General features: G+C 41.2%; 1 long non-coding RNA gene across 3 annotated transcripts; it reads right to left on the minus strand.

The window, feature by feature from the left end:
• Window positions 1-52,353: 52,353 nt before the first annotated feature.
• Window positions 52,354-95,836, minus strand: LOC120402000. Of its 3 annotated transcripts, none has more exons than XR_005596902.1 (3): window positions 95,454-95,836; window positions 55,021-55,307; window positions 52,354-53,191 (listed from the first exon to the last, which is right to left on the minus strand). It is a non-coding gene; the product is annotated as an uncharacterized LOC120402000 (long non-coding RNA). The 3 variants fall into 3 exon arrangements; XR_005596901.1 differs by lacking the exon at window positions 95,454-95,836 and adding an exon at window positions 62,172-62,248; XR_005596903.1 differs by lacking the exon at window positions 95,454-95,836 and adding an exon at window positions 56,343-56,357.
• Between the last annotated feature and the right edge of the window lie 48,343 nt (window positions 95,837-144,179).

Genomic DNA, 144,179 nt, shown 5'->3' on the forward strand with positions numbered 1-144,179 from the left:
AGCTTTAGTTAGATTGAGGGGTGGAAAGTGTATTGTTTTCCAACAGAGAAAGGAGACATATTATTTTAGATGATCATACATAATCCAGGTGCTAGGACTGTAAGTATGATTTTGTACTAGACAAAAAGTTGAATTGCAAGGCTTCTAAAGTAAACCCAAAAGAACACTGGCACAAGGCACTATATGTCAATGCAAATGTATGTAGCCTTTTGGTCTAGAAGACAAAAGATAATGATAGAGAGTTCACAAACGGATGGAAGGAATAGAGCAAGGCTAAAAGTATGAGCTACCTTCAAAATTTAAAACACCGTATCTAGTATTAATTTTGAATGAAAAATATATATATAGTACTTTATAACGTGTCAATGTAGGAGTCAAAAGTCAGCCAGGCAATGTGATTAATACAAATGTTTAATGCCTTTCATCCTCCCTGCTATCTGATTATTAATGAATACATAAAATAAATATAATGCTTGCAGCCATGGCTACTGTGATAGGAAAATGTTGTCTCTCTCCCCTTCCTGCCCTATGTCTCAGAATAAAAAGTTATTTTCTGTAACACCAGAGGAGAGAAAAAATATTCATACACTGTCATTTGCCAATCACAGTCTAGAGAAATTCTCAGGCTATAGACTGCTCTGATGTCAGCCCTTGTGCAATATCAAGTTAAATTCTATGTGGTGTTCCTCAGAAATACTGATTATTGATTATTTTCCTAAGGTGAAACAGTTCAGTGTTTATTCAATTGATATGGACATCTAAGGACCTTCCTAACCTCTATGTCCTGGATGTGCAAGCATTCTAGGCCAAACTTTGACAAGCTGTGTATGCATGTGCATGGAATTCCAATTGTGGGGCTACGCAAATGCTTGAGTGTCTTCATGTTTTTATGTAATTTAGTTTTAATTTAAAATACTGTAGGATAAACTGTGGGCTTGCTTCTGTCCGGAGCATTGTGGGGTAAATGTCCAGTTTAACAGGAGAGGGAAATGTCTCTGAGATATCTGTCTATGTAGTGCAAATACAGATAAAATACCGCAGAGAGCACAAGGGGAAATTTGCTACATTATGCTCCTCCTGGCTACTTTTGAAGAAGCAGCTTTTGCTTTCCCAGTGCCTGGGTCAGATGCCAGCTGAAGTACAATGTACATGAATGTGGATGAAATCCAGTCTGAATGATCTCTTCCCTGACATCTACTGACAAACTGGGGGAAGAGACCTCAGGAGTAGACTGTATTTGTATAGACATACTACTTTGCCTAGGTGATCAGCAGACAGACCAATTTTGCCAAAGTGATCAGTTTTGGCTGGTTTGGGGCTAAAATTAATGTTAGTCTTAAATGCCAGAGTAATGAAATGTTGTTATCTTTACTGTCTAATTAAAAGGCAGCAGAACTGTACCTAACATGACTTAAGGGTGGGTCATCCTAATTTTAACTTCACTTGCTAAGCAGGGGTAGTGATGCCAAATCCAAGTGAAAGTCAGATGGGGGTAGGGACACATGTTCCTATTTGGTGATATAGACTGTGTTCAAAGAGTCCTAGCCCTGGTCTATACTACTAGTTTAGGTCGAATTTAGCAGTGTTAGATCGATTTAACCCTGCACACACTCATCCACATGACAAAGCCATTTTTGTCAACTTAAAGGGCTCTTAAAATCAATTTCTGTACTCCTCCCTGATGAGGGGATTAGCGCTGAAATCGACCCTGATAGGTTGAATTTGGGGTGGTGTGGATGCAATTTGAGGGTATTGGTCTCCGGGAGCTATCCCAAGAGTGCTCCATTGTGACTGCTCAATTCAGATGCACTGGCCAGGTAGACAGGAAAAGCCCCACAAACTTTTGAATTTCATTTCCTATTTGGCTACTGTGGCGAGCTGACCAGCACAGGTGACCATTCAGAGCTCATCAGCACAGGTGACCATGGAGTCCCAGAATCCCAAAAGAGCTCCAGCATGGACCAAACAGAAGGTAATGGATCTGATCACTGTATGGGGAGATGAATCTGTGCTATCAGAACTCCAATCTAAAAGACAAAATGATTAAGGGCAGCCAGGCACCAGGGCAGTTAGTAGAGCACAGCAGGGTGCGCTGCGCATCAGAGAAGCTTTGAAAACCAGTTTCATGACTGGCCAGGCTATGGTGTGAAAGTTCTGTTTGTTTCTCCTTGATGAAAACCTGCCCCCTTGGTTCACTCTACTTCCGTGTAAGCCAACCGCCCTCCCATCCCCACTTTGATCTCTGCTTGCAGAAGCAATAAAGTCATTGTTTCAAATTCATGCCAAGGTAGCCCAGGAGGGATGGGGGAAGACGGAAGCACAGGGGTGGGGTAGTTGTAGGGCACCCCCTAGAATGGCATGCAGCTCATCGTTTCTGCGGGATGTCTGGGGCTCTGACCTGGAGTGGCCATTTGCCTCTCTGGTTCTTTAGTAGATTTGCCTGATATTCCAGGCAGGACTGAATCTCCATTAGATGAAACTTAAAGAAGGGAATGACCTGGAGTCACTCCCATTTATGTCCAGGTGCCCATGACCGACCTCACCGAGGCTGGCCAGGAGCACCCATGTCTGCCCAGGAGCCCCCGACCAACCTAACTGAGGCTGGCCAGGAGGAGCAAGGAGACAGCAGTAGATGGTACAGTAGGGCTGCTAACCCTCTTTGCTAACTTGCAAAGGCAAGGAGTTGCTGCTGTGTAAGCACTGCAGTGCTGCATCTGCCAGCAGCACCCAGGAGACGTACGGTGACGATGAGCTGAGCGGGCTCCATGTTTGCCATGGTATGTCGTCTGCACGGGTAACCCAGGAAAAAAGGCGAGGAACAATTTTTTGCTGTTGCTTTCACAGAGGGAGGGAGAAAGGGAGGGAGGGGGGCCTGACAACATGTACCCAGAACCACCCATGACAATGTTTTTGCCCCATCAGGCATTGGGAGCACAACCCAGAATGCCAATGGGCAGCAGAGACTGTGGGAACTGTGGGATAGCTACCCACAGTGCAATGCTGTGAAAGTCGACGCTAGCCTCGGTACTGTGGAAGCACTCCACCGACTTAATGATCTTAATGGTCTTAAGTGGGGACACACACAACTGACTGTATCAAATTGATTTATAAAAAAAATGACATATTAAATCAACCTAATTTCATAGTGTAGACATACACTTAGATACCATTTGACCCTCCTTATCCAGAGTTTGTTGCAAAATAGAACTGATCAGACTCAACTGAGTGTCCTTGTTTCTGCTCAGTGATCACTAGCACTGAAATCACTGATGAGCCGGTATAGGGGGCTGAACCTTAAACCTGGTGTGAAAACAGTATTGCCCTGAAAGACAATGCAGAAGTTTCAGTAGCAAGGTCCCTCACTGCCTGGTGAAATCACTAAGAACTGGGCTAAATGGTGGCATAACAGAACACAGCATCTCAGGGCTTGCCTACACTTGCAAGTTAAAGCACTTTAAAGCAGCCCCAGGCGCTCTAACTTACGACCCGTCTACACTGGCAAGGCACTTAGAGTGCCTGAACTCTGCAGCTGGAGTGCTCCTGGTAATCCACCTGCATGAGAAGCATAACACTTGCTGCGCCTTGGGTGAAATGCCCCAGCATCAGTGTGAAAGAGGTATTGCATTACTGTGCTCTGATCGGCCTCTGGAAACGTCCCATAGTCCGCTTAAGTCAAGTGGCCACTCTTGTCTGAACTTACAAGACAGCATGCTGACAAGCTCTCCGCCCACCCAAAACCCACTTTCTTTCCCCCCACATACACACAACACACTCCCTGTCACACTCCACCCCACTCCACCCCCATTTAAAAGCACATTGCAGCCACTTGCATGCTGGGATAGCTACCACAATGCACTGCTCTCTGTGGTGTTGCAAGAGCTTCTAAATGTGGCTATGCCAGTGTGCTTGAATCTGACAGTGTGAACACACTGCAGTGCTTTCCCTACTGCACTCTCCGAGGGCTGGTTTAACTCACGGCACTCTACATTTGCAAATGTAGCCATGCCCTCAGCTAGAGGCAGCAGTGAGCAGCAGCAGACAACAGCAGTACCAGAGGCATTGCTCAGCCCTCACCCCCTTTCAGGGGTGGGAGGTGAACCCACATGCATGTACCCCTGAATTTTGAGACTTTGCTGAATTCAGACAACCAACTATGAGTGGGGTGCAGTGGAGGGAGAGGGGAGAGGCACAGGACACCTGCCCAAGATATTGTGAGGTGGGTGTCTTGCGTACTTTTCAATTATTGTTGTGGTGTTTTCCCTAATTAATGCTGAGTTCCCTCTCACTTTTATTAAAAGGTGTATTTTGTTAGACTCAGTGCTTATGAGTATGGAAGTATTTCTGTCTTAGAGGCATCCAGCAGTGGTGTTTAGTTTTCCCAGATTTCTGGGTGTGGGCTTGATCCAGTTCTGTTTGTTAATGTTAAGAGGAACATCTAGATATTGAGCCCAGCCCTTGTTTTTTCCAACACCACCTGACAGAAGGCTTATAAAATGTCTTCTTATAGTCCCTTGAAGTCATGGAATACTGCCTGGTTGAGTAGCCAAAAGCTCAGGCCTAATGCAAAATTGCTTCCAGTATGCTTGACAGTCCATGTAAGGGCAATCGGCATTTTCAATTATGTATCTTGTTCTGTCATAGCAAACCACCATAACTTCATTGCAAAAAGGTAATGTTTTAGCACTAATAAGGAGGTGTCATAAACAGATAGTTACGGGTTACTGCCTCTTTTACCTGTAAAGGGTTAAGAAGTTCACCTAGCCTAGCTGACACCTGACCAGAGGAACCAATGGGGGAACAAGATGTTTCAAAAGGAAGGAGGGAAGTTTCCTTTGTTTAGAGTCAGTTTCAGTTTCAGCCAGAGTGGAAAAGATCAAGGAACCAGCCTCTTATCAGAGTAGTAAGTTTTAGAAAAGAATAAATAGGTTTATGTTTATTTTCTTTTTGTAATTTGTCTTGGCATTAGGGGAATAATCAAATTCGGTATTCTTGTGTATACTAAGGTTTTTGCCCAGGGGAACATCCTGTGTTTTAAATCTGTTGTCTGTGAGATCAGCTTGTATGCTATCTCCCAGAGGTTTTTTTTTCTTTTACCTTTCTTTTCTTTAATTAAAAGCCTTCTTTTTAAGAACCTGATTGATTTTTCCCTGTTAAGATCCAAGGGGATTGGATCTGGACTCACCAGGAATTGGTGGGGGAAAGAAGGGGGGATGGTTAAATTCTTCTTGTAATAAGACCCAAGGGGTTGGATCAGTGTTCACCAGGAAATTGGTGAAGGAGTCTCTCAAGACTACCCAGGGAATGGAGTTAGTCCTTTGGAGTGGTGGCGACCTATTGATCTAAGCCGGTAATTAAGCTTAGGAGGTTCACATGCAGGTCCCCACATCCATACTCTAAGGTTCAGAATGGGGGTGAAACCTATGACAGGAGGTATTTGTCCAACATCAGATATCCCTTAATAGGTGGCAGTTTACTCTGTCCTACCATCTCCTTTCTGTGGTACAACTAGCATGGGAGTTGACAAGAAAGATTAGAGCCACTTTCCTGAATAGAAGTGTTTCACAGATGATGTTGGATGGTAACTGAAAGTGGAGAGCATGGACATGGAAAGTCACCCTGAAAGAGAAGATAAACAGATGGTGGGTGGGGGAGGGAGAGGAGAAAAGAAAGAGAAGTAAAGCAGGACAACTTGTCTTTGACCACCCATGACTTCACACCCACTTGTCATTTGGAATTCTGTGATGGCACTACTTGATAGAACCCAGGCCATGCTACTATAAAGTAAAGGCACTAACACCTGAGCCAAAGGAGAATCTCCTTTGATTCATAATAACTTAGGCCATAGGGCATGCAGCTGAACTGAGTTTCTGATGGTATCCAGTAGAGGACAGTGGTAAATACATATTAATCATTTTATTACCACATGCACACAAGTGGGAACAACAGTAACAGATTAACAATTTGTCTCCATTTATTATCCTGCATTTTTGTCCTGGGAATTTTTCAAAAATTTGCTTGTACAGAAACAGCTGCATATTAAGTGGTGATTCTTACAGTAATGCATTATTTCTGTGTTCCATAACCTGCACCAGCTTCCAGTACATCTTGGAGTACAATTTAAGGTGTTTGCTATAATTATTAAATACTCAGTTATTCAATGAACCTTTATAAGTTTAATGATTTTCTGGATGCTCCCAAAAGGCTCCATTCTATTGTGTCTGGAAAAAGCCTATAGCTCTCTCATAAAATTATGAAAACTGTTAAATATGACTTTAATGTTAAAAATTGCTTAGTAAAATAGAAGAGATTTATAGCCCTCCCAAAATTCATACTTACCTATTGATAACCATAAAATTTATTTTCCAGCTTTGGTAAAATTCTTCTCAGTTACACATTCTCTACTAAATACACTCAGTTTTGGGGGGTTGAAACTACTCTCCTTATTCAGACAATACTCCATTTTAATAAAGAGAGTGTTTCAGTGACTTAAAGACAAAAAGAAATTAGTTGATTATCGGGTATGATGTTACACTCCATATTATTTATGGAAATATGCTTATGATATGGATATGGCATAACTGAGATATACTCTATGCAAGATGGCTCATGTAAGATATCATTGGAAAGGTTATGATTTATTTAATGTGATTATGCAATTTGTATGCCTGTATCATTTGAGAATCTGAAGTAAGAACGTTTGTATGCCTGTATAATTTCTGAATCTAAAGTTAAGAATATTAAGCATGTATCTTTATTTTAAATGCATCTGTATTTTAGGTTTGGGGTGACACCCACAACTAGCCCTTCAGGTACGACAGTGAAAAGCCAGACAGGGCTGATGGCCTATCAGCAATGACAATGGACTGTGAAAGAGCTTAGTCTTCCTGTGGATGCTCCAGAGAGCCTATGAGTAACGATTGCAATGAACCTGCTGAAACATGTGACTGAGCCACCTGGTACTAGAGACCCCTCCCCCTGTTGGAATGCCAATGTTTTTCCAGTGGAAGACAAAGGGTTCCCACCATACACAAAAGCTATATAAGGTAGGGGAGTGACATCATCGTGGTTCTCCTCTGCCTCCCCGGCCAAAGAGACACTGGGGAAACACCTGGAAGCAAGAACTGAACTGAGGGCAGAAGAGCTGAGCCCAGGCTGGTAGGGCATCTAGCTTGTGCGTAATAATACCTGAAGTTTCAAGCTGCAGGCCAGTGCAGCTGGCCTTTAAGACTCTCTGTAATATGCCTGTGACGATATTTAGGGTGAGAAATGTCTATTTGTAGCCAATTTCCTTAGTAAATCAAGCTTACTCTGTGTGTTTTGTTTTATTTGCTTAGTAATCTGCTTTGTTCTATTTGCTATCCCTTTAACCACTTAAAATCTGCCTTTTACACTTAATAAAAATTGTTTTGTTTATTATTAAACCCAGTTTGTGTGATTTCTAACTGAAGAGGCAAGAAGGTGTGCATATCTCTCTTCACATTGAGGAAGAGGGCAATTTTTTATGAGCTTGTGCTATGCAGATTTCTCTGTACAGCAGAAGACAATATACCTTTGGGTTTATCTCCCAAAAGGGGTGTGCACATGAGTGCAGGATAAGTCCTCTCACACACAGTTGACTTCAGTCTGTGTCTGCAGCTGGGTGTGGCCCTACCACTGTCTATGTGCTGCAAGAAGCCAGAGAGCCTAATTCATCAAAACAAAGGAGAGGGAATCCAGGCTGGTGGAACAGGAGAGGCTCAGTGAAAGCCCATTACATCAGGTGGCATCCTGGATGTGGAGGAGTCCAACCCGTCACATTGGGTATTTGGGAAAAAATAAATAATACCAGAGAAGGTGGAAAAAACTCAATGATCTGAAAGAAGAATTATGTTAATCTGCTACTAAATCATGTTTTATTTACCATGGAATAAAGTTAAGAAATAATTATGGACTCCATGCAGGAATTAGCGGGTAAAATTCTATCTCTGTTATACAGGAGGTCAGACTAGGTGATCATAATCAGCCTTTCTGGTATTATAATCTGCGAATTGCAGGAATGGCAGAGAATGAGCTGGATTAAGGCTGACACCTCCAGGTAGAACAATTAACATACTTAGTCATGGTTATTAGACTAGAACAGGGATCGGTGACCTTTGGCATGTGGCCCAACAGAGAAATCCAGGACAGTTTGTTTACCTGCAATGTTCACAGGTTTGGCCAATCGCAGCTCCCACTGGCTGTGGTTCACCATTCTAGGCCAATGGGGGCTGCGGGAAGTGGCAGCCAGTACATCCCTCGGGCCATGCTGCTTCCCGCAGCTTCCCATTAGCCCAGAACGGCGAACTGTGGAGAGTGTGAGCTGCAATCAGCCAAAGCTGCTGACGCCAGTGGATTTCCCTGACAGGACATGTGCCAAAGGTTGCCGATCGCTGGACTAGAACATAAAGCAGCCCTTCCTTCTTTAGCCTACGGAATACGGGATGCTAAAATGTGAAATGGGGCTTCTCTCAAAGAACTTTTTAAATTGAAAAAAGTGATATGGGAAAAGTAAGAACTAAAACTGTCTAAAGCAGTGAATACAGTTGTCCATCGTATGTTTTACAGATCCATTCACATTCCATAAGCAGCTGTTTTATCCCCTTGGAGGGGACATCTCAGGAAATATGCTGTGGAATATTACAGGGGAGAACAGGGTTAGGAAGAGCAGAGCAAAGAGATAAGGTCTCAGTCCTGCATGGTGCTGAATGCTGGCCATAGTTACATTCTTAACTGTAAGCACATTAATAGTTCCACTGAACTCAAGGGAGCTACTCAAATTCTTAAAGTAAAAGATATGTTTAAGTGCTTTCTTGGATCAGGGCCAGAATGCTCAACTGCTGGCAAGATAATCTCAAACTGCAGGAGACAGTGACAGTAATAGGAGAGGCTGAGTCTCTGCTAAGTATACACTGGTGTACAATTTTTGAGAAGTCGTCTGCTTCAGAGATAAAATGTGCTATTTATTATGTATTTTGATGTGCTGAATTCAAATATGACAATTAAAACAACTGATTGGCTACTGTTTCTAAGATATTTAAGATTTTACATTTTATGTCTATGTATATTGTGTAGATAGTAGAGTTTTAATCATAAATTGTAAACCTAGGTCTTTTCATGTGTTTATGGTTGCTTTACATGCTAATATTTCACCTGTCCTGTTTATGTAACACTTTAAAAATCAGCAAAAGGGTTATATAACTAAAATTTATTATGAAACAAAAGGCAAAAAACTATTATGTACATAGTTTAGTCCTATTCAGTGTCTACTCTGCGCTTCTTGGCTTGTCTCTTGTATTCATTAAATGGAGCATCTCTTGTCACTGTCCAGCAATAGTCTGCAAGCATTGATGGGCTCCATTTGCCCTGATAGCGTTTCTCCATTGTTGCAATGTCCTGGTGAAATCGCTCGCTGTGCTCGTCGCTCACTGCTCTGCAGTTCGGTGGAAAAAAATCTAGATGAGAGTGCAAAACATGTATCTTTAGTGACATGTTGCAACCAAGGCTTTTGTATGCCTTGAGGAGGTTTTCCACCAACAACCTGTAGTTGTCTGCCTTGTTGTTTCCGAGAAAATTTATTGCCACTAACTGGAAGGCTTTCCATGCCATCTTTTCCTTGCCACGCAGTGCATGGTCAAATGCATCATCTCGAAGAAGTTCACAAATCTGAGGACCAACAAAGACACCTTCCTTTATCTTAGCTTCACTTAACCTTGGAAATTTTCCACGGAGGTACTTGAAAGCTGCTTGTGTTTTGTCAATGGCCTTGACAAAGTTCTTCATCAGACCCAGCTTGATGTGTAAGTGTGGTAACAAAATCTTCCTTGATTTAACAAGTGGTGGATGCTGAACACTTTTCCTCCCAGGCTCCAATGACTGTCGGAGTGGCCAATCTGTCTTGATGTAGTGGGAATCTCTTGCACGACTATCCCATTCGAAGAGAAAACAGCAGTACTTTGTGTATCCAGTCTGCAGACCAAGCAAGAGAGCAACAACCTTCAAATCGCCACAAAGCTGCCACTGATGTTGGTCATAGTTTATGCACCTCAAAAGTTGTTTCATGTTGTCATAGGTTTCCTTCATATGGACTGCATGACCAACTGGAATTGATGGCAAAACATTACCATTGTGCAGTAAAACAGCTTTAAGACTCGTCTTCGATGAATCAGTGAACAGTCTCCACTCATCTGGATCGTGAACGATGTTGAGGGCTGCCATCACACCATCGATGTTGTTGCAGGCTACAAGATCACCTTCCATGAAGAAGAATGGGACAAGATCCTTTTGACGGTCACGGAACATGGAAACCCTAACATCACCTGCCAGGAGATTCCACTGCTGTAGTCTGGAGCCCAACAGCTCTGCCCTACTCTTGGGTAGTTCCAAATCCCTGACAAGGTCATTCAGTTCACCTTGTGTTATGAGGTGTGGTTCAGAGGAAGAGGATGGGAGAAAATGTGGGTCCTGTGACGTTGATGGTTCAGGACCAGAAGTTTCATCCTCTTCCTCTTCCTCGTCTGACTCAAGTGAGAATGATTCTGGTGCATCAGGAACCGGCAGTCCTTCTCCATGGGGTACTGGGCGTATAGCTGATGGAATGTTTGGATAATGCACAGTCCACTTTTTCTTCTTTGACACACCTTTCCCAACTGGAGGCACCATGCAGAAGTAACAATTGCTGGTATGATCTGTTGGCTCTCTCCAAATCATTGGCACTGCAAAAGGCATAGATTTCCTTTTCCTGTTCAACCACTGGCGAAGATTTGTTGCACAAGTGTTGCAGCATATGTGTGGGGCCCACCTCTTGTCCTGATCTCCAATTTTGCAGCCAAAATAAAGGTGATAGGCTTTCTTAACCATAGTGGTTATACTGCGCTTTTGTGATGCAAAAGTCACTTCACCACAAACATAGCAGTTATCTGCACTGTTCACACAAGTACGAGGCATCTCTGCTCACTTTGGCTAAACAGAAATGTGTCCCTTTGCAAAATCAAACACTGACAACTAAGAGAGCACAACACTGTATGATTTCTAGAGCTGATATAGGGCAATTTGTTCAGCAGAGTGATGTAAGCTTCATTATGATTGCATCATCCAGGACTTCTAGGAATAACATGATGCAATTCATATCATGTATGACGCAATACCAGCTTCAGATTACATCATTCATTGTTTTGCCTAAAAAGCAAGTACTGTCCAAACCCAGTCATAGATTTATTCATAGATCCAGTCAAAGGTGTATTTTAGTCATTTCTGGTTTAAATTGAGATCCCTTCCCTTTATAACTCACTTATCCTCCACTATTCCCAAGTCAAGGGTCATATATACTGACCCAATAGCATATCTTGAAAACTAGAGCCAATCAACAATTTTAAGCATCATTTTCGTTCTCAGTGACCCAGAATTAGTAAAGTTTGACTACATTTATTTCAGAAGCATTTTGGCTGTAGAGCATCAGAGGGGGTAGCCGTGTTAGTCTGTATACACAAAAACAACGAGGAGTCTGGTGGCATCTTAAAGATTAACAGATTTATTTGGGCATAAGATTTCATGGGTAAAAAAACACTTCTTCAGATGCATGGAGTGAAAATTACAGATACAAACATGAATATACTTGCACATGAAGAGAAGGGAGTTACATTATAAGTGGAGAACCAGTGATGACAAGGCCAATTCAATCAGAGTGGATGTGGTCCACTCCCAATAACTGATGAGGAGATGTCAATACCAAGAGAGGGAAAATTGCTTTTGTAGTGAGACAGCCACTCCCAGTCCCTGTTCAAGCCCAAATGAATGGTGTTAAGTTTGCAAATGAATTGTAGCTCTGCAGTTTCTCTTTGAAGTCTGCTTTTGAAGTTTTTTTTTGTTGAAGGATGGCTACTTTTAAATCTGTTATTGAATGTCCAGGAAGATTGAAGTGTTCTCCTACTGGCTTTTGTATGTTACCATTCCTGATGTCTGATTTGTGTCCATTTATTCTTTTATGTAGAGAATGTCCTGTTTGGCCAATCTACATGGCAGAGGGGCATTGCTGGCACATGATGGCATATATCACATTAGTAGATGTGCAGGTGAATGAGCCCCTAATGCTGTGGTTGGGTCCTATGATGGTGTCGCTGGAGTAGATATGGAGACATAGTAGGCAACAGGGTTTGTTACAGGGATTGGTTCCTTGGTTACTGCTTCTGTAGCATGGTGTGTAGTTGTTGGTCAGTATTTGCTTCAGGTTGGGGGGCTGTCTGTAAGTGAGGACTGGCCTGCCTCCCAAGGTCTGTGAGAGTGAGGGATCATTTTCCAGGATAGGTTGTAGATCATTGATGATATGCTGGAGAGGTTTTAGCTGGGGGCTGTACGTGATTGGCCAGTGGTGTTCTGCTATTTTCCTTGTTGGGCCTGTCCTGTAGTAGGTGACTTCTGGATATGTGTCTCGCTCTGTCATAGAATCATAGAATCACAGAATATTATGGTTGGAAGAGACCTCAAGAGGTCATCTAGTCCAATCCCCTGCTCAAAGCAGGACCAATCCCCAACTAAATAATTCCAGTCAGGGCTTTGTCAAGCCAGGCCTTAAAAATCTCTAAGGTTGGAGATTCCATCACCTCCCTAGATAACACATTCCAGTGCTTCACCACCCTCCTAATGAAATAGTTTTTTTCTGATATCCAACCTAGACCTCCCCCACTGCAACTTGAGACCATTGCTCCTTGCTCTGTTAACTGCCACAGCTGAGTTCTATCTTCTTTGGAACCCCCCTTCAAGTAGTTGAAGGCTGCTATCAAATCGCCCCTCACTCTTCTCTTCTGCTGACTAAATAACCCCAGTTCCCTCAACCTCTCCTCGTAAGTCATGAGTCCCAGCCCCCAAATCATTTTTGTTGCTCTCTGCTGGACTCTCTCCAAATTGTCCACAATGTTTCTGTAATGGGGGGACCCAAACTGGATGCAATACTCCAGGTGTGGCCTCACCAATGCCGAACAAAGGGGAATAATCACTTCCCTCAATTTGCTGGCAATACTCCTACTAATACATCCCAATATGCCATTGGCCTTCTTGGCAACAAGGGCACACTGCTGACTCATATCCAGCTTCTCGTCCACTGTAATGCCCAGGTCCTTTTCTGCAGAGCTGTTCCTTAGCGAGTTGGTCCCCAGCCTGTAGTGGTGCATGGGATTCTTCCTTCCTAAGTGCAGGACTCTTGAAGAGCCTCTCAATCTGTTTCCTCACTTCCCCAGGTGGGTATTGTAGTTTTAAGAATGCTTGATAAAGATCTTGTAGGTGTTTGTCTCTGGCTGATGGATTGGAACAAATATGGGTATATCTTAGGGCTTGGCTGTAGACAATGGATCGTGTGGTGTGTCCTGGATGGAAGCTGCAGGCATGTAGGTAAGAACAGCAGTCAGTAGGTTTCCGGTACAGAGTGGTGTTTATGTGACCATCACTTATTTGCACTGTAGTGTCCAGGAATTGGATCTCTTGTGTGGAGTGGTCCAGGCTGAGGTTGATGGTGGGGTGGAAACTGGTGAAATCATGGTGTAATTCTTCAAGGGCCTCCTTCCTGTGCGTCCATATGATGAAGATGTCATCAATGTAGTGCAAGTAGAGGAGGGGCACTAGGGGACGAGAGATGAGGAAGCGTTGTTCTAAGTCTGCCATAAAAATGTTGGCATACTGTGGGGCCACGTGGGTACCCATAGCAGTGCTGCTGACTTGAAGGTATAAGTTGTCCCCAAATCTGAAATGGTTGTGGGTGAGAACAAAGTAACAAAGCTCAGCCACCAGGTGTGCCATGGCCTCATCAGGGATACTGTTCCTGACAGCTTGTAGTCCATCCTCATGTGGAATATTGGTGTAAAGAGATTCTGCATCCATGGTGGCCAGGATGGTGTTTTCAGGAAGATCACCAATGCATTGTAATTTCCTCAGGAAGTCGGTGGTGTCTCGAAGATACCTAGGAGTGCTGGTAGTGTAGGGTCTGAGGAGAGAGTCCAAATAACCAGATAATCCTGCTGTAAGAGTTCCAATGCCTGAGATGATGGGGCGTCCAGGATTTCCAGGTTTATGGATCTTGGGTAGCAGATAGAATACCCCTGGTCAGGGCTCTAGGTGTGTGTCGTGTAGATTTATTCCTGTGCTGTAGCAGGGAGTTTCTTGAGCAGATGGTGTAGTTTCTTTTGGTACTCCTCAGTGGGATTGGAGGATAGTGGCCTGTAGAATGTGGTTTTGGAGAGTTGCCTGGCAGCCTCCTGTTCATAATCCAACCTGTTCATGATAATTACAGCACCTCCTTTGTCAGCCCCTTTGATTATAATGTCAGAGTTGTTTCTGAGGCTGTGGATGGCGTTGTGTTCTGTACGGCTGAGGTTATGGGGCAAGTGATGCTGTTTGTTCACAATTTCAGCCTGTGCATATCTGCGGAAGCACTCTATGTAGACTCCAGTCTGTCATTTTGATCATCAGGAGAAGGCCATGCAGAATTCTTCTTACTGAAGTATTGGTAGGAGGGTTCCTGTAGGTCAGTGCGCCGTTCACTGGTGTGTTGAAAATATTCCTTGAGTCGGAAACGGTGAAAGTAGATTTCCAGATCACCACAGAACTGAATCATGTGCATGGTGGTGGTGGGGCAGAAAGAGAGTCCCCAAGATGGGACAGACTCTTCTGCTGGTCTAAGTGCGTGGTTGGATAGATTAACAATATTGTTGGGTGAGTTAAGGGTACCACTGTTGTAGCCCCCTGTGCCATGTAGGAGTTTTTATAGTTTACTGTCCTTTTTCCTCTGTAGAGAAGTAAAGTGTGCATTGTAAATGTTTTTTCTTGTTTTTGTAAAGTCTAGCCACATGGACATTTGTGTGGAAGGTTGATTTTGTATGAGATTTTCTAGTTTTGAGAGCTCATTCTTGATCTTCTTCTGTTTGCTGTACAGGGTGCTGATCAGTGGTTCCTCCATTTTTTTGAGAGTGTGTGGCACAATCTCTCACCATAGTCAGTATAGTAGGTCGATTGCAATGGATTTTTGACCTTCAGTCCATTTGGTATAATGTCCATCTGTTTGCTCTTGGAGAGGAGGAGGATGTCTGTCTGTATTTGTACATTTTTTTTTCATGAAGTTGATGGAGTTCTGCTATGCTAGCCTGCCAAAGAGCTGGTGGGAAAGGGACAAGTGGTACAGCTTTCAAGCGGTGAGCAATGTCCAGCAGCTCAGAAGAGATAGTGAAGAAAAGGTGTCTAGAGCATGCCTGGTTTAGGATTCTCAGTAAAAAAGCACAGAAACAAAGGAGTCCCAGGAGATTCATCATTGCCAGAGCTGTGGTCCTTCAAATACCCAGGAAATACCTATTGACAATTGATAAAAACTGTGTCTAAGTGAGGTAAGGTGAGAGGGCCTGGTCTGGCTCAAAGGATTAGCAATGAGCTTTGGTATGTTCAGTTATAAGCCACTGGTCTAAATCCACTCAAAGTTGACAAAGACCCCCCAAATTTAAAATAATCCCCAAAGAGTCCTATAAGCAAATTAGTTCTACTCTAACATTTCTTGCTTCCTGCTGCTCATAATGTTTGTGCACTAAGTTGCATATGAAATCAGAACTGCAACTGCTAGCATGGCTTGCTGTCATCCCATTATAGGGCTTGTTGGAGAGGTAAACTTACCAGCTAATCATGGGCTGCTGGAGAGCTGTGAGGCTGGTGTGTGCTGGTTGAGGTCCTCTTTGTGAGATTGTATTGTTAGTTAATAATACCAAAAACAATTATTATTTGGGTAGAGAGCCTAGCCCCAGCACTGGTAGACAGTAAAGAGTAAGGGTCTCCTGCCTATGACCAGAGACTAGAGGATGTCTCCTAATTTTCTGGAGATAGGTGGGTGGGAGTCAGAGCAAAAGTGCTAAGAATTTGTGGCTGGCAGAGCATGGCTCCTTCCTGACGTAACAGCTGCAGTGCTAGGATTCTGTTTTAGTACCAGAGAGAGCTGCTTGCACAGATTCATGATTAGTTATAGCCAAATCTTTTCCATCTAATGGCTATTTCACAACCTGTAGGAAAACAGCCTGTGGCCTCACCATCATGCTTAGCTTATCTCCATTTCCAAAAGCGCCATCAGCATTTTCATATGAGCTGGAATGTCCATTGTTATCTGAAGCAGAAGGGAGAAGGAGGGTAGGGAAAAGGAGTTGAACTATTTGCTCCCCTCTTGCCCTGTTTGTACCAGGCTGTACCTGTTCCATGGAAGAACAGAGGATTTACCTTTCTAGTGTTGTAACAGGTTGGCACTTTTGAAAGGCACTAAATAAACTTGTCAAAAGAAAAGTCCTGAAAGAAGAAAGAGACAAATGGCCCTGTACTGAAACTATGAATGAAGAAATCTTGGAAGTGGTACAAGATACTGTCAAAATGGCCAGAGTGTATTTTTTTAAGCTCAAGCTTAAGAATGTAAAATAAAATAGATTTTAAAAAAACATCTTGATTTAAACATAAAGAAGCATTTGTAAATCTGCACCAGAAAATCAGAACAAACAAGAACTACAATGAACTCAAAGGGTTTCAAGAAAACAAATGTTTCCTACTTGAAAGCGAAGCAGGAGAAAAAAAAACATTAAACTATTAGACATGGGAATAAAATAAGTGACCAAGCATAGATTACTAGAACTGCAGCAATAATATCCTCTAAGGCAGTCATTAATTCTTTTAACACTAGCCATGCTGGTATACTAGTACGATGAACCTGTGACATTCTTAATAAAAGCACCCTGTTTAAGTAGAATTGGGAGACGGAGAAACAGGGGAAAGTTCACTGTCATATTGGCTCTGAATATGGAAATGGTAGTGACAATAAACTGGAAACCTTAGACGGTGGTAGAAATGTACTCTGCATCAACCAACTCTGCACCAACCCCAGTGGGGTGTGAAGAGATTGACATAGGAAAATATTGGGACTGGGAATGGTTGGGTCATTACACCAATTGAATCTATTTCCCTATGTTAAGTTCTCCTCACACCTTCTATGGGCCATCTTAATTATCACTTCAAAAAGTTTTTTCCTCCTGCTAAAGATAGCTCATCTCAATTGATTAGACTCTGCCTGTTGGTATGCATACTTCCACCTTTTCATGTTCTCTGTATGTATAAATATCCCCTGTCTGTGTGTTCCATTCTATGCATCCGAAGAAGTGAGCTGTAGCTCACGAAAGCTCATGCTTAAATAAATTTGTTAGTCTTTAAGGTGCCACAAGTACTCCTGTTTTTTTTGCATCTCTACTTTTTTCACTTGCAATGTATCATCTATGGCTCTAGATGCATGAATAAAGTGTATTAGTCTAATCCAGGCAAAGTGGAACCAATGACCACATCTAAATCCAACCAAACTAAAACTTCTCCAACACTCATTCCCATCAGCTGTGCAGCCACTCTGGACAAAGCCTGAGAAAATAGATAAGATTTGCAACATGACATCAGTGTCAACAAATTCAGGGTGTAGCAGACCAGTTGGGAAAGTTTTGTTCCAGAGTTGAAGGTCTTTCACTGAAAATACTGCCTTCAGCCCTGTTCCATTTAAATCTGGGATCTCTGCCCCTCAGCTGAACTTAATAGCCCCGGTATTTCATAAGGAAAGGGACACACTAAATACCCAATCTTCAAGGGTTTTATAGCAGGGGGAAAAAGATGGCACATGGATTATATACAAGAATAAAATGCATGAGTATACAAATTCATAGCTATTAAATACTCTGTTGTTCAATGAATCTTGATGAGTTTAATTATTTTCTGGACTCCAGATGCTCTGAAAAGGCCCCCTCCTATGTTTGAAAGAAGTTTGCAATCATAAAATTACAAAAATTACATTAACTTTAATTGTCTTTAATATTTAAATTGGTTAGTGAAAGGAACAGGTTTTTAGCCCTGACAGAATTTTTGCTGATATACTTATGACAGCCATGAAAATTATTGACCATATTGCCTAGTGGAGACACATATTGAGCACTGCAGACACGCCATCTGTTGGAGCTGATCCTGCTCTCCTTACAGAGGACAAAAAATAATGTTTAAGTGGATACACTAAAGGTGGTGAATCAATGATTCCCATCTATCTGGCAAAGGCATCTTCTCCCCCATATGAATGACCCTGGTCAGAGAGCTCCACAAGGTACAGGGATGGCAACCCATTTAAGCACTCTAGACAAACAGAGATAGAGGGAAGGGATTTCCCCCCTAATGAAGATAGAATGAATGAATGAATGAATGAATGAAATAGAATCTAAGGTTAGCCATTCACCTGTCTGGTAGTGCAAAAGTGTTGGAAAGCCAACTTTCTAAAGATTCCCTGAGGATAGCACTTTCTCACAAAAGTGAGGAAGGACACAATTTTCAAGTGTCTATGTTGTTAGGAGACTCTGTCATTTTCAAAAGTCAATTAGGTACTCAAGAGCCTAAGTCTCTTTGGCTTTCAATGAGACAGGTGCCTAGGCCCACATTTTAAAAGGTATTTAGGCATTCCTGGGCTCAGCATTGCTGCAGGTAATTGATTTAGGAGCCTAAATCGCATTTGAAAAGGCTTTCTTAGGAGCCAAAAATCCTCTGTCTATGGGATTTTGGCTCCTAAGGACCTAAATATCTTTTGAAAATGAGATTTAGGCTCCTAAAGCAGTTAGGTGTTCCTATGCTAAGCATAGTTAGGCCTAAATACCTTTAAACATCTGGGCCCTAATGCCTAAAAGTCAGATGTTTAAAGGTATTTAGCCACCTAAAGATGCAGACAGGCACTTAGTGGAATTCCCAAAAGTGCTGAGGTGCCTAACTCCCACAATGGCACTTTTCAAAAATCCCACCAGGCATCTGTCTGTATCTATAAGTGCCTACATTCCTTTAAAAATCTGGCCCTTAAGCACTTTCAAAAATGGGACTTAAGTGCTTTTGAAATTTTTATCCTACATCCCTAGGAAGATCCAAGACTGAGGGGTGTGTGTGTGAGTGTGAGAGAGAGTGTTTAATCCTTCACCCATCTAAAACTATGTTTGAATCATTCAAAACACAGATATTTTTCTATTTACACACAACATATTCTTACCCCTTATTGTCATTCTTCCTGTTTATTTTGATTTGCTTATCACGTTTCTAACCTCTATAATATTTAAATAATTTAATCTCCTCGTGCAATGTTCTGGAGTAACCAACTCTTACTCCATTTTTTCTCTATCCCCACATATTTTTCTAATTTGGAAATCTTGTTACATGCTCTTAGCTTCTTTTAAAAAGCAGATGAATTTCCCTGATTTGAGAGGTGCTGAGTTCCCTCAACTCCTGCTGAAGTTTCACAAAACAATATCACACTGTCTCTATATAAATGAATGGTATGCCCATATCTTGAATACTACATGCAGGTCTGGTTGCCCCATCTCAGGAAAGATATATTGGAATTGGAAAAGGTTCATAAAAGGGCAACAAAAATGATTAGGGGTATAGAATGGCTGCCGTATAAAGAGAGATTAATAAGACTGGTACTTTTCAGCTTCTAAAAGAGACGACTAAGGGGGGATAGGATAGAAGTCTATAAAATCATGACTGGCGTGGAGAAAGTAAATAAGGAAGTGTTATTTACTCCTTCTCATAAGAGAAGAACTATGGATCATCAAATGAAATTAATAGGCAGCAGGTTTAAAACAAATAAAAGGAAGTCTTTTTTCACACAACGCACAGTCAGTCTGTGGAACTTTTTGCCAGAAGATGTTGTGAAGGCCAAGTCTATAATAGGATTCAAAAAAGAACTAGATAACTTCATGGAGGATAGGTGCATCAATGGCTATTAGCCAGGATAGTCAGGGATGGTGTCCCTAGCCTCTGTTTGTCAGAAGCTGGGAATGGGCGACAGGGGATGGATCACTTGATGATTACTTGTTCTGGTCATTCCCTCTGGGGCACCTGTCATTGGCCACTGTTGGAAGACAGGATACTGGGCTACATGGACCCTTGGTCTGACTCAGTATGGTTGCTCTTACGTTCTTAAGTCAGGCTTTGGCTACACTTACACTTCAAAGCGCTGCCGTGGCAGCGCTGCCGCAGCAGCACTTTGAAGCGCTAAGTGTAGTCAAAGCGCCAGCGCTGGGAGAAAGCTCTCCCAGCGCTGTCCGTACTCCACCTCCGTGTGGGGAATAACGTACAGCGCTGGGAGCCGCGCTCCCAGCGCTGGGGCTTTGACCACACTGGCGATTTGCAGCGCCGCAATTTGCAGCGCTGGAGAGGGTGTGTTTTCACACCCTGCTGCAGCACTGCAAATTTGTAAGTGTAGCCAAGCCCTCAGTGTGAGTTCTGGGTGCTCAGGACCTCTGAACATTAGGCCATGTTAGCCTTTTGCACTTTGTTCTCTTTATATTTCTTCCTTTGCTACTATTCCTATTTTACCTAACATATTATATTTGCAGATAAAAATGTTCTGCTGTGGATCTGGGCAAGTCCCTTCTGTATATCCTTTTAACCTATCTCCTTCCCCAATTTGCTGTAAAGTTCAGTTGTCAAATTTTCTGTAAATTGCCTGTTTCCCTGGGTGCATTTAATGCTTACCATATTCAGTTTTCTGCGGGGGAACAGTTTCCTTTATTTAGTCAAGTCATGTCATTACAGTGAAAACGATGCAATTCATTATCATTATGTCATTTGCAGTGCAAGGATATGGTGAGACAACATGAGAAAATACTGCTTCCTGTCAAAAATGAAAATTGTAAACACTTGTTTCTGGGTGGGGAGTTGCTGCTCAATGTATTTTCCAGATGAAAAATAAATGTGTATTGGGAATAAAGAGCACTGTTCTTGGCTGGAACACATACAGCAGGAGATTGTTACCTGTCTAATCCTTCGTTCTTTAATAAGTTCTTCAACTCGCTCATTGGCTGGAGGTGTTGCTCTCTGAGGCCACTTATTTGCATTATTCAATAGTATAGGAGAAAACCAGTAGAGCTGAAGACAGGTATTTCAGCCACACAAAACATTTTCCTTTAATGCAACTCATAAAACTTGATAAATGAGTCCCAGTATGTTTCCCATGCGCTACTGTATATAGGCAATGGAACAGATGGCAGAGCTGCTGTTTTCCCCCATGGAGAAACTTGAGCACTGGTAAAAGTATTATTGGTATTACATGTACAATTATGCAAGTAAATGAGAACAAAACAAAACAAAAGCTTGTGATTAACCACTCTTATATAGAATAACAATTTTTTGCGACAACTCGACTTTCTAGAGTGTATCACTAATGAATAATGATATGTCCAAATTATCTACCATTGAGTAGTTCAAATAGTAAAATCAAGTTCTCTGACATGACCCTGTCTTAACAGAGAAAGAGGAACTGGTCACAGAACTAACATTTAATGGTAGTTTCAGAATAAGTGGCCATGACTTGATCACATTTATAAGTGCAAACAGAGTAAAATCTAGACCAGTATTATAAATACTTGGTGCTTTAATAGGGCTAATTGCACAAAACTGAAAACAATTATGAGCCAAATCAGCTCGGAGGAAGAATTTAAGCAGAAAAATGTGAATGATCATTAGAAATAATTTATGAACACCTTACTAGATGTCCAGAAAGCCATAACAGAGAAAGAAGTCTGTTCTGGTTAAAAGACCAACCTGGATAGATGGGAAGTGAAGACAGCTATACAAAAATGTAAAAAAAGGAAGAAAGAGGAAGTTGATGTAATAAATAAATCAGAAGTTAGGAATTACAGAAAACTGATAAGGGAAGTAAAGGGACACAAGGAAACATCTATGACCAGCAGAGTAAAGGACACCGTGAAAGAGTTTTTTAAATATATATTATGAACAAAATGAATCCTGGTAATGATATTGGTCCATTTCTAGAGGAAATGGTAAAATTATCAAGAATAATACTGAAAAGGCAGAAGAGTTCAATAAATATTTCTGTTATGTACTTTGGGAAAAAAAACAGTCTCATCATAAGGTGATAACACTCTTTCCATTCTATTAGTATCACTGGAGAATGTTGAAGAGAAGCTATGAAAGTTAGACATTTTAACATCATCAGGTCCAGATAACTTGCATCCAAGAATTTTAAAAGAGCTCTCTGAGGAGATTGCAGGATATTAATGTTATTTTCAATACATCTTAGTGCTCTAGGGAAGTTCCAGAAGACTGGAAGAAAGCTAATGGAGTGCCAATTTTAAAAAATGGTAAACAGGATGACTGGGCTAATTATAGCCTGACATCAATCCAAGGCAAGATAAAGCAGTGGCTGAGAGAGGACTCAATTATTGAGAATTAAAGGAAGTTTATGTAATTAATGCAAATCAGCATGGATTTATGGAAAATAGAGCCTGTCAAACTGTCTGTTTTTGAAGAGATTACAAGTTTGCTTAATAAAGCTAAGAATGTTGAAGTAATATACTTAGATTTCTGTAAGGTGTTTGACTTGATACTGCACAACATTTTGATTAAAAAACTGGAACCATATAAAATTATCATGGCACATGACTAAAAACTAGCTAACTTATAGGATCAAAATGGTTGTGTTCCCAATGGGGTCCTGCAGGGATCCATTCTTGGTCTTATGCTATTAAACATTGTTATTAATGACCTAGAAGAAAATATAAAATCATCACTGATAATGTTTACAGTTGGAGAGTGGCAAACAATGAAAATTCAGAGCAATCTGGATCACTTGGAAAACTGGGCACAAGCAAACCATATGAGTTTTAATATGACTAATGTAAATGAATACATCTAGGAACAAGGAATGTAGGCCATACAGATGAGATGGGGGGCTGTATCATGGGAAGCAGTGACTCTAAAGAAGATTTGGGGGTCATGGTGTTTAGTCACCTGTATGTGAGCATCAAGTTGATTCTGTGGCCAAAAGAGCTAATGTGATCCTAGGATGTATAAACAGGGGAATATTGAATAGAAGTAGAGAGGTTATTTTACCTCTATATTTGGAACTGGTGTGACTGCTGCTGGAATATTGCGTCCATTTTAGTGCCCACAATTCAAGAAGGGTGTTGATAAATTGGAGATGGTTCAGAGAAGACCCACAAGACTGACTATTGGATTAGAAAACATGCTATTTAGTGAAAGACTCCAAGAGCTCAATCTATTTAACTTAACAAAGAGGTGAACAGGTAACTTGATGGTATCTACATGGAGAACAAATATTTAATAATGGGATCATTGATATAGAAGAGAAAGTTATAACATGATCTAATGGATAGATGTTGAAGCTAGACAAATCTGGACAGGAAATAAGGTGTAAATTATTAATGGTGAGAGTAATTAACGACTGGAATACTTTACCAAGGTTGTGGTGGATTCTCTGTCACTGACAATTTTGAAATTAAGATTGGACATTTTTCTAAAATATATGCTATAGAAATTATTTTGGGAGTTAGCTAAGTATTTTTGTGAATCTTACCCATAGTTCCTTCCCCATAAAAAACTTCTTCCATCTGCCATTGCTCCTATAGTTTATAAATGTTATGTAAGTGTGTTGGTTCTCCAGAGGAAGAATATGCTGCACTTATTTGCAATGCATTTAGTTGTTATCAGTCTTTCTATAGTAACTCAGGATGTGAGGCACTGATAGGATACATTTCTGAAGTGTATCAGACAAGGTCTATTTCAAGATTAAGAATACAACCAGGGCTAGGGTAATAGAACACAGCTCCTTTGACACATACCTTAGCTGCCCCTTGCAAAGTTAAATCCTGGAAATATCAATATTCAGCTTATCTTCAGACACACAGAAGGTGATTCCAGTTAGGCAAATACTAGTACTTTTTTTAAAAGTAGAGTGGTGTGAACTTTTCACAGAAGACCTCAAAACATGTGAAATCTGCCTAGGTTCAGATTTAGACATGGAAATAAATCCAGCAGATTTAGGTAAGATTGTTTAGGGATCTATTAACCTATTGTAGAAACTCAAAGTGAAACTTTATTGTTTATGAATCCAGACCTGGATGCACTACATAAACACTTGTGATCAGACTGTGTTCTGGGGAATTCTTCCCATCATGAGCACAAATCTTTATATTTTAGAGAGAAAGTTCTGAATACCTTTAATCTTCATGCTCTAGTGAGAAAGTCATTACTTTACAGATATTAAATGGAAAGAATAATTGACAATTCACACTGAACTTGTAACATTATATTTGTTAAGAATGAAAGAAAATGAAGTGAATATGAAGAAATCAAGTGTCTTAACTGTACATAGCAAGTGGAATGCTGTCACAATTATTTCTTTTGTTGCTGATATTTTTAGCATTATAGAGAAACCAACATAATCAAGGCACTGCCTTTCTCATCCTTACAGCTTGGAGAGACCATGCAGTGGCATTTTGCAGGTTTCATGCAAACATTTTTGTCAACTTCAGTCAAGTAGGTTCACATTCTCTAAAATTCACATTATGTCTGGAATTAAAAACAACTCCAAAAAACAACTGAAAATTTAGTCAAAAGCACTAATTTATGGAAAATGTGAAAATGATTAATTTCAACTCGTTTTAAATGTGACCCAAGTCTGCTCTAAAGTAAAGGCCAGGTTCTCTTTAAAGGTGTACAAATGAGACAATCATTACATTCTCGAATGAACTCACACAGAAAAAATGATAAATAACAAAAACATGATATCACCTCTGGGTGAACATTTCACAAAGCACTCACTCTATATCTGACCTCTCAGTCCTCATGGTCAAAGGAAACCTGCACAACACTTTCAAAAGACTAGCCTGGGAGCTTCGATTCATAACTTTGCTAGACACTAAATATCATGGTCTGAATATGGACACTGGATTTATGGCTTATTACAGCTATCTATAAGGCCTTGTCTACACTACAGAGTTTTGTTGACAGAAGTCAGCACAATGGAGGTGTACACACTATAATACTCCTTCCTTCAACAAAACTTACCTACTTCTCTGACAAAATAAAATCACTGCAATCAGAGGCATAGAGTTTTTTGGCAAAGTTATATTGACAAAATGTCAATGTAGACACTGTGCCTGATTATGTCATTTTAAATGGCCTCCTGAAGGTGTCCCACAATGACCATCCTGACCTCTCTGTTCAGCAGTTCAAACTCTGCTAGGGTGACCAGATGTCCTGATTTTATAGGGACAGTCCCAATTTTGGGGTCTTTTCCTTATATAAGCTACTATTATCCCCCCCACCCCCATCTCAATTTTTCACACTTGCGGTCTGGTCACCCTAAACTCTGCTGCCCTGAAACCAGGTACACAAGCTTCTGCCCTTCCCACTTTAAAGGCTTGGGAGATTTTGAAGAGGAAGTTAGACAAACAGTGGCAAGTTAGACAAACACGTGTCAGGAATGGTCTAGATAATACTTAGTCCCAACATGAATGCAGGGGAGTGAACTAGGTGACCTCTGAAGGTCCCTTCCCGTCCTATGATTCTATGGCTAGGCAGTGAAAGATTACCCTAGATACTGACATGCAAATGTGTGCACCAAACATCGTACTTTGTCTCAGAATTGCTATTTCCATTTATCAGAGGGGTAGCTGTGTTAGTCTGGATCTGTAAAAGCAGCAAAGAGTTCTGTGGCACCTTATAGACTAACAGACGTTTTGGAGCATGAGCTTTCGTGGGTGAATACCCACTTCATCGGATGCATGTAGTGGAAATTTCCAGGGGAAGGTATATATATGCAAGCAAGAAGCAGGCTAGAGATAACGAGGTTAGCTCAATCAGGGAGGATGAGGCCCTCTTCTAGCAGCTGAGGTGTGAAAACCAAGGGAGGAGAAACTGCTTTTGTAGTTGGCAAGCCATTCACAATCTTTGTTTAATCCTGAGCTGATGGTGTCAAATTTGCAGATGAACTGAAGCTCAGCAGTTTCTCTTTGAAGACTGGTCCTGAAGTTTTTTTGCTGCAGGATGGCCATCTTAAGATCTGCTATTGTGTGGCCAGGGAGGTTGAAGTGTTCTCCTACAGGTTTTTGTATATTGCCATTCCTAATATCTGATTTGTGTCCATTTATCCTTTTCCATAGATACTGTCCAGTTTGGCCGATGTACATAGCAGAGGGGCATTGCTGGCATATGATGGCGTATATTACATTGGTGGACGTGCAGGTGAATGAACCGGTGATGGTGTGGCTGATCTGGTTAGGTCCTGTGATGGTGTCGCTGGTGTAGATATATGGGCAGAGTTGGCATCGAGGTTTGTTGCATGGATTGGTTCCTGAGCTAGAGTTACTATGGTGCAGTGTGCAGTTACTGGTGAGAATATGCTTCAGGTTGGCAGGTTGTCTGTGGGCGAGGACTGGCCTGCCACCCAAGGCCTGTGAAAGTGTGGGATCATTGTCCAGGATGGGTTGTAGATCCCTGATGATGCGTTGGAGGGGCTTTAGCTGGGGTCTGTATGTGATGGCCAGTGGAGTCCTGTTGGTTTCTTTCTTGGGTTTGTCTTGCAATAGGACTAATCCTCTACATGTGGTGATGGTGATTCTGGGGCTGGTGGTGGGCCTTAGATTTTATGAAGATGCATCTATAAGGGATCTTGATATGGCCTGAGTACTTGAAGTACTTAAAACAAGACTTTCTAAAAGATATACTGTACTTCAACCTCAAGTCATTGAGCTTGGTACAGGAATCACTCAGTGAAATTCTATGTCCTGTGTTATGCAGGAGGTCAGATTGGGTGATCATAATTGTCCCCTCTGGCCTTAAATTCTACTAATTAATTATTACACAGCTATGATTTTCTCTTGGTAGACAAATGAACACAGTGTGATGCAGTAGTCTTCTTGGGTGAGTGTTTCTCACAACTTATGGGAAAACTGAACAGATTTTGATAAGTGAAACTTCCTTTTACCATCTCTTTTGATATTTTGTTTTGCAGGGCCTTGAAAGAACGATCACAAAGTCTACTGGAAAATTGACAGGAGAAATAAGCACTCCATAAATCTAATTTCTGAAGCTTATTAAAAACAATTCCCTATAAAGTTGTAGTCTCCAAATGTTTTAAGAAGACCCTATGCACATAAAAAATATAAAGGCAGCAAACAACAGTACTTATTTTAATTCCCAGGGCTGCTTGCACTGTGGGGAAAAAATAAATTAATATAGTAGTTCTCCTCTTATGACTGAAGACAAAATTGGTTCCCTTACCATTTAATTGATGACTTATATTTAAGAAGAGAAGAAAAAGTTCCTTTCCCTTAAAATCAGCATATTATTAAATATTTTCATGACAGCTCTTCCACCCCTCTAAGTGGATCTCCACTGCCCAAATATTTTTATTGAATTATTGGGAATATATTTTTTTATTTATGAAATAACTTTTTTTAATACTCAGGAAAAAAGAGTTTGAATTTACATTGTAAGCTTTTTGAGACAGGGAATAGCTCAAGGCTGCCTCCTCTTTGCTAATTTTACACCATGCCAGTTCAGTGGGACAGAGAAAGGTAGATCTGGAATACTCTGTATTCTCCTGTGTCTCCTGCTGAGTAGATCAGTCTAGTGATTTTACACACACACACACACACACATTACTATGCATTGCAGAATGCAACTGGGGTTTCATTTTTCTATAACATTTATGTAGCTATACTTTACAATACTTCTATATTTCTATAGTATAAGCTATACTTCTGTATTTCTGTAACATTTATATAGCTATACTTCCACAAGTAGTCCTATGGAGTTCAGAAGAAATACTCACTGGAGTAAAGTTACTAGTCTGGATGTCTTCAGGATCAGGCTCTTTGTATCATCTTTGGGCATGGCTGCTGAATGGGAATGCAATTAGAACATATGGAGCAAATTTCTCTTCTCAAGTGTACAAATGAGAGTCTACAATGAATTAATTAGGAGCCACAGCTTTGCATCTAGGACATAATCTGACCCATCGGGTTCAAGGTTGTTGCAGTATGTATGGTCAGAAATTTAATTAAGGCAGGTAAATGTCTGTCTGCTATTTTAAAAATATATTTCCTCTCACTAAAGGAAAACACAAATATTTCCTAGTAAATTTCTCTGAACTGTGGCCAGAATAATAATGTGTATCAGGGTAGAAATCTGCAGCTAGAGAAAAGAAAGTCATTTATACTTTGCTAATAAGAAATAGGGGAAGGTTTCACCATCTGGAAGAGAGGAGGCAAAGTAAGATCATTATTTTTCTTTCACTTAAATCAATATGCTAATCATGTTCAAATTCTTCTACTGAGGGAAACATTCACAAGAGGAGCAGTGTCTTTCTGTGTGGCTAAAATTCTACTCTCCCCCCCCCCACCCCCAGTTAAAGGGTTATTCAGATTTTTGACTATTTGTCTTATCCAAAAAACTATGGGATGTCCAAAAATACCTTTATACAGTTGGCCAAATTCAATCCTAACACAGTATAAGCAAGTCCATGCAAGCACTTTACATTGAAATCTGATAGTGAGACCTAAAACTGAGATCTTTGTTGATCATTTCTACACTGAATAAATATTCACATAGCATTGATTAAACTTCCAAAGCCCTTTGTTAACATAAGCCAGGCTCAACATAAAACTTGGGATAGCTTCTCTGGATGTAGTCTCATCTATGATTGTCTCAAAATCCTGGTCAAGAGATGGGAGATTGTGTCTCTTGGACACTATGTAGGTGGGCAAAATTTATTTGAAGTCATTGGAGTTGCAGCTCCTTATGTCAATGCTGAATCTGGCCTCACTTTGTAATTTCTGCACTTCTGATTTTTTTGCTGCCGTTTACATTGAACATTTGCAGTAACTTCAAACATTAACAGTCCATAATATCTGTCGCCAGTTCTGATTTGCTACTGCATGATGAAGAGGAAAGAGAGAGCTTTTGCTTTTTAAAAAAAAAACCCAAACTGATGAGGAGGATTTGGAAATTTATCTGTTGGCTATATTTGACACAATCACTGTTCCTCATCTGGTTCGTGGCTTTTTTCTGACCCACTTTCAGAGGGACCTTAATTAAGTACTTCTACAATAACTTTTAAATCTTTAAGCTTGGCATCAGAATAACCTCCTTCCACATCAAAAAAGTCATCTGTAGACTGCACTAGCAATTGCACATTTCGTTCTCCCATGCTGGACACTGACATTCTGTGAAAACCAAACAAAAAGTACATATTGATTTATTTTACTTGTCTATAATTGTTCTTTTCCTCCTATTTTATTTTGAACTCTGGGTCTTAGTCATCATGCAGTAAAGCAAGGCTGATATTTCTTTCCAGTCTGCTCTAAAATATCTTTTAAGTGATTTTTGGCAGTTAACAGCATAAATATAGGAACTTGCTGTTGACATCAAAATCGTTCAAGCCCAGGCCCATAAAAAGCAATAAATCTAGGTTATCAGGTCATCATGTTAGCACCAAAGCCAGCCGTCATCAAAGAGACAAGCGGATTTTCAAAAGGGAACTGCGATAAAACTATCCAGGAACAACTTTCCTCTAATGAGCAACTTTTATTGGCCCTTGAAACGTATTCTCAGTGTGAGTCACCTCTAAATCCAATGAGACATGACATACTTCATTTATTCCAGAAATCTCTGGTGAAAAAATTTGGCTAAGATCAGTACTGATAAAATATAGGACACATATTGGGCTTTCCAGTCAGATGGGAACACTTAAGAACATCAGCATGTGCAGTCAGTGAAAGAGCTTACTTTAGCTAGTTTCCTGCACACACTTATGACCGGAAAGAATTATCATGAAATCTTTTGGAACTCTAACAGTCATGATTAGAATACAATGCCAAGTTTACAGAAGGGGCAGAGGGGCCAGATTTGATTGGCATTGCCACTCAAATTTGATCTGGCCGCTCCTCCATAGACAGAGACAGATGGGTGGCTGGGACAAACCTATGTGGTGCTGTGACCCCATGCCCTTTTGCCCCTCTTCTGGTGGCCCTGAATGCACCTCAATGCTTCAACTAGGACAGGGGGTGTCTCAGGGTTTACCAGTCACCATTGTGGATACCTCAGAAGGCCACATCTGGGGATTAGCTCCTTTAAGGTCAAACGCCTCTCTGTCGACAGTTGCTCACAGTACATTCCCCCTCACTCTCCAGGGCATGCAGAGTTCCCTCTTCATGACTTAGCCCTCCAGCCAGATCAATGTACAGTCCTCCCCTTTCAGGGAGTTAAGATCCCACTGGATCATTCATCCACCAGCTAATCCAAACAGTCTTCTGATCCAAGATCAGGTCCTGTGCCATTTTCCCAGTGGCTGATAGGGGAACCCAGGCTCACTCACTACTCCAGATTGCAGTCCAGGACCTTATGTCTAGCCACTACAATCTGCTTGCTGCCAGACCCTATTGCTATTTCCCTGGATTCCTTGACCTTCCAGGTTCACTGACCCAAACTCCATCCTCCCAGGGAGTAACTATAAACTACTCCTTGCTTTGGGACTCTCTAGCCCCAAACAGGCCACCCTTCTCCCAGGGAACAACTGCAGACTACTTCCCCTGCAGCCCCCTTCTTCCTTCCTTTGTACGTGCCCACCCTGCTCCTTCCCAACTGGGATCCATCTTTACTTGCTTGTCCCTCAAGTCTAAATCTCTTCCCAGATATAGCCTACCAAGTTAATTGATCTAATGTAACTTGCTCTGCTTTGAAAGGGATGCACATCTTGCCACAGGGGACTTGACAGGTCAAAGCGAAACAGTGAAACCCAGGACTGATGGGAGGTAAGCCAAGGGGCCTCTGTAGTTGATTGACTCACTTGGAGCTGTTAATTGTGATGTTGTCTGACTGTTATTTAATTCTGTTTATTACTACTTTATTGAACTCATTCACGTTATCCCACCTTGACTGGGATGAAAGGTCCTTTGCGGGGGCGGCTCCAGGCACCGGCACAGCAAGCGCATGCCTGGGGCGGCAAGCCGCGGGGGGCGACCTGCCGGTTGGTGTGAGTGCAGCAGTCAGGCTGCCTTCGGTGGCGTTTCCGGTCCCGTGGTTTTGTGGTTTCGCAGACCTGCCGCAGAACCGCCGCTGAATCCGCGGGACCGGGGTGGACCTCCTGCCGAAACGCTGCTGAAGGCTGCCTGACTGCTGTGCTTGGGGCGGCAAAAAACATAGAGCCGCCCCTGGTGGTTTGTATCCCCTCCACGTGCATAGTATTCCTGGGTAAATATGCCAAATGTTAGCTGTCCATGTAGCTCTATTAGCTGGAGTGCTTACACCATTTGCCTTCAGGGTGGTCAGGGACACACACTATAACTAGTTTCTGAGCACCACAGCTCACACATTCCAGATCAGGATGAGCCTATGCCCAAGATGACATCACTTACAAAAGGGAGCCATTGAAAAGCTCTTTTGAGCATGTGCAAATGATGATTTTTCAGAGGTTTATTAACTTAGCCAAACTTGGGTGGCTTTTCATTGAGACAGCAAAAGGCACCTCTCTGACCACAGCACTATCCTCTTGCCAAAGTTCTTGTTCCTGGTCTAAGACATGTATCTCCAGAGTGGTTCAATTAAGTGGCTAGGTGAAAAAAAACATAATATTAGCAAAATTATTTATTTTGTCCTTACCCCATTCTTAGAACTGGGTGAACTGCTTTTTACTTTAACATTCACAAAAACTCTGTTGGAGGCAGAGACCAAGCATGGAAGATTTCATCCCATGTGGTTAAAATGTGACAAAGTTATAAACAACTGAAAAGAGTTCATATTAGAAAATGTTAAGCAACCACAACTAGATTATTAGCTATTACTGTAAATCTGAAGATTCACTCTACATCACAGGTTTTCAAACTTGTTCCCAGTCCCATTAATCCATCATTCCACAAGTTATCTCCTCTCCCACTTATGACTGCACAGACCATCTTTCCTCTCATTTACAACCTCACAACATCCCTGTGGTAGTAACGGTTTATATGGGAAAGTCACATTAGGAGAGCAATTATACCTTTGCAATGTGTGATCAACCTGGGCCCTAGAGGTCCATAGTACCTCCTTCCTTACCTAAAGTCATACCACATGGTCTTATATGCTGAATCATCATGCACATTGAAAGAGTTCATAACAGAAGCATATTACATTTTCCAGCTGCAAAGTAGCCTGACAGTGAAGCTAAGCAAACATTCATACCTTAAAAAAGTAAAATACCCAAATGTACTGTATAAGTAAAGGGAGAATGCATATAAATAACCTATGATATTTTAGCATCTTCTTCATAATTTGTCCAAGGTTAGACAGTATACATTTATATTAAAAAAGAAGAACAGGAGTACTTGTGGCACCTTAGAGACTAACAAATTTATTTCAGTATGAGCTTTCATGAGCTACAGCTCACTTCTTCGGATGCATAGACTGGAACACACAGACATGAGATATTTATACATACAGAGAACATGAAAAGGTGGAAGTATGCATACCAACAGGAAGAGTCTAATCAATTGAGATGAGCTATCATCAGGAGGAGAAAAAAAACTTTTGAAGTGATAATTAAGATGACCCATAGAAGGTGTGAGGAGAACTTAACATAGGGAAATAGATTCAATTAGTGTAATGACCCAACCATTCCCAGTCTCTGTTTAGGCCCGAGTTAATTGCATCTAATTTGCATATTAATTTGAGTTCAGCAGTCTCTCTTTGGAGTCTGTTTTTGAAGTTTTTTTGTTGCAAAACTGCCACCTTCAAGTCTGTCACTGAGTGGTTAGAGAGGTTGAAGTGTTCTCCCACTGGTTTTTGAATGTTATGATTCCTGATGTCAGATTTGTGTCCATTTATTCTTTTGCGTAGAGACTGTCTGGTTTGGCCAATGTACATGTCTGTGTATTCCATTCTATGCATCCGAAGAAGTAAGCTGTAGCTCACGAAAGCTCATGCTGAAATAAATTTGTTAGTCTCTAAGGTGCCACAAGTACTCCTGTTCTTTTTGCGGATACAGACTAACATGGCTGCTACTCTGAAACCTGTCATTAAAAAAGAAATAATTCATAAACATCAAGAATTAAACAAGTCAAGATGAGTGAAGGAATCCTGCCAATAAATATATCAAAAATGTCCCTCGTGAATAAGAAACTTGAAAGTAATGTGTGCTGAACAGACTGAAACTGCTGAAATCCTTTCTGTAAAATAAATAAATTAGGGCCAGTCCTGATCTGAGTTACACAAGTAGAACAAGTTGAAACTCCTTGGGTTTATCAGAGTAACTCCAGATTATATTCCAGATAATACTTAGTCCTGTCTCAGTGCAGGGGACTGGAATAGATCACTTATTAAGGTCCCTTCTGGTCCTACATTTCTATGACTTATGTTGATGTGAAATAAAATTTAGTTTCTAAGGGCATGAATTCCTTTTCATGTGAAAATGGTATTGGCACTTAAACAGCTATTGTGTAAAACTAAATATATTGTGAGGCCACATTGTGCAAAGTGCTGAGCATTGCTTTGGTAACTAGCATCCTCAGCAATGGGAGTGGAGGGCTCTCAGTACATCACAGGATTGGGCCTGTAAAATCAAAGGGAGAGATTTTCAAAAGAACTCAGCAGCACCCATTGCTTTGAGGCTTTCTGAAAATTCTGATCAAAATTTGCAGGGTTTGCAAAAGTTAATATTGCTACAGCAACATTTGTCTCAGCCACCTGAATCATATATCACATTTATTTGTCTTGATATAAAGAAAAAACTAAGTGAAAAGAAATTCCCTTGGCTTAAAAATGTTAGAAGTTAGATGGTCTCTACCAGTCTTTGAAATTCACTCCTCAGCTTACATCTATTGGACTATGTAAATAAGGAGTGTATACTTTCATTGCTGCTTATACTTATTGTCTACAGGATTAACAATGCAGCAGCAAGTATTTACATTAAGATGACTCTATCTTGGCAACTGAAAGGGGGGAAAAATAGCATTTGACTGTCCTCAGCTCCACACAAGTGCACAAAGTAGGTGGGGAAGACAATACAAAGAACCTCCCATCCCGCTGTGCAAGGGCCACACTCAGATGTGGTTCTTTCACTCCCCTAAGCACAAACAGGTACATACAGTATGTAAATGAACATCCCCCCAAGCATTCATTCAAAAGTTCTTCTAACTCTCCTACCACCCCAGGCCCAACCAGCCTCCCTCCTGAGCAGGCGGCTCGCCCCGCCGCGCCAAGCAATCATGCCCGGCGAGGCGCGCCCGCAGCGAGCCCAGCAGCGGGCTGCCGGCGGCATGACTGCGGAGGGTCCGCTGGCGCGCTGCACCTCCTCAGCTGGACCGGCGCGCTGCGACGGCTCCGGCGGCCGGCGGAGCGGGGTTGAGTGCCGCCGCCTGCCTCGGGGTCGGGTCCCGGGGCTCGGTGGACGGAGGCATGCAGCACTGCGGAAGGTCCACCGGCGCAGCCTGCCGCCCCCCCTGGGAAAGGGCCGCCCCAGGCGGGTGCTTGCCCCGCTGGGCTCTAGAGCCGCCCCTGCTCCTGAGCCCCCCACCATGCTAAAGTCACTGCTTACAGCCTCTCCTTTGTTCTCTAACTGGGGTGCAATGATGCCTGTATTTTTTGTCTTTTCGTTTTTTTATCTATGATCATCCTGAAATTCTGTGGCTTATAAAGTCAGAGCTATAGCCACTTCCCAAATAGTGGCTAACTTCCTTCTTCTCCCTTTAACAGCTAAAAGCAGCCAGGAGGGAAAAGGGTCCAAGAGGAGGAATAGGCAGCTACTGCTGTATCACAACCTTCTGGCTGGATAGACATTTCCATCAGCAGTAGAATGTACAGGTTTTTCAATCTTCCTATAGAATACTATGGCAAGGATATAATTTTCTATTAAATTCTATGAAATAGTTCAAAAAGCCTACCGAAAGTTTTGATTTTTTTTGTCAACTTCTGTAGGACTATTCCATAAAGGATCACTTCTACACTGGTGCCCTATATCCAATCCTGGTCTTAAATGATGCTCAGATTACCTAGTATAGCTTCAGTAATCAGAGATTTAGAACAGTCTTTGTTAAAGTAAAAATGAAATAAAATAATTTCCCCATCAAATCAAAAAGGGAGCCTCAATTCCAAGGAGTTTTTAAAGATAAATAACAGTAGAATCTTGACCTACAAGGTAAGTGTGTGTGTGTAGCTCTCTCTCTCTCTCTCTCTGTATGTATATATATATATATATATATATATATATATATATATATATATATATATATATATATATATAAAAATCAGGAACAATATTCCACAAAGGGAAAGATGTGTATAATAAGCTCATTAGTAATAAGCTCATTAGTTAAAATTCTCCTCTCCCATCCTGCATAGCCCTGACCTGAATAAATTATGAAAAAGAATTCAAACAGTCTTCCTGCCCTTTCTGCTGAATAGGTCAGCTTGCTGCACAGCAAAGATACGTGACCTTTTATGGCTCCGGTACTGCAGCATTACCCCTACATTCCACCCCTCTTTAGAAAAATCACACTGCCTATTTCCTATCTAAATGGGAACGAAAACCAATTCATCCAGAATTACAGTGAGTCTGATCTTCACAAAATTTCTTCCGAGATTAGAACAGGAGAATCCATAGATTGAGATTTTTATTTATTATACTAAAATCCTAACAAACCCATGAACTCAATATTTCATTTCAGGAGTAAATGCAGTTTCAGCCAAGCACACGGCATATTAAATCACAAACACACAAAAATGATCAAGAAATTGTACAGTAACCCATTTAGAATAAACTGAAATGAAATTGTGTTAATGCTACATTAAGAACTGGAACTCACAAAAGTGAAGCATTTAAAATAAAAAGTTACCATAGGAATATAAGACCTTGATCATGCATTCTGATCCCTGTGGGTAAACTCTTATGCCTGCCACATTAACGGGACTCTATCTTATTAATTTATTATTATTTATTATTTAAATGACCATAGCTCCTGGGAGACCAGTCCTGGATCAGGACTCCATTGTGCTAGGTGCTATACAAACACAGAACAAAACCATGGTTCCTACCCCAACCAGCTTACAATCTAAAAGAATAGGTTGTTCTAGAGGCCTGCCCACATGGCTTGGACTGCGGAATCAAGGCCTAAAATTGGCAACATTGGGAATGCTTATCAAAAGATTTAGATATTAAAAATATGTGCATCATGCATTAGCATTATGCCAAAATTGTAATCACAGATGGAGCATTTCATCAGCAAAGGTATTCATACTGATTTGTAACCCCTCCTTGCCTTCAGATGTACATCTGGATTTGTGTCATACTCCTATTTCTATAGTGGACTGAATAAACTCCTTCAAACAATCATATAAATCTCTCATTGATGCTTCCTTTGGCTGTACTCTCTACAACAAACAAATTCATTAAAAAGTATATATAGATAATGGAACTGAAGAAGTGTAAATGTGTTCCTCCCGCCTTTCTTCTCTTATCATTTGTCACTGCTGTAAGCCTTCCTTGGATGTCTTTGTAGCACTTTTGGGCATTGCAATTGCCACAATTCAGGGAACCTATATTCCCCCTCGTGGTCCAGCAAGGGAGCCCACTCTAGACTCCCAGTTCCTCAGCTGTCACCTCTCTTGGGCAGGGACCAGCATCTCTATCCCTCCTGACGAGGCTATTTCCAGACTGTACAGCTCTGTGCCTATCCTGTGAACTCACCAGCCAAGTCTGGCTGCCTAAGCAGGCCTCTTTTACTTTTCTCTGGTGGTAAATGTTGTAATTGCCCCAGTAAAGCTACCAAACAGGTCTTTCCAAGCAAGCACATTTATTCTTACGGCAAAATACAGAGAAACCATATAAAAACAATAAAAGAACCTACACACATGTTAATAAGTTTACCAGATATCACCCCCCTCACTCTGAGAAGGACTGTGGTTGGTGATAAGTTCCCACATTGGGGGTTTTCCTGTGGTCACAAGTTCCTCACATCTTCAACTCAGAACAAGCATGATCATGAGTAAGTTTTTTAGGGCCTCAGTGGGCCAAATTCCTTCCAACCCTTCCCTAAGGATTGAGGGCCCTCTTCTACCAGAGGACCTGTCTATTTGCTGAATCAGAAATAAGTCCATGAACCAATTTAAACTCAGACTACTCATCCAAAAATGATGCAATTTTTTACCCATAAAAGCTCTTGCCCAAACAAATTTGTTAGCCTTTAAGGTGCCACCTCATTTTTTTTGTGGCTACAAATGAACATGGCTACCCTTCTGATACTTTCTTAACCTTAACTGTCTACTACACAGTTATCAATGGAACAAATTCATCTCCTGTACTGGACTTTCACTAAATATGAATTTGGTATATTGTGTTACTTTTACTTTAATTACTGTATTATTTAAATAAGACTATACTTTTGAAGTCTAGTAGGCCCTCTAATTTTCTGTACAAATAGTGACTTCTCAAAAAATAATGAATAGGCTGGTTGTGCCTGTTTAAATCTAAGATCAGTAGGTGTAAGTGAAGGTAGAATTTACCCGAGTGTGCTTAGTTATGGTAACTAACACAAGCTTAATTTCAGAAGATTGTATTTGTTTTATATCAAGTCCTCTAAAAGTAAGAAATGCTACCATAATATTTTTCATTTTTCGTGAGTTTGTAAACATACTAGTTTGTCAATAATAGTATCAGCTTCAAGGGATAAGAGATACATACACTATATAAGTCAGACAAAAGGAATTCAAAAGTGGAGCTGAAAACTATCTCAGTAACCAGAACACGTGCTTAGTCTTCTTGGTGTTCATCAGCATGATGCAGCAGTTTCAGCTGCAGCACTTTGAATACAGATGTCTTATGGCTACTTCTGAATCCTAAGTTTGGCTAACCCATATTGACGTGATGTTTTGCATTCTTATGCTTAGAAGTTGCTGCAGTTCATCTGCAGGAGTTCTTGTGGTGCAAAAATGCTATTTTTCTCTGATGCAGGGCAACCTAGTAACAGAGGAAGTGGAAAAAGCTAATGTACTCAATGTTTTTTTTGCCTCTGTCTTCACGAACAAGATCATCTCCCAGACTGCTGCACTGGACAACACAGTATGGGGAGGAGGTGACAAGCCCTCTGTGGAGAAAGAAGTGTTTTGGGACTATTTAGAAAAACTGGACGAGCACAAGTCCATGGGAATGGATGTACTGCATCTGAGGGTGCTAAAAGAGTTGGCGGATATGATTGCAGAGCCATTGGCCATTATTTTTGAAAACTCATGGTGATCGGGGGAGGTCCCGGATGACTGGAAAAAGGCTATTGTAGTGCCCATCTTTAAAAAAGGGAAGAAGGAGGATATGGGGAACTACAGGCCACTCAGCCTGACCTCAGTCCCTGGAAAAATCATGGAGCAGGTCCTCAAGGAATCAATTGTGAAGCACTTAGAGGAGAGGAAAGTGATCAGGAACAGTCAGCATGGATTCACCAAGGGCAAGTCATGCCTGACTAACCTAATTGCCTTCTATGAGGAGATAACTGGGTCTGTGGATGAGGGGAAGGTAGTGGATGTGTTATTCCTTGACTTTAGCAAAGCTTTTGATACGGTCTCCCACAGGGGGATTTGACAGCTGCTTTCAACTACCTGAAAGGGGCTTCCAAAGAGGATGGATCTAGACTGTTGTCAGTGGTACCAGATGACAGAACAAAGAGTAATGGTTTCAAGTTGCAGTGGGGGAAGTTTAGGTTGGATATTAGAGAAAACTTTGTCACTAGGAGGGTGGTAAAGCACTGGAATGGGTTACCTAGGGAGGTGGTGGAACCTTCTTCCTTAGAGGTTTTTAAGGTCAGGCTTGACAAAGTCCTGGCTGGGATGATTTAATTGGGAATTGGTCCTGCTTTGAGCAGGGGGTTGGACTAGATGACCTCCTGAGGTCCCTTCCAACCCTGATATTCTATTATTCTATGATTCTATAAAATTTGAATTTGTTCTTATAGTTACTGGATGCTCTTAAGTAGCTCCTAAAAATCCAAGAAATCAAACAAACATGTGCATGTCAGGGTACCTGCAAGATATCCTTTCCTGAATCAAAATTAACAAAATAAAAATGAAGAAAAGGTTAAACATGTCAAGTGCAAGAGGCCAAGAAATAAATAATAGTCCATTACCTGCACTTGTGCGTGTCACATCATTATTATTCTATGTCAGAAGGAAACTTAATCTTTGACACAAATGAAGAAAATGAAATCTAGAAAGGAACCTGACAGAGAACTAGAGAAGATAGTTTCTACATTTTCTTGTAAGCAAGTGATATTGCAGAAAGGCTAAAGGCCAACTCATCCAATGGGATCCATCAACCCTGAGTCTGTGTCCATGCTCCCTATATAATAATTGGGGAGAGATATTTGCCTAAAAATGGGATCCACAAAAGCTGGCATGCTAGATGGGGAGTGTAGAGTCTTATTTTTTCTCTCTCTCAGCCCAATGCATATTTAACTGGAAGACCTTCAACAGAAGAGATTGAGAGATACCCACATCAGAGTATCCAGGAGTCCAGTGGTAAGGGCACTCATCAGGCAGAGAGGGTAACTGAAGTGGGGTTTCCCACATCCTCGGTGAGTTCCCACTGAGCTAAAAGTTATGTGATGGGGTATATAAACCCCATACTGGTAAATCAGAGGTTAAGAGGAGCCTGAGCTCAATTAGCCACTGGCTGGCACCTGGGGGGTGTTAAGCATAACTGATGATCAAATCCAGCTGTGGAGGAGCTGGTTCATCTTAAAGGAAGGAGCAGACAGTAGGCAGAAGGCCAGGAAGGAGACTTAGGTGAGATGTAACTGTAAGTTTCCTCTTTTGGGCTAAAGGCTGAGAGAAGACTCTGAGAGGCCTGAAGTTTGGAGCTATAACTACAGGTGCCTGAATCAGGAGGGAGTCTGTGTTCTGTAAGAAGAGTAAGAAAGAACTTTGCAGCAATTAAGCTGAACCCCAGCAAGAAGCCTTGAAGAAAGAGGATGTGGTACCTCTAAAGGAAGCCTGGGAAGCTGAGGAGATCAGTGAAGGCTGATAGAAGCAAGGAAAACCCTGGGTATGTATAATTAAAAGGCAAAAGTTAGAGGAGATGGTGATTCTCACTGCAGCAGGCCCAAAAGAGCAGTCCAAGATGGAGCTGAGACTGAAGGCATGCCAAGACAGTGGGAGATGAGGGGTTCTCACTATGGTATGTCCTCGGAGTTGAGTGGGCCAGAAGTATGTGTGCTGAGATTTCGTTGAGTAGTCCATTCTGAAGATCCTAGGTGAGGACCCATGAATTGTGGTAACACCCAGAAAGAGGGCCTGAAGAGGCTGGAACACTGGGTATTGTTTTATGTGTACTTGGGAGTGGAGTACCCCAAGGCTGTGAAGATGTGGAAACTAAACTGTGACCTGGCCAGAGGGCTTAGTCACAAGAAAAGCCAGATCACTGCATGGCCAGAGTATCTGTTGACGGGGGTAGTAGGGGATCAGAGACTGCTATGCAAAATGACCCATGAGTGTCCTCTTCTACAGTTAAGAGAAGGTGGCAGCCTCCCTTATAACCCCCAGTCATTTTGTGTGCAGGTAGGCATGCTCTGAGAGTGCCTACCACACTGGGCCCTATAGGCAAGATAGATGGGGGAATGCCTACCTTCACTTGGTTTGAGGATCCTGTTGGGGTTTAGGTAAGTGATAAGTGGCAGGGCATGTACACTGTGGCATTGTGCACACGCCCAGCTGCAGAAACAAAGGTGCCTAGGGGACTTTCACAGTGGAAAATTCAGGCTCTGAGGGATTTTAGACTTAGGTGCCTAAAGAGAGAGAGTTAGGCACCTAAGACCTCTTGTGGAACTAGGCCTAAAATCTCTCATACATGTGGCTGGCCCAGAAGCACAGGACATCTACTGTATATTCCAGTGGGAGAATGAAAAGAACCAGAAACTGCAGCACAAAATAATTAAAACATTTCAATAATAGAAAAAATATTATTACAAGGACACCAGAGAGGTGCCGTCATTCAAAACAGAAGACAAACTTGGATCCCAGATAAAGAGTAGAATACAAGCTGCTAAAGATTACAACTATTCCATTGGCACCAAATCCTATGTCATAAGCACCCATTATGACATCTAAAGAGGATTTGTGCTCTGCTTCTTGAGGACATCCATAATGCTACTGAATGTGCTTCTGTCTTGACAGAAGTAATACCCCCCATCACACACACACACACTCAGTCACTGTCAGAGAAAAACACGAGCAGCAAACACAGGCTCCAATGCAACTGGAGAATGCACAAATATGTTTTTGATGACAAAATGTGACTGTGATCAGAAAGCCATCAAGATTCATAGATTATTATTGAGAGGTACATACAATGCAAAATAATCTTATCTGTCCAGGATTTCAGGTCATCTATACTGACCTCTATCCTTGACACCGCTATTTGCATTTTCTTAACTGGCTTCATGACCTTGTATTTTTTTTTTAACTTTTTAAAATTAAAATAGGAATTTAATTTCCCAAAGCAGGAAAAAAGAGGAAGATATAAGAGTATCCACTAGATTCACATTGGTTATTAATGCCTGCCATGTTACTGGTGTCATAATATTTTGCAACAACACATACATCAAGTGACCAGGACAGGAAGTAAATATGCTTAGCAGCACTCCTGTGTGTTGCAATGTTTTCATATCTGACACCAAGTGTCATGGGAATTTCTGTGCCTAAAATGCTTCCATTGCTTAGGTTATAGTTTGCCAGGCCCATAATTCAAATAATATTCCAGGCTAGCACTGAATTCATGTCTGACATCTTGAACAAAGAGAAAATAAGAAATGGCTTTGGTGGGACAGACATATTGACCAACTTACAAGTTAACCATGTATTCCATTAATCAAAATGTTAAGAGAGCTGGGAATTCCCATAGTTGAGAAGTAGGATGCATTTTGGGGGGAGGGCATAATACAGTTTGTTTCTGTACACTCCCCAGTGTTACTCTCTATATTTCAAATTTGATAACAATGGGGATTCACTTTTAGATAATTAACTTTCAGTGTGTGCTCTTATGTATTTTGAGTGACTACAGCCAAAATTAATTAACTCAGCTCAGATTTCCTTCAGGTTTCTTCAGGTTACTTGACTAAGAATTAGAACAGAGCAATCTGAGCAAATCCCCAACTAGGGCATTATGGAACATAATGTATTTTCATTTCAGTTTTAAAAAATCTTGAGACACCACAGTGCCTTTCTTGCATAAGAGAGAATACATTGATTTAAACTGTGCCAGATGGGACAGAACTTTGAGCCCTACTCTCCTCAGTGGCATGTAAAGATAGAAATCTAGTATGTCTGTTAAAACCTGTCAGTCTCAGAGATACGAATAGACCTGGACGAACTTCATGAAGACTATCACTCAATTTCATCTCTCTCAAATGTGATGAATTTCACAGTTTTTATAAATGTTAAGTGTTTGCAAATAGGCTGATTTTTTTTTAATTAATTTGCTGATTTTAATAAATTATTCAGTCTAGGAATCCTTTGCAATCTGTCTTTAGCATGTGTGATGTCCTGGCCCTTTAAATGTTTGATCACTCTCTCTCCCCAGTACAAAGCTTCACTTTCATGTTGGTTTCAGTTTTGCTGCAGAACAATAAAGTCTCCATAGCAGACAGCACTGTTTCTATCAGCTCCTTCTTTGTCTGTCTCTATCATCTTCTCTGTTGGGTCCAAATATAATATATTGGAAATGAGGAATTTATATGCCAATTGCCTGTAGAAGAAGAAAAAGTAAGCTAATAATAATATAAAAAAGGAAGAAAAGTTCACCTAGAGGCAAAGTGACAGACCAGTGCATTTTGCTGCTGGGACAGTGTAAACCAGCTAGCTAGAAAGGGGGAAGTAGGCATATGAAATTAAGATTAAGGATAAGAATTCCACAATTATTGCCAAAGCTGTTCAAACGGAGGGAGAAGCAAGAAGTCATCTTTCATCAACAGAGAGAACGTTGCATCACGGGTAGCTGTCCCACTGTGCAACTCGCCACCTTCTGCTGCTGGCAGATCTGGGAACAGATCACAGTGCATCCTGGGGGCAGGCCCATCGTCCCATGATGCAGTTCTTTCCTTCTCATCATTCCACTGGCTTCCAACTATATTTTGTGCTGTTTTTGAACAGCCCAGGTAAACTGTGCACTCACCATCTCTGCCTGAAAACGTGGATCCTGAACTTTAGACCGTTCTGGTGATGAGTGTTATGAACACAATGCAGCTGGTCCTGAAATATGTCATGAGCTGGGAAACAGCAAGGGAATCTGTGGTACCTGCCCTGCGGTGTGCAATGGAAAGAAACAATTCAAGATTGCTGCTGGTATTCATGGAGCAGCTGCATGGTGAACCATCGGTACTGGGCTCAGGAAACAAGCACTGAGTGGTTAGATCACATCCTGATGAATGTATGGGATGATGAGCAGTGGATGCACAACTTTCAGATGCGCAAAGTGTTCTTGGAACAGTGTGTGGATTCGCCCTGCCCTGTGGCAGAATGAGAGCTGCCCTCACAGTGGAAAAGTGAGTGGCAATCACTAAGTGGAAGATGGCAAATCCAGACTGCTACCAGTTAGTCATGAATCAGTTTTGAGTTGGAAAGTTCACCGTGGTGCTTGCGGTGATGGAAGAATGCAGGGCCATTAATTGCCACCTGATATGAAGAACTATGACTCTGGGTAACGTGCAGGAAATAATTAATGGCTTTTCAGCAATGGGATTCCCTAATTGCAATGGGGCACTAGATGGAATACATATCCCAGTTTTGGCCCCAGACCATCTTGCAAGAGAGTACATCAATAGAAAGGGTTACTTCTCTATGGTATTGCAGGCACTTGTGGATCCCCATGGCCATTTCACTGACATCAATGCAGGGTGGTCAGGGAAAGTTCATGATGCATGCATCTTTAAGAACACTGATCTGTGTAGAAAGCTGCATGCTTGGACTTTCTTTCCAGACCAGAAGATTCCAATGATGGAATGTGCAAATGCCCACAGTGATCTTGGATGACCTCGCCTACGCCTTACTCCCATAACTTATGAAGCCTTACAATGGGAACCTAGACAGCAGCAAGGAGCGCATCAACAAGCTCAGCAGGTGCTGAATTACCATTGAATGTGCCTTTGGCATATTAGAAAGTTGCTGGTACAGCCTTTTTAGTACGTTGGACATCAATGAGGAAAATATTCCGATGGTCATAGCAGCCTGCCAAGCTTTGCATAACATTTGTGAAGCAAAGGGGGAAAAATTTCCCCACTGGTGGAGCTCTGAGGTGGATCAGCTGGCTGCTTTTTTTCAGTAGCTAGATACTAGGGCAATTAGAGGGGCTCTGCCGGGCGTTATTTGAATCAGGAAGGCTTTGAAGGAGAATTTTGACAATGAGTCCTAGCAATGTGTCTTTATGTGATGCATTCAGCCAGGCAATAATTACTTGCCACCTTGAATGACCCCTGTAATGCTTGCTTCCTGAGATTTAAATGTAATGAGGACATGTTCCTGCCTATAGCCACTATATTTGAATTTTAGCAGCAACTACCATGTGCATGAGACAGATAAAGACTCATTTTGTTTCAAAGACTACACTTTAAAGGATAAAACCCCTTTTCTTTTCTTTTTTTTTGGAAACAGGGGATATGGCAATGAAGTGAGGAGGGCTTTAAACTAGGTTTGACAGGGACAGGTGAGCAAAGCCCACAGATAAGTGGAGAACATGGAGGCCTGGGAGATGGGTCGGAAATAGGAGGGAGCATGGGCTATAATGGCAGAGAGAAAGGAGGGTCAGGGCAAAACTGGGAGACAAGATCAAATCAGTATCTTAGATGCCTATATACAAATTTGAGAAGTATGGGTAATAAGCAGGAAGAACTGGAAGTGCTAATAAATAAATACAACTATGACATTGTTGGCATCACCGAAACTTGGTGGGATAATACATATGATTGGAATGTTGGTATGGATGGGTACAGCTTGCTCAGGAAGGATAGACAGGGGGAAAAGGGAGGTGTTGCCTTATATATTAAAAATGAACACACTTGGACTGAGGTGGAGATCGACATAGGAGACGAAAGTGTTGAGAGTCTCTGAGTTAGGCTAAAAGGGGTAAAAAACAAGGGTGATGTCATGCTAGGAGTCTACTACAGGCCACTGGACTTCAGCTATCCAGATATATGTTGGGAAAATAACACAGCAAGGCACAGACTATCCAATAAATTCTTGGACTGCATTGCAGACAACTTTTTATTTCAGAAGGTTGAAAAAGCTACTAGGGAGGAAGCTGTTCTAGATTTGATTTTAACAAATAGAGAGGAAATCGAGAATTTGAAAGGGGAAGGCAGCTTGGGTGAAAGTGATCATGAAATCATAGAGTTCACAATTCTAAGGAAGGGTAGAAGGGAGTACAGCAAAATAGAGACAATGGATTTCAGGAAGGTGGACTTTGGTAAGCTCAAATTGCTGATAGGTAAGGTCCCATGGGAATCAAGACTGAGGGGAAAAACAACCAAGGAGAGTTGGCAGTTTTGCAAAGGGACACTATTAAGGGCCCAAAAGCAAGCTATTCTGCTGGGTAGGAAAGATAGAAAATGTGACAAAAGACCACCTTGGCTTAACCATGAGATCTTGCATGATCTAAAAAATAAAAAGGAGTCATATAAAAAAATGGAAACTAGGACAAATTACAAAGGATGAATACAGACAAACAACACAGGAATGCAGGGGCAAGATTAGAAAGGCAAAGGCACAAAATGAGCTCAAACTAGCTACAGGAATAAAGGGAAACAAGAAGACTTTTTATCAATACATTAGAAGCAAGAGGAAGACCAAGGACAGGGTAGGCCCACTGCTCAGTGAGGAGGGAGAAACAGTAACAGGAAACTTGGAAATGGCAGAGATGCTTAATGACTTCTTTGTTTCGGTCTTCACTGAGAAGTCTGAAGGAATGCCAAACATAGTGAATACTAATGTAGTGCCCATATTTAAAAAAGGGAAGAAGGAAGATCCAGGGAACTACAGGCCAGTCAGTCTCACCTCAGTCCCTGGAAAAATCATGGAACAGGTCCTCAAGGAATCAATCCTGAACCACTTAAAGGAGGGGGAAGTGATCAGGAACAGTCAGCATGGATTCACCAAGGGCAAGTCATGCCTGACTAACCTAATTGCCTTCTATGATGAGATAACCGGCTCTGTGGATGAGGGGAAAGCAGTGGATGTACTATTTCTGGACTTTAGCAAAGCTTTTGATACAGTCTCCCACAGTATTCTTGCCAGCAAGTTAAAGAAGTATGGGCTGGATGAATGGATGGTAAGGTGGATAGAAAACTGGCTAGATGGTCGGGCTCAACGGGTAGTGATCAATGGTTCCATGTCTAGTTGGCAGCCGGTATCAAGTGGAGTGCCCCAAGGGTCGGTGCTGGGGCCGGTTTTATTCAATATCTTCATTAACGATCTGGAGGATGGTGTGGACTGCACCCTTAGCAAGTTTGCAGATGACACTAAACTGGGAGGAGTGGTTGATACGCTGGAGGGTAGGGATAGGATACAGAGGGACCTAGACAAATTAGAGGATTGGGCCAAAAGAAATATGATGAGGTTCAACAAGGACAAGTGCAGAGTCCTGCACTTAGGACGGAAGAATCCCATGCATTGTTACAGACTAGGGACCAAATGGCTGGGCAGCAGTTCTGCAGAAAAGGACCTAGGGGTTACGGTGGACAAAAAGCTGAATATGAGTCAACAGTGTGCCCTTGTTGCCAAGAAGGCTAATGGCATTTTGGGTTGTATAAGTAGGGGCATTTCCAGCAGATCGAGGGATGTGATCATTCCCCTCTACTCAGCACTGGTGAGGCCTCATTTGGAGTACTGTGTCCAGTTTTGGGCCCCACACTACAAGAAGGATGTGGATAAATTGGAGAGAGTCCAGTGGAGGGCAACAAAAATGATTAGGGGGCTGGAGCACATGACTTATGAGGAGAGGCTGAGGGAACTGGGATTGTTTAGTCTGCAGAAGAGAAGAATGAGGGGGGATTTGATAGCTGCTTTCAACTACCTGAAAGGGGGTTCCAAAGAGGATGGATCTAGACTGTTCTCAGTGGTAGAAGATGACAGAACAAGGAGTAATGGTCTCAAGTTGCAGAGGGGGAGGTTTAGGTTGGACATTAGGAAAAACTTTTTCACTAGTAGGGTGGTGAAGAACTGGAATGGGTTACCTAGGGAGGTAGTGGAATCTCCTTCCTTAGAGGTTTTTAAGGTCAGGCTTGAAAAAGCCCTGGCTGGGATGATTTAGTTGGGTTTGGTCCTGCTTTGAGCAGGGGGTTGGACTAGATGACCTCCTGAGGTCCCTTCCAACCCTGAGATTCTATGATTCTATGATTCTATGATGGGAAGGGGGTAGGTTTAGAAGATAAAAAAAAAACAAGTTAAAAATCACTTAGAAAAGTTAGATGCCTGCAAGTCACCAGGGCCTGATGAAATGCATCCTAGAACACTCAAGGAGCTAATAGCTATTATCTTTGGAAAATCATGGGAGACAGGAGAGATTCCAGAAGACTGAAAAAGGACAAATATAGTGCCCATATATAAAAAGGGAAATAAAAATAACCCAGGAAACTACAGACAAGTTAGTTTAACTTCAGTGCCTGGGAAGATAATGGAGCAAATAATTAAGGAAATCATCTGCAAACACTTGTAAGATGGTAAGGTGATAGAGAATAGCCAGCATGGATTTGTAAAGAACAAATCTGAAAGCTTTCTTTGATAGGATAATGAGTTTATTTATATTTATAATTGGAGATATACCAATCTCCTAGCACTGGAAGGGACCTTGAGGTCATAAAGTCCACCCCCCTGCCTTCACTAGCAGGACCAATTTTTTTGCCCCAGATCTAAGTAGCCTCCTCAAGGATTGAACTCACAACCCAGGATTTAACAGGGCAATGCTCAAACCACTGAGCTATTCCTTGTGGATAAGGGAGAAGTGGTGGGTGTGGTAAACCTAGTCTTTAGTAAGGCATTTGATACGGTCTTGCATGATATTCTTATCAATAAACTAGGCAAATACAACTTAGATGTGGCTACTATAAGGTGGGTGCATAACTGGCTGGATAACCGTACTCAGAGAGTAGTTATTAATGGTTCCCAATCCTGATGGAAAGGTAGAAAAGTGGGGTTCTGCAGGGGTCTGTTTTGGGACCGGCTCTGTTCAATATCATCATCAATGACTTAGATATTGGCATAGAAAGCAGGCTTATTAAGTTTGCAGATGATATCAAACTGGGAGGGATTGCAACTGCTTTGGAGGATAGGGTCATAATTCAAAATGATCTGGACAAATTGGAGAAATGGTCTGAGGTAAACAGGATGAAATTTAATAAAGACAAATGCAAAGTGCTCCACTTAGGAAGGAACAATCAGTTTCACACATGCAGAATGGGAAGAGACTATCTAGGAAGAAGTATGGCAGAAAGGGATCTTGGGGTTATAGTGGACCACAAGCTAAATATGAGTCAACAGTGTGATGCTGTTGCAAAAAAAGCAAACGTGATTCTGGGATGCATTAACAGGTGTGTTGAGAACAAGACACGAGAAGTCATTTTTCCACTCCGCTCTGCGCTGGTTAGGCCTCAACTGGAGTATTGTATCCAGTTCTGGGCACCACATTTCAAGAAAGATATGGAGAAATTGGAGAGTGTCCAGAGAAGAGCAACAAGAATGATTAAAGGTCTTGAGAACATGACCTACGAAGGAAGGCTGAAATAGTTGGGTTTGTTTAGTTTGGGAAAGAGAAGACTGAGAGGGGACATGATAGCAGTTTTCAGGTATCTAAAAGGGTATCATAAGGAGGAGGGAGAAAACTTGTTCATCTTAGCCTCTAAGGATAGAACAAGAAGCAATGGGCTTAAATTGCAGCAAGAGAGGTTTAGGTTGGACATTAGGAAAAAGTTCCTAACTGTCAGGGTAGTTAAACACTGGAATAAATTGCCTAAGGAGGTTGTGGAATCTCCATCTCTGGAGATATTTAAGAGTAGGTTAGATAAATGTCTATCAGGGATGGTCTAGACAGTATTTGGTCCTGCAATGAGGACAGGGAACTCGACTCTATGACCTCTCGAGGTCCCTTCCAATCTATGAATCTATGAAGAACAGCCTCTTGTTTAAGGCTCTCAAAGCTGTGTTTAACTCCAGCTTTCATCATGCAACTAGTCTCTAGGGGTGGAGTGCAAGGGGTACTGTAATGGAACAGGCATAGGCACGGAATGTGTTGGGGGAGTTTGAGAAAGGTATGGAACGGTGTTGTGTATTGGCTGCAGGAGAAGTCATGCATGGATGTGCTCAGATTGCAGTGCTCTGAGGGACTTGAGGATCTCTGTCTGGCCCTTCAGCAGCTTTATCATCTGCTTCTGTCCATCTATCATCTGCTCCTGCCCCTGTCTCCTTTCCAGGCTATCCAGCCTGAGTTTTTTATGCTCTTGTTTTGCTATATGCTGTATCTGTTGACTGCAGCACTTCTCAAAACCATATCCTCCTTACTCCTCCTGGTTTGCCCACTTATCTGATGGAGGTGCTACGCTGATTTGTAAGAGTTTGTTCTCAAGAGCACATCTGAAGAAGCCAAAGAAACAATGAACACAGACAGTATTGTGAGTGCACTCAAAGCTGTTAATCACAAAAGTCACATTTCTCACTGTCCTTTAGCTAGTGCACAGCTCATTGAGAGTCCCAAATATGGTCAGTTTGGCGGGGGGAGGGGATTTGGAAGGAGGAATGGACAAGAAGGGACAAAGGGTCTGGGTGGTTTGCAACGAGAGTCAGTCAGTACATGCGCCTAGGGAGAGTAATCTGAATACTGACACCCTTTTCCATGGGCTGGGGTTATCAAACCCGATATCTCACTCGTGAGGGTAACCCAGGATGCAAGGATGTATCTCCTGCATGCATGGAGTTTCAGACTTGGTCCGTATGCTGCTTGCCTGTATGTCGCTTTGGTCCCTATAGAAATAATTGCCAGTAGGCATAGCAAAGTTTCCTACAACAGGGTGAGAAACAAAACAGCTCTGCAAAGGAAGCTTCGGCAGAGGATTGCAAAGTACCTACATGAAAGTTTCCTAGAGATCTCTATGGAGAATTCCTGGGATATCCCACTGTACATTAACAAACTTTTCTGCTGGGGATCCACTGCATAGCTGCATATTTCTATCCCTTATCCCTTCTCTACCATATAACAAAGTAAATGAGACCTCAATCTCCTATCACTGTACAGTACCAAAGCAAAATGTATGCTTACCAGATCTTGCCTCTCCTGATTCATGTGTGCCAGAGCCAGTGTGCTGGGACTGACTCACTAGACCCCTCCAGAGTCAAAAGAGGTGCTTGCTTGCCACCGGATAACCCTCCAACATCCTCCTCCAACCCCAATTCCTCATCCACCACTTTGTTCTCGAGGTTGACTCCTCTGGCTGCTGCTTCCAGTCCCCCTGAAATATCTGCAGGGATTTTGGCGGTGACAGTGGGTCACCATCACAGATGACATGCAGCTCCTTGTACAAGTGGCATGTCTTTGGTGATGCACCAGACCAACAATTGGCCTTCCTTGCCTTTTGGTATGCCTGCCTCAGCTCCTTGATCTTAGCACGGCACTGCTGTGAGTCCCTTTTGTGTCCCTTCTCCTGCATGCCACATGCAATCTGCTCATAGATATCAACGTTCCTACAGCTTGAGCGATGTTGTGACTGCACTGCTCTTCTCTCCACAGACCCAGCAGATCCAACAGCTCCGGTGTACTCCATACAGGAGCACGTCTGTTGCGGAAAGCCAGCATGGTCAGCTGGGAAGATGCTGTGTGAACTGTCCACACTGAGAAAACAGGAAGAGGATTTCAAAAATTTCTGGGCCTTTAAACCATGGAAGGCTACGTGGCTGCGTACCTGCAGGGCAGCAGAGTTCAAACTGCTGACCAGACCAATCATGATGGGCATTGTGGGACACCTCCTGGAGGCCAATTAGAGCGAAACAAGCAAGTGCAGTGTCTGCAATGATGCTGCGTTGCTCAAATTATGTCGCAAAAAGCTCTATGCCTCTTGTCAAGGTGGTTTTATTTTGTTGGCGTAGCAGGGGAGTTACATTGGTGGAAGGAGCATTTCAGTGTGTACACCTCCACTCTTTTGTCAACAAAACTCTGTAGTGCAGACAAGGCCATGGTGCCCCTGTCTAAAATCTGGTCCTATGGTATGGAGAAGGGGTGCTGCACAACCATTTGCAGCATAGAAGGCTCAGAGCAGTGTGAAATGGTCCATTCATCTCAATGAGATGTTTTCAACTCAATGAGAACACTCCATTGAGATGAATAAAGCCTAAAATAATAGCTCTGAGATATGTGAACTGCCCCAGTCATTTCAGCGGTCTTCTCACCTCCCTCTCCAGTGAGCCTGGGTCATGCACTGTGTTTTTAGTGCATGCTCCAAGCACACTTGTTCTCAGCTCCCCAGCCAGAGAGACAGGGCCCCCCAAATCCCAGCTCACATGCAGGAGAGGGGCAAAGAGAGGGGGTCAGATTCCCCCCACAGAGAAGTGCTCCCAGTTCCTAGATCATACTTGGGGGGCAAAATCCCTAGTGAGAGAGGAATTGCTATATGTCGTCTCATGTGAGGAGAGGCAAGAAGAGGAGCCCCAGATCCAGGCTCAAATGGAAGAAGAGGCATAAAGGAAGCTCAGACATCCTTGGCCCCCAGGTCCCTACTCACATGGGGGTCAGGAAGAGGGCCCCCTAGAAAACAAGAAGAGATCCTTCTAAAACAGCTGTATTACTTGGCATATTTCCCAGAAATATACCCCCTCCTCCTTTGCTAGAGGCAGATAGTAGCAACATGCTCTATAATCATTCTCAGATCTTTTCCGGAAGACTGGGTTTGAACTCCTAGTGCATGGTTGCAGATCAAGTCCAATGGTCACTGTATGGCCCTTTAAGCCATTCAGTTAGTGTGGCATCTGCTTCCCTGGAAACCCTCTTGTTTCAACAGAGCCTTGGTCGTGCTGTATATGCACATTTAATTATCTTTGGATCCAACTATGTTCTTAACTTAATCTTGAATAACTTCTTCAATATAACCAATCGCTCCCCACCTGTCCTATAAGGGGGCAATGAGTGCCACGCACTAACTGAAATAAATCCCATGTAATGGAGACCAGTTTGGGGATGATCAGAGCTATAGTTTGAGCTTTGGGTGAGGGCAAAAAAAATAAATAAAAGAATTTTAGATTTTGTAAAATTCTGTCATAGATCCAAGTGCTCCCTGCCGGCCACCCACTAGGACTGTCATAAGGGAATTCAAGCCTCTGGCTTTCCTGGAGTATGTTAAGATTCTAGAGTCTCAGCAGGCTGCAGAACTGATTCTTCCTTTTGTCTTCCTGCCACATTTCCTGGACACTAACTCTGAGTCATGCAGTAGTTGTGAAGCAGTCAACATGCACACATACACTTTATGCATTATGTTCTTTTATACTTAATCACATAAAGCACTGGAAAGTACACATCATACAAAACAATAAATATCTGAAATCATAATACCACTCACTTTCTATCTTACCCTTCCCTTATGAATCCTTGTAGAACCATCTGGGCCCAGGTAGGCAGGGTATCCTGTCCCCAGGCAGGCTGTTGAATCCTATCTCGTCTCTGTTCCCCTACTGAGACCCTTATCCAGTTTCCGTGATCTTGCTGTCTCCTGCCCTATGCTTCCTCTTTCTGTCTCCCCCATGTTCCTGAGTGTTTCTTTATTTAAATCCCTCCCAGTCACCAGGCCTCATTTGTTCTACTCCTGGTAAGTTTTCATGGCTTTTATCTTCTCCCCTTACTTCAGAGGAGTCAGCTAAACTGGTTTTCTAAGGAAGCAGCTCACCCATCATTCCCAAATGTTTGTGCCTGAATAGGGTTATTAAATCCTAAACACTTTCTGTTTTAACTCTCTGGTGCATATCTGCGACAGGGCATGTCAGCAATTGTGGATCCATATACAAATAGGCACAGATGATATAGCAATCTTTCAACTGAACAATATAAATCAAAATTCGTTAATTGCACAGATATAGTCCCAAATTGTCACATTTCTCCCTTATCAAAAAACAAACAAATAAAAAAGAGAGCAGGAGTACTTGACCATTATTCCAGGGATGTTCTGCCTCTCCATGAAGCATCTGCTGTTGATACTTCTTGATTCAAATTTAATACATTAAGTCATTAAACAATTCCAGTGATGATATCAAAATCGCGTTTCTTGAAAACTTTATAGGTCAGCTCCTATACACATCCTTCCCCTTTATCCTGTGGAAGAGGTAAGTAGGTAAACATGTAGTGGCAAATAAAATATGCAGCAGGGGCTATATCTATATTTAAATTACCTCAGATTTCGACCACTAGCACTATCCAAAACCTACAGGAGGCATAGGAAATTTCAAGATAATCCGAGTGAGTATGCACATTTACAAGAGATAACCTTTAAACAGCAAGTTCTTGTCAACCTTAATATAGCCAGGGCCGGCTCCAGGGGTTTTGCAGCCCCAAGGAGCCAAAACAAAACAAACAAACAACAAAAAAAGCCGCGATCGCGATCTGCGGCAATTCAGCGGGAGGTCCTTCGCTCCCAGCGGGAGTGAGGGACCCTCCGCCGAATTGCCGCCGGATACCTGAAAGTGCCGCCCCGCTCCAGAGTTGCCGCCTCAAGCACCTGCTTGATAAGCTGGTGCCTGGAGCCAGCCCTGAATATAGCAGAACTAGCACTCCTCAATAAATTCATCTATGGCTTTTCTATAGCACTCATCACTATAGTGTCTCAGTGCCTCACAAAAGTAATGTATCTTCACAACATTCCTATGGGATGAAGGGGTCGTATTTCCCCTGTTTTACTAATGAGGAACAGAGGCACAGAGAGATTAAAGTCAAAATGTGTCCACTAATTTGGGGTGCCCAATTTGAGATGCCTAGGACATGATTTTTCCTTCTTTCTAGAAGAACCAGTCCTGAGCTGATTAGAACACCATGGGCTAAACTAGCTCTCATTTCAAAAGAGTTTGCTCTAAATATATTAGAGAGACCAAACTATACTGCAGCTGGTCTAGAATTCAGGTAAATGCTAAATCTGAACTAAGGATAGAAGGAATGGATCATTTTGTATAAGGCTCATCCTTTCTGAAAAGAAGAAGGGAAAGAGAATTATTTTCTGCCAACCCTCACAACTAGCTGTTTCTAGGGAGGGAGGAAGGGAGGGAGGAGGAATCACTGGGAAGGAATGCAGCCACTGTAAATACGGGACAATTATTAATACAAAATGGAATCAATTGTGCAGATTTGTTACTGAACTAGATAAAGTGGAGTTTCAGCAAGTCAGTTTTCAGCAAAACTTGATAGCATGCAATTCACTTTCAGTTCATCTTAAATTGGCCACCAAAATAAAATTAAAATATTTGACATAGGACTACATTTAGTGGGCTTTCAGCATGTCATAACAAAACATCACCAAAATTTTAGACTTTTGACACAAATGAATGATTCATTTGCTCTTTATTATCTTATATATTATTTTAAAATATTCTGTCTTCTAGAGACAAATTTTCAGCACACTCAGTACAACTGATGTACCAGGCATATTTAGCTTGAGTTATTATTCATGATGTTACAGGCAGTTTCACCTGTTTTCACTGGAAAACAGAGATGGCCATTTGTTGGAACCAGGGATTGACAACAATGAAGTGGAAGAGACAGAGTACCATTGACAATAGAAAAGCAGCATTACAGCACGTAGCATTAACTAGAAACAGAACAGTACTTTATTGAAACAGTATTTATTACTTCTGCTGGTAAAATGAGGATAATAAGCCTTACACTCCCATCACAGACTGGTGGGTGGATTAATTATTTTATGAAAAATGTTTTGAAGATGTAAAGTTGTAAACACACAACAAGTTTTATTATTACTATTTGGAAGGTTGGAAAATAACACTCATCTGAGGTGCTAGAATTGCTGGACTGGTGCCAAAAAAAGAAATGCTAGTTCAAAGGGCCAGTGATTTATCTGAAACCCAATATCTCAAACTATTGCAAATTTAAATGAATTATATGTATTAATATACACCATGCAATGGTGTAAGCATTACCTTCAATGAGAGTGTTGCAATGCCTGGAGTAACTGTGCTTCTGACCCTTCATCACTTCCTTGAGGACAACCCCATTCAGGTCTCCGGACTCTAGCCGTCACCTTTCTTGTAGTGGGAACCTGCATTCCTCTCCCTCCTGATTGGGAATTTAGGCTTCAATTCTTCTTGCAACTCATTGTGATCAACTTAGTCTGAGTTCAGTTCAGCGCTTGATGTCCTAATCTCTCCTAGGGACTGTGGCAGGGCTAACCAGCAGCCAGCCAGCCTTCATAAAGCACGTTATTTATCTAGAATAAAAGTATTACAGAAAAAAATATCTCTTGAAAACAATAAACTGCTTACCAGGTGTCACACACCTTCCACATAGATCCTGGAAGTTCTCAAGATCCTTCAGACTCCTTTAACACAGTTTGTCCCAATTGGTCATAGTGTCATGGCATTTCTTAGACCAATGCGGGGGTACCTGTCATTTATATCATGCTGCCCCCTTTATATGATTCTCAGTTTTTTGTTTACTGCCATCTTGAATCTGGTCATCTTGAATCTCCCTAGGGGTGGTGCTACAGACTTTTTCTTACCTGTCTAGTGATTTGTATTCATTACCCCCTACCAATGTTAGTTCCTGATAGTTTATTCATGCTTAGTGACTGCCCTTCAGTCAGGGGAAACTGCGTCACACAGACTTTCATAAAAATAAGTCCAAAGCTTCCAAGTTTTCTACAGACTGGTATTAGATATTATCATAAAAAGACAACATTTTTATTATTGTATAGTTTATGGTTTTAGATTAGTTTATGGGTTTAGATATGGTTTAGATATGGTTTTAGGTTAATATGCCCTATTAACATGTCTCATGTAAAACTAAATCTAACATAACGAAACACACAATTGAAGTTCCTCTTTTTACAGACCAAAAGAAAAGGGTCTTCCTCTAAAGCATCCACAAACCACCTATCCAATCACACTGTTCCCCAGCTAATGCCTGGGGGGGGAAAAAAGATGTGAACCATGCCCTAAAGTTCAACAAACCTGGGATCTGACAGCAAAGCAGGGGAATTAAATTCCAGAATTGCAGCCCCTCAGATGAGAGTGCTTTGTCACCAGATCCATAGTGATTCATAGCTCGAGCACCTTAGCTAAACTCAGATGCTGCAGCAGCACCTGGGTGCAGTGGAGGGGGGAGTGGGAGAGGTGAATTTATGTACAAGTTATTTGCATTTTGAGAATCATTCCATCTCTAAAACAGTTTTACTGGACAGGGAGCCTATAAAAAAACTTCCTGTCAGTGCTCAGGGTCTCTATACAGTAGTTATCTTACCTACCAAGTGGTATATGCTTTGAAGGATTTCATAAAATGAAGACGGCATTAGAAGGAGGACAGGTAGCGGATTCTCTATTCCTGTCTTGGGATGATAAGAAACCATGTGCCTGAAGGCACAGGATGAAGATTATTTGAGTATTCCTTTTTGCTGCACCTTGCTTGGTACAATCTCCCACCATTTATGCAACAGATGCCATCATTTCTTCAATCAAGTCTCTTGTTACCACACACTTCCTGCAACAACCTATCAGAGATAATCTGCCATAGACAACCTTTCAAAAATTATTTGCCATAGAAATCAATCTGTAAAATATAGTGCACTACAAAAATGAATTGTTTTGCCATGGGATCTTCATATAGTCAACTGTTAACTTAAATAGTTAGCTGTTTATTTCAAGAAGAAGAAGAACTGCAAGTGATCTACAAAGTAGATTATATTCATTCCTTAGTATTCTATAGCCAAAATGCCCAACCTCACCTTCTATCTCTGCAAGATAGAAGGTGAGGTTGGGCATTTTGGGCTATAGAATACTAAGGAATGAATATAATGCAAGGCTGCAGCACATGACTAGATAGGGCCAGTGAAGAGGCTTTATGTGTATGTAATGCATTTGGAGCCCTTGAAGCTGTAAGAGAGATATCATGGAGGCACAATTGTTGCAATGATAACAGGAGAAATGGGGATAAACTGGCAAATACTGATGGTCGTCCCAAATGTGGCAATTTTCCATGTCCACGTGATAGGAGTGCTGAAATAGGGCTTTATAATGGAAGCTATTTGAAACCTTAGCTATGGAAAGGCTACCGCCTCTCCATAACTTTACAAATAAAATATACATAAAAACAAGTCAAATAAAATAGTTTTGAAGCAAAAAGAAAAAACTAATCATGTTTAAAAGTCACAACTGACATCTGGTTTAAAATGTTCAAAAAGGGAGGAAATTCAATTCAGATATTGCTTGAGTTAATATGACATATATATATTCAGAAATTATTGTCATGGTCAGGGAAATGTGAAGGTCTTCAAAGAATAGCCTGGTGTCAAGTATCAGAGGGGTAGCCGTGTTAGTCTGGATCTGTAAAAGCAACAAAGAATCCTGTGGCACCTTATAGACTAACAGACGTTTTGCAGCATGAGCTTTCGTGGGTGAATACCCACTTCTTCGGATGCAAGTCACTTGCATCCGAAGAAGTGGGTATTCACCCACGAAAGCTCATGCTGCAAAACGTCTGTTAGTCTATAAGGTGCCACAGGATTCTTTGTTGCTTTTAAAGAATAGCCTGTTCTCATAACTGCATGCAATTATCACGGTTGTTTCTCTGGTTCTTCACAGTGGGTGGTTTTCTCCATTTTTGCTATGAGTATAACATTGGATAGCTGTTCATCATAAGATTTTCAGCTTTTCAATGTCTGAAAGTCATGTTCTACCACCTTCTTCATCTCATGGGATGATAAAACACATAACGGAGCTGGTAGCAATACACATAACTCAATGGATATTCTCAGTATAGTGCCAAAATCAAGCTAGATTTTCTCAAATGTCCTACCTACTGGTTAAAATTCTGATGCAAACCCCAAATGTAAGGGCAAGCAGGGAAAACTACTGAATGTTGACCTCTTCAACATTTGTTAGATTCCATTAAGCCAAATGAAATCTGAATGTTGTCCAACAATTCTATTTACAATACTGGTAAGATAGATAGACATATCATATGGGCAAGATAGATGTAACTTTGGTATTATTTTTATTGATTCCCAGTCTTCTTGAGTGATGATACCTTTTAAATTGGTAGTCCATTTTCTTCTGACCGGAACAAGAACATCCTCTTTCCCTGAAATCTGTTTTTAATGAGTATCACTGATTCTTGCCTGCATATTTATACCTACCTCTGGAAATTTCCACCACATGTGTCTGATGAAGTGGGTATTCACCCACAAAAGCTCGTGCTCCAATACTTCTGTTAGTCTATAAGGTGCCACAGGATTCTTTGTCGCTTTTCACCTAAGGTTGTCACATAGCAATTCTCTCACCTGCTGTCTCTGATTGGCCCCTATGAGATTGGGGTTTGGGAGGGGTGTAGAAGCAGAGAGGCAAAGAGGAACTATAGGACAGAATAAGTGGATCTCATGCACACTGCAGTTCCAAGCTGAAACTGAAGCAAGGAAGCAGAGAGCTTTTCACCTGCAAACCTGATTTTCCTTTTTCCTCTCCCTATGCTGGTATTCAGTGTGCTTCTTCTCTGCTCTCACAACAGAAATAGCATCTTTTCTCCCTTCTCCTGGTGTAACTCCTTCTGATAAGTGTGAGGGGAAGAGGCAGAGAAGGGAAGCCATCAGGGAAGTAGGGGAAGTGGGAAGAAGAAAGTAAAACCAGGGGAGGGATCCAGAGAGAGAGAAAAGAGTGAAATTAATGACAGAATAGTTAAGGAGTGGGGAAGGAGAAAAAAAGGAAGGGGGCATTAGGGAGAGAGTGAAGGACAGAAAGAAAAAAGTGAGAAGACAAGAGGGATAGGTGAAAGGGAAGGAGCTTAGGGAAAGGGAAAAATAAGAGTGATGTGGAGGAAAGAAAACTAAGAACAGAAGGAAATGAAGGAGAGAAATAAAAAATGTGGGGAGGGATCAAGAAGAGTGAGACCTGAGGGAGAGGAAGATAAAGGTAGGGAATACATCGGAGAAGAGTTCTGCCACTACAGCTCCTACTTTGTTTCGAGCCAGTGGGAAATCATCCAAAAGAAGAACACACTCCTAAAATACATCTATTTTTCACTGCTGGCTGGCTGCAAAATTTCCCTGAAAACTCCAGTCTCAGTTATTTTCACTTTCATGCACTGTCATTCTCATTACTTACTCCTTTGGAGCCACAAAGTGAAACTTCAAAAAAGTCATCAGCCTCACAGCATTTTACATTGATCCACAAATATATGCCAGGCCTTGAGAAATGTGACAAAAAATATCAGCAGAAATTGGGCAGGTGGGTACCTGGGGACAGTATTGCTGAAACATCACTTTGAGAGCAGAAAAACCAACTCCTGTGGTCAAATACACCACTGCCAAGTTTAGGTAATTAACAAGAGTTTTAGAGTCTTGTATCATCTAAGTTTTATGTATTCCTATTCTTCTCAGTTTACTATCACTCCGCTGTAACAGAAGCACACTGGAAATCAAATAATTTCCCTGATAAATGAAAGCATATAATGAAGGGTCCCTGAAAAATTGCTTTTGCAGTCAACAATCAAAAAGGGAAAAAGTAACAGAAAATGTAACTTTAGTGTCACCTAGAATTTTAAGACATCACATTCTGTTATGTCATATTATTTTGGTCAAGCTTTCAGTTAGCCCTTAAACTGTGCAAGCAGACTTTGCCTCTGTTCTGAGTGCATTCAGATGAATAATTATATGCACAATTCCCATTTACAAGCACAACTGTTGCTTTCTATTTGCAAATTATCAATTTTGCATGCATAAAATGGGGGTAGTCACAGATTTAATGGGAGAAACTGAAGTTCAGCTAAAAACTTAGATTATGATATCTTCTTTGAATCAAGATAGGTCAAATTCATCCCTGGTGTACTGAACTATTTACAGAATAAAGTTTCTATCCCCCTCAAACACGCCCCCCTCCAAAAAAATCCCATTTTCCACAGAAACACTCATTAGAGATTTGATATTCAGCATGCAAATCCTTCAGTGCACAATAAGGTGTGTGAATACTGCATACAAAATGGTCAGAAGGCAAGATCCTAGAAACACCCCCTGTAAGAATTCAGAATATTCCTAGTTGCATTTGATTTTCAGAAGAATTAAGGAGAATTTAAGAAAGCACTCTCAAGAAAATTAAACCTTCAGGTATTGAGTTCATTGCTTGATGTAAAACACACAACTTAGCCTCCATTGCTCTAATCCTCTTGATTTCATTGCGGGTATGCTTCATTGTGGTGCTAACATTTCAGAAATGAAGGCAGGATACAACAGCTTGTTTTTTTCTCTATTGACTCTCTCCTCATTCTGGTTTATATCACACACAGATGTTGAAGGGCTCATCCTTGCTCTCTTAGAAAACTTGGTGCACCCAGAAAAACAGCTGCCATGGCTGGTTTTAAAGGGAAGCCTGTGAATTATTAGCAGTTATGCACATTGGTAAGACATATGTTCATCTTAAAAGACAGAGTCCAATCATCCTGGGCTCTATCTTCTCCCCCCCCCCCGAACCCGCACCCCCTGCTGCCCCAGCCCTGGGCTCCACCCCACCAATGCTGACTCCGCCCACTCCCCTCTCACCTCCAGCCGGTCTGACACAGGCAGAGTCGGGGTAAGCAGCGGCGCTCCTGGGCTGCACCTCAGCCCAGGGTCCTTCCAGCCAGGGCTTCTGCTTCCAGGACCAGCTGGGACCTGGGAGGGCAGAGCTGGGGACTGCCCCAGCAGGGGGCTGAGGAGCTGGGGCAGGGTAGCCCCAGAGGGAGCGGAGCACCGGAGAGCAGGACGCAGGCCCTGCACAGCAGTGCTCCGCCTTCTATGCCCCGCTGCTGCTGCTGCTTCTGGCGACCCTGCTGCAGTCCCTGGGCAGCTCGGGCCACTTCACCCAGTCCTGGCTGCGGCGCTGGGGAGCAGCCGTCCTGCGGCAACCTGCACACAGCTCTGTGTGCCCCACGGGGCGGCCTCCAGCCTGAGTGTTCCCCACTCAGAGCCTGCCCGGCCCAGCCACAAGGTGCAGGTGCTGCTCCCCCGTGGTGCGAACCGCAGCGGCCACAGTGTACCCACACACAGGACGCACTGCTGCTGACAGGGCCAGCTCTAGGCTTTTTCTGCCTGAAGCACACACACACACACACACACACAAAAAAAGGTGGCCTGAATGCTGCCCCTGAAAATGTGCTGCCCCAAGCATGTGATTGGTTTGCTGGTGCCTAGACCTGGCCCTGCATATTGCCATGTTATAGATAAAAATAGCTAGCACATATTGAATCTATTTCCCCATGTTAAGTATCCTCACACCTTCTTTTTTTTGTCTCCTGCTGATAATAGCTCATCTTAATTAATTAGCCTCTTACAGTTGGTATGGCTACTTTTTCATGTTCTCTGTATGTATATATATCTTCTTACTATATGTTCCGTTCTATGCATCTGAAGAAGTGGGCTGTAGCCCATGAAAGCTTATGCTCAAATAAATTTGTTAGTCTCTAAGGTGCCACAAGCACTCCTGTTCTTTTTGCAGATACAGACTAACACGGCTGCTACTCTGAAACCTAACAAATAATGGTTTCAGATTAACATGAACTCATATATATCTATATCTATATATATCTATATATCTATATATATATATTATTAATTTGTATTAATGTCATTACTAGAGACTTCAATCAAAGATCAGGGTCCCATTGGACAAACACAGAATGAGGCAGTCTATGCTCCAGAGATCTCAGAGTCTAGGATTATGATGGAGGTTATAAGTGGGAGGAAACAAAAGTGGTGATGAGAACAATTTAAAAGAGAAAGGAACACATTATGAATAAAAAGCAGTGGTCTCAGCTGAGTACATGCCACACTGTCCGAAAAATTTAAATTTATTCCCTTAGGGTTAGATCATCAGTATGCAAACTACTCTATAGTAAGGGGCGGTGAATAGCTACACTGTCCCTGGAACAGTTCATCAGGTTGATTATGACTCAGGGAGTCACAATCTCCTTCTCTTTTCATTTATTCTTTGGTGGTGAGGGAGGGTGAAAGAAAAGTGCAGCTTGTACTTAATAATGTTAGTGTTTAAATAGGCAGTATTAGCTCTGTAGTTCACCCAGCAGTGATTGTAAAAAAAATAAATAAAGTTCATACCTTGTTGGTGCTAGCAAGGGTTCAATCCTGCCACCTTTCCTAGGCAAATTTTCCATTCAAATCAACTCTCATTCAGCTCTATTTGAGAGAGACTAGCTGTTTCAAATCTGTTGTTTAGCCCACTAAGCTATCTCCTCTCATTACCCCCTGCAAAAACACCTGCATATGTATAATTTCCCCTTCCCTCCCCACTCAGAGCATTAGGATGAAAATGTTCTAAAAGATTATCCATCACACTGCAGCCTGGTAAGCCAAAGACTGAAGAATAAATTGGTCAGCTCTGAATGGATTCAATTTTCACACACATAGTGGACTTTGATGGGAATTTTGTGTATATAAAGAGATGGTTGGCTTAGTTTGGTTGTTTGGCTAGAACCAGTCTTTGGTATGTTTGATTTAAAACAGCAGCAGTTTGTACCTTTTCCAATGTAAGTTAATACCTTCACAATGTTAAAATAGAGATACTTTTTAAAAAAAATGGTAACTTAAAAACAGACTATGCATAAAAACAATAGAATCCAGCAAAAATTACAGAGGCTTGAACATGGTGAGATCTCACTTTTTTAACATTTTCACTGGACTGAGAATAATTTGAGCCTGTAGCTACTCGAATTAGATATCAGGGCTAGAAAAAAGGTGAGAGGTCCTGTATCCTGTACATATACATTGAAAATGTGTTATGTTCTCAGCGATTTTAAAAAAGAAATGAGATTTCATGGCAACTTTAGAAACCTTAGAGGTTTGTCCCATCGTATTTGACCAATATTTTGTTCCTCACAACTTTGTGCATAGGGGTTGGCTGTTTTTTAGCTATATCTCAAGTTTACTGGGCCTTATTCTGTTTTTCATTGTATAGTATGTTTTGGATTCTTTGGGAGAAAAGGTCTTTTTATAATGGCAAAAAGAATATTATTAATAATGTGTCTCCATTATTTAAAATTGAGATTTTTTTTATAACAAGGTTATATGTTTTTGAAGTAAATTGTAAACTGTTAAAATAGTGAATAGTACATTTTAACCCAACTGTTGAGCTATCAACATTAATTTTTAATACATTAAAATGAACTTTTAATGCATTGAAAGTCCTGGATTTGGAAGAGTGTCAAATCCCCAATATGAGCGTATATGAGGATTTTTAGGTTCAGCCCCAGACATTGGGCTCTGCTTTTGAAAGTACCTGAAGCCAAACTCAACCCACAAAACCTGGCAGTTTTTAAAAAGAAAAATATACAGTTTCAAGTAAATTTTTTTTAAACACTTAAGGTTTATCTCCACTAAGAACAGCTCCTGCAGATATTTCAAAGGCTTCAGAGGGCAAGGCCTTCTCCGCTACATTCCTGGAATTTGCATTATATGTGGGAGCTCCTCTCAGTAGAGAAAAAGCATGGGTTTATAAAAAAGACTACAGCTGCAGGTAACTGTACATGGGTGTTACCAAGATAAAAAGCATGGGCCTGATTCTCCTTTCATGCTGGTATGGATCAAAAATAACTTCACTGAAGTCAATGGAGTAACATCGCTGTAAAAAACGTATAAGACGATAACGAGATCTATATATGGGAAATATCCTCACCTATATTTCCAGTAGCAGGTATGATTATTAAAACTTGGAGAAAAAATTAAAAAATGGTTTTCTTTGTACTCTTTGCTATTTATATTTGCATCTATCCATTTATCACCTTGTTATCTAGGCTTTGGAAGCCAAAAAAAGCAAAACAGTTCTGCACAGTAGTGCGTTTTCTGGCTACCATTCATACTTCACACCATCATGTAGTGGTTATGTAGCCATCTTGAATTACCTGTAATTTAATAGTGGGAGCCATGAGGCCATGAGGGTCTGGGGAGCCATGAGGTTTGTATTGTGACAGATTCTGCACTATATTTACAAGCATATTATTCATAGTAGCATTTAAGTTTCTGCAATAAAATGATCCTGAATCCATCTTAACTTGCAATATGCCACTGCATCAGAAACCTATTTAAGAGCTGTCACTCTGTATTTAGGAGTTTGGGGTGGTTTTTTTTAATTGGAATACTGTAATTACTGTTGAGGTTTTTTGCACAACAAAAAAAGGCATTAAAGTGAGTTAAAATAAGAAAAAAAATCATATACCATATAAGCAATTTTTATCTGCCAATGGCCCAACATAATTATCTGAAAGAACTTTTTGAGCTGCAATTAATTATATGATAACCGGAGGGTTTTTCCTGTCTATAGGGTAATAAACATATTCTGAGTTAAGCAGACTCAGTAGCTGAATACCGAGATGTATTTAACTGAGCATATGGTCAATACTGCAAGAGATCAGCTAGCATGGTGATGAGTTCAGTATAAAAATGTAGCTCGCTACTGAGTTAATGGGAAGTAGTAACATGTTGTTGATATAAGGCAAAAATGTCTAATGATTATATATTTAATTCATATTTGAGTTTAAACAATGTTATTTTTTGACCCAAAGAGAAACTGATGCAGTTTGAAATACCATAAATAAGAATTTCGGAAACCCTGTCTGTGGTTAGCATATGGATGGCGAAATCAGAGGAAAGCACAATATCGGAAGGCCAAGTAGTTGCATACTTTGAAATCCCAGAAAGTTCCTATGCATTTAGTAAATGTAAAGTATGCTCCAATGGACTGACAATTCTATAGGAGAGTAGCATGTATGTGTCAAGACTTTTTTGTGTGTGGGTGGTGGTGGTGGTGGAGGGAGGTCCTACTGTACTGTCATTCTAATGTGTGGTTTTTTTAAAAAAATATGAGATTGAAAACTTTCAGAGAAAGTGGGGAAAGAAAGATTAAGCTGGGGAAGGGGGACAGGTAGACTCTTTTTTTGTTTTGGTTGCCTAGACCAAATCATTGAGAGAAATGGGAAAAGGAAATAAAAGAATGAGATAACTTATTGTAGCAGTTAGGGGAATTGAAACACCTACTCCATATGAGGAAACAGTAGTAATTTAAAATTCTCCTTCAAGAGTTTTGTTCAAAGTACAATGTTTCTGCTATTCTCCACTTTTCACCTGCAGCATGAGACTAAAAATAACTTTTTATAATAGCTATAATGCTACCAAAGTCAAGGGAAAAAAAGGAAACCACGTTCACTAAAAAGAAACTAATAATCAACATTTTTTCCTAAAAAAAGTAAGCCACTTTTTAAACTCGGTGCTCAGAAAACTAAGTTACTTATTTAGGTGCCTGTCTTTAGGCACAATGTTTGACAATTTTGGCTTAAGTTGCAGGAATCCTGCCAAATGGGAGCCTGCTCCAAGTGTGAATGTCAGGGGATGAAATTCACACAAATGTGAGTGATGGTGGAAGTCTCTTTGAAAATATTAAACCCTGCAATAGCCTTGCTCAGGGGAGGGTTTTGCAGAGACTAACCAAACAGATCACTGGCTTCCCTAGCAGCCAGCATGGATAAAAGTCCAAAGGGCCAGCACCCAGAAATAATAGACATGGGATTTTGCTGATAGATCTCAGGCCTATGAGAAAAGGGAAAACTTTAAATCTTAATAGACTGAGATCCTTCTTTGATACCTTCTGTTCCTTTTGCATGGGGAAGAGTGATAGGATTCAGCAGAGGAGCTGAATCCTAGGGGTAAGTAGTGAAGTTCCTACCCTGAGTCATGGGCTAGATGATAGGAGCCCTCCTCCTTTCCACTGTCTTCCTGTGCCTATTTGTGGGCTCTGGCTAATGGCTTAATTAGGGCTTGTCTACACTGGCAACTAACAGCGCTGCAACTTTCTCGCTCAGGAGTGTGAAAAAACACCCCCCTGAGCACAGCAAGTCACAGCGCTGTAAAGTGCCAGTGTAAACAGTGCCCCAGCACTGGGAGATACCCCCTTATTGCGCCATGACCATGCAGCAGCGCTTTAACGTTGCCAGTGTAGACTAGCCCTTAGCCTTTCTCCCTTGTCCCACCCACAACTTAGGCACAGCTCTGCTCAGTCAGCTCCATTCTACCTTGCCTGATTGAAGCTGCTGTGAACAAAGTGCTGACTCAGCCTTTCATACCTAGCGCTCTGTCACAGAGCCCTTAACCTCACACTGGACCCACTTCAATGCTGGTACGGGGAGATGGAGGAGATAGCACCCCTCTCTGATATTAAGTTTAAAAAAGTTGTGGCCTGCTACCTAAAGACTATCCCTGTGTCTATCCTCATTCTCTTGCATGTCCTAACCAATAGGCCTAAACTGGAATAGTGACTGAGAAGGCCATACATGAGGACTAGTGGGAAGGAGGAAGTTCTGGCCTCTCAGTACAGCAGATACCTCTGAATAAATCTCCATTATTCAAGCCTTGTGGAAGGAGGGGGGAAGTTCAAAGTGATTCAGCAAAATTTCAGCCAAAATATACCAAACATTTCTTGATTCCTGGAAGGAGATTTTAATCTTTTCTCTGGACATATATATTGCATTGCGCTTGCAGACTGTAGATTTCACTTGATTATATGTATTACAAGATTCAATCAAATCTTAGTATGTTCCAAAAGATTCCTCAGTAGCTCAAAGGTTTCTGGAATAGGATGTTCCTGCAGTGGCCCAGGGGAGGATTTTGTAATACTCACAGTCCTAATTACCCGCAAAACACTGTATGTAGCAAAAACATCTTGAAAGCTTCCTTCGAAGTAAAGGTTTATTTATTTCCCTTCATTCTACAGTGTGGCAACTTTCATTTGATTTTGATGAAAATGCATTATTTTGTATACGTTTTCAACTGAGAGATTGCAGAGGGATATGCCATGTCAATCTGAAACAGTCATACTGCACTGCATAATTTAATGTGAAAACTGAGGCTTTTGTTATGAGACATTAGTTACAATCCTGGAAACAATCTGGGGGTGGGTTGAAATCACAGGTAGAGTATCCTTTTTTTCTGGTGCAGAAGTCAATGCTAGCCAAACATTTGCTCTCCACATGAATATGTAGCATAGATGATCTTGTACTACAGTATATGCCACAATGAAGAAATGTGTTTGTTACATTGCAGCTACTACAATAAGAGTCCCCTATCAGCATGTTATGCCAAATTCTGTGCTGATTTATGCAAAGTGCTGTCCATTTGGCACCTATTGTGTAAAGGGACATTTCAAGAGATTGAGACTGATCTTAAAATTTGTGACAGGAAGATCTTAATAGGTTCAGATTTAGTTCAACATCCACAAGCTCAGGTGCTGTTTAGTGGTGTCTGGCATTGGGCACCAGCTTCTAGCCTTTCTCATACCCGCATAACCCCGGGGAGATGTGTTGGTTTGAAGCCAGGATTTCCTGATTGTTTATTAAACTGTAACGGTAATTGAACTAAGATGCTTGGCTCTGACTTCAACTGGTCACTGCAGAACGCAGATTCTGCTTTCAAACTTTCACACAAATGTGAAGTTAAGCCAGTGTAATTCTAGGTTTACTGAGCGCACAGTCTAACCCATCATTTATAGTCAGCAAGTATGTGACTAGGACATTGAACAGATTTGGGACATAGATTAATATGTGACTGGGACATAGTTTAGAATTGGGGCCATACCTTTTGAATTTTGGGATTATTTCTGCACAAACACATTCTCCTTCAATTAGTAAAACCTCTTCAGAAGGTCTTTTGGTTACTTCAGTCTTTGTTACTGCTTTTGGCATGCATACCTTTCAGTCACACCCTATTTTGTATGCTTTACATGAAAGAGGCACCACAAGGACAGAATGTGAAATAAGTATACACAGAACATAATTTAGTGACTGATAAGCCCTAAGGGTTGCATCTGTCAAGGTGCATTAGATACTGTAATGTGATGGGACAAACTATGATGTGACTGGCTGGACGTGATATGATATGTCACAGGAAATTAAACAGACAAACAATTAAACTGTAGAAAACAGCTCTAACAGGAAAAACAGCAACTTTCATTTTTCTCAGTTTTATAAAGAAGTGGGGGGGACAGTCACTAGAGAACGCATTTGAGGTCAAGTGAGCTGCTTAAAACTCTGTGGGTAATTGATAAACTGGGTATGTGTGGTGGTGAATTAAGATCATTCAGTTCCTTGAACTATTTGGTCCTAAAATAGCAATTACTCATGGCAAAGGCCCAGTCGCAGTTTTAAAAAATAAAATGTATACACAAGTGAACAATATCTGTTTCACAAGTAAGTTAAGTAAATATTGTATGCACAGCCATGTTTTGCCCCAAGAATCAGAGTATTTAACACGTCTGCAGAATAATATACATTTCAGGAAACCAAGGAATGTGGGCCAGTGCTCTGAAGCATAGGTGCCGACTCCATGGGTGCTCCAGGACTGGTGCACCCACAGAAAAAAATTAGTGGGTGCTTAGCAACATTGGCCCTGAATGAACTATGACTTTAAATTGAGTCTGGATGCTAGCATGAGTGATTTCAAGTGGTCACAAATGTTTTCTTAACTGCTTCTTGACTATTTATTGCCTTTAGTTAGCTATGGTGTCTTATTAAAGGATTTAAGTCTATCTACAATCTTTTAATATAGGATGAGTTTCTTATAAGATGAGGGTCATGCATTTAGATTTCATCACAGAACCTGGACATTCTTCATTTTTGGGCGATCTTTCCTGCTGTGTGATCTGTTTATTTAATGTGGGGATTTTTTCCCCTTTAAAATTGTGGACTATTGATTGTTCCTTTAGCTTTTTGAACATGACACCAATGAAGAAAATAGTCAGCTAAGAGGCCACACAGAATAATTTGGACACTTATTTAAGGGTAGAGAGTAAGCAAAGTAGAGGAGCAGACCACACTAGAACGTTCAGCTGAGATTTTAGCTAGTCCTTCCTTTCTAACCCAGTTTAGCAGTACATCTAAAGATACTTGGTACTGATTGATTACCGCATCTTAAGGTTGGCAGGATATCATCCTTAAAATGGAAGATAAGGGAGTGGCCGTGGTGGGAAACTCAGACATTGTATTCAAATGTTGTTGAAATATAAAAAGTGAAACATCAGCTCCTTCATCTTCCTCCCTGAAACATAGCAAACCCTGGGTTGGAGACTCTGCATTTTTTTCTCTAAGGCACTTTACCTTCACTGTAAAATTACACTATGTTATGCCAGGCTACATGTAAGTGTACAATTCTGAAGATCAGTTTTGGTTTGATAAACCTTAACTTGATCATTTTTAATACTTCCTATGATTTCTTCAAGTTTACAAATCTTCTCCAAAAGTACCTTAAGGTTTTAGTCCCTAGAATTAATAAGATTTGATGATGTAATTATAGTCAACCCTGCTCAATTGGTACAAGTATCTTTAGATGTACTTATAAGAAACTCATCCTATATTAAAAGACTGTAGATATATTTAAAACTCAATTTAAAGCCATAGTTCATTCAGCCCAATGTTGGCCTATATTCTTACATCAATATTTAATATGAACTTGTTTTGATCTTGTTCATGTGCTGCAAAATATTGTGTGATTTAATTTTACTAGCATGAATGCTTATGGAAAGTGATTTTAATCATTTAGAAATGCTTTTGAAAAGTGATTTTTTTTAGATTTGCTTTCTGCAAACGTTCTCACATGAAATCCATATAAAAGAGTTGCACTCCTCCAACTACAGTACAGAAAGCCCCCTGGCTAAACTTGAGTGGCCAGTTATACCTAAGCAACACAACTTATACAAAGAATAACAAAATCCATGAAAATTTAGTGGCGCATTGGAGTTCCAAATAATGAAAAAAATTGAGAAATCAGATTGTGCAAGGAGAAAATGAAGCAGATTTTGTTGAATAAACCATTCATTAGAAAATATTCACTATTTCTAAAACCAATATGTCTGTGCTGCACATCTCCCTCATAATCTACATTTACACAATTCTATTATTTATACATTCAATTTTTACATAAATGTATTTAATTTTAAGCCTTAAGATGAGCAAACATTTTTGCTAACTTAATTGTAAGCATTTGATCACCCTGTACACAGAAGAGAAGGATGACCATTGGGACTGGGGTGGATCACTCATTAAATTCTCCTGTTCTGTGCACTCCCTCTGAAGCATCTGGCACTGGCTGTTGGTGGAAGGCAAGATACTGGGGTACATGGACCATTGGTCTGACCTGATATGGCCGTTCTTGTTCTTTACCCTTTAGTAGACCTTGAGCAAAACAAACTTTTTATGCAAGCATAACCCTCCATCCTGTTCACTGGCCCAGTATGAGGTTGTTCAAGATAGTTGTGCAAAGTCACAAGGTAGGCTTCCCCTTTGGGAAACTGGGCCTGAGGCTCCTTTGTGTGCTCTGTGTTGTGTGTCAGTGTGTGTTCACCTCAGACCAGACCCACTCAGACAAACCACCAGGAACAAGGCTTTATTCTGTAAAGGACATAGAGCAGGATTACAGTCCAGCAGCCTCCTCTCTGCTTGCCTGCTACGTGCTCCCAGCTCAGTCCGGGGGGCAGAAGGTACATCCTGGCAGTAACCAGGATGTTCTCCCAACATGTTGCAGTTTGTAGTCCACAACTTGTAGTTCCCAGGGCTGCTGTTGAAGCACACTGGACCTTGGGCTACACAAGTAAAACTTTTCAAAATATTGAATATGGGAAATATCCATATTAAACTCATACATTTAACCCCAATATAGATTACTTAAAACCAATCCATGGTACGCCCACATCTCGAATACTGTGTACAGATGTGGTCTCCTCACCTCAAAAAAGATATTCTAGCACTAGAAAAGGTTCAGAAAAGGGCAACTAAAATGATTAGGGGTTTAGAGAGGGTCCCATACGAGGAAAGATTAAAGAGGCTAGGACTCTTCAGCTTGGAAAAGAGAAGACTAAGAGGGGATATGATAGAGGTATATAAAATCATGAGTGATGTGGAGAAAGTGGATAAGGAAAAGTTATTTACTTATTCCCATAATACAAAAACTAGGGGTCACCAAATGAAATTAATAGGCAGCAGGTTTAAAACAAATAAAAGGAAGTTCTTCTTCACGCAGCGCAAAGTCAACTTGTGGAACTCCTTACCTGAGGAGCTTGTGAAGGCTAGGACTATAACAGCGTTTAAAAGAGAATTGGATAAATTCATGGTGGCTAAGTCCATAAATGGCTATTAGCTAGGATGGGTAAGAATGGTGGCCCTAGCCTCTGTTCATCAGAGGATGGATATGGATGGCAGGAGAGAGATCACTTGATCATTGCCTGTTAGGTTCACTCCCTCTGGGGCACCTGGCATTGGCCACTGTCGGTAGACAGATACTGGGCTAGATGGACCTTTGGTTTGACCCGGTATGGCCATTCTTATGTTCTTATGTTCTTAATAACTATGGTGTCTATGCTAGAATGTTAAATATAACTTGTTCTCTAAAGCCAAATAAGGAAAATATAAATGGAGAAATAAATGAATCAAATAAAAGCGACTGAAGATTTATTTAGAGTTTGCTTGCTGGATGAAAAAGGGACCATGACATTTAAAGTCACATTTTAGAATTTGTAAAGTAAAATTAATAATAATTATATAAAAGCTGCAATCCATTCTTCAGAGGTTTCAAAAACAATTGTTCCAGATAAAAATTAACAGGGAACCATTGAAAGCCAAACAATTTCCATTTGTTTCTCTAGGTTCTTCCATTTCTTTCTATTGTTCTTTAAAATATATCTGAGCTGTGGAATGCAGAATTGCCATTGTCACATAATCACAGCAACAAATGCCTTGCTTCTCCTGTACCCATCAAATGAATGACTGCAGTATGATACATAGCATTTTCTGAAAGGAAAAATAAGATCTGCCATTACTGCTGACAAATAGGTAGTCTGATCTTCTAACATTTGTTAAAAACAACATTTTATGGCAGCAGTACAACAACTGAGCAAATCCAAACAAACAACTTAAGACAACTGAGATTTGTAAAGCAAACATGGAGACTTCTCACTCAGAAGCTATTGCTGTAACTAATATATCTTCCGACAATGACAATGAGAAGTGGTGTAATTCAAGTTCAAAATGATAATCAGAACATAATGAAAATACATCCTATGAAGACAAGGCCCAAAGCAGCATGAGAATATTTAACAAACCTGACTTTGTAGCCTGATCTATGGATTGTGCATTAATTATATTGATTATTTAAGAATTCCCAGTTATCACTCTGAGGTTTGAAAGGTTCTTGTCCCAAGATCTGGTCCAGTATTATTAAAATTACTGTTTAATTGGGAACCTAAATGTGCAAAGTTGCAACAATCACACTTTAGGAATCCTTCTGTATGTATAATAGTTTGTTAATACATTTAGCAAATTCACTAACGCTTTAAGCCAGCAAGGTAGATAGAGACAATATGGAATGTAAATCTGAACATTCATATACTCATACCATCCCCTGCAGAACAACCTGTTAGCCATCATCTTACCCATCACCATCCTTATCACCACCAGCGGCCATCATCCTGGCCCCTCCAAAGGGCTACATCTCTCTCTCCTCCTGCATACAGGCTGGGACACAACTTTTATAATATGTTACGCTGATGCCACTATGTCTAATGCATATTCAGGAGGGAGTTTGTCCCCTCTTCCTTATTTGTATTTCCTCTCCCTACTAAAGTTGGGGAGCCCTGCTCCTATAGGTTAGTATATTAATGATCCCAACTTATCATATACATCAGTTCATCGCCTTGGCAGACATCTGTAGAAGTTCCTATCCTAAAGGATCCAAGTCCTGGTGTTAACTCATGTTCCTGTGGTTGGCTAGTGTCATTATAGACAGACTTCTCCTAAAACACTCTGTTTCCGGTTCCCCAAAACTTGGGGTGACCATTGGGCCATTTATGCTAACTGTTGAAGCCAATGTCTTACAGGATACAGGCTGTAGGATCCTTTCATTACTGCTGAATAAAATGTGCTAAAGCTAGCTCTATAGGCTATGATTGTCTGAATGAAAGATCACTGACTACAGGACCAACCATGAAATCAGTTATCTGTTGTATGGAGAAAGATTTAGTAAATTAAAATAAAACAAAAAAAAATGAACAAGAGATATTTCAACATCTGCTTAGGCAACCTTTCTGAATCAGGGTCCTAAATACTTCTTTTTTTTTTTTTTTTTTTTTGGTGGAGAGCATGATTTTACTTATTTCTTGACTAAATTCGAAACTGAATGTATTGCATACAATTGTAAACTAGCTCACACTGTATGCTATGTAGGGTAGATGTATGAGAAAATTGTGTTAGTGCTTATTAAACGGTGAATGGAAATTCATATAATATTTCAGACCACATTTGGACAAAGGGCCCCACATTCTTTCCCCCACTCTGGCTGGATTTGCTCAGAAGAGAATCTCCCTGGTGATGAGGGGCTCTCAACTGGCAGACAGGCATGCTGAGCTTAAGAGGGGTGTAATACATATAATTACTATCCAGTAATTCTTAGCTGCAGGATGGTCCCTTGGAGACCATTGCCAGCTTGCATAAGTTAAAGAAAGCAGTCAACAAAGCAGCAGCGATTCAGAGAGCCATAACTGATCCCTGACAACCTGTTTCTCACTCCCCTGTACCAAGCAGATCTCAATACAAGAAAGAATATGGCCCCAATAAATCAATATAAATAATAAATAAGTTAATATAAAATTCTATATTCATATTGAAGTATGATGTAGGTATAGGAAGCTATATGGGAAATTTATCAGCACTGCAGACTTTTAATAGACACTACAGCAGGTGTGCTACTTTTTGAGGGAACATGGAAGAGAATAATTGCCTAGTGGGTCTGTAAGTGAAATATAAAAGGAGATTATTACAGCAGAGATTGTCCCGTGGTGTGTCTGAAAAATCAGTCAGAAAGCTGATATTTTATATGGATTAATACAAGAATTGATATGGAACTGAAATTGGCTAGTGCTGAGTTAATTTTGGTGTAATGTGACAGAGTCAGAATGGAGCTTTAGCCATGCCGTCAGATTGGACGTGATATTTTTGTTGTGGAAAGCTATAAAGCTTTGCAATAGCTGGCATTAGAGCAGATATGAAATTAGTACATAAAAAGAATTGAAAATTGAAAAGATTGAGCTGGCTAGCATGCTGTTATAACAGGAACCAAGAAACAGTCATTTGTGTTTGTTGTAGAAGAAAAGTAAGTTATTTATGATGAAAATAGCTATGAGAGAGAATTTCACTTATATTTGCATAGTTCAGTATAGATTCTTCTTCAGAATGTTGGAGCCATTTAGACGTGTCCCAGATGAGCAATACTACTCACACCAGTATTCCTGGTTCACTGACACACATTAACTAATTAGGGGAGACAGAAGTACGGTCCTGAGCAAGGATTGCATGTTCAGGACCTAAGAGTGATTAATGTTTATCTAGACAAGGTGGGTGAGGTAATATCTTTTATTGGACCAAACTTCTGTTGGTGAGAGAGACAAGCTTCATTCAGGACCTGAAGAAGAGCTCCCTGTAAGCTTGAAAGCTTGTCTCTCTCACCAAAAGAAGTTGGTTCAATTAGAGATATTACCTCACTCAACTTGTCTCTCTAATATCCTAGAACCAACATGGCTACAACACCACTGCATAAAATAATGTTTATCTAGTCAGTTACTGTGCTCAAACAATGAGGTACTAGCTGACAGTGAGCGGAAGAAAATGCTATCCCTGGGAGACTCCAGTTTTTTAATGGATAGTATTAATATCAGTCATTGCAGGGATGGCACTTGGGAATCACAAGTGCTGCTGCTAATGTTCTGTTTGAATGGGAGGGATAATACTAATAGAGCAGTTTGAGGTTTTAAGAGCGGTTACAGAAGCAATCTTTTGTTGTTGTTTTTTTTCTTCATTTCATGTCATCTCCTCCTTTTAAAGGAAAAAGAATTTATAGGGGAAATTTGATTGGATCCAGTTTAGAGAAAAGGGATTACTTAGAAAAAGGAATGAGAGAGAAAAATAGTACTGAAGAAAAGTAAGATGGAGTTCAAGTTTTAGGTATCCGAAAGAAACATGTAACTGGAACATTAGCCAAAGCCTCAATAACAAGGATTGTTTCAAAATAATTTTCAGTTATGAAGGAGGAAAAACTCACTGAGAAAGCTACTGAAATTCATCAGAGCTAGACATCTGCAACAACCAGACAAATTAACCTTTCTTCAATTTTCTGCTGTTGACAAGTATTTTATAGTAATCTCAGGCTAGAAAACTATTTAAAATTGCATGCCTGTCTAGTCTGGTCTTCTACAGAAATAAATACCTTGCCAGCTAAGCAGCAACCAAATCTTCAAAACCTTTTGGTTTTAATGACATCACAGCTAGAACATAAGAACTTTGGGAGTTGAATAATTTGAGGAAGGCACCCTCATATTAGGCTGCATGTTAAAGTATTACTATGATTTAACATAGTATGAAAGTTGTTGAGACAGGTAATTTAATTGAAGTAAGTTAAAAAAGAATGCAATGGAATGAAGCAGCTAAGTCAGGAAGGTAACTGAAATGAAAAGACTGCAATAGAGTGATAAGCATAAGTTACAGAGAGTAAGGATATTGAAGTGTGATTTGTAAAAAACAATGGATGAAAGGATATCAGGGGAAATAAGGACCATCTGTGTAGAGGCTCTTTGCCTCCGTACTATCTCCTGCAGTGTCCTCCCATTCTGATTTAGGCAGCAAGATTCAAATGGAGCAACATTGCCAGAAATTCCATAGCTAGTGGCTGCCCTTGGGACCACCTCTGAAAGAGTGGGTCCTTCATCATGGAGGATCTGGAAGGGTGTTCTGTGGAGAAATGATGGGACAGAGGGAGGAGCAAAATCCACACTTATTTCAGGAGGCAAGATGGCAGAAGATTACCTGATCCTATGGCGAGGTGCTGCTTTAACAATCATGATCCACCCAATCCAGCACCAAAATTATGACAGGAAGGACAGCAGTCCATCCAGTGCCCTGTGCTGACAAAAATAAATCATCATAGTCATGTATTCTAATTTATCCTCCTTTAAAAAAAGAGACCTCACTCCAAGATTTCTTAACAGACAGGCTTTCCTGAGCTAGAATCATTCTATTGCAATGTCAATTTAAAGTAGTAGTGCTTCTTAATTTTTGCCTATATTGGTTTTTAATATTTTTTTACATGTTGGATAGAAGTGAGATCTGTCACATTTCAGAACTGAAGGCTAACCTCACAGAAACCAGCTTTTAAGATTTTTCACTTAGACTGCAATATAAATTATGAACTGAGATCTTAAAAACAGCCATCATCACATTTTAATTAGTTTAAATGCTCACTAGATGATTTATTGAGTGCCCCATTTGCACTTCTTATTGCCTGTAGAGTAGGCAAGGAAACAGATTGCCCAGAAGTTCATTTTTCACTATGTAAGGCTTTAACTGAGCTTAAGGACAATCACTCTTAGGGATTGATGCATAATAAACCATAGGCATTAGGTGATTTTGCCAGAGATCTTTTATGCTGGAATTGGAATAATTTTCACCCAATTCAAGAAAGAAAAACTGGAGGTTTATAGGGATATGCACTGGCATGTGGCTAGGATTTAGATGAGTCTGTATTTTCATGAAGAAATAAAATATGCATATGAAGGGAAAACATCTATTTGCACATAGACAAGCTGATCAAATGTTTACAGATAGAATGTAGATAGGTCCTTATTTAATAAATTGTCAGTCTAATAAGAAATATTTCTAGCAGCAGCAGAAAAACTAATAGGCAGCATTTGTAGATTATGGACTTCCCTTGTATTGACAATTCATTCTTAATCTAAAATATAGCTTCATACTGCTGAAGTAAACAGAGACAGTAGACACCCCGAAAACTCCACAGGCACAAGCAGTGACTTTTTTGAAATCATCCTGGCATGAAAATACTGTATCAAAAGAAGCAAGTTTCTAGCAAATAAAAGTGGTGATCTCTCTCACCGGGAAGAGCAGATGAGAGCGATAAAGCAGAAATGTATCAAGTACTGCACTGCACAGAGAAAGTTTGGGCAATAGAAATTTCATGACAGAGAAAGAAAAATGCACCTCCCCCCCCACACCCAATCATTACCACAGTATGACAGTTTGGACAACACATATAACTTCTTTGAAAATATATTGAGAAGTCTCACAAGATGTCACAACTTTATTTCCCCCCGAAAGTGTCCAGTTGTAAAGTTTTATCTCTAATATCATAAGAGAAAAAATGAAGATAATTTTGCCATTGAAACAAGTACAGCAACATGACATGATAAAATGCTTTCAGTGAAAACATTTGACTGGTTATATTACCATGCAGAATTGTATACATTTTAATACCACATTGGAAGATGCTTTTAGCACAGAAAAAATATTTTCTTAGTTTAATCTGTTCATTGTTAATGAAATCCGGTTTCAGTGAAAACATTTTATTTTCTCTGACAATTACTTGAAAAAAAGACAAAAGTTTATTTTATAATACTAGATTTCCTTTTTATGCATATAACAGAATGACTTGCCAGTGGGCTGGAAAGCCTGGGGCTAAGCTAGTCCTAATTACAAGATGAGCACCACCTGGGAGAAATATGGGATTCCAATATAAAAACAGCAGGGGGTGGGCTGATTGACAGAGAAAGATATGACATGAAAAAAGCACCTATATTCACAAAGTCACATTAAAAACTACTTAATATGTTATAAATTTACAATATACACACAATTTATGAATAAAATAAAATAAAACATCTTAAGCAAACAAACATGGATCACTAAAGCATCATCACCATTAAGTTCACTCATAATATTGTTAGCACACCAAGTCAACCAAAAAGTGTCCAGGTTACAAATCAATTTATAAAAGGTGTAATCAAATCTTCAGCTGGGCCACAATCAGTGTGAAGAACACTGGAGAATATCTCACCCCACTACCCTGCTTCCTTGTTCTAGTGAAGTTTCAAAATGGTGAATTTAGCCTGACCCAGCAAGAAGTCAGCTTGGCAGAAAACTGCCTGAATGTGAGGACTGTATCTTGCTCCAAGAACAAATAGGGGCTTGGAGAAAAAGTCCCAAACCACTGAAAAGCTGTTGCAAAAAACAAAAAAGGAGGATTAATAGTGACAATGTAGAAAAAAAGTCTGAAGTTGAACAAAAGGAGCACTGTGCAGACACATCAAGAGTAATTATGGCTCACAAACCATTTGTTGCTATCATCCTATGCAGGACCTTCCACTCAAGTTATCAGTGCACCTAAGAAGATGAAGTTAGTACCACATCCTCCAGGCTGTGGACAGAGCATCCTCCAGACTATATCAGGGAGATCAGACATAATGCTGCAACTTGACACATATGCCAGAGAGCTGCTTTTTGGTCAACACAAAAGGAACATTTACCAAACCCTTCCAGGACAATAATCTGTCTGGTTCCACAAGGACCTCATCCACAGAATGGGAGACTACTAGTGAGGGGGAACACAGGATTCCCCCAGAAGAACAGTCCATGAAAACCTTTTTGTAAATACTAAGCAGCCTGCTGAAGGAGCACTGCCTGGAACTGAGCAAGGACTATATCCAAAAAACGCACAGACCAAATTCTAGTCTAAGCAGCAAGAGCTGTCACCAACTTCCAGCTTGACTAACTAGGAACAGTCAGGTGAGACAGTTTAGTCAACATGGCCTGGGAAAAGACAGAAAACAGGCTTCCAGAGGAAAGAGCTTCAGCAGGAAAAATTGGGTTAGAATACAACAGCTCTTCCAAGAATCATCAACTGGAAAATGCCTGGTCCAGTTGTGCACTTTGCAGAAATCTCAAGGCATTAGAAAGACCATTTGCCTCCATTGTATAATCTAGACTCTAATTGACCAGATGCCAACAAAAATAGGTGAGAATGAAAGCCCAGCCACACAGCATGATGGAGGAGACAGAAGGGAAGGGACTTCTAGGCCAGTGGGGAGTCAGAGTTACAGCAATCACTGAACAGACTCTAGGCAACAGGCTGCCACGTTGCTGACTAAGGGTACGTCTACACTACGGGACTATTCCGAATTTACATAAACCGGTTTTGTAAAACAGATTGTATAAAATCGAGTGCGCGCGGCCACACTAAGCACATTAATTCGGTGGTGTGCGTCCGTGGTCCGAGGCTAGCATCGATTTCTGGAGCGTTGCACTGTGGGTAGCTATTCTGCAGCTATCCCATAGTTCCCGGAGTCTCCCCCGCCCCTTGGAATTCCGGGTTGAGATCCCAGTGCCTGATGGGGCAAAAAACATTGCCGCGGGTGGTTCTGGGTAAATGTCGTCAGTCACTCCTTCCTCCGGGAAAGCAACGTCAGACAATCATTTTGCGCCCTTTTCCCCTGGATTTCCCTGGCAGACGCCATAGCATGGCAACCGTGCAGCCTGTTTTGCCGTTTGTCACTGTCACCGTATGTGTTCTAGATGCCGCTGACAGAGGCGATTCAGCGGCGCTACACAGCAGCATTCACTTGCTTTTGCATGATAGCAGAGATAGTTACCAGCCATTCTGTACCGTCTACCTTGCCATTGTAAGCTGGCAATGATGACAGTTACCAGTCCTTCTGTGCTGTACTCTCTGCTGCTGTCATAGGTGCCCCTGGCTGAGATCGGCCGGGGGCGCAAGAGCCAAAATTGGGAATGACTTCCTGAGTCAATTCCTCCTTTATGGGATCAAAAAATAGAATCAGTCCTGCCTAGAATATGGGGCAAGTGTACTAGAGATCCAGTGTATCGGAGAACCAGAGAGCACAGCCTCTCTGTGTCAGATCCCCCAGGAATGATGAGCTGCATGCCATTCACAGGAGGTGCCCCTGCAACAACTCCACCTGTTGATTCCCTCCTCCCCCAGCCTTCCTGGGCTACCGTTGCAGTGTCCCCCCACTTGTGTGATGAAGTAATAAAGAATGCAGGAATAAGAAACGGTGACTTGTTAGTGAGATAAAATAAGGGGAAGAAGGCAGCCTCCAGCTGCTATGATAGTCCAGATAGGACATTAAGCAGTGTGGGGGACAGGAGCCCAGCATCCTGCTATGATAGTCCAGGCAGTACAGAATCTTTTCTTTACACATGAAGGGCGGGGGCTGATGGAGCTCAGCCCCCTGTTGCTATGATGAAGACGGTTACCAGACCGTCTACTTATGGGCTGATGATGAGGACAGATACCAGTCCTTCTGTATTACACAATCTGCCACAAGGCTGATGATGAGGATGGGAGCGCAGTCCTACTGCACTGCACCCTCTGCCACAAGGCTGATGATGACAATGGATATCAGCCATATTGCACCATCAGCCACCAAGGAGTGGGGGAGAGGATACAGCAGCTCGCTACTGCAGAATCGTGTCTATCAGTAGACATAGGGTGACATTTAAAAGAGTCAAGAGAGGATTTTTTTCCCTTTTACTTTTGGGTGTGGGGGGTGGGGTAAATTGATGAGCTATGCCCTGAACCACCGCGGACAATGTGTTTGACACTACAGGCATTTGGAGCTCAGCCAAGAATGCAAATGCTTTTCGGGGACTGCAGGAACTATGGGATAGCTTGAGTCCATCCCCGCTCCCTCCCAACATGAGCGTCCATTTGATTCTTTGGCTTTCCGTTACGCTTATCACGCAGCAGTGTGCTAAGTCCCTGCTAGGGCGTCTGTCTGGAGATTTTTTAAAAATGCTTTGGCATTTCGTCTTCTGTATCGGAGCTCGGATAGAACAGATTTGCCTGCCCTTACAGCGATCACATCCATACGGTCCATGCTGGAGTTCTTTTTGAATTTTGATTTCGGACTGCATCACCACCCGTGCTGATCGGAGCTCCACGCTGGGCAAACAGGAAATATTCAAAAGTTCGCGGGGCTCTTCCTGTCTACCTGGCCACTGCATCCGAGTTCAGATTGCTGTCCAGAGCGGTCAGTGGTGTACTGTGGGATACCACCCGGAGGCCAATACCGTCGATTTGCGGCCATATTAACCCTAATCCGATATGGCAATTCCGATATTAGCGCTACTCCTCTCGTTAGGGAGGAGTACAGAAATTGATTTAAAGAGCCCTTTATATCGATATAAAGGGCCTCTAAGTGTGGACGGGTGTGGCGTTAAATCGGTTTAATGCTCCTAAAACCGGTTTAAACGCGTAGTGTAGACCAGGCCAAAGTCAGTGAGTTCATGGCCCATCTCATCCAAGGGTAAGAAAAACAAAGTAGGGTGCAACCCATGGTAACTATTAAAAAAATTAATATGCCTCTGAATCCATCCAAAAGGCCCAGGGAAGGATCCAGACACTAGCACTGAGAACACAGGTTGTTTGAAATCAAAACTTATCCCTGAAAGGATAGTCCAGGAAGCATCCAGTATCATTTCTGCAGACAGTCCTGCACCTGCATCTCAGCCTCCTCCCAGTTCCTTAATATATGTTGTTCAGATCCGAAAAAGATCCCTCTCCCCACTATATCTTAATCTCAGAGATGCTCCATTGCCATTGTTGGGGCAACAAAAGGCGGGGTGTTACATTCCCAAGAGCCCAGTAAGATCAAATTGCTCCAAGCCCAGTTAATGCAGGCAGAAGATGCCTGTTCCTACACTTGTAAACAAACAAAGTGCCTGCATGTCACTGTCAGACATGATAAAAACTGAGATCATAAGCATAGGCTGATGAGAAAGCATCTGGCACCCCGGAATAGAAAGGCCAGTCAGGCGGCTTCTGAGGAAGTGCAGAAGAGACTCCAAAATCAGAGCACACAACATTCCAGACAGAGGATATCCCTGATGAATGCCTCTGTGGATTGGAAAGCAGCAGCTGAGATCCCCATTAATCTTTAAGACACTAAAAACTTTATAGTACAATAAAGAAATGTATGAGGAGAACACTGGCTCAACACCAAAAGCTTCTAATATTTTTAAAAGATAACTATAGTTAACGCTATGAAAGGCCTTCTAGTCCATTGGAATAAGCCTCACATCCAGATTACAAATTTGCTAAACAGTAGAAACATCACAAATTAAAAACAAGTTATCAATAATACAGAATTTCGGAATACATTATGTTTGATCAAGGTGTATCAATGAGTCCAGACAGTCTTTTAGTCTGTTAGCTATGGCCTTGGATAAAAATCTTAATCAGAACAGAGAAGAGAAATAGGTGTCCAGTGCTATAAGTCACAGAAGGTCCCCTACTTTGTGCAGCAGAGTGATCACTGCCCTGAAGCACCAGAGGGGAAGCTCTTTCTCCTGGATACACTCCAACACCATTTGGGGGAAAAAAAATCAGGACCAATAAGAGGCCAGAAAACATCTGTAAAATTCAGATGGCAGGCTATTGATACCTGAGGCCTTGCCTGCAGGGAGCTGCTGGACTGCAACCGAGAGCTCCTGCAATGACAGCAGGGCATCCAGGAACTGCTGTTCCTCAGTGGTCAGATGGGATAGCTCCTGATGCAGCTTCTCCGTTTCCAGCATCACAGGATTCAGGTGAATAAAAAATACTGTAAGAGGAAACAGCTGCTTTCCCTCGCTCTGCGGTGGGAGCTGTCAGATGACCATCCAGCAGCCAGGGGCAAAAAACCTGCCGATTGACTGAGGTCTTCTTCTCCAACCTGAAAAAGGATCTTCTGGGAGTGTCAGTTTCATGCAGCTGAGTAAAATGGGCTCAAAGAGGGCCCCTTGCACCTTCTCTTCCAAAAAGCATCTCAGCAGTCAGTACTTCTCAGTTAAGGTATGGTGAATCTGCACCAGATTTCCCACATCAAGGGCTGACATTCCAGTGCATCAAGGGCTGATGGAAGGACTGTGTGGTTGCCTGGACAGTTGGATGTGGACCTTCCTGCCATCCCACCACTGTCTCAGGGGCTCATACAGGAGTGTGTGCTGCAGCCAGCGCCTCCAAAACACAGCAAACAACTGGGTGACATTCAAGTCCTGTAATAATTTGGTATTAAAGCACCACTGGGAAGCACAGGCAAGAACATGGAGACACACACTGAGAGACATGATGATGATCAGATAAGTGAATGGGAGACATAGAAGACCAAACAAATGTATTCACACTGACCTTCATAGTAAAAAAGCAATCCAATCTAGCCGCTGAGATGTGGCTGGAAGAAAGCAGTACTCCTGACTGAAGGGTACCGGGGGCGAGGAGGGGGGAGTGCAAGAGCCTTTAAATATTTATTAATCCAAAGGTCTTCAGGACACAATAGTTTCTTCACTGACTGAGAGTGTGATTCCTCATAGTTCCATCTAAAATAATGTACCATGCAATTGAAATCCCCTCCCAGAACAATAATGGTATTGGGGTCACAGAGCATAGCATGGGCAAATTTGTGCAGAAAGGAGACACAATGTCACCTCAGAGTAGTATCATACAAAGTAAAAAGATTAAAAACAATAGTGCCAATGTGTGTTTTCACCTGTAGAAGCCAGCCCTGGATGATCTTCACAGAGAGGAACTGTGCCCCTGCATCCTGGGAAAAGAGAACAGCCACCCAGAAGTGACATTGGAGCTATGGCTCAAGAAAACCTCCCCTTCCCATTTTGTCAGCCACTTCCCCTGATTATCAGGATCTCTTGCAGAAGCATATCAGCTCATTTTTGTTTGAGAAATTCAAAGTCATACTCTTTTATGACCATCCTGGCATCCATTAATATTTACAGAGCCAAAGTTGAGCAACACCAGAGAGACTAGATGGAGAGAGCCAAGCAGCACAGAAAGACAATGGAAAGTGCGTCTGACAAAGTGGGTATTCACCCACGAAAGCTTATGCTCCAATACATCTGTTAGTCTATAAGGTGCCACAGGACTTTTTGTTGCTTTTTACAGATCCAGACTAACACAGCTACCCCTCTGATAATGGAAAGTGGAAGTCTCATCGGGAGGCCTGTATATCTTGAACAATCCCCGCATGCTCCCTCACCTCATCATCTCAGATTCTACCAGCTCAAAAAGAACATTGAGCAGCCATTGTGATACTGTCATCATTCACCAAGATAGACATTCAGTGGGGGCAGCTGGTACATCTATTTTCCCCAAAACTGATAGGAAGCGTAGCTCCAGCCTTGGACCCAACACCACCATCACTACAGCATGCAGGACTGGCATCTTCAGGGCTTACCATGCCAGGGGAAGACAGTAACCCACTGAGAGCTTCATGCGTGAAGCTGCCACTCAGTGTAATGTTATCTTCCTTCTCAGGGCACATAGCTCCATCTTCAGCCACTGACAGCAGCTTAGGGGCCTCCAAAGTCTTAGCCCTTTTAGAAATAGTCCTGCATAAATTCATCACTGGTCTGCTCTTCACCTCCATTTCTAGAACCTGTCTGTGTTTCCTCCTCAAAGAAGTGCTCCTCAAGCTCCAGGACACACTTCTGTCCAGTCACAAGTGACAGACACAGGGGGGTTCCTCAGGGGGGACGCTGCTCTCTGGACAGTGGCAGACCACATAGAAGGAGGAGCAGATGGAATTTGGTGGTGGAGATGCAGTTGTTTTCCTGCTAGTCCCTTGATGTTCCAGACTCCTCCCCACCATCCTGGGGTTCCACATTGTTAACAGGGACCCCCTGCCCTCAAATGACCAGGGTCACCACAGAGGTAACATTTCATATTTCCAGAGTTAGCAAACCCTGTATAATTCACCCCATCTAGGTGGGGCTTTAAAACCAGGTTCAAGGGCTGTTCAGAGTTATTTATAATCACATAAATCTGGTGCCAGAATGACATCATATGCCTCACATTTGAGTTCTTGCAGTCTAATGGAATCATCCTAATAGCACAAACTACCTTTCCATAATGGGAGAGATCAGACATAAGTATCTCATTGTGGAGGGAGTGGGGGATGGCACTGGAAAAAGATACTTAGTAGCACGAAAACAAGGGAAAAACTTGAACAAAAGTCTCTTTGACCCAGAGTCCCTCCTGTACCAAATGATTCACACATTGATCATGGGACAGGAACATCACAACAGATCATTTGAGAGGCAGATTTTATATTAGCCAACAGCAGTCTTACCGACACCCAGCAACATGTTCTCCACAAAGCAGAAGGCAGCAGGCACACACTGAACTACATGCTTGTGGGTCAAACCGTTAAACCCATCTGAAGTGGACCTCAGAGAAAACCCACCTACCCCTAAAAAAGGAGAGACCAACAACACCCCTAAAACAAAACAAAAACAAACAGACTAAAAAAATCCTGTTGGTTTACACAGAACAGAAAAAAACAGCCTTTCTCTCAGGAGCTCTCACAATCCCTAAAGAGAAAGTGAGTGAATGTGTACACACACACATGCCCCCCTGAGCTCCAGCCAGAGAGATGTGGGAACTAGAAGCTTCAGGTGGAGGGTCTGATTTTGGAATTTGTATTGGGACTCCCTGAGAACTGTTGGATTATTTTGTGATTTAGGACTCTGAGGTTTATCTGAACTATGTTTAATATGAAACCAGCCTAAAAAGGAGTACTGTGAGTCAGAGACTATCTGGAGTATTCAAGGGGCCTGCAAGAATGGGCTAAAAAAACCCACCAAAACACACTTGCCCCTACTCTTCTCTGAAGCCCTGCCCTATTCATTCCATTCCCACTCCCTGTATCACTTGCTCTCCCCAACCCTCACTCACTCGCTCATTTTCACCAGGCTGGGGAGGGTCCCTTTTCGACTGGGCATTCCAGTTAAAAAACAGATGCCTGGCAACCCTAGCTAATAGGAGTAGCGCACCTGTTAAACGACCCCTGGCCCTGAGGTGGTACTCCTCAAGCCGCTACACTGCATAATATCTAAACATTCAGATTCTTTGTGACAGCACTGCTTGAACATTTTGACTGCACCTTGACATGAGAAGATGAAACAACAGGGGAAGATTCTGGATGAGAATAATCGGTGCGCATCAGAGGAATCAATATCACATTTGATCCAAAAATTACTCCTGTCTGTAAGTGACTTGCTTTTACCCACTTAAACGATGACTAATCCAAGTGTGAGCACCCTTCTGGGAATAATACTTCAGTGACATCCAATCAGTTTTGCTAGGGATTCAGCAGTGAATGTAATGGCTTTTAATGGTTTGACTCAAAACATTGGTCTATGTTGTACTTTTACTGTAGTCAACAGAAAGATTTCCTTCAGGATTAGCCTTATTTAGATGTGTTTCTTTGTTCAATTCTTTCCCATTTTAGTGGCAAAATGTGGAAATGCATGGTGTTTGAAAAACCTGGTACAATAATAAAAGTCATTAGAAATCCAGATAAATCCAGAGTTTACGGAATTGATCAGGGAACACACAGAATAAAAGTAAATATTCCCTTGTCAAGAAAAGTTATTTTTCAGAAAGCAAATATTTTTTTAGTGGAAAAACCTTACAAAAATATCCGGCAATTATCACTGTATCCTTTGTGTGTGTGTGTGTGTGCGCTGCCACTTAGATATGCAACACTGTTCTTCCAGAAGCTTCAGGTCACCAGTTTAAAATGAAGAGGATTACAGTGAGTGAAAATTCCATAGTTACATTGTCAGAAGTGTATGCGCAATACTTGAGTATGGAAATTAAGTACCTATTGTATTTAATCTATTCTTTCTTGCTTTATGATAATAGCAATGAATGCTACTGTGTGCAACGTTACCTGCTTTTCTAATGTATTTAGTCTCATATAAGACCAAACAAATTAAAACTACAATATCAGAACTGTCTGACTCTTTGAGAAACTCTGTTCTTGGCAGTTTGTCTGCTTTGAGGTGAATACACACAAGGTGTAATACACAATGCAGAGCACACCGAGGAACCTCAGGCCCAGTTTCCAAAAGCTGTGTAAAAAAGCCATAAGTCAGACTTACCCTATCCTGAACAAACTTATACTGGGCTAGTGAATGGGAGGGGGAAGCTACATTTGGTTGTAACCTTCAACGTAGATGAAAATCTCCATTTTGTAGCAGAAACAAACTGTCTGTGATGCTAAGACAAGGCCATCAAGAAGCTCAACATTGATTAGTTCTACCTTGGTGGGACAAGGGGATTGCTACCAGCAGAGTTATTGTTTTTTAATAACTCTCTGCCCAACAGCCCATCAGGAGGTGGGAGCATAGAACATCCCCAGCAGGAGAAAAGAAGGAAAAAATAAAGGAATCAAAGACTGCTTTTAAAAATGACATCCCCTCTCTAAACAAGGGAGCCAGTCCATTATGAGAAACAGTTGAAAGATTGGGGGGGACAAGAGGAGCTTTCCCTTCCCCTGATGATTCTCACCAACTCCAAGGACTCTCAGGAGTGGTGATAGTCCAAGGGAGAATTTTGTTTAGACTTTTGTTTTTCATGTAACTGTAAATCACCTGTACTGTGTAAGTGTGTGCTTAAGAATTTCATTTGCAAAGTTTGTGTTCCTTGCTTTAAGTGCCACCTGTCCCCAAAAAGCTGAACTATAAACCAGAGCTACCACAGCTAAGTGAGGCTCTGGGGTAGCATGCATAAGCTACTGGAGAGGTTTGAGCACTGGTCTTATGGCCTAAGGCAAGTGGAGTCCCATGTCCCAAGAAAGTATTTCAGAGAGAAAATCTGCACCTCGGAGTTGGCACTAGAGCCCCAGAGCTTGATTGAACTCAGTTGAGACCCTAGCTTGCATGCATGTGGAATCTGAAGGCTGAGTCTGATTTAGGTCTGGTGACCATCCACTAGGGTAATGTAGCCAGGATTTTGTTAGAGTAAAACATGGGTGATTCACTGGGTGATGCATTTTCCATCAGTAGCAATTTTTAAATCAAGATTGGATTTTTTTATTGTTATTTTAAGAGATGTTATAGAATCATAGGAATGTAGGACTAGAAGGGACCTTGATAGATCTAGTTCAGCCTCTTGCGCTGAGGCCTGATTAAATATTATCTAGACCATCCCTGAAAGGTGTTTGTCTAACTTGTTCTTAAGAGACATCCAAAGAAGGAGAATACACAACAAAGATTCCTCTAGTTCAAAGGAATTGTTTCAGGGAAATAAAATAATGCACTTGGAATCTATTAAATATATTCATGACAGTTGCTCTGTGAGTGCCTGAAAGTCACCATCCCTTATAAGCAGCTGCTAGCAAAGAAGTAGATGTGGTGTATCTGAATGGTATCAAACAAGAACCTGCTTCAACCTGATGTTTTCTGAATAACTGGTCTGGTAATCCAACATATCAGAACATTCTGAGGATTTGCGTGGGAGAAGTGCTTGGGTATCTGTGGAGTTGTAAGGATTTGATTATTTTTTTTAAACTAGATTAGTACCAGGGCTGAAAGGCATCCGCAGGCAGATTTTAGTCTCTACTTCCTAAGTAAGTGGCTGGCAAGTTAATCTACAGGATTTGCCATAACATCAATTCATGCTAACGGTTGTCTCACTAGCAAAAGTGATTTGCACCCTAAGACTGGGTCAAAGCCACTAGATGTACTTATTTTAGACTACTGTCCAGCAAACCTATATCTTCAAGACAGTCTTCTTAGCATATGCGCAATGTGCCTCAGGGGGACATATGACCAGGATTCATTGTCAAATTGGTCCACTGGTTGGATCATTAGCCTCCCCAGGTTGAGCCAAGTACTGACAGGGAGTGTGACACGAACACATCTATGCCCCCCCTTCAAGTTAGGTCACTCCACTTTTGATACATGGAATAGCAACTGATATTGCCATAGACAAGGCAGCTGATGCAAATATGTTTAATGATTGGCAATCTCAGCTTTGGTATTGTAAGCTTTAGCAAACCAGAGTAAACAGTCTTTGATGGTTACTAAGAAGTGTCTAACCAAGATATGCATGAGGCAGAAGTGCACTAGAAACACAGAAGCACTTAGGGTGACCAGGTGCCCCAATTTTATAGGGCCAGTCCCGATTTTTGGGTCTTTTTCTTATATAGGCTCTTATTACCCCCCATCCCCTGCCCCGATTTTTCACTTTTGCTGTCTGGTCACCCTAGAAGCACTATAGGAGCACATATTCCCCAGTTCCACAAACGCTCAAACTTCCTAGTCTTGCATGACCATAAAGAACACTTCGCTAGATTCTTACCTGAAAAGCCATCTCTGTCTTTCCTTACAAAAAAAAAGGTAGTTATTGCTTCAGAAAGATGTTCTAATAGGGGAGCTGCAGGTGCTAAGTGTCACTGTTACAGGACTAGCTGCACTGCTGATTCTACTTGGGTGTCCTGTGCTGGTCTATCGCAGTGCCTCAGACATTTCCTACTTCAGTTTCCTCCTCCCCCAGGGTTTTCTGTTTCTCTGGAATTTCACATTGCTCAGTCCTCTGTCTGGGTCACTTTGAGTTCAATTCCCTTCTGGGGTAACAGTTCAAAAAAACTCAAGAATCCTTCCTCCCAACCCACTTAGGCTCTTAAGCCCACACTCTGGACTCAGTTCCCAGCCTGTCCAGGGATACCTTTAATTTTTTTTTCTGCTTTGGATACAACACTAACTCATAGGATGCTTCCCTGGAATCCTCTCAGGGTCTCAACCCTGCTGAGCTATCTTTTTCTCTTCTATGCTATTTGGGAGTCCCCGCTCCATGTGGCTGCTTCCCTGGAGTCCTTCCAGACCCTATTTCAAGACCTTCCTGCAGAAAGCCAACTTGCTCCCCAGGGTTCCTCTCTCAAAATGAGTTTCTCAGCCCATGAAAAGAAATTACCAGCTGATCAGGACCAATTGGGCTGGAGGGATAGCTAACCTGGCACAGGTGTGGCTGAGCCCAGTGAACCTTAAACATGCAGCCAACCTATGACAGGTTCTCATCTACTGCACCCCTCACAGGGGTCTGGCCTCAGACCTTTGCCTTTCATGGAGTGCTGAATTATGGAATTCCACTGCCAGATAAGGGCCTGGGTTACAGTCTCCTGAGTACTAACTGTGAGTAATTCAGTAGGTCACACTAGGGTTGAAACCTGACAGGGCCTCTCTTTGGGAGTGTAGCGAAGTGATGACTCATAGGTGTGGCATCTCCTGCTTGTCATCCTAGGAATTAGCTATTTTCCAGCTCTGGAGCACCCTTTGCCAGCTGATGTCTCCCCTGCCTCAGGCCCTCTGTCCCTCCCAGACCCCAGTGCCCTTTCCTCAGGGTTCTGCCCCAGCAGTACCCCCACACTCTGGGTCTCCCTTCCCAGAGGAATCCCCAACCCTCTAAACCCACCTGGCCTCAGTGACTACTGCCAGTCATCATCTAGCCCCTGCTCACTGGGGCAGACTTCAGTCTGTAAAGGCCACTCATCATTGGCAAGGGAGTCAGACCAGCTGCCTCTGCCTAAGCCGGGGCTGCACCTCTGCAACCCCAGTACCACCTTTGGCCTTTAGCAAGGCCTGCAGCCTGGGAATTTGCCAGGCTGGAGCTCCCCAGCTCCTCTTGCCTCTCCCCAGCCCTGCTCTACTCACAGTACCCAGGCAGCCAGGTCTTTCCCTCTCCAGAGCAAGAGAAAGACTGACTCAGCTCCTGGCCTTTTAAAGGGCCAGCTGTGGCTGCTTCCCCAATCGGGCTAGCCTGGCTGCTTTTCCTATTGGCTCCCCAGGGCTGTTTTAACCCCTTCAGGGCCAAAGCAGGGTGACCACAGGGAGCCTGTGACAGAAACTAATTAAAGTAACTAAAAAGGTTTTCAAAACAAAGATAGTTCTTCAATTCATAGAATCATAGAAGATTAGGGTTGGAAGAGACCTCAGGAGGTTATCTAGTCCAACCCCCAGCTCAAAGCAGGATCAACCCCAACTAAACCATCCCAGCCAGGGCTTTGTCAAGCCGGGCCTTAAAAACCTCTAAGGAAGGAGATTCCACCACCTCCCTAGGTAACCCATTCCAGTGCTTCATCATTCTCCTAGTAAAATAGTTTTTCCTAACATCCAACCTAGACCTCACCCACTGCAACTTGAGACCATTGCTCCTTGTTCTGTCATCTAGTCCATTCCCTTGCAGCCAAAGCTTCCAGATCCTCCCCATATGGGCCCTGGCTCCCTGCCCTAGGAGAGGGGCCCACAGGGAGGCGCTGACTAATGGCTGGTGTTGTGTCCTGGGCTTGTGCCAGCCATCCTGCCACCATGACAGGGAGCGACACTGCCTCCACCTGGAGAATGAGGCTGCAGGTACTCTCTCCAGTCCTTCCCCAAATATCCTCCATCTCCCCCTTCCCCAGCAGTATCCTCTTTTGGGGAACCTGAAGTATGGTAACCCTATACTATATTTATAAAATAATTAACCTATGTCCTCAATTCATCAAAGCCTCTGAAAATTAGACTTTAGGCAGTGAAATCCATATTTATATACCTATATAACTTAAGTGACCTGACATTAGAAGCCACTTTTGCAAATGTAGCCCTGAATACTTAAAACCTGGGAACAGGAAAGGTTTTACTTGCTTCTCCTACTACAAATAAATCACCACACGGTAGTGATTTTTGATGACTACAATAGTTTTTTCTTAATTCACAGCTGTGCTTCCCTAAAAATACTGCTCATGAATCATCCTGTGAAGCTAACTAGTCTTCTCTACTAAAGTTTCCTTTTGACAAGATTATGTTCCAAAGCTTTAATTTTATGCTATCATATCTGGAAGGCAGCATTTTAATATATTTCTACACAATGAACCCTCTTTCTTTATTTATAAGGGATCGGGAAGTGTTACCAATTCCCCTAAGCCATTTTTATTAGTTCTTTAACTGATCAATAGGTTTGAGATGCATACTGTAGATCCATAATTTATATTTTTGGTGCATGTTTCTTATGCTGTACTAGTTTGCTTTGAAAAAAGGCTCTGTCAGGATGCAGTGTCAAACTTTCCCTCAAATTCACTCACTGGATAAGAGATATTAGTAAGTAATATTCAGTTTTCAAATGCTTTTTCACCTCTAATACCAACAGCTATTCCTGGAAACCAACATTAATCTTTTACCGAAACCCAGTCAAGGTCAGCATGGAAATTAAGAGGCATTTTCTTTTCTCATTCCATGCACTTGTCAACACATACAAAGGCAGTGTCTGTCTCTCAGCATATCCCTCCTCTCAATGCTTCTTCAGACTTTCTATGATAACAAGTCTATTTGATACTTTCTTTGAAATCTGGATTGTATATTTATAGTATATACCATGGTTAGGTAATGATTGAGGGATTGCTGCAAGCAAGGAAGATTAAGGATGGATGGACTGGTACCCAGAAAGAAAGCTTCCCCCCAGCCTCAGCCCAAACCTTGAGCTGAAGAGAAGCTCCCAATTTGACTGCTAGTAATGGGTAAGAGAAATTTGTTTGGTATGCCCAATGCCTCATGCACAGGACTTCTGTCAGATTTCCAGTTTGACTTGTGCCTTTTTAATGGCTCTTTTTCTCATTCATCTTACATCATATTTACAATAAAAACTGATATGTCATATGTGATATGGAACCCACTGACACTATAATTGGTCTCCCGTGTAAACAACTTGTTGGCCTTCCTCTTACAAGTTAATACACAATTAGTATCCGCTTTCCAAGGATAGTAAATGTTCTATAGCTTTCAACACTTCAGGCCTTAACTGTCAGTGGCAAGAAGTAGTGTTTTGATACTCATATCACTACAGATGAGAGGGCTCACACGTCTTGTAGAAGTTAAAATAAGTGAAGAGGGTCAATTACTGAAGTCATGGGCTGTTTTTTTTAAGCCAAACTCAAAATTAGTCCATTGGTTGTACCTGAATCATGTAAAGCAACAAGACTAAATGCCTTGATTGTCTTAGAGACAAACCAGAAAACAAGATGAACAATTTGTAGGCCAGGGTTCCAGGATTAAAATAAGGTCTGACGTTACATGGGATCTTGCACAGTCCCCTCAGCATCTTTCCCTGCTTGCATTGAGGATTTTTAAATTCCTTGTGAGCTAGATGAGGGTGACATGGCAGCCTTGCAACCACTGCTCTGCCTGGCAGGAAAATGTAGGCCAGATTTAAGTCTGTGGGCCTGAGTTCCCAAACTCCAATTGAAATCAATAGGAGTTAGGATTTGAGTGGGATGTTCAGAAGCACTTTGGCACCTATCAACATCTTAAGGTGCTTAGATGCCTTTAACTATCTGGCCTTATGATTTCATTACAGTGCAATATTCCATTAGGAGCAGGAAGGTAGTCTCACAATGGACTGGGGATGAGGAGAGTGTCAGAAAAAAATTCTAGCATGTACCAGTTTCATATAATTATATCGTGTGCAGAAAACATGAAATTATACATACTTGAAGTCCTACATACATATTTGCACTCTCCTGTGCAGAAGGGACCATTACTTTCAGGTAGAATTAGTAACTTCTTCATATTTAAGTCACTAAGACTTACCAATTGTTGCTCCTATTGTAATATCATTATAGCTGACATGTTTCACTTCTTATATCTTCTAGTGTCTAGTGAGTAACATTTTTGGTAACGATTCTGAAGTTAGACATACACTTTTAGGAGTAGAGTACAAGTCTTTCATTTGTCATTCCTCATACCAAGTTTTGAATATTTTATAGCTACTTTCAGGAAGCAGATGACTGCCTTGGAATGAATAATTAAACCTCATTTTAAAATAGCTGTCTCTGGGGAATGGGTGTCTCACTGAACAGAACAATATCTAATTCTGCTCTGAAGATTATTTCCTTGCAATTTCCTGACCTGGATTCCAGCACTTTCAACACATTGATCTTCAAGGGAGAAATAACAGGTCAGATACTGTAAGGCTGGCACAAAGGACTTTAAATGACTAAGCAGACAGAAGGGTGTGAGACTAATCAACTCTCTGACACCACCTACTATAAAGACCTCAAAAAAGACCCCATACCATAATTTTCACATGAATTTAAGGATATCATCAAATCCTTTGCCAAAACCTCCAAGGGAAACTCTACAAACTCATCCCCCATAAACATGCTTCCAAAATACACAAACAAAGGAACCCATACAGGCCCATCATATCTGGCCATGGCACTCTCACTGAAGGACTATCAGGACTCAAAGAAACCATCCCCAAATGACTCAAGACACAAATTCCAGGACAGCAGCAGGCATCATGTGATTTCTAGGACTGCCAGATCTGCTGAGATCCTTTCCTGGAGTAAAACTGTTACTGACCAGAGAAATAGGCCTGGGGGCAGAGGAGAGTGTGGATTGGGAAAAGAGGCATTGCTGAGTGCATGGTGATGGTATAAGAAAGGGAGAGCTAGAAGCTGTATTTAGAGAAGATAATCTGTCTTCTCTATTTTCTCTTGGTCTGTTTCTAGGATGCTTCACAAAGTGAAACCAAGTTTTACACAATTTCATCGTCTAGTTACTGCCTTTTCAGTTAGTGATCATGTACATGATCCACACTTAGCTGTAGTGTATTAAGAAACCAGTTTATTTTCTTTTCATGGTGTCAGCAGATCTCTTAATGCCTGTATAGAAAAAAGAATAGAAGATAAATATACTAAATGTGTTTATTTGTATTTCCTAATCAAATCGTAGTGATTGGAGAGATCAATGGATCAAATCCTTCCTTCTATTTCCCCCATATAACACCACTGATGTCAACAACAAATTTTGGCCCTGTGGGTTTAAATGACACTAACTGTGTGACTCCAGAAACAAGGACCAAATCCTCTAGGAACCTGGCAGGGCACTCATTCCATTATACTAGCCAGCTATGTTGTATTCAGATGCTGACTCCAATTTATTTAGTAAATGCTGTAGTAATATTTGCTGTGCAACTTTATATGGCATTTTCTACAAAAGTGATTCCTCTGTTCATTTAACGACAAACTGTCATCCAGATCTAAGAATAAAAAATTCCTCAGGTACCTTCATGTGTCACTATTTAATATCATATTGAAGTTAGAACTAACTTCTTGCCAACATATGTGAACGAAGAACTAATAGACATTGCCATAAACAATGTTTAAGTGCCCTTTCTCTTCTCCACAGCATCAGTACACATACTGATGGATACTCAGTAAGTATTTAGCACCTTTTACTCAAGTAACTGAAGGTTAACTGTGCCCCAGGTACATTTCTTTCATCTTTGAAAATATTGGGAATGACATTAAATGATGCTGTAATATTCCCAAAGATACAGTATAGCCTTCCAGATGTAGCATGTCCAGGAACTGATATTACAGCAGATTGGCTTGGTATGCCAATATGTATACCAGTTTCAACAAGTAGTTGGAATTTTATTTTCAGGGTACACAGTTACAATCTTCTTTTACACTGCTTCTTTTTCACATTAACAACTATTTTTGGCATCATCTCTTCCTTTGATATAGGTAAGGACTATTTGCACAGTACTGTACCATGGATTTATTTTAAATTTTAACTGTCACCCCACAAGACTTAATAAATGTTGACAAAGACTGTAAACTATTATCTCCAAGTGGATGGTGGAAGGGCTAATACATGCATGACAGACTTCACTCACCATTGGGTGTCTTTTTGTGGCTGGGCCTGGGGATTAGCACCATTGAGGTCTGATGCCTTTGCCAAGTACATAGCTCCTCTCTCTCTTTCTGGAATGCAGCACTCCAGCCAACTCACCTAGTTCTCCCCTTCCAGGTTATCTAAGTCCCACTAGATATCTGCCTGCTGTTCCAGGCAGTCTTCCCATAGCTGGTTGGAGAATCCAGGCCCACCCACTACTCCAGGTTCTATTCCAGTGACCTTCTGTCCAGGAGCTATGGTCTGCTTACTCCCAGACCTTGTCTCTATTTCCCTAGAATCCTTCCTACTTCCCTGCTGTAGCCTCTGGTGCCCAGATTTCCCCACCCAAACTGCCTCCTCTCAGGGAATAACTAAGGGCTATTTCTCTTCTTTGACTTCTTGCCATGTTGGAGACTACTTCCCCTACAGCCCTCTCCAGTTCTCAGCTTGCTGTCTTTCTACAAACTCAGCCTTCACCTGCTCAGCTGAGCTTCATTTGGCTCTCCCACAGGAGCAGCATATCAGGTTAATTGTTCTAACAACCAGCTCTGCCTTGTGTGCGGTAACAATGTCAACAAAATTGGCATCCAGGATAGATTGAAATGGCAGCATTATAAAAAGGAAGTAGAAGGGCTTCCAAGAAGCAGGAAAAACAATTAAAAAAAAAAGTATGTAACATTTCCTTATGCAAAGGAAAAACATCATGCGTTAAAATAGAGGTAATTAACTAGATTTCATCAGAGACTAATCATAACAGTTCTCTCTTCTTTTTAATATGTGGGACTTAGTTTATTTCTTCAAATACTTGGTGCAGACTGCAGGATATGCTTTGTCAGCTTCCATTAGCTGATCACATATCTGGGGGAGTCCCTAACTGAAATCATCCACAATACTTTTACCATTTAAAAGTGCATTATGTATGACTCTTGTTTATCAGAGACAAAAAAAGACACTTGCAGTACATGATTGTTGAGAGTGTGCACTATATATAACTACTGAGGGTCATTGGCAAACAGAGATAATTGCCAGTTAATTTGATGCAGAATTGTTGTATTACTATATCATGTTTTCTAAAATAAATATGTAGTGCTAAAGCTCTAGATAAATAGGTCTAGAAATTTAAATTCTGCAGTTATACTTAGAACAGGCATGTTACAGCAGTATAGAGCAAGCTTCTCCTGTCACTCTCCATACTTCATTCCTATTCCTAGAGGACCACCTTGGTGATAACAGGATAGTTCAGTCTCTGTGCCTGATCTCTCTTCTGATTCTCTGATGTTTGCTACGAAGTTTGGTGGGTGACAAGCATAGCTATGGATTTTGTGATGAGAATATCTCTCCACTAGGAACTGAACTGAAATCACCTAATTTCCCAGAGTCCTTCAAATAGTCATTGGTAATGGTAATGGTGTTGAGTAATTAATACACTGGAGCTGATTCAGATCAGTGACCCTGAAATGAAAGGTTCAATATCCCATGCTTAATTGTCGGAGCCAACCATTAATTCCAGCCAACCCACTATTAACACTTCTCCCCACTCAAAAAATAGCATATTGTTCATCTACAGGGAACGGCCTTTATTTAGATCACTTGAGTGTTTTTTTCTTTACTCTGTAATATCATATGCTTTGCTAAATACACTCTGATGATAAGGGATGGACAACATGACCTAACCAGGTCTTTTCCATCTCTAATTTTTAAGTTTGGAACAATATAGTTCAGTTTTTCATATTTCACTGGAAAGATCATTTTTAATGGAAAAAACAATAACCACGGCAACAAACCTTACTTACTGATCAGCTCTAAATACATTTTCTGATCTGGCCTAAGACAGAAAAGTTTGTATACAAGGATGGATTATCTTTAATGCAGGAAGAATAGAAGGCCTTGAGTAAGGATGAAAGAAGAATTATTTGTGTCATATTTTGGTGTAACTGATTTATTTTACAAAAATATATTTATAACTCTTGTTTCTATGTGAATGTCTTTCTTATCATTACAATTTCATTTTATAACAAATCTCTCATGACAAGCAACAATTAAACATTAAAATATTATAATAATGAGGTGTGAGAATAGGAAGAAAACAGAGAGGTATAAAAACTTGATAGTACTAAGCTAGTCATCTGCTTATTGGTGATCACATGTCTTTGTAGAGTCATAGCAGCCATTACTCAGTCGCTGTCTGTAGTGTCCTCAGGAAGGCTCCCCAAGTGGGAGATAAGCTTCTTCTAAGGCCTATTGTTTTCCTAATGGCCCATTCCCCTCCGACTGCCTAGAATGAAAATATCTTGTCTAGTGGGCATTACCCAGGTATAACTACACGTGAAATACAGATACATAATCAATATTCATAACTTCAGATACAAAAATGATACATGCACACAAATATTATAATCATATTCAGCAAATCATGTGAGATGTCATTGGAAAGGTTATGACTTATCTTGCATAAAATACATCATAACTATGTCATAAGCATATCAATATGAAGAATATGGGGTGCAATGTCACAGTAGGATCACCCCCTATGCCTTTGCAGCAGCTTCTGCTTGTGGTAGCTAACCTTTCACAGTAGGGCTTCCTAAGGCCATGATTGTTCCAAGGAGAATACTCTGACTTTGAGGTGTGCCATGTTCACAGAAAACATATCACTGTCTCGGGCTGTTTTATCTTTTCATAGTAAACTCTATAAGGTTGATAGAGGGTGATGTGCTACTTCTCAGCAACATCACACCTAACACAGAGCCTCTCACTCCATGATCCAATCCATCCAGTCTCTAATCCTTCCCTTCTATTAGGCACCAAGACTGCTGTCAAGGCTGAATCCCAACTCTGTCACTCTGAGTGCAGAAGTGGGGCCCTCACGGATTTTAAAAATTAATACTGGCCACTCCAGGCTTATATTAAACTCCCAAGGTTACAGCTTTTCTCTGACCTTGGCTTGGTAAACGCTGCCACCACCCAAATGAAAACAAACAAACCAACCAAGGAAGGGAAGGTGCACTTGAGAATTCCTCCCTGTGGGGTATCCTCAAGCCCTTTCACCCGCCCCCCTCCTGGGAAGAGCTGAGAAAGAAAACAAAGGAAATTAGCTGTGGCTGCCAGCTAATTAAACAACATGCATAAACTTCTTATGGCACCAAAAATCCAATCCTGTTCTTAAAAAAGGTAAATGTTATTAAAAACAAAAAGAAAGAAAAACATCTGGAATTTAGGCTTTTGCTAGATTTTAAAAGAGCAATTCCAAAAAATCAAGCACACAAAATAGCTTTCTTGGGGGTTCAGCTTAAAGGTTACAAGCAAACAAAATCATCTGGGGCTAGCACAGAGGAGTCCACAAGCCAATAAAAAATAAAAGAAATAACCCTAATCACATCTAGCTAAACATTCTGATCTACTTACACACTTGAAGTTCAGATAAGTAGTTCTAGGCATGATCTGATGACTTATAATCATACCTGGCTTAGCTGCTTATAGCATGTCTGCTCTGTCCCACCAGCCCAGAGAACAATAGACAAAGGCAAACTTTCTTTCCCAATTTTCAAAAAAGTTCTAGCCTTCCCATTGACATTTTTGGTCAGGTGCCCACTTTTTCTTCTTTACCTGGGGGACTTTTTAACCCTTTACAGGTAAAGCAAGTAAAGAACAGCTACCAAGAGGGATTTTACAGCTAACTAGCTGGGTGTCCATCAAAGGGAGCTTTCCCCCCACTTTATTAATCACAACTGCTGAACAGCAGATGCTGCCACAGAAGTCTTTACTGTGCATAGATTTTGGGGAGAATTGATATCCCAAATTATCAATAACCTTTAATACAGAAAATATGGATTTTATCAAATAAGAACCAAGTAGAAAACAATGATACTCAGGTTTTTTGACTGTGGTACTTGCTAGTGGGTCACTACTATCAATCAATATTCTCTTAAAATTCTGGAATAAGTTTATTGGCCAATCTATGCTCTGAGAGAAGTAAGGGAACTGTAGATGTCTTGGCAATATTTTAGTGCCATGAATATGTCTTAATACACACAAACAAACCAAAACCTTATGGGAAGAGCACTTAATATGGCACAGCTATAGAGGCTCCCAATTTAAAAAAACAAAAAAAAAACCCTATGAAAACATTAAGGTGATTGTGGTTCGGGGAGGGTGTTAATTAACCCCCTCCAAACGCTCTCATACCAAGCAGAATTGCTCAAGCTGGAACAAAAGAGAAGATTTGGTCCATAATGAACATGTTCTTTATGACATTTTCAAGTATTTGTAATTTTGCTTGGAGGGCTAAAAAAACAGTATTGGGTACAGACACAGTTCTATATATACTCACCCACATGTTTTACCCCATTCACATCAATAAGCTCATACGTATGAGCAAAATTAGGTAAGTACAGTAGAACCTCAGAGTTACGGACATCTCTGGAATGGAGGTTGTTCGTAACTCTGAACAAGACATTATGGGATGCTCCTCAGGGCAGAATGCTTGGAGCAAGGGCTAATAGCTGTGCCTGTAAATTTCAGCATCTTCACCTCTTACATGTAAGTGGCTGCCCGGAGAGTGGGGGTGTGCACAGGCAGCTAGTTCTAGCCCCCTGGCTGGCTGCAAGGTTGGTGAGTCAGGCACCCTGGGGCACTGTGGTGTCAATCGGCATGCCTGTGGCCCTTTAAAACGGAGTTGCTCCTCCAAAACATAGCATGCAGGTAGGAGCTTGGTTTCTGGCTCCAGCAGCAAGCACTCCAGGCCAGATTCCAGCAGAAGCTCAGTAAGTTTCTTTCCAGGAGAGAGATGGGGGTGGGAGGGAACTGTGCTCTTGGCTTACAGGAAAGCTGCAGACCCCAGCACTGCTCCTGCTCTGCCTGCTTGGAGGGGCTCACAGCTGTGCCTGTGAAACTCAGCGTCTTCACCTCCTGCATGTAAGTGGCTGCTCCCCAGGCCCATGTGGCAAGTAGAGGGTGGGGGTGGGAACAGGCAGCTGAGATGTACTTATCTTTAAAATATAATACAGGCACAATACAGTATTTGCTTGGGTTTTTTGTTTGTTTGTTTGCTTGTTTGTCTCTGCTGTTGCCTGATTGCTTACTTCCAGTTCCACATGGTGTCCAGTTGACGGGTCAGTCCGTAACTGTGGTGTTCATATCTTTGAGCTTCTTCTGTATATGAAGAACTGGACTTCTCAAATTTCATAACTAGGACTTTGGATTTTCCTCTGCTCCAAGGCGAGCTCTAGGATGAATTCTAGCTGAGAGGACAGCCTTGATCCTTGAGTCCTACAATACAATGGAGGTATTTGTGTGAAATAACATTTATATAATTATATTTCTTCAGGTTATGTAAATAAACTTTTATACAGCTTCAAAGGCTGCTCCTGTCTCCTATTTTTGAAAATTAGCTCTGTTGTTTTGTTTGTTTTACATTCCACTTGTAAAAAAATTCTTGCCCTGCTGACAATGGCACAACAAACAATGGAGATCCTTAATTACACAAATCTAAATGCCCATGCAATCTGATAACTGAACATATATAAGGGTGATTTCACATATTATTCATTCATAGCTAGATCTTTTAGAATAATCCACCGTGTCTGAGGGAAATTGCCCATACAAACTGAGAAATGCACAAGCAATTTAAAATGTCCACCAGGGATAATATTGTCCTAACCTCCAGTTGCTATGTACTCTTACTAATTGAGGGCCATTAGTAGCTAGTAAGAATCCTGGGATTTGCCTCATCATCATTATTTCTTAGTTATCATGCTGTGAATATGCAGATTCATGTATTCTGATTGGCTACTGTAGTCACTGAATAATCTCTGTACCCAGAATATTTGGAATCAACAAAGGTGTTGTCTCAGCATCTCAATGTACTTCAGCTGAAATGGAAAACTACAATATTTACCTGAAAAAGAAGGTTAAACAGTACTAAACATCAAAGACAATGTGGGTAGGACTCTGCTGAATAGGAAACTGATTGATAAAAAGCTAAAGCCCTTGACATATTTCCATCCTGATACTTATCCGTTTCAATTCCAGTTCCTCTTCACTTCCTATAAGTCAGAGGGCTTTTATCCCTGAATAATTATCATATACTTTCTTTTGTGCTGATTATTTATCTGGCAGGATTAGAGCTTTTCCTCACAACCATGTTTTGAATCACCATGTATATAAACTGCAGTAACTGTGAGGAGAAGAAAATTAAGACCTATATGGAGGGAATGGGCAAAGGAGACAGGGAAGGAAACAGGCTGATGGGAGGGCCCAGAAGTTGGAGGGGTTGTATGCCATTTGTTTGTTAAAACAGTTTGCTATTCAACAATTTTTTCTTGGTAAAGTCAACAAAATCAATAGGTGAAATTGGCCCTTCTGGTCTTAGCTTTCTGGATAAAACTGTATCCTCATTCTTCTTGGCCAAGATTTTCAAAAGTGACTGTTGATTTGGGGTTCCTCAGTATCTGGGTTTTCAACTTGAGACCCGGAAAGGGCCTGATTTCTGAAAGTTCAGAGCACCAACCGACTGAAAACCCCATAAAACCTGTCTCATGTTGGGCACCCAACATCGTTGTCTTGGAAAATCTTGTGCCTTGGCTTTTAGGAAGCAGGAATATACTGGTAGGAACTGCTTCACAGGTCTATGCAAGAAAACCCAACATAGATTAACTCTCTCTCAGAAAAAGTTTCTTCCTAACTCCTTCAGTGAGGTGTTGGCTTATGCCCGGAAGCCTGAGGGTTTATGTCCCTTATACACTGTTATCCTATCTGCAGATATCCGCATCATCCATGTAAATGTCTTCTCTTTCTAATTGTAAGTTCTTTGCCATAGTGATATCTTGTGGTTCTGTAGATAAATTGTTTCTAAGTTTTAAATGTGCTGTCTTTCAGTTTCATTGACTATCCCCTGTTCTCTTATTATGAAAGAGTAAAATTGTCATAATTTGTTTCCAATCTAGCCATTCTCAGTCATTCTGATCCCTCTTCATGTCGAAGTCTTTTCATGCTTCCTACATTTATTTATTCTATGTTGATATTGTGTCAGTCCTTGTAACTCTATCTATCTACAGTTACTAGGACTGAACACAATATTCCAAGTGACAGCATACTATCAATTCATAGACTGACATTATAATATTTTCAGTATTATGTTCAGTTCTATTCTCTCCACAAGCTCACTTTTTTCTTCTTATTTGGCTATTACTTCTAGGCATGGAGCAGACATGTTCAATAGGCTGTTTGCAGTGATATCCGGATTCTTTTACTCAGGCACTACAGTTTATTTAGAACCAAGCATTTTTGGAAGAATATCATATTTAGTGAAGCCTGTACAAAGAACATCCTTCACTAGATGCCTATACACCACCCAGAAGTATCCGTTCAAATGTACTGAATGCAATTCTTTTCCATCCTTACTGGAAAACCATTACTGCTAAGTGACCAATATTTTTGGTCCAACCAGCTTGAAGGTGAGAAATTATTTTCTCTCTTACAAAATTACTGAAACAGCGGTTATGTTTAGAAAAGTTGTTGAAGCCATTATGGCGTTAAAATATAACTTGCTATTTGTTTTCAAACTTGAAAATACTGTACACTGCATCATCTTTTACTGCTATGAAAGCAATATGATTAATGGTTTTTTATGTTTTATGAAAAGGGTAATTGAATTAAAAAGCAAGATTTTCTTATGCTCAGCTAAAACCAATTAGCTGTTTTTATTGGCTTTTTTCATGCTTTAATGGTATGTACATGGAGAAATGGGAATCAAACAGATGTTACTAGCAGAGAATGAAACATTAATAATTAATACTTTATTTTTCATCTGTTTTTCAACAGTGAACATAAATGAATTTTATAATTTCTTTGTATTCTCCAAACACTGTGGAATGTGATGATGCTCTGCTTACTCAGGCAAAACTTGTGTTGAAGATAATGAGGTTTTATCTGGATAAAGATTAGGATTTTAGGCAATATAAGTCTCTATCTATAGTTTAGACCCCAGTCTTGTATTGCAATGCATTTTGCTAGACTCCTGTGCCTGGGAAGAACTCAAGTAAAACCAGTGAACAGGCTATTCTGGACTCTGGAACAGTCTGATAATTGCTGTAGGGTGCCTGCTGTAAATGAAGCACGTCCAGACTGTTCTGATTACTTTTGCCCCTCTTGGTCCTGGGTTGTGCTTATTTTGCTTTGCCGTGGAAGATTCAACCTTGGAGCACTTTTGAAAAACCAACCTGTAAGGCATTGACCCATAATGTGGAGTCACATAATCTCAGAGAGAACTCTAGAGGCCATTGTGCCTTCTGGAGTTCTCCAGCCTGCAGGCCACCGCTATGTACCAGTATGGTTTGCAGTGTATATTTTACTGCACGGCCAGCTAGCTCAGTGTAGGGCTGAAAAATGGCCTGGCCTCCACCTTCTTCCTGTGCCTTTTCACCCTAGTTGGATGGGTTGTGTTACTGCCACTGTTAGTCTTGCAAAACTTCTGTGCTCAAGTGAGGCAGTCCTTCTTTTCTTCTTCTTCTCCTCTATTTAGATTCTTATACTAACTCTGTTGCCATGATATCTGAGCACCTGTGTTCAGACAAGGACTCAAATTATGTCCACTCCCTATAAGAAGCAGATTGCATTTGGAGGAAGGCTTCGTCTTGCATACCTGTGAAGTGGTCACAATCTTTCCCTTTAATAATTTAAATGCATTCTGAAAGAAGCATAAAAGAGAGGCAACAACAGTTATGGGATCCTCAATATGTTCTATAATATCTAATAATGGCTTCTCTGGTTCCAGAGTTCTTCCAAATTGAACGTTTATTCTTTATCAGCATGCAAGGACAAAAGAAGCCTGCATCCTTCTGTGTATATTATAATGTGGTGGTTATTAAAATGATTTCAGTGTTCCAAGACCAGGCTGCATTGTGTGACCCACAGCTATTAAATTTTCCCTCCATTTATAATTATCAAACCAAGTAGTTTTATATAAAAGGCAGCAAATAATCCATTCTAGATATTTACAACAAGCTGTAACACTTAGAAGATACTTCACCACCAAAGACCTGGTGATATTCTATACTTTTCATTATTTGTACCATACTGTACACAAGAGTTTACTGTTCTAAATTATGGTGTGCTTTAAATCTTGCAATCCTGAGGGTCAGATTGGAAAAGATTTGACAGATTGACAGGATTAGCACTTTTCTATTCATCACCTGGATGGCTTACACCAGCAGAATACTAATACACAGTCTTCTAAGCCAAGACTAATAGATAGCTATAGACACTGTGACAAATATGAAAAGAGGAATCAAAGCTGACAACCACTGTCATCATAGCAAACAGTCATATATAACAAATTAAAGTACAAAAGACCACAACATAGTTTCAAGATTTCAGAGTTTAGTATCAGCCCACTGAAATCAGTTACTAAGAAAGTAAACTTTAAGGATGAAATATCTTAATTGCTCCCAGAGGGAGTACACAGAAGAAGCATAGTATTGACAATACATGTCTGTTATGGACAAGGTCCCTTAGGAAGGCAAGCGATACAATCAATGGTTCTTTACTACATTTGTTGAATGTGGATTCTGGTAGGTTCAAATTCAGGAGCAAGTCTGCTGTCAAATTAATACACAGACAAATGAGTAACAACCACGGAAAGGGCAGTAAAGAGAATATAAACAAGTGTAATCTGACTCAGACAACTAGGACATTCATAATTCCTGGAAGACTGGTTGACTGAACTGCAGCATATATGAAGACTACATTGGAAACATGTTTAATATTGCAGAGTGCCCCATTGCTCAAGGGCCCGTTTGAGAATAAAAAATTGAATGTGCCTTATTTTGAAACCTATGAGGACTGTTTGTGATTCTCAAGAAACGGACAGCACCAAATATATCTCATTAAATTAATCCTTGCCAGTGAACATCAAGAGAACTAAAATTTGTGTCCCTTACTTCTTTTGATAGCTACCAGATAGAGGCCTATGAACTACAACCTTTAAATGAAAAAAGTGGAAAAAGTCCTTCAGAATACAATGATTTTCACACATTTCAGTGCTTGTTTGTAATTTCATAAATTACCATAAATAGCCATAAATGAGATGTTTCTAAATACCATGTTATAAACAACAATATCCTATCCCCTTGCTTTGCATTCTAATTTTGATTTAATGTTTATGAAAGATGCCTGTTGACAGTAAGTAAATCCATTTATTTTGGAATATCAGTGACATCATAGCAGAATTTCTAAAGTCTTCATGACCTATTGCTCATTTTGAGCACTCAGCAACTGATTTTCATAGAATAACAGGGTTAGAAAGGACCTCAGAAGGTCATCTAGTCCAACCCCCTGACAGATTTTTGCCCCAGATCCCTAAGTAGCCCCCTTATGGATTGAACTCTCCACCCTGGGTTTAGTAGACCACTGCTCAAACCCCTGAGCTATCCCTTATAGTGTTCTACCACCTATCGTCTATCTTTCTCTTTGCTGGTCATCCCCTACTACAATGACCTTCCACTTCTCATTCCATAACACCCAGGAGTTTTCACCAATAGCACATTTCAAAATCTTCAATTCTTTTATTGTCGGTAGCATTAACTTCCCATGACTCATACATTGCTATGGAAAATAATTAGGCTTTACACCAGTCTCACCTTCATACATTTTGAGATGCCATCTTTTTCCCACACTTTCTTAAGGGAGCCATAGGTTAGCAAGTCATCTCTACACTTCTTCCAATTTCTTTGGTTGAATATATATATATATCGTGTCAAAGTTCCTCCTCTCCTCTAGTAGGTCCTGTGCTTATTGGCGGATTTCTTCCCCTCAGTGGTTTTTCCCCTTGGATGAAACCCATAGTCTGGATCAACTACTCCTATGTCTGATTAGGAGTAGCGGGGCTAGGGGGGAACCCGGGCCCACCCTCTACTCCGGGTTCCAGCCCAGGGCCCTGTGAATTTCAGCAGTCTCTATAGTGCTACTTGTAACCGCTGCTTGACCGCTACAGCTCCCTGGGCTACTTCCCCATAGCCTCCTTCAAGCCCCTTCTTTATCCTCACCACAGGATCCTCCTGGTGTCTGATGCTGCTAGATTGTATGGTGTTTTCCTCAATCCTCCAGTAGTACCCCCTCTCAGTTCTTAGTGTCTCTTGCTCCCAGCTCCTCATGCACACTTCTTTCCTCTGGCTCCTCCTCCCTAGACTAGAGTGAGCTCCCCTTTTTATACCAGGTGCCTTGATTAGCCTGTCCTGATTGGCTGCAGGTGCTCCAATCAATGTAGCTCTCTCCGGTATCTTCTAGAAAGTTCTTAATTGGTCCCAGGTGCCTTGATTAGCCTGTTCTGATTGGCTGCAGGTGCTTCAATCAATGTAGCTCTCTCCGGTGCCTTCTAGAAAGTTCTTAATTGGCCCCAGGTGCCTTGATTAGCCTGGATCAACTGCCATTTTGGTTCCCATGGTCCTAGGGATTTGCTTAGCCTGGAGCTAACATACCTGCTCCTCAATACTTTCCCGTAGCCATCCGGCCTTGCTCCATCACAATATATAAAATCCCAGATAATAAATGTATCTACTGCTTCTACTCCTTGTCCATTAATTGTGATATCTGTTTGCATCCTGTTTTTGTTAGCCATTTCAGTGTATATTAATTTTGTTTTCATTGCATTCAGGAATAGTTCATATTCCTCACTAACTGTTTTTACAGATTCCAGTATCTGTTGATTGGTATTAGTGGTTGTGTAATTGGCAAAAAGTGTTGTGTCATTAGCATATCTGAGGTCGGTTAAGAGGTATCCACTAATGGAGGTCCCAGCTCCTTCCACTTTGTCAAAACCTTCCAAGGCTTGTCTCATAATAAATGCTGCATATATGTTAAAGAGGCCTGAGGACAAAATACACACTTGTCTCATACTCTGCCCAGGGGAAACCACTGACCATTGCTTATTAGGTTTGCACTGTGGTCTGTTGTTCATGGTAGAAACTTGCAATGAATTCAATTAGATGATTTGGAATCCCTATGTCTGCCAGTATCTCCCAAAGATGGTCATGTTGAATGGTTTCAAAGGCTTTTGAGTAGTTAATGAAGCAAATGATCAATGAATGATTGTACTCTTTGCATTTTTAAATGATGTGATGAATATTCATGATTTGATCACATGTGCCTTAATCCTTTTTGTCCACAGCTTGCTGTGGTGGTAGTTCTGCTTCTATCCTTGGTGTTTTATAACCCCAAACTACAGTAGAGTGCCAGGGGGACTCAGTGAAAACTGACAACTAACACTTTATCGTATTTCCAACCTCCTATGGTCACTCTCCTTTTCAGAGGCTACAAATCTCCAAGGTCTCTCTTGAACCCACATTTGCACCAGAGACATCTGACAAATCCTCCTAAAGCATATTTGTGTACAGTTTGTAGGACTGCTGTACTTCAGGAGTTCAGTACTAAAATGGCTACAAGAGTAACAAGTTTTTTTTTTTTAAAGCAACTTTAATAATAAAGTAAAATCCAGATGTTTCCACTTTTCTGGCCATCATAACTTTATTTAATCAGTTTATTAGTGTCTGTACTAAGCAGCAGTTATTATGGCTGGACTGCAATTACATGTGCTGCTTAATAGTGTGATTCTGTAGGTCTGATTTACCACTTCACCCTACTGAAAGTGACCAAGCTGATGGCTTGTGATCAGGAGGGCCATTTAAATAAAAGAAAAAAAATGAACTGTGGAAAAGGCAGGAAGCACAACAAACTATCACTGAAGGAAAGAAAAGTACTAACAATACTCACTGGAGCATTTGGAGATTTGGAGCCTCTGAAAAGGAGAGTGTAAAAAATGGATACAGAGACAGGACAAGAGTAACAACTACAGGACCAGATGAAGGATGAACTACATTAAAGTGTTTACATGGTCACTAGGAGAGACATTAAAATGGTTTGGCTATAAGTGCCAGCTGTTTGTTAATGATACTTAACTCTCTGTGTGTATTTCATTTTGCCTGGATGATGTGGCTGTTTGATTTACTCAGTATTTAGCCAAGATTGGGGTTGGGATGAGAGCTATCTGGGTGAAATTCAATCCAGATGAGAGAAGTAGTGATGGTGCATTGGAGAGAAGCAAATAGAAGATGTGACAGAGGTGATATTTGTTCATTTGTCTGAGGGAGCATGCCTGCCTTTTGTCACTTGGATTTGTAATCTAAAATTCCTACTGCATCTTTTACTACTTCTGGATGTTTGGACAGCAGCAACTGGCTAAGAGTGCTTTCCACCTTCCACTCCCTCTCCCCATTCCCAGTCACCACATAAGTAGGAGGTTGTGACCTTTCCTATCATATGGAGACCTCAACACACATATCATGACTGTTTCCTCCATATTAGATTGCTACAAACCACTCTATTGAGTGGGCCTATATTTGAAAACCATTCAAAACTTTGTCAAGTATCAGAGGGGTAGCCGTGATTAGATCAATCAGGGCCCCATCCTCCCTGATTGATCTAACCTCATTATCTCTAGCTTGCTTCTTGCTTGCTTATATATACACACCTGCCCCTGGAAATTTCCACTGCTTGCATCCGAAGAAGTGGGTATTCACCCACGAAAGCTCATGCTGCAAAACGTCTGTTAGTCTATAAGGTGCCACAGGATTCTTTGCTGCTTATTCAAAACTTTATACTTCAGAATATCGTGGCTGGCTTCTTAGAAGAGTTTTGCTCATGGAGCATGTTACACATGTGAATGAGACACTGCACTGGCTTCCAATTCCTGGGTTCACTTAAATATTTATAGTGTTTTAATCTATAAAGCTCCTTATAATGTGTGTCTTGGGTACCTAATAAGACATCTGTCTTTACAACATATCACAACACTCTAGCTAATTGTTGTGGGGACTCCCCTTTACTGGTAGTTACTTCTAACCTTGTGCCCATTCCCTTGAAGTAGAGACCTCTCCTACAGCCTTTGGGAAGCTGGAATTTACCCAGAAACCACTCCAACACCTGAAGCAGTAATAAACACATTAGCTTTATTGGCAAACAGTCACAGCACCTCAAAGTATTCAAGAGGGAACTCCTTCTCTTTGGACTCTGGTTGATCCAAACATGCGGTGTGGTGGGGTACATGCTCACAGGGAAACTTAGGCTGCCCCTTGGGTCAGTCCTCCAGCCCAAACTCCTGGTTTGCTGCGTCCCATCAGCATCATCTACTGCATGTCCACTCTCACAATCCCTACTCCAGCTGCAATATAGATGGCGACAGGAAGTAGGAGTGGGATTTTCTGCCATCTCTTGAGCCAACCAGAGCTCTGTGAGGGTGAAGAGGCCAGCTTCTCCTGTTTACTCATGCCTTTGCCATTCAGGACTCAGAGGGCAGGGCCAGCTTTCATAGCACTGCTGCTGATCTGTGGAGTGGGGCTCCAGGTTAATTATCCCCATATCCTTGCGGTCCAGGGAGGGAATTCTTAGGCCCTTTGGAATTAACTTCACCCTAGTCTGATAACACCTCCATTTGTTGACCTCCAGGGGGAAATACAAGGCTTTTTCCAAGATTGTGGGTTCAATAGGGTTTTTTTTATACAGGAAGTTTTTCTTTTCTTTTTTAACCATTTGTACCTTAAAATGGAATTTTGAAGGTGCCTATGAAGAGTGTGTTAGGAACACTAAATAAATATAAAAAAAATGAAAATGCAGAATGTACAAACTACAGGAAGCTCTGCAGAGTGGTAATGCGGGCTTTCCTTCTTGGGAGGGTAGGGTGAAGTGTGACCTTTTGCATTCCTATTCTGTCCACCCATACAAAGGTCATGGGAATCTAGCCCTAATTAATTTAAGAAAGTTAATATTGCATTTGGAAAAAGGGGGCTCTGTCTCAGTCCTTCTAAAATGGTATCCCTTATATGTTTAGGAAGAAGTTAAGATATTCATAACAATGTGGTCTGACTGAGAACCCCAAATTAGAGCTCAAATGAAAGAGTTCTCAAAGTGGTGCTATGGCTCGCTAAGCCTTACTCGTCCTTTTGCTCTTTCCAATCCCCATTCAAAGCAATGAGAGTAAATATGGACCAAATATTGCAGTTCTTAATTAAAGCTTCTGTTGATGCTGTTGTGTGGCCTTGCACTCTCCTTATAGGTTAGCAATAGCCAGGGCCACCCAGGATGGGATTGAGGAGGGGGACACCATATCGTGTTGAGACTTGGTGCATAGGGTGGCTTACTTCTCCAGCACCCTCCCCATCTCCAGCCTGCCCAAAATTTTTAAGGGTGTGTAGAAGTGCTGGCCAGGGCTAGACCCTCTCTGGGTTGGCGAGGAGCCACACTGGCTCACTACACACAACTGAGGTTTGGAGAAATAGTCCAGCTCTGGGAGTCTTCCCCGGTGGCCCTTGTGGAGGCAGAAATAAGTACAGTTATGCTGGGGCAACAATGACTCAGACCCTCAAGCAGGGGCTGAGCAATAACTCTATCTCAGTAGCAATATATACAGTAGTAAACCCCAGCCCTAGGTCAGGGTGGGGCAATAATAAGTCAGGAGCTCAGGCCCTCAGGCAGGGGCTGAGCGGTAACAGTATAAACAGTAGTGAGCCCAGGCCCTAGGTCAGGGCAGGGCAATACGAAGTCAGGAGCTCAGGCCCTCTGGCAGTGCTGAGCAACCACAGTAGGCCCAAACCTCTAAAAGGCCTGGGAGAGGGGGAGACTGCCACAGACGATTTGGATGGCAGGGAGGGCACAGGCCCATCCCCTCCACTGCATCCCAGCTCGGGGCCCTAGCAGCGGCAGAAGACCCGCTGCTGTGTCAGTGGGCATCCTGGCCACAACACACTGACATGGGCTCTAGCAGTGCTGCAGTCAGACTAGGGTCGGCTGCCCCCGGTCTACTTCCGAACTCCCCCTCTTGTGGTACCTGGGTCACGGTGGTGTCCTCTGGGGGGTCCAGCACCATGGGTTCCTCAGGGTAGTGGGCGAGCGGCAGACCCAGCAACTCCTCTGGGTAGTGACCACAGGGCAGGTCCAGCAACTCCTCCAGGTAGCAGGTGCAGGGCAGGTCCAGCAACTCCTCCAGGTAGCAGGCGCAGGGCAGGTCAGGCCAGTCCTGGTGGGCACCTTGGGCCGCGGGGGTTTCCCAGTCATGGGCTAGGCTGAAGGCATCTGGCATCCCCAGCAGCTGGCCCTTTACTGAGCTCTGAGGGCGAGCCTTTATATTTCTGGGTCGCCGCCTGACCCTCTGAGGGGTGAGCTCAGAGACCCTATCTCCGCCCACCCCAGCCTCCAGATGGGCTCATCACTCTCCGGGGCGGCGGGGAGCCACACCACCTCACTACAGGGTGGTGGCTCAGTTTCAGATTTTGCCCCAAAAATCTCTGTGCAGTGCCCCTGCAACGATGATATCAGCATGAGCTCAGTAATAAGAGAACATGAATTTATTACTAGAAGAGGTGACAGAAACTGCTCAGCCACTGCTGCTGGTGATGCTGACTCCATCAACACTTTCACGTTCCTTGGGCAGGAAGTACCCCTCCACAGACCATTCTCTCCAGATTACTTCCTAGGTCAGGGGTCCTTTTCCTCAGGGAGGATCTAGCCACACTGTTTAGGAGCTATATGTTAATGTGCCACACACAGAGACCCAGCCAGCACAGTAACATGATTACAATATCATACCCACTGAAAAGTCTACTGCTGCCACAACTTCTCCTGTTCCATAAAGGCAATGCATTGATGGTAGCAATAGTTTTGCCTGAGAAAATATGATTGCCAGTATCTTTAGTACTAGCTAGAAGTAACTAGACAGCCAATCACAACTGACTCTATTCATAAAACCAATTATCCAATCCAGTCTTACAATGAAAAATAGGTATGTGTTTTACTAAAGTTGCTACTAAGCAGCAAAATGTTTTATGCCAAGGAGCAGCATACATAATGCCTGTTTTTACAATCTGCTCTTCAATTTAAAAGTGACATGATTCTTATGTGAAATGTTCATAATATGTTATTTCATTGATGCAGAGTATTGCGGGACAAGTGTGCCCCATCCCCTCTTGGGGTGGGGGCAGAGTAATTACTTCCCCACGGTCATGACCTTATGACAACCTTCTGTCTTGGATTGATAAGGACTAATAATAAAAATAAATATGGCTGCTCCCTCTCTCAAGGTTGTGTGGCCCAGTGGTCAGAATCAGGTGAAGGCCCCTTCCCACAGGGCTATGGGGCCCAATGGCCTGAATCAAAATGGCTTTCCGGTTCAGCTGGGGTGTATTGCCGAGTGTTCAGAGTCAGAGCTCAGCCAGGCAGTATGGCCTAGCAGCAAGAGTCACTACAGCCACCCTCCCTTAGGGCTGCTCTCAGGGCTGCATGGTTCAATGGAAAGAGTCAGTATACTAGCTCCCTCTGTGGGGGCTGTGTGTCCTAGTGGCCAGAGTCAGTATGATTTCCCAGTTCGGGAGGGCTGTATGGCCTAGCAGTCAGAGTCAATGACAGCAGCCTTTGTATTCAGGGCAGTGCTGCCTATTGGCCAATGTCAGTATAACAGCTTCCAGACACAGGCCAGTAGCAATATCACAGCCTCCAGACATAGGGCAGTGTGGCCTAGTGGCCAATACCCAGGGGACTGCCACCAGGTGTGGGGTGGCAGCCTGGTTAGGAAGGGACCAGGCCCACCTGACTCCACCAGGCCCCAACCCAGGGCCCTAACAGTGGCGGAACAGTCTGCCTCTGGGTCAGCGGGGAGTCACACTGAAAAACACTAACCCCACTCAGGTGGGAGATACCACTCACTCACCCTCCCTGGGTCACTTGCTACCATGTTTCCCAAAGCCGCAGTCCATGGGGTATCGGGGTCTCTGGGCTCCTCAGCGCAGATGATTCCCTGGGACTCTGCTGGCCACAGACCTCCAATATGACTCTCAGGATCTCCACCTCCCACAGGCAAGGGCTGGGAGGGTTCTTCAGCTGGAACTCAAGGTACTTCCCAAGGTCCTTCCCCTCCATCAGCCAGCCTTGAATGAGCTGAGCTGCTCCCTTTTATACCTAATTTCCAGCTGGAGCATATTTTTAATTTTTTCTGGCTTTTCTTTAAAAAAAAACCCAAACATTTTCTCCATTTGATGCTGTGTGGGAATAAGTCATGTAGAAGTGAAGAAATTTCAGAATTTGAAACATATTGACCTACATTTTTTTTCTTCTGTTTGAAATGGGAGTGGCATGGTTTAACCCTCAATCGCTGAGCAAAAACCTTTTAGATTCCACTTATTTAAGCCAAAAATACCAGAGGGTCCACTGAGAAATAAGAGCATTATCAAGAGTGCATGATGAGTTTTCAGAAACAGAGCCAGGTTTGATCATTATTTGTGTGATGGGGAAAGAGGAAAGATTTTTATAGTATCCCAAGTTGGCTGCCTCAAATCTGTTCCAGTCCAAAAATCAAACTGAGTAAGGCTATGGTACTCTCCAGACCTCTTTTTCCCCCTAGAATTCTTTTTTTCTGTTAATATTCTTGCAACTATAGCTATCCCTTCTGCTACAGACTAATGGATTACTGCTTGGGGCATTAGTTTAATTATTTAGAGCCTAAACATTAAGGCATAATTGTTTTCTTCTGATCCTTCATCAACAATTCTCTCCCTATTTTTTTTTGGCTTCTTCTTTTATTATGCTAACTCATTCTGGTTGGGAATTCAAATTGTTTCCTAACTTTAACCAAATATCATCCAGTTGAGCAAGCAGGAAGAGAAACATTTAGGAGAGCTTATTCTTTGCATGTGATATTGTCAGCTTGCACAAATACCACTGAAAAGGAATATTTTTCTCTCTAGGTAGAAAGATAAGGAGAATTATAAATAAGAGTCCCGACTTGTGATCTTAACAGGGCTTTTTTTATTTTAAGTGACACTTTAAAGGGTGTCCTATTTGATGGATTAGAGGTTCAGTCAGAAAAAGTTTACCACTTGTTGTGCAACTTGCATTCAAATTAATCTGCATAGGGCGGTAAATAATTTCCAGTATTCATTATATTCCATCATTATTTATTTAGGCTTGTTCAATCCACTGCATGACAATAGGTCCCACCATATAGCTAAAAATCAGTCATCACTGATTGGACAAAACCTGCCGCTCCACTTCTACATTGTTTTATTGGAACTGTAAGGTAGAGCCAAACCATTGGTAGGTTTCCATTCTATTTTAAGTATAAATCATCCTTATCACTCTATTTTTTTAAATGGCCATTCCATTACTATTTCATCTGGTACAGGTCCTCAGCTGCTATAAATTGGCATAATTCAATGGAAGGAACTGATTTGCACCTGCAGAGGATCTCACCTAATATCTTTAACTTATTTAATATTCTGATTTTCAGTGGGATATAGAGCTACATTTTACCATATTTTGTTATCCTGTTTCAGTTCTACATCTTCTTGGAACTTCAAAAGTTTCTTCTCTTTGGGTTATGCTTATTGCCAATGTAAAAAAACAACAACGTAAGTTTGAAGTAAAAGTAGAATTAGTCTTAATTAAACTGATCTTTCAAAGGCTCTCCAACCATCAATCTAAACTTTTCACCTCAGATACCTAGTTTGCAATGGCATGTATCAAATAACTGAAAAAGATAAGCTACACAGTATTTACGCACTTCTGATTCTTTTCATCTTTTTCTTCCATATTTTAGTGCAACATGATTTTTTCACCTCTGTGTATCCCATTCTGACTCAATATTCATTACATCTTACAATCAGTTTTCTGATCATTATTTCAGGCTCTTTGGAGAATGTTTAACAAATATTATTTATAAATCTGAATGGCCACAAAACAGATTTTTTCTCTTGTTGAAATACTTCCATTCTAAAATATTTGAAATAAAGGTGATTTAACATCTCACTAATGTGTCATCTAAGACAAGTAATCGTCAAAGCTCATCATGTCATCTAGACTCTGAACTATTTCTTAAACTTCATTTTTAAGTGATCCATCTTATTTGTAACTGCCTTGATGTTCCTCAGTATTCTGCTGATATATTCTTCTGCAGTCACAAGAGTGATCACTCATCACTTTCATTTCTAACTCTAATGTGGGATTTTTCATATTTCTTATCCAGCAAAAATTCTGAGATTTGCAAGCTGCTGGCCTCTGATTAATCAAAGTATTATCCTGAGAAATCAATTAAAACATTGGTTGAAAGTTCTCTAAAAGTAATGAGCATAAGACTGGTACTGTCTGCATTGTCCACTCATTATTTTGAACAAAGCCTTAAAAGCATGTAACCTGAACCAGTACGTGCAATATAAATCTACAGCAATTCTTTAGAAATGGCAGATTTCTCTCATGCTATTCTTTACAAGATGGCAAATATCTTATGTTTCTTTTCATAAAAAATCCACATTTTGGAGACTGAGTATAAGAAAACATATGGTGACTGACCAAGTGATGTCTGTAACCTTAATAGGGAGTTCTGCTTAAAAACTGGTGGAGTGATTTGACTTCAAAAATTTTATTTAGATATGGTAAAACAGGGTATGTATTTTGCAATGGAAGATTCTAGCCTGGGATCCTAGTAAACCATGCAGGAAATATGAAGTAGATTGGAATTGACATTACAGAAGGGAAGAATGAGATTGATAGGTTCATAGATTTTAAGACCAGAAAAGATCATAAGATCATGAAGCCTACCCTCAAATGGAGGGGAAAATATGAGAGTGGAAAGAAAAAGTTAGTGAATTTTGAGGGGGAAAAGGAAGAAGGAGAAGGGTGTTTGAGTTTAGAAAACAAAAGGGAAGGGAAGAGAATTGAGGGTCAGATCCTGATTTCAGTGCAGTGGTGTAAATCTGGAGCAACTCCCTTGAAGTCAAATAGAAAATACACCTGAAGATAGAAAACACAATAGGAGACGCAATTTTACCTCCTATTTCAAGATCACAGAACCAGAGAGAGAATGTCAGCAGCAGCCAGGATAAAAGATAGCTATAACATCTGAACGAAAGAACTTCTGCCTAGCCATTTGATCCCTAGTCTATAGCAGTGCATGGGATTCTTCCATCCTAAATGCAGGACTCTGGACTTGTCCTTGTTGAACCTCATCAGATTTCTTTTGGCCCAATCCTCTAATTTGTCTAGGTCCCTTTGTATTCTATCCCTACCCCCCAGCATATCTACCACTCCTCCCAGTTTAGTGTCAGAAACTGATAGAGGTGAGAAAAATCTTTTCAAGAAGAAAAAAAATGGCTGCTGCCAACTGGTACCCTTCAAAGTTATAAAATGTACTATAGCAATAAAAATAAAACCTACATTTTCTGAGGAGCATAGGGAACAACTTCAATATCAAGCCATAAAATGTAAAATCAGGGTGGAAAATAAATCAGAAGCTTCTAAGAAAGAAAACATGCAGGAATAAAAATTGGAGTTTGATTAAGAATTTGGGGTATTAGAAATGTTTACTGTGTTTTTTTAGTGCTTTGGAATGATAGGTCTATGTCTGAGTAGGAAATTGCTATGAGAATCCCCTCATGGAGATTTTCCCTGATGATACTATTATGGCACAAGATTTGGCAGAATCCCTTAGGAAAGGCCTCAAGTCCCAACTTCAAACCTGTCAGCTTCCCAGGGATCTGCGGGGCCAGGTTTCCCTCAGACCAGACCTCTCTTTGAGGTGTAGCTCCATGGAATAGATGATACAACTCTACCTTAACTTTTAAATCTTTAAAGGTACACATTTTGGTACCAAATCATATCGGTTCATCTTGATTCTTAACTTCACCTGAAATCACATATTTAATAAAACCTTAAAATATTATAAGAATGCAAAAATATTTCCCAATCCTCAAAGATTTACCCTTCTTTTGTCACTGAAGAAACCCACAGCTGTCAGCTCTTTGGTATTTTGAGAATTTGTATTCCTGTTCATTCTGTCACCAGTTTCAGCAATGTTTACCCAGAACTGGCTTTATCATTTAATATTTTATTCCAAATGCTAAATTAGGAGTTGTAACAGTTGCCAATTAAGCTTCTAAAATACTAATTAAAGTGGAAAGGTGCTGCAGATAAGCTGTATGACTATTCTTCATTACAATTACTTTTAATTTTAATTTAATGTTTTCTTTTTAATTACTCATGGTAGTTATGTTACAGCTATGAAATATGATCTCCCAGTAAAAAGATCAAGAAATGCTAAAGGCTTTTTTAATATTAATTTATAGACATTATTACTGTTCAAATCAAGAATCAACGTCCCTCTCCCAAGGCTCCAAGAGTCAGAAGAACATGTCCCACCAATAATTGTCAGTGAAGTCCGAAGTGCACTACACCAGATGAAGAAGGGAAAAGCTCCAGACAAAGATGGAATAATGTCAAAAATGATTTCCGCAGGAGGCAAAAAAATTTGGAAGGCCCTTGCTTTAAGATTCAGTCGATATCTCGAAGAAGGAAAAATACCATCTAGCTGGAAGGAATCTAATATCATTTCGATCCCCCTTCTTGTACAGCAAGAAAATCTTAAGAAATATCCCCCTATATGCCTGCTCTCTCATATTTATAAACTCTTTACAAAGGTGATAACGAACTGACTCTCGCAGAGTCTAGATGAACAACAGCCTAGAGAACAGGCAGGATTTCAGCACAATCAACCATATATTTATCCTTAGCCAGATTCTAGAAAGAGCGAGGGAATACAAACTCCCGCTGTTCACTGCTTTAGTTGACTATGAAAAGGCCTTCGATACCACTGAGTTCAATGCAATATTAGATGCGCTTGCAGAGCAGGGCATTAATATGCAGTACATCAGTTTGTTGAAGGAAGTGAATACTGGATGTACAACAGACATTACTCCCCTCAAAACTCTCCTCAGCATTCCAATCGAGAAAGGCGTAAAGCAAGGAGATACGATTTCACCAAAACTATTTACCACCTGCCTTGAAATGGTTATGAACAAGATCAATTGGAGGAATGGTGTTAATATAAATGGAGAATAATTATCTCATCTCAGATTCGCGGATGACATCGTACTAATTGCTGAAAGCACCAACCAACTGCAGAGCATGCTACGAAGACTCAACAAGAAAAGCAGTCAGGCCGGTCTGAAAATGAACCATTGCAAAATGAAATACATGCAATCAGACGTCTTAAGAAAAGCCTGAATAATGGTAACAGGAGAAAAAATTGAAGAAGTGGAACAGTACGTATATTTGGGCCAAGAAGTTAATATGCACCAAGAGATTTGAGCAGGATGGTGTGCATTTAATTCCATCAAGGACATCCTCAAAGGAAAAATTGACAAGACCACGCGTACAAATATCTTAAATTCAACAGTGCTGCCAGCCATGCTGTATGGCCATGAAACCTGGGCACTGACGAAGAGAGTACAGTAGCTGTTGGTAGCTGAAAGGGCAATGGAATGAGCTATGTTGGGAATATCCCTCTGGATCATATCCCAAATGAAATGATTAGAGAATCCAGTGGTGTGAAAGATATTGTCATGGAAAGCAGATATAATAAGATACGATGGGTGGGCCACATAGCACGGTTCATGGACAATAGGTGGACCGCAATCATTCCCGAGTGGTACCAGCAAGAACAGAAAAGAGCACCTGGTTGGCCTCCAAGAAGATAGGAAGATGACATTGTTAAACGTTTCAGACAAATGTGGAGAAGAAAGGCAACAATGCGAGAAGAATGGCGGATGTGTTGTGATCGACACAGTCTTAATGACAGCTGAAGACCGATCGATCCAGGTGATTAACACATCTAGGAATATATTGAAGATATTCAGCTAGAGCTCTGATTCTACAATCACATGCATACAGGCAATCCATTACATCCACATGGAGTCCTACTGAAGTCAATGGGCTCCACATGAGTGCCCAGAAACACAACCTGTTGTAGTGTTGTGGCCTGAATATTTACTCCCTGGTTCACATTCCCTATGTGTTCACTCCCTAAATAAGTTAATCAAATATTCCTTATGAAAGAATATTTATATATTAATTCCAACAAAATTTATGAATGGGTGAATGATTGAGGAAGGAATATGAACTAACCTGATCTAGTTGTTTTTGAAATAGCTGAACTGGCCCATCATTTGATTTATTTATTCACGTATAAAAAGGTCTTGAGATGCTTCCATGCATTTTTTCTGACACCTGTCATATAAATTAAAATGCAAAACACAATATAAATATATGATGGCCCATATATAAATGAATATATACCCAATTCCTCCAACCTTCATATCACCTCCTCCCCAAAATTCTAGGGAGAAAAATGGGCTCTGAAATTTCATTTTGAATAGATGACTGACCAGGAAATGGCAAACAGACATCTGCAGATTATTCGAGCACTTCACAAGCCCTCCTGTCAAGTTGCAATACTCAACTTTGTGCAGTTTGAAAAAACTGGGCCTATGTGTGAGGCTAAGACAGCAGGAAAGCATTGGTCACATGGGGAAGGATTCAGTAGGTATATAAAACAAATGTAACTGACATGCCAAAGTGCAAGAAGGGAGGTACAGAAAAACAAAACAAAACACTTGCTGGTTGGTAGCAAATATTGGGAGTTCTGCTTTATTTATCCTCCTGTTAGCTGTTTATTCTGTCCGATATACTGCCATCCTCCCTCTCAGCATATGAAATACACTTGTTCTATACACCCACTAAATGCCAAATTAGTCCAAGTTTTAATAAGTTATCACTTATTTTATGACCAGTTTACATAAATGCAACTTCTATCACTATTCATATTGCTCCTGAATTTGATTCTGAAACTCATGTACACCTATTAAAAACAGGCCTTTCCTTAGTTAAACCTGAATAGATTACATTAATTTAACCAAAGCAATATTTGGTTCATACAATGGTTAGTTTAATAGCAAGGATGTGTAGAGGAAAAAAAAATTGAGACCTGCACACAGATGCATGTGCACACTGACTTAGTGATCTTCAGAATGATTAGATGAACAATTATGAGTTCCACAACACGCGTCAATTAAATAAATGATTAAAAGCACTTTCCTTTCCATCTTATTTATTTTTCATTATATTTTTCTTCATCTTAGCTCAAAGAAGTTCCTATCCATCATCCACTTAAAAGATAGGATGTTGAAGATCATTGAACATATCATGTAGAAACATAAGTGTGATATGGTTTATGTCTACACTATTTTCTAAAGGATTTAAACCAAACATTTGTCACCTTTTGCTTTGGCAACTACTGTTTACATAGTGTAATGTACCAGTAATTGCATTTCTAATGCTGTAATAACTGATAATGACAGTGAAATTTCGTAAGGGGAACATTGCTGTAGTTGATACGAAGGCTTTATTACAACGGTAAACATATTTGATTTCTAATGCTAATTGGTTATAGGCTAAACATATTCCATTTTTTACATTTTATTTTAATCTTATTAACTGGACTCAGCATCAGTCATTAAATTTATTCTCCCTAGAAATCAAAAGAATCATTAAAAAAGCCTAGTTAACTTCCCATTTAAAGTACAGCTTTTCTTTGTGTGTATGACTGCAATTCTTTTCAAGCAATTCAAATCCTTCTGAAGTCATTTTGGGTAATTATATATACCCACTATAAAATCTCAAAAGAAAACAAGACAGAACTACAGTGAGAATTAAAACAAAAACTGCCATTACTGAATCTTGGACAGATCTCAGGTTAACTGATTATTAAGGTGAGTAAGTATAATTATTTCTATTCTGAAGATGGGGAGGCAGTGGTGTGCAAAAGTTTAGGCCAACTAAAGTCAGGCTAAATCCATATTTAGGTACCCAATAAGTGGCTTGCTTTTCACAGGTGCCATCAAAGGTCACACAGTGAGGCACTTAAAGATCTAGGAATAAAACTCAGGGCTCCTAAATACCACCCTTTTCTTCTACCTTATGGCCCTCATTGGCTGTCTGATTTTATCTCTGCTATACATTAATGAATACATATATATAATGTGTTAAAATAAGTGCAGATATAGCAGATGTGTGTGTGTGTGTATATATATATATATATGAACATTTTAACATGCATATACATATGAACATTTATATTTCACCACATTATATATATTTATACATTTATCAACTCACTGGTTCCAATGATCCTAGAAGAGAAAGTTAAAAACATTCCATTACTCTATTTGAAGACTACATGTGTAACTCTCATCTCATGACAGCATAAATCAGGAGTAAGGTCACTGAAGTTAATGGAGTAACACTGGTATAAAACTAGTGTGAGATGAGAATCGGGCATACAGATGATGTCTTTTACACATAAATGTGTCCACTACCACTAGCAGTATTAATCATCCAGCTGGAACTGCAGGACTGGTGGTGACAACAAGCTAATTTAATCTACATCATGAAATCTCACAACCAACATTACACGCTTCACTGCAAGTTACTGTGCCATTTGAAATAAAACCCCAAGTGAGTATACTATTAGCCAATGCCCCTGCTATAGTGATATGTTAACATTTATGTGGCTAGCAAGCGTAATAGAATAGAGAGAGATAAATAGTATGGTAAGGTAAAATTAGGACCTCCAATTTTCAAATGACAAAAAGAAAAGGACAATAAAGACGAAATGTGCTTAAAAGATAGCATAGAAGAATTTCCTTAAACTCAGAATGATTTATCCACAAAGGCATGACAAGGTAGTGGAGATACTAACATCACTAAATTAAGGATTCACTGTAAGTACAACTAGATGAAACTTCCATATTTCACTTTACTCTGAGTACAGGGTGCAAGAAAGAGAACATTGTAGACAGTACTTTATGATTTGTACTGCCATCACACCTAAGAGCCTTTTGTCATGAACCTGGATCCCATTGTGCTAGGCGCTGAACAAGTGTGGAACAAAAAGACGGTCCCTGCCCCAGAGTTTTTACAATCTAAGTATAAGACAAGAGGCAACAAATGGATATAACTAGACTGATGGGAGTACAAGAAAACAATAAGATTGTCAGCATGATAAGCAATGTTATCAAGGCACTAGCATTCTAGCCATTGTCAAGTTATTTGTAGGCATCACGGAAAAGAGGACTTTGAAGGAGGAGGATTCGTTAGTTTTGTGGCTGATTACAGGCTGTGCCTCCCAAGATGAAGAGCCTCACGGAAGAAAACATAAAGGTACTTGGAAAGTTTATCAGGTGGGTGATAGAGGTGATAGTGGCTGACATCATGGACTGGTTGGAGGTGGAATTTGATTTTCCTATAGTGAATGATAGATGACAGGTAGAGAGGGGATGGCCATAAAAGGGCCTTGAAAGTGAGGACATGTAACTCATATTTGATGTGATAGTGAAGTCAAAGCCAGTGGTGGGTTGAAAACAGAGGTCAAATGTTCTTTGAGAGAATGATCTTTGAAGAAGTGTTCTGAATGGATAGGAGGGGAGGAAAGATTGGGTTAAGGCCAACTGCCCCCCCTCAGTCACAAACTGAGACACAAGATGTTGGGAGTCTGGATAAGACTTATTTAGCTGTGTTTATGGTAAAAAAGGCTATATCATAGAGATGTTATGCAGAAAGAATCTACAAGGTTTCAACATAGCCTAAATGTGAGGACCTAGAGAGAGGCATACGTCAAAGATAACACTAGATGGAAAATCAATAGTGGTGGTGCCCATTAGCACTAGTGATATACAGGTATGTAGGAGAGGGATCCTGGAAGTTAAAATTAGGCTTTTTATACAAAAAGAGTAAGTTATTCACAGCACGGTAGATTTAAAAAAGCATAAATGGCATTTAGGCACCAAATTCCCATTAATTTTCAATTATCAGTTGGGTGTTTAAGTGCCACCTGTGCCTTTGAAACTCTTCCAGCACAAATTAGGCAGGAGGAACTAAGATATCTGAAGTTGAGAAGATCAGATTCATTAGGCAAGAGAACTTTGCAAAACTTGATAGATGAAGTTTAGTTTATTTTGCCATCATCTAAAACATCAGATATCAGTGACTGCTGCCAGACTAGATGAACCAGCAATTCAGACCATGTATGTAATTTTATGTTTTTATGCATTTTTAAGTACACCAGTAAAATAGAAGAGGACAGACATCAACATCTTTAGGGAAACTAAACATAAGAGAATTAAAAAAATGCACCAAGGCTATATAATAGAGTAAAAGAGGTGGTTAGAGACAAAAAGACATCTTTTAAAAATTAGAAGTCAAATCCTGCTGAAGAAAATAGAGAGGAACATAAATTCTGGCAATTCAAGTATAAAAGTATAATCAGGGAGGCCAAAAAAGAATTTGAAGACCAACTAGAAAAGACACAAAAACTAACAGTAATTTTTAAAGTACATCAAAGGCAAGGAGCTTGCCAAACAATCAGTGGGGCCACTGGATAATTGAGGTGATAAAGGAGGACTCCAGGAAGACAAGGCCATTGCAGAGAGGCTAAATGAATTCTTTGCATTGTCTTCACTGCAGAGGATGTGAGGGAAATTTGTACACCAGAGACATTCTTTTCAGGTAACAGATTTGAAGAACTGTCCCCGATTGAGGATTCAATACAGGAGGTTTGGGAACAAATTGATAAATTAAACAGTTATAAGTTACCAGGACAAAATGGTATTCACCCAAGAGATCTAAGGAACTCAAATATGAAATTGCAGAATTACTAGCTGTCATATGTAACCTATCGTTTAAATCAGCTTCTGGAAAGATTTTAAAAAAGGCTCCAGAGGCAATCCTGGCAATTACAGGCCACTAAGTCTAAATTCAGTACTAGGCAAATCACTTGAAACTGTTGTAAACAACAGAATGATCAGAGATGAACACAATATGTTGGAGAAGAGTCAACAAACTTTTGTAAAGAGAAATTATGCTTCACCAGTTCTTTGAGTCAACAAACATGTGGGCAAGAGTAATCCAATGGATATAGTGTACTTGGCCTTTCAGAAAGCCTTTGACAAGTCCCTCACCAAAGTCTCTTAAGCAAAACAGGCAGTCATGGTATAAGAGGGAAGGTCCTCTCATGGAGCAGTAACTAGCTAAAATATAGAAAACAAGGGATAGGAATAAATGGTCAATTTTCAGAATGGAGAGAGGTAAATACCAGGATCTCCCAATATCTGTACTGGGACCATTATTGTTCAACATATTCATAAATACTCTTGGAAAAGGGGTAAAAAGTGAGGTGGTAAAATTTGCATATCAAACAAAATTACTCAAGATCATTAAGTCCAAAGATGACTGCAAAAAGTTATAAAGGGATCTCACAAAACTAAGTGACTGGACTACAAAATGTAAGATGTGTTTTTGCAGTCATATAGGTCCCAAGATATTAGACAGACAAGGTGGGTGAGGTAATATATTTTATTGGACAAGCTTTCGAAATACAGAGAGCTCTTCTTCACAGGGCCGGCTCCAGGCACCAGCATTCCAAGCAAGTGCTTGGGGTGGCAATCTGCAAGGGGCGGCAATCCCTGTGTTTTTACCCCCAAGCAGTGCACCGAATTGCCACTGCAGATGGCGGGGGCAGTCTGTGTGCCGTTAGGGCAGCACGCGTGTTTCTGCGTCAGCGGCAATTCGGTGGCAGCTTCTTTGTTTAGCTGTTCGCGGCGGCGCAGCTTCTGACTGAAGACAGAAGCTGCTGCCGAATTGCCACTGCCACGGAAACGCGCGTGCCGTCCTAATGGCACACTGACTGCCCCCACCATCCGCGGCGGCAATTCGGTGTGCTGCTTGGGGTGGCGGAAACAGTAGAGCCAGCCCTGCTTCTTCAGGTCTGGGAAAGGTACTAAAAGTGTCAGCTAAATATGAGATTGAACAGATAGTTTAGAATAAGTAGTTAGCACATTAGGCAGTATTCTAAGGTAGTATTCAAGGTGAAGTGGCCCATTAACACCCTGTACAAAAAGAAGGATTAATAGGTTACAGATTTTTGCAATAAACCATAAATCCAGTGTCTTTATTAAGATCATGATATGTTATGAATTTACATGTGCAGGTTCGCCTTTTGAAAGGCTTCTTTGGACAACAAAATGTCAGATGAAATTCAGTGTTGATAAATGCCAAGTAATGAACATTGGAAAACAAAACTTCAATTATAAATACAAAATGATGGGTTCTAAATTAGCTGTCACCACTCAAGAAAGAGATCTTGGAGTCATTGTGGATAGTTCTCTGAAAACATCTGCTCAATGTGCAGCAGCAGTTAAAACGCTAACAGAATGTTAGGAATCATTAGGAAAGTGATAGATAATAAGTCAGAAAATATCATAATGCCACTATATATATATTAATGGTGCACCACACTTTTAATTCTGCATGCAGTTCTGGCTGCCTCATCTCAAAAGAAGAGATATTAGAATTGGAAAAAGTAAAGAGAAGGGCAACAAAAATGATTAGTGGTATGGAAAAGCTTCCATGGGAGGAGCGATTAAAAGATCTGGGACTGTTCAGCTTAGAAAAGAGATGACAATGGGGCGATATGATAGTGGTCTCTAAAAATAAAAAATGAAGTGTAGAAAGTGAATAAGGAAATATTTTTACCCCTTCACAAAACACAAGAACCAGGAGTCACTCAATTAAATTAATAAGCAGCAGGTTTAAATCAAACATAAAGAAGTATTTCCTGAAACAATGCTCAGTCAACCTATGGAACTTGTTGCCAGGTAATGTTGTGAAGTATTAGTGGCTTCAAAAAAGAATTAGATAAATTCATGGAGGATAGCTCTGTCAATGGCTATTAGGCAAGGGATGGTAAGGGATGCAATCCCAGGCTCTGGGGGTCCCTAAACCTCTGACTTCCAGAAGCTGACATTAGATGACAGGAAATAGATCACATGATAAAATACCCTGTTCTTTTAATTCCCTCTGAAGCATTTGACACTGGCTGCTGTTGGAAGACAGGATACTGGGCTAGATGGAACATTCTAACCCACTATGGCTATTCTTATGTAATTTTATGTGGTGAACCGTCACATCCAAGGGGACATATATTGGTATACTCATTCCACTTTTATCTTTTCAGTACACAAAGAAAAGGAAAGCCCTATTGGAAAGGAAATAATTGATAATTTTGCATGGTTATTGGGACCCAAGAAGTATGAAGTCTATATTCTTAATGGTTTTCCATGTAAATTATCCATAGGGTAGAAATGGTCTTGGGCAGTGTAGAAGTAAGAACCCCCATAATCATAGAATCATAGAACTTAAGATCAGAAGGGACCATTATGATCATCTAGTCTGACCTCCCGCAAGATGCAGGCCACAAAAGCTGACCCACCCACTCCTGAAATAATTCTCTCCCTTGACTCAGCTGTTGAAGTCCCCAAATCCTGATTTAAAGACTTCAAGTAGCAGATAATCCTCCAGCAAGCGACCCCTGCCCCATGCTGCGGAGTAAGGCGAAAAACCTCCAGGGCCACTGCCAATCTACCCTGGAGGAAAATTCCTTCCCGACCCCAAATATGGCGATCAGCTGAACCCCGAGCATGCGGGCAAGACTCTCCAGCCAGACACTCAGGATAATCATGACATCTGTTAGAATTTTAAAAAAACTAAACTTTAAAAGAATAAGAAACTTAAAAAAATAAGAAAAACAATAGTGAAAATTATAGTGGGTGAAACTGGAGGAAAAGGCAGGGTGTGTTGGGCTACAAAATTTCCCAAGGGCAATGATCTCAATTATTTTGTCTTGCCTTTTCCAATAACCAGGCCTATATTCACATTTGTAAATGACATTTCAGAAATTTAAAAAATGTGTCAGTAAACACAAGGAATGAAAGGGTCTTACTGAAGCGCTGCAAACATGAAATAATCCACCAGGAGAAAAAAAAATTGCAGACCACATCAGTAGAGTATTGTTATTTGTCCACATTAATATTGAAGGCAACATCTGAGCTGTTTAGAGTTTATTTAAAATGAGTGTCAGTTTGGAGAAGGAGTGAAAATGCTTAGGGCCAAATCATGCTCCCTTGACTGAACTATTCCCATGAATGAATGCATGAATAAAGCAAGAGGCAGAATCCCAAATTTCCCTTGCCTGTATGGTCTCTTACATGACTTAAATCTTCTACCTAGCCATCTACATTTTACATTTGCTATCTTTCTTCTGTATTTCCTGACCTCACTCTTGGCAATGTGAACCACTTCCATGAGTTCTTTCCCAGCACTCTAAAGAAAGCTTCTTTGAGAGTTCTAGTAACGCTTGGAATGAAGTTAATGCATCTGGACATGTGAGTAAGTTGAATGGGAGTTAGTGCTTTTGGCCCAGGACCGCAAAGGACTTAGACTTTATAATGCTCAGCATTGCAGCCCTGGAAAAAAAATATCACATGAACAGCACTTCAGTCCACAAAGCCTGAGTTAGATGCCTAGGCTCCCAATACAATGAATGGGGAGAGATAGGCACCTTAGAATGAGATCCACAACACACAGCTCACTAGGCGGGGAGGCACCTAAACTAGCCAAAGGGAGACACTAATCAGAGGGGTATGTGTGACAAGCCCCACCCCTATTATGGAGATAGGCATCATAGGCCCTGTCTACACTGCCACTTTACAGCGCTGAATCTTTCTCGCTCAGGGTGTGAAAAAACACCCTCCTGAGTGCTGCAAGTTTGTAAAGTGGCAGCATTGTAAAGTGGCACCACACTGGTAGCTACTCCTCTCGTGGGGGTGGTTTTTTAGTCACTGGTGCCGCAACTACACAGCCACGTTAAAGCGCTGCACAGCGCTTTAATGTTTGTAGTGAAGACATACCCTTAAGTCTGGGACACACGGAAACACCTATCTCAGCTAGTGATCATGAACTGGGCCAAGATAGGAACTTAGCTGTCTAAGTAGTATCAGGGACCTGAAACAAAACAGCCTGGGGCAGATGAAAGAGGAGCAGGAATAGCTGCTCCTTTATAATCTTCAACTAAGAGGTTAGGATACTCACCGAGAATATGGGCAACTACCAGTTCAACTCTCCCCCTGTGGAAGAAGGCATTAATTTAAACAGAGAGCTACCAGCTCTCAAAGGAGTCCCCTAACCACTAGGCTATAGAGTCAGTGTAATTCTTTCTCTGGCCCAAATAGTATTTAAAAATTCCATTGTTTAATTAAAGTGGAAAAATTTCAGAAGAGATTTTGTATGTGGAGCTCCCTCAATCTCTCCTATAGAAGTTATTCCACTTTAATTAAACAATGGAATAGTTTAATTTTACCTGGACCAGAGAAAGAGTTAGATGGGCTTTATAAGTAACTAGGGTGCTCTTATGAGAGGTGGCAGACTCATGTTCCAGTCTCTTTGTTTCTCCTCAGGAAGAGGAGACATTTGAATTGGGGTCTCCACTATATTGGGAAAGTACCCTATCCACTAGGGTAAAGACTATAAGGGAGCGCCTTCTTCCCTCTCCCTATCTGTTTTGTGTGAACTTGCCTGAGGGGCCTGATCTGGTAGGTGTGCTCAGAGGGCCTCTGTCAGATTGGGCCTCTACATGTGACTTGTGTCTTTTTTGGTTTGTAAATCACTATAAAACAGTGATTCTCAAACTTTTTTTTTCCACAGACCACTTGAAGAGTTACTGAGGGTCTCAGCAGACCACTTAATGATCTTTCCAAAAGTTGTTTGTACCGTTAGCTAACTATTGTAAAGCACTTTGGATAAAAGTGCTATATAAAAAACCTTAATAATAATTCATGCTTTTTTGTTCTACAAATAAAAGCACAAAACTCATATTTTAATATCAGTAGTCTTACCTTTCTAATGTGATGGATGTGCCCTCTCTCCTCTGCTGAGGAAGCCCCTGAGCTGGGGCTGGGAGGCTCTCCCTCTCTCCCCCACCACAGCAGCCCTGGAGCTGGTACTGGGAAGGAGTGGGGTCTCTCATCTGCCAAAGCAGCCACAGAGCTGGTACTGGGAAGGAGGGTTGTGTCTCCCCAGCAGCCACTAATTAGGTGGGTAGCCCTTCATTCTTTTGTTTGCAGCTGCCCAGGTGTGCACCTGAGAGGGAACTATCCATGGACTACCTGAATGGCACTTGTGGACCACCAGTGGTCTGCGGACCACAGTTTGAGAACCTCTGCTGTAGAGCTTAGATAGGTGATAGGTACCTAGAGTGAGATAATAAATCATAGAATATCAGGGTTGGAAGGGACCTCAGGAAGTCATCTAATCCAACCCCCTGCTCAAAACTGGACCAATCCCCAGATAGATTTTTGCCCCAGATTCCTAAATGGCCCCCTCAAGGACTGAGCTCACAATGCTGGGTGTAGCAGGTTAATGCTCAAACAACTGAGCTATCCCTCCCCCCTTTAGGCTTTAGTGCACATGCCCAAAGGCAAAAACTGAAGCACCAAATAAGTTTAGGCACCTCCAAGGTAGATAACAGCCAAATGGGATTTTTGAGGATCACAGTGGTGCCTAAAAACAGGACTTTGGCACATAAGTACCTTTGCAGATCATACCCTTACGGACTATTAAATAATTTTGGGAATGGAAGAAGGTAAATCCTTTTAAAGATGAAGAAAAAGAAGACCAAAAGAGAAATTTTCACACTGTATATTCAAATCTTCATCTTCTGATTAGTAATTTCAATGTATGTCAGATTTCTAAAGCAGCACAATAACCTGTGTTAAAGTGAATTGTTCTGGCAAAGTCAGTAAAAACCTGCATAAGGTGCCACCATTTAAACACATTTTACTCTGATCTTCCATTTCACCTATTACCTGGTGGTACCTGGAACATTCTGCTGGCATATATCTGGGACATTAATCATCAGCCAAAATCTTCTCCTGCCCTCTGTAATAGAAAATAACCTGATATTTCAGTATGTTCAAGACTCTTATTTATTACTCTCACATATGCACACTATAAACACAGACATACATACATCTTTCTAATGATCAACAATAACGTATCAAATATGTATTCGTACATTTATAAATCTCCACTTTTTTATTTCCTCTGGGTGCAGTTTATGCACATGAATTTGATTTTAACAGCCATCTTTTCGGATTTTCATAGTTTAACAAAGAAGTTGAATAATATAATGCATCGGTACACACTTTAAACATCATATTTTTATCTTATATAAGAACTCATCACTAAAGCAGAATTCATCTCAGTGCCTTTGAATGTTAGTTATATAATACTAATTAGAAAGAAAAAAAGACTTCCCAAAAAAATGATCACCGTTTATGAGGAATTCAGGGCAGAAGATATAGCTAAGCACCATGGGTGCCAGGTATAATAGGCCAGGAGAGGTGTAGCCTCCCCAGCACAGATGCCACCAACCTGCCGCTGGACACCTGGGCCTTAGTGGCCCCACCTGCGCGCTGCCTCTTCCCATCCCTTCTCCGACCCTTCCCTGAGGACCCCCACTGCCGCCTGGTGAGTCCCTCCTCTCCTCCACTCCATCCCCCCGTTTCTGGAAGTCCCCTCTGCTCACCCCATCCTCCTCTCCTCCATCCCTCTCCTCCACAAGCATTTCCCCCACACCACTCATCATATCCCTCCTCTCCTCCAACCCCCGCAAATGCCCCTCCACCTGCCATTCACCACATCCCAGCAGGCAGTGGAGATCTCATGGGGATAGAGGTGAGGAGGGATGCAGAGAGCACGAGCAGTGGTGGCCTTAGAGGAAGGGGGAGTGGAGGAGAAGAGAGGAGGATGTGGCAAGTCACGACTGGGAGTGGCGGTGGCATCTGGGGCAGAGCAGGGGCAGGTCTTGGGGTAGAGTGGAAGTGGAGTGGGGGTGAGGCTGAGGGTGGAAGAGGAAGGACAGGGAGCTAGCCTCCCCCAGGGGAAGCTTCACCCACAGCCCATGCAAAAATATCACTAACAGTCTACTCATTGATCCACAAAAGATGCTGTAAACCAAGTTTGATATTGCTGTTGGTCTTTGCATATTTATTCCTTTCACTTTGACTTAATAGCAGCACATAATGCCACCATCAATCACTTTCTATGCAGCAGGCATATTTCAAGAATTATTATCTGTTACAAGCAGTCAGTCAGATTGTGGGAACTGTTCCATTCAATCTATAATTATCATAATGACAGGAGACCAAGGACTCCATTAGGAAATGGTAAGATAGAAATACCTAAAATAGAATTGGTTCAGAGTTTGGGTTCTTGTCACACTGTTGCGTGCATACTGTGGGTAATAAGCTCATAAGTGCACTGAAGGAAGGGAGAACAGAAAAGTCAGGATTTTATTAAAAATTTAGAAAAAATAATATTTTTATTTTAAAAGCCCCTGGGAAACATGTTTCCTTGAATTACCTTGAATTATCCAAATTACAATAGCTCTTCATAAGGTCTAGAATTCCTTTTTTTTGTAATAAATCCCCTTACCAAGGGGAGAAAAAGGATATTACTACAGTCCTTCAGAATCTTCCAGCAATCATGACTGGAGTAAGCTCTTTAAACTAGACCAAACCTCAGAGCTAAACTAAACTCCTACACTGGAGCAAGCTCCTGGGGTAAACCAGACATCTAGCTATTGTATACCCCCCAGATCTATGTACACCCCCAAGACAATTTAAACTGTGAAATTAGACTAAATGTCTTAGAACTATTGCAAACTTTTAGCTGAGCTGTGGAACTGGAGAGCATCTCTAAGCATTAGAACAAGCTTTTATAATACCTTAGCACACCACCACTACTAGATTCTGGCCAGTCAGCCCCTTCCATCTGATTTAAAATAGAGTCTCACCAAATGCAGAAAACACTACAATCTCTCCCAGCTATAAGAGAGTACCACCAATGCCCTCTTCCTTTTAAAATACCAAAGTCTCTATTATTTTAAGATAAGGAGAGTTGACAAGGGGAAGGAGAAACTAGGAGTCCCTGCAGAGCACATGTTGCAGTTGGTTTCTACTTTCCTATTTCTTCTTAGGACATAGAGGATTTTATATAGATAAAAACAGATTACCCATTCAACCCTTTCACAAGCCAACCCCCTTGGTGTTCATACTCTTTTACAGAATGTTCTGTCCCACATCCAATGGAAAAAACATATCAGATTTATGGAACTCATGGAAATCAAATTGTATGAGAATTTTCCAGTAAAAAAAAAGAAGATATAAATGTCAACATAGTTTATATCAGTAAAATCAGTCCCTTGTGACCCAATATACTCTTCAGTTATTCAGTAGATCCTCAGATTTAGATCAGATTAGTGGGTCTTGCTCTGTAACTGAAACTGTAAGGGACAATATATCATACTTAAGAACCTGCCTTCTAAGGATCTCAGAGTGGTTTTATAACTGATGGATGACAGTGTCACTGCTTATGTGGGTTGGCATTTGGGAGGAAAAGGGTAATTTGTGGAGGGATTTCTTTGTAAGGAGAGAAGCCAATTACCAGGATGCTGAGCTAACAGGGGATTTCCAAGTATGGATAGCAGCAAGGAGGATGTCATTAAGGTTAGAGTGAAAGAAGAAGACAAAGCAGTATGTTCATAAGTTATTGGAGCAGAGTGAACAATGCAGGAGTGGTAGAAATGAGTTCAGAAATGTGGGTAGGAACAGAATTATCTAGTCTTGAAGGTGCAGACAAACTAGATATGGAAGGTGAGAGGAAGCTAGTAGAAGGATCTAAAGAGGAAAATTACATGAATGAGTAGTAGTCAAGAAAAAATATTTTAGTGGGTCTGAAATGGAATCAGGAATGCTAGAGAGAAAGCAGTTATAGTAGCTGAGAGGTTTTAGCTACAGGGACCTGGAAGAGGGGTTTCTTGTAATGAATGAACTGGCAGATTATGTCTTTTTCTGCTCACATAACTAAAGTGAGATGGATTTTACATAAATTGTTATTACTTTTTGGACGAAAAACTGAAGCACGAAAATAGAGGATGAATTATACTTCTGGTGCAGAAGGACAGCACAAGGACCTGCACACCAATTACATCCTGCCAATTGAATCTATGGAAAATTGTAACATGGCTGCCTGGTCACTCCTTATGCATCACAGGAAGGGTCACCACACTGATTCCTCTTAGGCTGGGGAAGAAGGCTAAAATGGGGTGTGGTGATTCAGTGGCAGGATAGTTATGTGATTCAACTGACCCTAAAACACTGCAACAAAAGGTCCGTGGTCACTGTTCCAGCCCAGAAGCTGAAGTTGCAATCAAGGAGAGGTTTATGGATGCCCAAAACCTTCCATTCACATATAATCTAAATACTCAGGCTTTGTGCAGGCGGAGTGAATTTCACCCAGAGTGATTTGCCCAAATCCAGAGAGGTGAGTCAGTGTCATAGGCCAGGCTATAATACAGAAGGAGTTCCTGCTTCTTAGTTCTGTGCCCAGATCAATAGCTCATGCATGTTATGTATATTTGGTAGTGCATTTACTTTAATTTCTGTAAGTACTAAATTAAGCATTTTAAAAGTTATTTAAAAGTTGATTACTTTCCATCTCTTCCCTCCCCCAACTCTGCTCCATTTCTTTTCATTTTCTTTGTTATATTTTCTTTGCAGTTCACCTATTCCCATACTTCTCCAGTTCTCCTGCTGTAAAAAGACAATGGAAAAACCTTCCTTTTTTTTCTTCCAACACAAATAAAAATAAATGTGCTGGTACAAATAGGAATTTTAACAAAATGTAGGGATTTGAGAATGTCTTTCCAGTTTCTCTTCCTTGCCTTTTTAACAGTCCATATGCTGCTGATAACATAGATCTTGCTTATGAAATTCACTTAGATATGGCTTGTATAATTAACTGAGGGCTTGAGTCTGCTATTGAGACTACGTGCACAGTAAAGGTCTTCTTGGCATGTGTAAGAGTGGCAGAACCCAGGCCTCAGAATTTACTCTGACTTTGGCTAATGCAACTTAAAGTGTCAAAATTTGCTGTTGGCACACTTAATCTAATTCTGCCCTTGGTTAACACACTGGTATCCTAATAAACGAAAATGTGGTTGTAGATGTGCAACTGAGGATAGAATTCACCATTATGGGCTGAGTTCTGCTGGCTTACAGCAGAGCAGCCCATTGATTCAGTGAAGTGTTGTAAGGTGGGCCCTACTCTTGCAATGTAGTGGCAAAGCCTCATTGAACTATATAATTTGATATATGAATAATGACAGCAGGATCACAGAGAGGAGGTGGCTGGAAGTCAGAGAGGACAGAGGTCTCTAATCATTAAAAGTTACAGAAAGTTGTAAGCATAGGAGCTCAGAGAGAAACTATAGCTAAATGTAGGATTAAATTTAAGAGCAATTACAGAAAAGATACTTGTGTAGTGCTCTGCATCTTCAAAGCACTGTACAAACATTAAAATAACTAATTAAAAGCAATGTAAAAAATCTGACCGTGCCTCTTTTTTTTCCCCCCAAAGGAGAAAATTTATGTTAATTCCAGTGATGGGATTCTTAGTGTGAAAATTACCCTTTCCAGCACAATTTAAGCTACTGGCGTTTATTTGGGGAACTCAGCAGAGGTCCCTGAGGTCAATGGAATTCATTCCACCCAAGCAGTGGGCAAACTCTGGGGCTCAGTGTATGTTATACCAGCTATGGAGAGGAATAGTGACCACTGCAATTCCATACCCCTCTTTGTGAGGGCTTGTCATTATCAGATCAACAGAGGCCTCCGCCTTCCCATTATTAGCCCCATTCAAGATAACCTTTTCAGAGCTTTGGCATATGGGTATAAGAACATAAAAACTGCCCTACTGGGTTAGACCAAAGGTCCATCTAGTCTAGTATCCTGTCTTCTGACAGTGGCCAATGCCAGGGAGGACCCAGAGGGAATAAACAGGTAATCATCAAGTGATCCATTCCCTGTCGCTCATTCTCAGGTATGCAGAAGCCTGGGTAGGAGGTTGTTCACACCGCACCCCCATCCACACACACAGTGAGCATACTGAGCCCTTCATCATGGGGTGAATTTCACTCTTAGTTTTATTAAACAATTAATGTGTTTATCATTAAACAAAGATGTGTTGTCTAAAATGTATTATTTTCCTTTCAGCTAAAAAACAAAGACAGAAAATACCCATGCACAACTGCTTTAGTACTAGACTGCTAAAGAAACTGTACCAGGCATTTCAATAAATGCTTTCAAGAAATAGAAATAAATGTAGATTGTTTCTGTACACTTCAGGCAAAATAAATTAATTCCAACAGTAACTTGAGTTTATAAATTATAAAAAGAATAATTTTTCTAAGCTTTATCATTCCTTTAAAATTGCTTTTAATCTTCTCCTCTGTTTACAAGAAAATCAGAAGCTATGTATTGAATAAAAATTAAGTGATCTGAAAGTCATCTGCAAATGTGTCTGTTTTCTTAACATCTAAATATTTTCCCAATTTAAAGAAATGTTCCAGCTGGAAATGTATTTCATTTATATAAGAAAGTAACATGTACATCACTCTGTACCTGTGAGCATACTGTCAAATATAATTACTGAAAGAGTGATAGCACAGCAATCCTCATGGGAATAAGCACAGAGGTTCAGATAAAACTACAACTAACTTAGACCTTCCTCCTAATCAAATACTCTAACCAAACTCAAATCAAACATATGCCTCAACACACTTGAAAAGTTTGTGTGACACGATTGGACCCTCCACAGGGAAGCAGGGCTCTTCTGTTGGGTCATCTTGTCAGAAGCCTGAATCCTGCTAGATATTGCAGAGTAATTATTGTTGAGATGTATTGGCAGATACATCCTGTTAATTCTGAACCAGCATATAAGAGGAGTTGAAGGTCTTGCTTCAGGGACAGAAAGAAGTAGAAACTAAGACAGCAGAAGTTCTGCAGGGAAAACCTAGGTACAACCAAAGTGATAAGGCTTAGATTTATGTTCCATTATTGTTATTTTTGTTACCAATAAAGCGAAATCCAAGGAAAGCAGTAAGTTTGGATTATAGACACTGTCTGTGTATTTCTTGTCAGAAATGCTTACAGCGTGGTTAATGTTATCTTTTTTGCATTGCTTCCACACCTGTATATCCTGGTTTCCATTGGACATGGAAACAGAAGCAGTTAAATAACATGACAATTGTGTGTGTGGGTGTGGGTGGGTGTGATATTGCTCCTAGGATTTTTGGATGTTCATCTGAACTCTTTTAAACCAGATTTTCTATTTGGCATAACATGAAACTAATACTTGAAATAAGTATATTTTAGTTTAATCCTAGAGGGACTAGTACAAATTCCTGCAAAGTTTTGCAGTGTGCCTGCCCAGACTATACATTTTGGAATGCAACAAACTGACAGTTTCAATTTCAGCTCAATGAAAATTAAAATGCTGTTTGTCTTGCTGGTACATTCTCTCTTGTTCTGTCAGTGACATACAGTACTATTGAATTCTTATTTTTGAGACTGAAAAGTCTCATAGGATTCCTACAGAAAGAAAATGACACTGAAATGAGAAGGGTCATGCATTTATGTCATAAATCACATGCAATTTTGAAATGTGTCACTAGACTTCCTGATGGAAAACTTCAGAACCTCTATTTCAATGAAATGAAATTTGTAAGATTATATCTCATATTTTACAGGTGGACAGAAACAAAAATCCCAGATCTGGATACTGTACACATTGATTACAGTTACAGATTCTGCTGTTCTTTTCTTTTTCTGCTACAGTGCTTCCTAAGACTGGATTCTAAACTGAGTTGCACAGTGTAACTATTCAAAATAATGGAAATTACTCAGGATTAGCACTAGTGTAAATAAGATGAGAACCAGGTACTTCATGTCTAATTGGTACCCACTTACACTGCCATAGTGAGGTGTAATTTTCATCACTATTTATATCACCTCTACATAGAATGTGGCCCAGATGGTCTCAAAACCATTGACATATGGTTTTGCTTAGAAGTATAATGTTGGGAACTTCTTTATTAATTAAAACATAAGGAAATGAACAGAGCATTGTTTATTTAATTCATAATACTTATCACACCTGTCACTGTACCATCAGAGAACATGGCATAGATTATATTTTCAGATAAAAAATAATAATTAAACTACACCTTCTCCAAAGACAGATCAGAACCTTCCCTTCACATCAGGGTAATAAACAACCAAAGCTGGTCTGCCCCCTAAGATTCTTGAACTCTTTAGGTTTTCAGCTTGTCCTAGGACAAAAAAAAATCACTAAAGTACAATGCAAAGGTAGCAGTGAGTTACCACAACACCTGATGTCCATGCCTTGAACGCAAGTTGTTCAGTACAGCCCACTTTCTGAGAAAATTATCATTATTCACAGGGGATCTACCACAGATGAAACTCCCAGGCTAGATTGCAGACCCAAGACACCAGACCCAAGCATCAACAGCTATGAAGAGCTGTAAGCATATTTTTCTGATAAGTTGAATTGAATATATAGAGAGCTAATAGGGAAAGAAAGTTTCACTTCTCTAAATCATATTATTCACCATCCCTGGCTGAGTTTGGCCCCATCACATAGGCTGAAGCGCAAGAAGCTCTGAAAAATAGTAGAACCGCAGCCTGTGGAATAGAACCATGTCCCTCCTATCTGAGAAAATCCAGCAAGGAACAACTGTGCCCACTACTAATGGATGTGTCCCTGAAGACTCACATTTAGAAAGCTTCTTGAAAAATGTAATAGTTTGCCAAATCCTCAAGCAGCAAACACTGAACCCTGAAGATCTCTCCGATTACCAACACAGCTCCAACCTCTGGCAAAATAATTTTAAAAGTAGCAACCATGAAACTCCAACAATATGTGACATCCACAACTATCCTGGATGCCTCACAATCAGTGTCCAGACTAGGGCACAGCACATAGATGGCACTAAAAGATTACCTCCTCATGGCCATTGACACAGGCAAAAGTCTCCATGCTCACACTACTGGAGCTCTCTGCAGCCTTTGACACAGTGGACTACAAGGTACTGCTAACCTATCTACATGACATAACAAGAGTAAATAACTCAGCACTAGACTGTCTCCAAACATTCCTCTCCAGCAGAACCCAGAGTAGTAATGAGTAACTGCTTCTCCTCTCTGAAGGCTACACCCGCAGGGTCCCAGAAGGATCCATGCTATCCCCACTTCTCTTCAGAATCTACATGAGACCACTGGGAGAAATATTAGACATTATGGGCTTAGCTGTGAACAGGATGCCGATGACACTCAGCTATATATCTCATTCTCAACTGATGCAGACTACACAACTTCCAAAGAGTCTGAATGCCTACAGAAAATTGATTTTTTGATTAGTCAACCTGTGGAATTCATTGCCATGGATGTTGTGCAAGCCAAAAGTATAACTGGGTTCAAAAAAGAATTAGATAAGTTCATGGGGGATAGGCCCCTCAATGGCTGTTAGCCAAGATGGCCAGGGACATAACCCCATGCTCTGGGTGTCCCTGTACCTCTCACAGTCAGAAGATGGAGCTGGACAACTGGGGATGGATCACGTCATAGTTGTCCTGTTCTTATCATTCCCTCTGAAGCATCTGGCACTGGCTACTCTTGAAAGATTGAATATTGGGCTACATGGGCCATTGGTCTGACCCAGTATGGGCATTCTTATGTTCTTCTGAAGAACCGCTGGGTTAGGCTAAACACAAGCAAGACTGAACTTAAGTCAGAAAGGGGAAACACATTGAAAAACTAGTTGAGATGTTGTCTCCACCTTCCACTGAGGACATTTAGCCCCCATTTGTCATAGTGGCATGAAGCCTGGGAGTTTTGTTTGACTACTCAATAAGTTTGAATGGCCATGAGCATCAGCATCTAAAAATGTCTTCCCTCATTTCCAGCTTTTTAGGAATCATCATCCTTCCTCCCAGATGAGTACCTGGCCACAATGATCCATGCATTTTAAAACTCTACAATGGATTGCTATCATTCACTGCATCTAAAAAGAAACGTGAAGATGATGCACAGTTCCATAAGACATGGCCACCTTCTGTATGTCTCAGGCTACCATGAATACATCAGACCTCTGCTGAAGTCCCACTGCTGGCTTCTGATGCCAGTTTAGGCATTGGTCCTAATTTTCAAAGCAATTAATGTATCAAGCCCCAGCTACATTAAAGACCGAATTTCAATCAATGAACTACCATGATAACTGCATTCCTCTGGGATGATGTAGATCATAAAGCCCAAGAGGAAGCATGTGAGAGCTGGAGATGAAGAATTCTCAGTCAAGGGGCTCTGGCTATGGAACAAACATCCAGAGGAGATCAAGTGAAACCAGATCATCTTTAGAAAATGCTACAAATTTCTCCTTTTTGAAAACATCTTTTCACCATAATGATGAAACAACTCTGAAGCACCCTTGTGCTCAATAAAACCCTACCAAAATCAACACCCAACCCCAAGTGGAGTCTTTACTCCCAAAAGGTAGATGTTCCATAAACTCTTTGAAGTCCACTAGGGATTTTGATGTTGGAGTTGATTTTCTGTGGAAGACCCACAGATGCTGTAGTGATGGGTCACTATAAAAAGCCATGAGTTAGGTGAATAGGTTACAAGGGATGCCATACTCTCGTGTATGATTGCGTGCAGGAAAGAGGCAGGAAACTAACACCAGGAAGAGACAGAGTAGAGAGAAGGAGACCAGCAGAGGACACAGAAAGCAACTACCCACACACATGGCCTCTGCTTCTGAGAAGTGAAGAAAGGTATTAAGCAATTTACTCACCTGTCTTCCTGTTCTTCCCACTCTTTGGTAACAATGGTAACTGGCTGTGGTAACAACATGCGGGAAAGCAACCACTTTGTTATGCAGGAGTGTAGCTCATGGCGACAGCCTCTTTTATAGTAAGACTAAAGTGGAAGTGAGGGGTGAAAGAGTCAAGCACTGGAGGGAGACATAGAATGCTCACAAATCTCAGCCCACACTGCAGGTAGGTCATGCTGCTGCCAGGAGTGGGGAACATTTCACAGTTCAGGGCAGCTGCACCTGTATTTCCATCCAGCTGCACCTGTGGTCCAGTAAGGGCACCCATTCTTAGACTTTCAGCTCCCCAACTATCACCTGTCTTGGGTTGAGACAAACATTTCTCTCCCTGCTGATTGGGGTATTTCCAGACTTCACAGTTCCCTGCTATGGTGGGACTGCGACTCACCAGTGCGGCACCTCCTGCTGGTCGTCCTGGAAATTAGCTCTTCCAGCCCAAAGCACCCTCTGCAGGCCAGTGTCTCACCTGCCACTGGCCCTGAGTCCTTCCCAGACCCCAGTGCCCTTTGCCCAGGGGTTCTGCCCAATGCAGTACCCCCTCACTCTGGGTCTCCCCTCCCCGGGGAATCCACAACCCTATCCCCATCTTGCCTCAGTGGCTACTGCCAGTCTCCATGTAGCACCCGCTCACTGGGGCAGACTGCAGTCTGTAAACCACTCATCAATGGCAAGGGGGGTTGGACCAGCTGCCTCTGCCTATTCCTGGTCTGCCCCTCTGCAGCCCTAGTACCCTTGTGGGCCCTTAACTCAGCCTGCAGCCTGGGTCTTTGCTAGGCTGGAGCTCCCCAGTGCCCTCTGTTCTTCCCCAGCACTGCTCCACCCTAGATACCCTCCTCAATTTCCCAGGCAGCCAGGTCCTTCCCTCTCTAGGAAGCTAGAGAGAGTGTGTTTTTCAGTCTCTGGCCCTCAGCCCTCTTATAGGGCCAGCTGTGGCCTGACTGGGGAGTGGCCCCACCTGTGGCTGCTTCCCCCAAACAGGCTAGCATTTCCCCACCACAGCCCTCTCCAGGGCTGCTTTAACCCCCTCAAGGCAGGAGAGGGGAGACCACCCCGCTACACTTGCCTACACAAACTGCCTCAGCAGGCCTTCTTTGCCTTCTTTTCTCAAAGGCTATAAACAGCATAATTACACACAGTTACATTACCACACTGCTCTTTCTAAGCAAGCACATTCAATTCTTAAGATAAAAGCATCACAGAGAAAATATATTAAACCAATAAAAGAACCTATGTGCATGCTAATAAGCTTACCAAAGATCACCCCAATGCCAACAAGAGCCCTGGTAGGTGCACAGTTCTTCAAACCCCACTGAAGGTTTTTTATGTGATAACAAGTTCATAACAGCTGTTCAAGAACACCCACAAATCTATGAATCATTCTTTTATCCAGTTTAGGTCTGTTGTGATAATTGGCCCTACAGATTTGCCCTAATTGTGAGATCAACCATAAAAAGTGAGTATAGGTTCATAAGATGTCACAATAAGATGTCACAACAACAAATGTTGATGGGAAAAGATATGAAATGGCCAGAGACTGAATTAATCCAAACAACCCAAGGACTGTGTTAAGATCACACTCAGTGAACAAGAATAGTGTAGAACCAAAAATCAGTGAACCAAAACTGTTGTGTCAGAAACTAGGCTTAATTAGTGTACAAAATAATGAGGGCATGGGCTATTCCACCCACCATTCCCTTTGTGACTCCTTAATGAAAGAGGGTTGTGGAGAAAAATTGGCTATTGAAATGAGCTTCACCATCATGGCTGCCACCCCCACCATCTCCTGGAACCTCAAACACCAACTGAATCCCAAACACCACCTGAGATGAAACAGGATCAGACTTCAACAATAACAGCAGCTCCAGCCCATCTCAACTAGCTTTTTCTCTCTTCCCCAGAAAGACAGTTATTACCATGTAAGAGACTGTCAAATATGTTTTTTTCCCTTCTAAAAACGCTCCCCAACTAAAGGGAAAAGGAACAGGGGATGTTGTTAAAATGAAAGCCTTACTTAATACTCTACATTTCAAGTGCTTTAACTGCTTTTCCTTTTTTTCTTTCTCTGTAATAAAAGGTTAAAAAGATGTTTAATGGTATTTTTGCCATGACGCTAAGCAGGCAGCAGTCTTTGTATACCAAATCCTGGGCCTTGTTTAACACTGTTTAACACTGGACAGTAATTGGGTTATGTTAATACCTTCATCCCATACATTCCATCTAAAGAAATACATCAGGCCTCTGATCTTGTCCTCATGTAACAGGACAGTGGGTTTCTCCTCAGGCTACAGCTTCAAAAGGATAGGTCTAGAGGTGAGAAGTTTCTGTTTCCTTTTCCCAAGTATTTCCTATGTATCCTACTTAACTTTGTTTGTCTAGCACATTGTTTCAGAATCCTTTGAAGCTCATAACACTTCCCAGTGCCTACATTAGCCATATCCTCTCCCTTGAGATGTTACATTCAATCTCATAATAACACATACACATTTGCATTTTAATACAATGAACTCTAAAAATACAGAAACTTAATTCAATAAGATTTAACTTAATTCAATAAGATTTGGCTAGGATATTGCAGGAAATTGCCATATGTGTCTCAGGAAGCATCTGGTGACATATTTGAAGACACCACTCCCATGTGTCTGCCTGCTGTCTGCCTTATTCAAGAGCAAGCAGACGCTTTTCCCAATCGTTAGCATATGTGGCCAGGGTTCCAATTAAGCAAGTATTCTTTAATAGCACCTTTGCTCTGAAAGGATTTTAATAGTTATTCTTACAGTGCCACCAAACCACAGCAAACACAAGGAGGGAGAGGAGCAACCAATCAGCGGACAGCGTGGGAGAAAGGGGGAATTTTATATAATGAAACCTGGGCAATTCCCTACTCTTCCTGAAATTGCAAAAGACTCTAATATTTACCTGGTTTCATGCACTGGTGCTCCTTTGCTTAGGTGTCATAACCCCATTGCATTGTACCATTATTGTAATGGCAAAAAGAGAGGCGATGAGGTGCACTGAGAACTGCAACTGCAGCCCTGTGGGGGGAGAAGAGGTAGATGAGCACCCGGGTCTAAGCCTACCACCAACTTAATTCTGCAGTGATCCAACTTTTCTCCCACTCAGTAAGAACTATAGGACTTGGTCCAAAGGTTGCACACAGTATGCAATTTAAGCAGGAAGTTTTTTATTCTAATTTCATTACTTAAATCTATATCTTAGGACATAAGGAGCCTGGAAATATGTCTTATGAGAAGGTAGGAGTTCTAAGTTGTAAATTAGGAAGGATCAGATCACAACATCAAACTGTAAACTCATCTGTGTTGGCACTGAATACATACTGGTCTGAAATCTTCATGCAATCTGGCTGCATTTCATCTAGTTGTCATGTTTCTGCTTCAAGAGTTACTACTTCATCCTGGGATATAAATTTTCTTGATAGCTTCAGAACAGCTGTCAAGTAAAATTTTATTACTAAATATCTGCTTTGTATCCCAAATCAACTGTTGATTCCCACCTCATGAGACACAATCTCTGAAATAACTCAAACTCTTAGCTACATAGAAGCAACAAGGTCATCCAGCTGGCTGCTGCCAGGAGTCACTGCGGAGTAACTAAGTCTCAGAGTTGGGCTTGTGTTAATATACCCTTGGTACAAGACGTCAAACCACTGGGCAGAATCAAATTGGGTAATAAAAGAAAAAAACACACTAAATGTAATGGTGTACAGCAAAATTCAGCATCAAGCTCTGGGGGCCAATGTAACTGATGTGTAGGAGTGTGTGAAGCAGAAGGAATTTCTGTTCAGAGAAGAAATAAAAGACCAGATAAGCAAAGGGGGAGACTGTGCAGTAAATTTCTGTTTCATACAGGAATCAAAATATTATCTGCATCCAGGTCAAAGTGCAAGGCAGGAGCAAGTACCTGAAGCAAACGATAGCAGCTGTAAGACCACATACAGTGGAGGACTTAAATGAATTGTTTTGAGGAACTGCAATGTCATATGATGGTCAGCTCAAAAGACATCCTAAAGAGTAACTCCAACACTCACACCTATAATCAGAGTCTCTCCTGGCAGCAGAATTAGGAAAGCTCTGCTGCACAGGGAGGGGTTTAGCTGAATGCAAGAGTCATGAGGGGCGGTGAGATGGTCAGATATGTGGTAACA

The sequence above is a fragment of the Mauremys reevesii genome, linkage group 3 (assembly GCF_016161935.1).
Source record: "Mauremys reevesii isolate NIE-2019 linkage group 3, ASM1616193v1, whole genome shotgun sequence".
Taxonomy (NCBI): Eukaryota; Metazoa; Chordata; order Testudines; family Geoemydidae; genus Mauremys; species Mauremys reevesii.